The following is a 144,179-nucleotide window of genomic DNA, read 5'->3' on the forward strand; positions in this document are numbered from 1 at the left end:
ATACAACATTATAACAAGGTCTAAGGTACATTAATAAATAATCTAGAGAAAATTTATAACTGGTAGAAAATAAACTTTTTCCCACTTGCTTTGAAATTTCAACACAAAACTTTCCAAGAAGAGACTCAACTCTGTCAAAATTTTAGGTCTGGTACTAATTTTATATTAACTACAACAGAGCAGAAAGTAAAAAAGAAGTCCATAAATGGACAAAAGTCGTTAAGATTTGAGCACGATGCTATTTCATCACTAAAAGCATGCACAGTATAAGTGCTATCTAACGTCAATTTCACCACAACTTTCCAAAGTATCTAAAGAATCAAGAGTTATACTCTCATACAGAATGGGTAATGCTGAATATATAAAATTGTACTTCTGCATTTGATCACTTGGGCCTTAGAAACACAAATGTTTCTACAACTTCTTAAACAGTGACAATAAACTGCAGAACTCGGGGATCATGATCTAGGGTAGTGGAGTTGCAAGAGCAGTTAATTAAGACCAAATAATATGTAGAAAGGTTATCAGAAGTGTTGAAAAAATCCAGACTAAATGGAATTAAAATAAGGCCGTATGTTTTATTACAGATGAAAAGAGTGGAAGTAAATACAAGTGTAGCCTTTATAGCAAATAAGAAAATTAAAAATACTACAGATATTAAACGAAACTCAAATATTATATTAAAACTGGTTTTAAAAATAAAAAGAGAGATATACTGTGGCAATTGCTTGAACCTATGGACCAACACTCAGATGCTGTTGAGATATAACACCTCTACAAATATTTACAGTTATTTCAAGCAGAATGACCTCCTCCAAACCAACAAGCACGAATTCTGAAAACCTCCATCACACAACACACCCCCCTCCCCCCCCCTACACTTTTTTTGTATTTATTTATTTGTTTTATTCCACATACCATCCACAAAAACAAAGATTAAGGGAATAAGGTAGATGGAATATTTCCTGATTTATAAAAACAATTTGACTTAATACTGCACCAATGTTTATTATCAAAAGTATGGTGATATGGGTATCAGACAACATATGTGACTGGGTTGATGTTTTCTACGTAAACAGGGTACAGCATGTTTTATCTTAGATTGAGACTCTTCAACAGAAGTACTTTCTGGTGCACACAACACAACAGCAACATCAGAAATCCTGGAGCAGGTACATAAATACCTCAGCCAACTGTTCTCCTATAGATCTTGCATGTCATTCTGACAGACAAAGACAAATTGAACCTGTAAAGAAGTATGGAAAAAGATGATGTCGATACCACCGTTAAATCCACCACAGCTGGAAACTCGCTAGGACACATGGAATTCCCATTGAATTCTACCATATGATCTGAGATATCGTCAGGGACATCTTCACCAGTCATAAATGATGTGATTCGTGGTCAGAAAATACCAGAAGATTTCAAAAAGTAGCACACTATCTTAATGCTGAAAAAAGCAGCATTGTGAAAAATAGAGGATTACAGACCTATCACACTGACTACAATATAGCAGCACAATGCATGGCTGACAAAGTAAAAGTGCTGATGAAGAAAATGATACACCCTCACCAGACATGTGCCATGCCCAGAAGGGCCACCTATGAGGCTTTAGCCGAATATAGAGAAGTCATAGGCATTACAGCAGTAAACAAATTCGACACTGCGATTGTGCCAATGGACTTTGATAAGGCCTTCACTAGAGTGAGCCACGGCTATCTTTACAAGATTCTAGAAAAACTATGCCTGGATACTCTTCCATCTGAATAATAATGAATATACTAAAGAGCACCACCTCCAGGCCATAAATAAACGGCCGTAACACAAAACTGATGGAAGTTCAGAGGTTGGTGAGACAAGGCTGCCCACTCTCAGTGGCATTATTTGCAATGGCCCTGGATCCCCTACAGCGGAAAACCAACACCATCACCGGAATCAAGTTGCCCGGCACTACAGTGAAATATAAAGCTTACACTCACAACATAGGATCCTTCATAAAGATAAGACAGACTTTCCAAGAATACAAGAGCCCTCCAAAATGTTGAAAAAGTGGCAGGGCCCAAAATAAATCCACACAAAACTCCACTCGTATTTATCGGAAACCACAAACTTAACAAAGTGAGCCCGTGGTACTTGAGACACACAAATATCAGTGAAAATGACAGCCAAAAACTGGCAATCAGCACTACACAAAATATGAGAAATTGCAAGATCAAACAGAAACAGACTGATGAACTTATTCCAGAACACAAGTCTCATCAGCGAACAACTACTCTCAAAAGTGTGGTTTCTGGCTGTCAAACTTCCTACTGCTACCTACTATCACTTCCAAGATCAGCGAAATTGTAATGTCCTTCTTCTATGCCCAGGCAGAATTCTTCACTACGTGAAAGCGAGGCGACACAGAACTGTCTGGTATTGCACTCAATATTTGTGGATAATTTCCGCTCTTGGCACTTATGTGAGTCTGTATTTGTGTTTACAAAATCAAGTCTCTTTAGCAAGCAAGCTTACATTCAAATTATTACTATCAGCTAGTTGCATTGTTCAGTGGTTGCCACCAAAGTTGCTCATCAACAGATACTAGATGGTCAATTCACATTTCAAAATGAATTGATATCGTTGATTGGCATAGCACATGTACAATGAATTAATTAATTCCTTCGAATGACACATTCTTCAGTTAACACAGCATGACGTTTTGTATGTTGAAAATTATTTCCTTTAATATTAATGTGGAATACTACATCATCATCTTTATTGTTATTCTTATTGTCCAGGGATAAGCCATACTTGGTTCACTTCTTGTGATGCTCGGTTCGAAATCGTAGGACACTACAGTTTTTCCTTAACTTGGTTTTTATTAACACAGTTTTTTTTAATATGATTCACTACTATGAATGGACACACTTGTTTTTGGGCATGACGCAGTATGAAACTGACCAACTGAACTATATACAAAATGACAATTTCAGGGCCTACCCTCCAAATAAATTTCTTGGCCAACCTCTGTCTCGTCTGTCCTTAGTCCTTTAGCTGTTGTTGTTGAGTATTGTCTTCATGTTCTGCCGGTCACCAGGTACTTTTGACGAGTTTAAGCACAGCTTGTGGGTTTTCCTTGAGCGCTACTGATGAGTTAATTTAAGCCATCCTGCTGCCCTCTGACCACTAATGACAAGTATAAATGTGCAACTTCACAGGCAGCTGTAAACTGTTCATGAATTTAAGTGCACAGTACAGCTTTGACCCTATTTTTAGCAGTTTCTCACAGTTCTGGCTACTAAGTTTGTAGTAGTACTGTGTCTACTACGATATTATTTCACTGCATTCAATTTTACTTCATCTTACTGTTCATCAAGATTAGAATAAAAATGTTTGGGATTATGGAAATGTCCGATTCCACCCGTATGCTTTGACCAATGACTTCACCAATATGGCGTACACGACCATTCACAACGTCTCCAATATGGTGCCTATGAGGTCATTATGTAAACACGATTACAAAATCCATAAATATAACCAAACTACCAGGACCAGTGCGGGAAATTGCGGGTTTTTTGGTGGGGACAAACACAAACACACGATGACAACAACATAGAACCACTCAAAATTTCCCCAATTCCACTACATTCACAATATTCACAGGAATCTGTTACTTCCCTTCATCTACATAGCTCAACCACAATTGCCGATACCACAAAAGAAAAATTAACATCTAGAAAAATTGCAACACTGCGACTACACATACCATCAGAAATGAGAATCGGACACTTCCCTTGACCTATATAACTCAAATACAACTGACGATACCAAAAAAATTGAAATAAAGTACTTCCCCTAAGATACATAAATCAACCACAAGTGCTGATAACAAAACACCAACCACCAACACATGCAGTAAATAACACTGACCCAACAACACACAAATACCCCACCATACAGTGACCAATCATCATAACATGCAAACAATAGATCCAAAAAAATGGCTACTTACCACAAAAAAGTTCCAGCGCTACATACTAGGTCAGCAACCCCAATCCCCTCACCTCCGCCAAACAAACAAACAAAAACACATCCAAAACAAACCAGCCCCCCCCCCCCCCTCCCTCAACCTTAACCCAATTAAACTTAAAAGACATATCCATACCAAACAAAAGAAGGCAAAAATTAAAATAAATGACTTACTACTCGACAAACAGCAAATGACACCACAACAATATAAACACAACACAAACTTAATTCTTAACTCACTGAAACCAATTTTATTGCACAATTGGGCATAAAACAGATCATTTTCTTTCATTTCATGAACTGATGGTTTTGAAGTTTCCTTGATGTGTACGAGTCTCAGCTTTATATTTAATAATGATAGATGCTGAAGAAATTAATTAAAATTTGTATCACAGCCATGACTTGAGCCTTTTTTCAACTTTATTCAATTGACTGTATACATACAAATAGAGCACATTAATAAGAATTGACACATTATATTTACTTTCAGATTTTCTTTTTACAAATTTCTCCTTTATTACATTTTTGTTGACTATCTTTTCAGTGTTGGGAGTTCATTTTGGTTTTACAATTAGGATATTTTTCCATGTGTGTGTTTTTGTAATGCTTTCAGTCTTTTTATGAAGTTTTTGAGTTAGGTTTGTTGACTTCTTTTCTCATTGATGATTAATGGCAGCAAATAAACAGTTTTATGTAACTGGTGTAGGTCGGCTCAGTGACAGAGAGCTGTGACACCTCTCCCCCACACCCTCCCCACACATCTAGTACAGCAAAGGCTGCCCCAGGCACCCCATCCCCACTGTACCTCAAGGTGGCACTCTGGAGCCAGCTGACTGTGGCCACCAAAGCTTCCAGCTGCATTTGGACTGTGGCTAACTCCTCCTGCATCCGCACACAACAGACACAGTCCCCATCCATCTAGCTAATATATGATTTACTAGAAACTTAAGGAAACCTACTGCCACACAAGGTTAACAACTACACTCTAGGTGGCAGAAAGGGGACTCAACAATGAAAAACAATAAGAATTTATGGTAGAATTATATAATGAATGTTATTTATAAATGTTAAACAGTAACCAGCGGTAAACTACACCTACTGGTTATCCCTCGCATTTACAGTGTAAACAAACGTTTACGTACACGCGAAAATGACCTAATAAAACTATAAAAACGGCTACCTTCGATGTATCGAGTCGAAATGACACAAATAAACGTAAATACTGAGTATTGTACACTGACAGATGCAGGCACAAAACAAAACCTTTAGCTAACAATAAGAGTTCAGAATGAAAAGCACAAATACGAACTCTACTTTATAGGAACCCGTCACTAATGCCCACACCAAGTTAAGGAAAATAAGCAGACGGCGAGGAGAGTATTAGCTTTCTGCTAACTAAACCGTATGTAAGAAGGGCTCAGAAGTTTTATTGTAACATTGATTTACTCAGACATTTTAGTGTAACACTAATTTACCACGTATTTTACGTCTACTTGACTGTTAACGCTCGCAGGTTGCGCTAGACAAACGTATGCAAGTGGCATTAGAGTTCACCGTAAGTATCACTTTTCCTAATAAAACGTATAAAAACTGCTACCTTCAATGTAACGAGCCTAAATGACACTAATAAGCGTGAATACTGAGCATCCAACACTAACTTAAACTGATTAACCCTCGTATTTATAATGTAAAAAAACGTTCACATACACGCGAAAAATGACCTAATAAAATGTATAAAAACTGCTATCTTCAATGTATCGAGTCTAAATGACAGTAATAAGCGTAAATACTGAGTATTCTGCACTACTTAATTGATGATCCCGCGCATTTAACAATGTAATTTAAATATGTAAATAAACGTTTGCGTACACGCGAAGCTGTCCTTCGCTTTTCCTATTCAGACGCAAATAAAAAGTGAAACTTTCAATTTATCAAGTCTATTTCGCACTAATACACGCAAATACTATAGAAAATACATAAAAAACTATTAATTACATATCTCGTAGCACTCACTGAAGAAGACGTATAATTCTACTGTTGGCCACACGAGCGACAACATTCACGCTGGTTTTGATCGAATGTGCTGGTTCTGCCGTACTGTCACCCTTCGTGTACTGTGTAGCAGCGACCTCGTGGTGTTGTGGAAATTCTCCAGGTAATGTATAAGCGTTTATAAACTGCAAACAACAATAAGCGAAGAAATGTGTATCGGAAGTAAATTAACATGGTACTTAATTTCTATCACAGTAACAGTTGAGTTTGATGAGAGTAATAGTTCGCGAAAATCTTGTGATGACTGCTGTTTCAGGCTGCTGCTTTTTTTATGTTTTAATTTTTAATGGGTACATAAGGATGATATTTTATTCTGTATTTAATTGTGATCACATCACCTATAGTGTGCTTGGTGACGGTGTGTGAATGTTGTAATTTTTCAGGTTATGTTCATAACAACTAAATACCTGAGTTGTTAGTGCTTGTTTTTGGCCTGACCGGTAAAATCGCGACGTGTATCTTCGTAAAAGAAACGGCTTAGTGTGTGACGTGCTGTCAGGAGAAGTTTGACTACGAGGTAATTTCCTCATATACTTCGTGGCTAACGAGAAAAGGCGGACAGTGAAATTCAAAGGTTGTCCATGTTAGTACGGTTATTTTGACGTACTTAGCAGTAATGATGATAATTTTCTGTGATGTGATGTAGACATATAGCGGCTCCAGATTTTAGGGCTAACGTAAGCATTTTTTAAAGTGCTCACAGTTACTACGTCATTTCATCGTTTGAGTATGTTCGCATGAAAGGAAATGCTGTAATTCTGTTGCATTTTTTAGTTTTCACTGTGCTTTGATTATTCGTGTCGTTAGTATTCGTGTAATCATATGTAAATACCAGTTTGTTGCAGTGTGTGGGTTTTAATGGAGTTCTGTATAAGAGTACTGTAACATCATTTATGAACTGTCGAAATAAGAGGTACAGATTATCTATAATCTGCCTAACATAAAACATTACATGTCATCAGAACTCAATAGATCATTCATCATATTTACAGTTAGTATGAAGTTGTTTCAGTAAATAAGTTTTGTTAGAAAATGCTAACCAATGTTTAATCTTGATGGTAATCAAGAATGAAAACTTCCGCATTGCAATGTGCAGTTTACAGTGCAGGTATTGGTTTCCTTTAATCGCAGGTAAAGATTCTAAAATGATGTCGCTTCCTGTAAATTGAGCATACATCCATGAATGAACACAGATGAAGTAAGTTTAAAGGTAATGCCTATGTTGAAAATTCATATTCACTGATACACAATCCGTATGACTGGATTTTCTTCATGTCCCTATCACACTGAAATTAACACAATGAACCAAGTATAGAATGAAATATTTGATGTTATTAAGTGATATCGCTGCAATCTATTGACTGCTGTGATTGTTTGTAATGCTGAAGTTAATGCATGCACACAAAATTACGCATCTTCCATAATTGTCACAACAGGTGGTATCCATGAGCCAGTGTTACAAAGAAGCAATAGCAACTTTAAATGCTCAGTTTCCATTGCATGTTATTTTATGATTGTTCTCACTCTTCATGACCTGCATAATGTGAATGAGTTTATATCAATGAACACAGTTTTCCTCAGCCACTTTGAATCTGTTTCCTGTGCAATCACCCATTTACTGCACTCAATATATGAGTGAAAATACTGCCTTTGAGCCATACCTCATAGTAAAAACGGAAAGTGAGTAGGCCAAAAACTTTTCTTATCTGATTGCTTTTTCTTTTCAGACTGTAGAACTGAAGCGATGGACCAGGAGCCAACTAAGTGGATAAAAAAAGAGGAAACTGATGAAGTACAAACTGAGTTACACTTCATAGTAAGTGGCTTATTTGTATTTCTTAACAGGGTTTCATTAATTTCTGTGTGCAGTGTGATGTGCGAATACATACAATTGACGTCATACAGATGCAAACATGAATAATTCGGTTTACTTAACTGATGAACTTACTGTCTTAAATATGACATTTTGCACAGTGCATTGAAGTAAGCCTTGTATTAAACCTCACATAGAATTGAGCAAGAGTTTCAATTTAATGTTTAGTAAACTTGGAAAACATTTTTAATGGACGACCCAACTATACCGATAAACTGGTTGCCGTATATTCTGCTCTGATACACTTCTTTTAAATGACAACCTTAATGTGCAACTTAAGAACAATTATGACTGTAGTGAATCTTAGCACTGCCATTAAATTTATAAATGGTATGGCTGCAGTTAATGTTATTGCAGTGTATCGTGGTATGGAATGAGAATTGTAATTTATTTACTGATAGTGTAAAATAAATAATTTTGAAGTGACACTTGCATGGTCACTAATCTGAGAAGTACATTTTGTTTACTTTGAATATGTGAACCATATGTAAGTAGAACTCTCAGCAGTAAAGTTAAATTTCAGACAAATATCACATGGAAGCATAAATTGTTACACAGCAGAATGAATTTGTATGTTGGCAGCAAAGTTCTGATGAAGCCATGGGGCTACACATCAAATATTGACAGGTTTGTTCCTAACCACTTTCTGCATTTGCTGCACGTTGTTACACATATTGTTTCTGAAACTGTCACAGTGTTACAGTTACTGGTGTAAATCATCTTGCATACTGATGTCACATGAAATCTGATGTAGTGCAACCGGTTGTAGGGTATTTACCTATCAGCAGCAAACAAAATCACTCGGTGCCACTAGTATGTTTATCCTGCAAATGAGAATTGAGCACACTGACACAATCACGCAAACTACTTGTGAACTATTTGTGCTGAAAAAATTTGTTTCAACATCCATCTTGAGTGCAACTGCAGAAGTACTGTGATAGCATTAATGCAGCATTTGCATTTGAATATATATGAGTACTTCATTATAGATTATAGAAACTATGTAAACAGCTTGCAATTCATTTGACAAGCATTATCACAACAGTAATCCTAAACAATCACTGTGAGGAAATGATAGGCAAATAAATATACTAAATTTTATTAAATACAGTAAAAGAGTGGATAGACCCAACACAGTTCAGGCTTTGGCTTTGACCCCTGATGTAATCAAGAATATCAAGAATTTTATTCACCGCAGATCATTTTACAATGATATTGGCTTCGTCATACAAGATGTACTAGTACATATAGAACAATAAAATAAACTTCTGTCAATACATTATAGAATACATTTGAAGCATGGCAGTGTACCAAATTACAAAGGATAGCTTTTAAAAGTTAACGCAACAAGCTATCTTATAATCTAATATAATATTGTATTTGATTGTTTATGGTATAAACTTTGTAATTACACATGATTAACCACAGCACAAAAGAATATATTTAACTACAGACAACTTTTAAATGCTTATATTCTCTTCAGGCATCTCGAAGAATTCTTTAATGTCATAGAATGGATGACAGCCAGCTGTACCTCTTAATTTTAAAAGAATTCGTATCCATATACTGAAACATTAACTGGCAGTTTATTGAACATTTAGAGTGGGTTACCTTTGTGGGACTTTCTTGTTCTCGCTAATCTGTGGCGCTGTGTGTCTAAATTACTGTTAGCCCTGGTATTGTGTTTGTGTATTTCCCTTATGGCAATAAATTCTGAAATATTATTTTTAATATAGAGTACACACACATAGATGTATAAATTTATAATTGTAAGTATTCTGAGTCTGGAAAAAAAGAGGACGACAGTGCTCCCTATGACCTCTTTTACATATTATACGTAGGACTTTTTTTTTGTAATTTCAATATGTTTTTGATGTGAAGGGAGTGCCCCCATATAATCAGACCATATGAAATATGTGACTGGAATAGCCCAAAGTATGTCACTCTGAGGTACTCTAAGCTCACTACCTCCCTTAGTTTCAAGAGAAGGTATGCCACCCGAGATATTTTTTCACATACATGATTGACATGTTCCTCCTAATATAGTTTTGAGTCTAAGTGAATACCTAAGAGTTTTACCGACTTACTGCCTACTTCATTTGATGTTCCCATTAAAAGTTGTTGTGTTTTGTCAGGGTTGCATAGGAGCTTATTGGCTGCAAACCAGTCCAGGGCCTTATCTAGTGTTTCTTTTGTTAGGTTATTCACATCTGAAATGTTCTGATGTGTGGTAAGTAGTGTTGTATCATCAGCATAACACACAACAGGGTGAGCTATATTTTTAGGTAAATCATTAATACCTACAATGAAGAAGAAGGGTACAAGGATAGACCCTTGTGGTACACCTGTGCTGATTTCCATGATGGAAGAATTTAAATTTCTGACTGAAACAAATTGTTTTCGGTTACTTAAATAAGAATTTATCACAAAGTGCTCCCTCTCACCCCAGTAGTATGTCAACAGGAATGCAATCGAAAGCTTTGCTTAGGTCACATAATACTAGTGATACCATGTTGTTATTTTCAAAAGCTGTTAAGGTTTGGTCAATGATTTCCAAGATGGCCCCTGTTGTGTTATTCCCCTTTCGAAAGCCAAACTGATTGTTACGTAGGATATTGTGTTTTTCAAAGAAGTTGCTTATTTGTGTGTGTATCAGCGCCTCAAATACCTTTGAGAATATTGGAACAATGGAGACTGGTCTGTAGCTTTGGGGGAGACGTTTGTCTCCTTTTTTTAAAAACTGGGACAACTTTTGATACCTTGAGTGCATCCAGAAAAACTCCAAATTCTACACATTAATTAAAAATATAATGATGGTTTGGCATTCAGGATGATATGTATGCACAACACACATCATGTAAATGAAAAGCAGTTTGAAGATCCATTGACTTTGGACCTAAACTGGAGAACTATTCAAAGGCTACAAGGTTAAAATGTGGTTCTAGACCCACTCCCCCCTTGTAACATTGGTTGTAGTGGGAGACTGATTCATAGCACATCTCAAGGCTTAGCCTATGTTCAAAAGTGGCAGTGTGGCTGTGAGCTGACAAAGTCTAGAAATGGGAAAGCCAAGTAAAGGATATGGTAACAAATTGATCAATAGCACAGCCTAATGTTAACCAAAACATCCAAATGGTGCCCATAACATAACTTTTTACCTACAAGAAGTCTTCTTATACTCTGTGTGCTGTGTTAGTTGATGAACTGACCTTCCCTATGACCTTAACATTGTATCAGTTGAAAGCCACCTTCTTTGCCAAATTAATTAAATGTTAATTTTTAATTGGTGTATATTTTGGGCATGAGCACATGCTGGAAAGTAATGACACACAATTTCTATTCAGAAATTATTGAGGTATTTTAATTAAAACAAACTTAATATTTAACATATTTATTCTTCGTGTTTGTATATTTATTTCAAACATAGTCACCATGGAACTGAACACCTTTCTCCCAGTGAGACAGCAGGTTGTAGGTGTCATCACTGTAGAATGCTTGACTTCATTGGCAGACCCACAGCCTCACCTGCGCTCACACTAATTCATCACTATCAAAGTTGAGTCCTTGAAGGTGTTTTTTAAGTTTTGCAAACAATTGAAAATTCATTGGCTCAAATTGGGTCAGTATGGAGGATGATCAATAATAATGAATCAAAGCTGTCAGACTGTTGCAGGTGCAAAAAAAAAGTTGTGTATGGTCTGGCATTGTCATACTGAAGGAGAGGGTGCTCCACATGTGGATGAACTATTTGAATTGGTGCTGTGTTGTCTGAGGGTTTTTTCATGTGCTGACACAGTTAAATAACACACACACACACACACACACACACACACACACACACACACACACACCCTGCAGTTCAGAACTGTTCATCATGAGGGTGCTGCATACTGTATGAGCAAAGTGGTAACATCAACAGTGTCATATGCATGGAAACTGATATTAAGAACAGAATCAAAATTTTGGAGGCATTATTTTCTGGCACACCCTTGTAATAACTTGATGCATTTTACAATTGCCTCAAATGTTGCAGAATGGTTCCCTTGGCATTGCCGAGCATCCACTTGGAATCATAATACTAAATCCATATACACAGCAGCCAAAACATGGTCACTGATCTTCTATCAGTATAAACTCATCCAGGCAATAGCATCTCACCTTGTCTTCTAGTCAGACTTACACACGTTGCATGGAGTATCAGTGATCATCTTGTCTTGTTGTAAAATAGGAAATGCGTACAATCTGAGTTTGACCAAGAGCAGATTTTGATGGCCTGAAGGCTTGGTATGAGCGTTTTGGAAGCTGCACAGCTTGCCGGGTGTTGAAGTAGTACTATGGCAGTTGTTTTCAGCACATGGCAAAACAAAGGTGAGACCATGGCCAGACATTATGGGGTTGGGCAAGTACTCCTCATCACAGATGGTAGACATCAGAGGCTGGGCAGACTGTTAAAATAAGACAGGCAACAAACTGTAGTGTAACTAACATCAGACATTAATGCTGGGCAGAGTACAATTGTGTCTGAATGCACAATGCTCCAAACACTCCTAATGATGAGTCTGTGCCGCTGATGACCCACGCCATGACATCTACAACTGCAATAGATATGTAACTATTGGCACTGGATGTTGGCACAATGGCTAAGCACTGTGTGGTCTGATGAATCCTGATACCTTCATCGTGCCTTTGGGAGGGTGCATTTCTGTCACCCACAAGGGGAACAGCCCCTTGACTCCTGTACAGTCGGGGCCTCCATTATACTCTGGGAAACAACCACGTGGGCACCCATGGGTCCAGTGGAGCTCGTGTGCGACACTGTGTCACAAAAGTAGTATTGTAAACTGGTTGCAAAGCACATCCACCCCTTCTGTTGTTGTTGTTGTTGTTGTTGTTGTGCTCTTCAGTGCCGAGACTGGATTGATGCAGCTCTCCATGCTACCCTACCCTGTGCAAGCTTCTTCATCCCTGAGTAACTACTGCAACCCACATCCTCCTGAATCTGTTTAGTGTATTCATGTCTTGGTCTCCCTCTGATTTTTCACCCTCCACCTTTCCCTCCAATACTAAATCGATGATCGCTTGATGGCTCAGAACCTGTCCTGCCAACCAGACCCTTCTTCTATACGGTGGCGCACAAACTGTGTTACCATTTTGTTTTTGAATATAAACTTTATTGTCAATACAATCTGAAAGGAACATATACTACAATGAAGAGCCGTCCATGGAGATTTGTTGTAACTCAATACATGCTCAATATGCCCACCATTTCGTTTCCTAACTTTCTTCAAAGGAACGCTGAAGTTAATGAGTACCCTACAGCACATGCCTTCCCTAATTTCACTGAAAGCTTAAAGAATAAGTCTTCTGAGCTCCATTAAATCACATGGACGTTTCAAGAAATTTTTTTCCCTTAGGTACCCCCAAAGAAAAGAATCACATGGATTGAGGTCTGGACTATTGGGGGGCCAATTTTGTCCGTCATTGAAGTGACCTGGAAACCTGAGTGAAATGATCCGCATGTCGAAATGTTCGGTTAAAAACTCCAACACAGTGTTTGCAGTATGTGGCCTTGCTCCATCTTGCATGAATCACTGTGTGTTGAAGGGCAAGGCAGCAGCAAGAAGCCGTGGAATGAATCTATTGTGAAGCATGCTCAAATAACATTCGCTGTTCAATTTCTTCAAAGAAAAAGGGTCCAGTAAGTCTGTGACTGGAAATTCCTGCCCACACTGTAATCCTTGGAGCATAATGTCGTTCATGAATCACTTGTGGGTTTTCAGTGACCCAAAAGTGGACATTTTGTTTGTTAACCACACCATCTAAATGAAAATGAGCCTCATCTGAAAACCAAACGTTGAGAGTTTCTTCCCTATCCTCCACCCACTGAGCAAACAGTAGTTTCTGCTGCTTGTGTTCTTCAGTGAGCTTCTGTGCACAGGTCATCTTGTATGGGTACATGTGGAGGCCACTTTTAAGAATGCATTGAATGGAGCGACTGGATATTCCCAGTTGCACTGCTCCCTTTCTACACAATTTCCGGGACTTCTCTGTACAGCAACTCGTACTGCTTAAATATTCTCCGGTGAACAAACAGTCTTAGGCAGAGGTCGCTTCGGATCCAATACTGTTCCTTCCTGTACAAATTTATCGTACAACCTGTGAATGGTCTTCTTGCAAGGGACCCATCGTGTGTTAAACTGTTGTCGAAAATGCCTCTGAGTCACAACAAGGCTTTTCATTTCATGAAAACGTAACACAATTGCCAATCGTTGCTGCGCCGTCAGTCTTCCATTGTCAGCCATTGCTGCTTACTAGTCTCGTACTGGCAGTATCGTGAATTACATGTCATTTTGTAACTCATTTGTTTTTCCAAACTCTGCTAGTACTGCTGTAGAGATCCCAGCGGAGTATTTAATGTGCAGCATAAATTGTAAAAGAAACAATTGGTAACACATTTTGTACACCACCCTATAGTTAAGTTGTGCCACAAATTCCTCTTCTCCCCAATTCTATTCAGTACCTCCTCATTAGTCACATAATCTACCCATCTAATCTTCAGCATTCTTCTGTAGCACCACATTTCGAAAGCTTCTGTTCTCTTCTCATCTAAACTATTTATCGTCCATGTTTCACTTCCATACATGGATACACTCAATGCAAGTACTTTCAGAAAAGACTTCCTGACACTTAAATGTATACTCAATGTGAACAAATTTCTCTTCTTCAGAAATGCTTTCCTTGGCATTGCCAGACTACATTTTATATTCTCTGCACCATAACCTTCATCAGTCATTTTGCTTCCCAAATGGCAAAACTTATCTACTACCTTAATTGTCTTATTTCATAATTCTGTCATCATCACCCAATTTAATTCGACTACATTCCATTATCCTTGTTTTGCTATTGTTGATGTTCGTCTTATATCCCTCTTTGAATGCGCTGTCCATTCTGTTCAACTGACCTTTCAGGCCCTTTACTGTCTCTGACAGAATTACAATGTCATTGGCTAACCTCAAAGTTTTTATTTCTCCTCCATGGATTTTAATTCTTACTCAAAATTTTTCATTTGTTCCCTTTATTGCTAGCTCAATATGCAGACTGAGCGACACCAGGGATAGGGTAAAACCCTGTCTCACTCCATTTCCAACCACTGCTTCCCTATTGCTCCTCCCCTTTTATAACTGCCATCTGGTTTCTGTACAAATTGTAAATAGCCTTTCACTCCCTGCATTTGACGACTGCCACCTTCAGAATTGAAAGAGAGTATGCCAGTCAACATTGTCGAAAGCTTTCTTTAAGTTTACAAATACTAGAAATGTAGGTTTGCCTTTCCTTCATCTATCCTCTAAGATAAATCATAGGGTCGGTATTGCCTCATGTGTTCCAACGTTTCTACGGAACCGAAACTAATCTTCCCTGAGGTCAGCACCTACCAGTTTTTCCATTCGACTGTAAAGAATTCATGTTAGTATTCTACAGCCATGACTTACTAAATTGATAGATCGGTAATTTTCACGCCTGTCAACATTTGCGTTCTTTGGGATTGCAATTATTATATTCTTCTTGAAGTCTGGGGATATTTTGCCTGTCTCATACATTTTTCTGACCAGATGGCAGTTTTTTCAAGGCTGGCTGTCCCAAGGCTATCAGTAGTTTTAATGGATGTTGTCTCCTCCCAGGGCCTTGTTTCAACTTAGGTCTTTCAGCACTGCCAAATTCTTCACGCAGTATCGTATCTCCCATTTCATCCTCATCTACGTTCTCTTCCATTTTCAAAATATTGCCCACAAGTGCATCGCCCTTGTCTAGACCCTCTATAGGTCTCTTCAGTATTCCAGCAGGCAGTGTCTGTTCTACCCTAGTCATATATGCCTCTACATCCTTAAATTTGTCCTGTTACCATCCCTGCTGAGCCATTTTGCAGTTCCTGTCGATCTCATTTTTGAGACATTTGTATTCCTTTCAGCCTGCTTCATTTAGTGCATTTTTATGTTTTCATCATTCATCTATTAAATTCAGTGTCTCCTCTGTTACCCAAGAATTTCTACTAGCCTCGTCTTTTTACCTACTTAATCCTCTGCTACTTTCACTAGTAATCTCTCAAAGCTACCCTTCCCCTTCTGCAGTATCTCTTACCCATGTCCTTGTCAATGGTTCCCTAGTGCTTTCAGAAACACTCTACTATCTCTGATCCTTTCATTTTATCCAGATCCCATCTCTTACAATTCCTACCTTTTTGCAGTTCTTTCAGGTCTGTATAGATATCTGCTTATTACACATTACAACCTTCTCCAAATGTCAGCGGTATCTTTCAGTCAGCAGACAAGATTGGCCTGTATGCTTTTGCCCTTCATCCTTCTACTTCACTATCTCATCAGAAACAGTGGATGTAGGAATGTTCAGGAATGTGGAAAGCTCCCATACAGACATGTGACACCAATGACACCCTATCACCTGACCACATTCAAAGTCAATGAGCTCCACGGAGTGCCCGATTTTGCTCTCTCACGATGTATAATGACTACTGAGGTCTCTGATATTGAGTAGGTGGCAGCACAATGCACCAAATATGAAAAAGTAAGTTTTTGGGGGTGGCCCGATGCTTTTGAGCACATAGTGTATGATGAAGTTGTGCTCTGTACAAAATTCTACCAGACGGCTTCCCCTTTCATTCGTTACCCACATTCCATATTCACCTCCTACTTTTCCTTCTCTTCCTTTTCCTACTATTGAATTCCAATCCCCTATGTCTATTAAATTTTCGTCGCCCTTCGTTATCTAAATAATTTCTTTTATCTCATCATACATTTCTTTAATCTCTTCATCTGGGGACCTAGTTGGTGTGTGAACTTGTACTACTGTGGTAAGTGTGGGCTTTGTGTCTATCTTGGCTACAATACTGCATTTACTATGCTGTTCGTAATAGCTTACCCACACTCCTGTTTTTTTATTCATTTTTAAACCTACTCCTCCATCACCCCTATATGATTTTGTGTTTATAATCCTGTATTCATCTGACCAGAAGTCTTATTCCTCATTCCATCAGACTTAACCAATTCTGACCATATTTATCTTTACCCTATTCATTTCCCTTTTTAAATTTTCTAACCTGCCTGCCTGATTAAAGGGTCTGACATTCCATGTTCCAATTTGTAGAACAAAAGTTTTCTGTCTCCTGATACCGATGTCGTCCTGGAGATCTGAATGGAGGACTATTTGACTTCCGCAATATTTTACCTAAGAGGACACCATCATCATTTAATGAACAGTAAAATTGCATCCCCTCATGAAAAATTACGGCTATAGTTTCCCCTTGCTTTCATCTGTTTACAGTACCAGCACAGCAAGGCTGTTTTGGTTAATGTTACAAGACCAGATCACTAATTCATCCTGACCGTCACCCCTGTAATTACTGAAAAGGCTGCTGCCCCTCTTAAGGGACCACATGTTTGTCTGGTCCCCCAACAGATACCCCTCCGTTGGGGTTGCACCTACAGAATGACTATCTGTATCGCTGAGGCACTCAAGCCTCGCTACCAGTGCCACGGTCCATGGTTCATGTTAGGTCCACTCCTTCGTGACGATCATGTTTCCCATTGAGTATACATTTAAGTGTCAGGAAGTCTTTTCTGAAAGTATTTGCATTGAGTGTGGCATTTTTCATGAAAACAATGCACCATTTCACAAGGCCATGAGTGTGTGATTGAGTGGTTTCAGAAACACAGTGGTAAGTTCCAATTGATGTGTTGGCCACCCAACTCGCCAGCCCTGAACCTGGTCAAGCACATCTGGGATGTGATTTAACATAACGTCAGAGATCATCCCCCCTTCCAGAATTTATGGGAATGAAGTGACCTGATTGTATAAATATGGTTCCAACTTCCGATCTATGAAGGCCTCATTGCTTCCGTGACACTATGTCTCACTACTGTTGTCTGTGCCAGAGGTGTACATACCAACATTTAGATGAGTGATGATAATCTTGGGCTGATCAGCCTATGGCAGTTACCATTATTGAAAGAAGATTGTTTTATTGTAATGATTTAATGATACTGCCACATAAAGTTTGGCTAAACAGTACATGCTGCCCACGAGCCCTGCATGACTCACCCTCTAGTCCAGCTTCAAGACACCGACTGCCCGTGAGATCCACTGCTGTTCCTCTACACCCATTGTTGCTCCACAATTCCCACTGGTGCCACGAACTCTGAGCTGTGAGAAGTGACATCTGCCAGGCACATGGGGCTCGAATTCGAAGAGGGAGCCCACCGTGGTTCAGCCTCCTCCACCAAACCAAAATCCCCCTTCCCCACCATTAAGGAGCCCCTTACACTTGCTTCTCCTTGATATGAATAATATGCATGTGTGAGGCCTTACTCATCTATAAATTCAGAACCAGGAGGTTTGCTGAGCTCACCACCCTGACAATCTAATAGGGACGCAACACCTGAGGAGCTAGCTTGCTATCGGACCCTAAATCCCCCTTTTCAGCAATATTGAGGTTTCGGACTAACACTGTGTCCCCAGCCTTTCCAATGAAACGTTTAGCCCCTGACTGTAACAGATGGATAACCTGTGACAGGCAGTTTTGGTATTATGTCTAGCCTGGCTCCAGTTGTGCTGTGTTACTGCTAGGGTGACTTGTTCTTGAAGCAAATCATTGATTGACTACAGGTTGAGAAGAGGAAAATTGACTGGATGTGCTAACATAGGGGATACTGGAGCACCCTACAGGGACTTGGGTTGTGCAGTGTTAAAGATAAAATTGAGCCACGTTGTCTGAGCCTTGTTGTGAAAGATAAGCACAGCCTTCAACTTGCAGTTCACCTGGTCAGCAAAGTATGCTGGTAAAAGGATTTGTGGTCACATCTTTAATTCCATTGTCAAAGCAGAACCTCACAAATAGCTGGGAAACAGAAGCCATCAAGCATAGTTGGTGGCCTGGAAACAGAAAAAACTCATAACAAATTATGGCCAGCTGCCAGGATGGTAATTTCTCTGATCGGAATGTGTCAAAAAAACGAGAAAAGTCATCCATGATAACTAGTAGGTGCCTAATACACACACACACACACACACTTGATGAAGTGGGCCTGTTTAATCCATACAAAGTTAATCCATCAGGCATTCCTAATGGGTAGACTCTAAAAGCCACTTGAGGGAATTCAAGTTGGGCTCAGCTCCCCTACGGCTCTCACACTCCTCAACCAACCTCTGGACAGTCTTATTCAGGGTGGACCAGGTGACATGTTGAGTGATCTTGACTCCACCAACCTCCAGGCTTGCTTATACAGGGAGAACCAGGTGATGTGTCGTCTGATCTTGACAAGAGTTTTATAAATTCCTAAGAGAGTATTATGGAAATAATGAGCCAGGACCTAACTAATAGCTCAGTCTCTAAACAAAATTCCTGGTTTTCAAAATAAAATCTGAATTTCTTAAGGGCAAACATAACCGCCAAGGCTTCCCATTCATACATAGAATATTTCATCTCTGCAGGTGAAAGTTCCCAAGGTGCATTGCTATAGGGCATCAACATGCAATGCCTCCCCTGCCATTCTGTTCATGCAGGAGGACAGCTACCACTTTCTACTCCAGAAGAATTAGGTGTCTGTCTGCAAGAAGAACACGACCTCAAAATTTGGTATGTCTAATACTAGTGGCTTACTAAGCACCACCGTAATGGCTTCAGAAGATTCTGGATGACTTTCATCCAATATGAAATTTCTTAAATCATTAAGGCACCCCACTAATTTAATAAAATTCGGCACAGACTTTCGAAAAAAATTTGTCATGCCTATGAACCGTGCCACACCTTTCTTATTTCTAGGAGCTGGAAATTTTAGCAAATCACTAGTATTCTCCTGGTCAATTTCAATCCAATCAATGAAACTAAGATGTCCCAGGGATGAAAACTATGTGCCAGTGTCATTTTAGATGGTTTCACAGTAAGTCACACATCCCTCTGGTAAACCAGAACTGCCTCAAGATGTTGCAGGTTTTCAGACAGACTAGAACTGTAAACAACCATGCAATCTAGGTAATTAGAGACACACTTGAATGTGAAATCACCAAAAACACAATATAGAAGGCAAGACATAATGGTAACTCCCGTTGAAAAACCAAAGGGCACCCTGTTAAAATTGTGGAGGTTCCAATCTGTACATCAGGCAGTGATATACTTGGAATCCTCTGTTAACATGATCTGATAATATGTGAGATTAAGATCCAGGACAGCAAAATACTGAGCCTGACTGAACCAAGTAAAAGAATTATGCAGATTGGGAAGTGACACAGATTCCAAAACTCTGTTCTCATTAACTGCACAGTAACCCACAACAGGATGAAACACCCCACTGCTGCCCATAGATACTGAGAACATGGTAGAAGCATAGACTGCAGTTGAGGGCCTGATGACCACATTGAACAACACATTATTAATCAAAGCACATACACATTTCATCTTTGATGGAGAAATCCTCTCTGGAATGTCATTTGTAAGGCAAATCTTGTACTGGATTTTATTGGTGATGTCCAATCTGTGAGTTAACATCTGTGGTAACCGATCAAAAACTTCCAGTACCAGCATCACCTCTACTGGATGAAGGTGACTGAGCTGAAATGGCAAACATTGCGGTAACACACTATGAATTCCTGTGGCAACCTGACAGGAGCACAATGTGAATGTTTCAGCTGGGTTAAATTTAAAATAAACAACCCTGCCTTGACAAACTAGCACAAACCCACTACCACTTACAAAAACACGCTGCAAAATTAAGTTTACTGAAAGATTTTTAGTTACTATCCACTTCAGAGGTAAAGAAAATTTTCCAATACTCAGTTTTGCCAACCACAGGCAACATGTGCCCAGTGAGAGCTCAACATTGGCAGGACGGATGCAAACAAGGCAATTCACAGGTATGGCGGAACTTCAAATGCCACAGATAATCTAAACGAGAAACTGAACTACCAGAGTTGAGGAGGGCACACATTCGTTCCTGGTTAAGTTGTACCCAAAAATAAGGCAGGGGTTCCCGTACCTCGGACTTGGCACAGATCCAGCCCTTAGGCAGTAGAACACTACTGTGCCACTTCCATTCTGTGTGATGTTGGCTGTTTGATTCTCCTTCCATGTAACCAGACATCGCCATACAAAATTCCCCTCTTTGTTACACTGGAAACACATCCTACACTTTTTCCTGATGGGTGGTCCCCTTTTAAATTGCTTGGAATCTCAATCCCCATCCTGATAATGACACTTAAACCCCCATCACTGCTGGTCTGCGAAACTCGGACTTCAATAGCAGACACCAAAGCCTCTATTTCAGTAAAAGATGTGCATTTATTAGTGAAGGTAATCCATGAACAGTCCTGTGGCCGCACTTTTTGTATTATATTATTGAGTATTTGTATCTTTGTGACTTGCAATTCCAGGTATGGAATGGTCATATGCATTCATCTATGAACCTAGGAAAAGTTTCATGAGGAAACTGCAATAGCCAAAAATGTTTATGCCTGAGTAGGCCAATAATTGATTTTTACAACTCCCTTGATGTTGCACTTTCATGTAAAATTCGATTGAAAACATGGCTTAACACAGGGGCTACAGCGTCTGAACAACATTGTCAGTGATGGCCAAAGTGTCAGCATGAAACATAAATTTGACCATGATCCATATGATGGATTTTACCCGTCTTTAAATTCTACATTAAAAGTTCCATTATAGCTTGCAGCAGTAAAACTGTTTGGTATGGTAATTTACCAAATGAAATCTCCTGAGCTCCTTAAAGGTGTCCGTAGCATTCCTACTACTTCCAGCAGTTATATGTCTGTGGGAGAATCTTGTTCACCACCTATAGCTCCTAATTTGTGTAAATAAAGGCAGCTGTCCCTGTAACTGCAGAGCTAATGTAATGTGCTCAGAATAGAGATTACATTGTAAATACCACACAAGTGACTATCCCAATGGATCAATTGTACCTGAATTATGTGTATTTGCTTATGATGGGGTGACTACTTTCTAAACACACTACATTCTGACACAAGATCGTCATGGCAATAGCTCAGACAGCTAGTGCAACATGTACCTCCATGGTGCAGTTGGTACTAATCACCAAGGGGTCATCCACAAGTTGGGCACACCGCCCTTACATGGAAGCTGACAAACTTTTAATTCGTAGATACACTGTTTATTTTTCAATGAGGACTAACTGGGACAGTTGTGGGACCCCATGTTCCGCAGTGGATACTTGCAAACACACACCTCGTGGTGAATGACAGTAGGACACCTTCCCCCTTTACTTCCAGGAAAATAACCATACTCTGTTACCAACCAAACATCCAGCAGGAAAAAGGGGAAAATTGGTGGAAGGACTGGATGGATTGGGGTTCACATGAGTCTCCATTGTTTATTAAAATGTTTTTATTTAAGAAAAATAACTAAAGTCAAATACATTAGCAGGATTGCAAACACCACTCCGAACTTTCAAATGTAAGACATTACACACATTAGTTTAGTGACAATTTAAATAAGGCAATAGTTAACGACCAAAGCTGTGTCTGACACCAGTTCTTAGATTTTAGATTCAAAATTTCCATCTTCACAAACCGCAAATGAGAAAATGCTTCAACAAATAAACAAATAATTATCTGGAAACAGGTGGCTCTTTAAGACAACACAGAAGCATAACACATCTCAAAGGTTAAAACTGAATAGCTATACTGGAAGACAGAGCACTCTATAGCTGCCTTGGGGCCCCTAGAAAAAAGTAAATTCTTAAAATACACCTCCAAGTGCATCTAGGTAATTTAATAAAGTAAACAGGTGCACTGATTTCTAGAGCTACCTTCAGGCAGACAGACAGAGCAAGTCTCTTTAAATCTTGCACCAGTGAGCAGTTAAGTAATTAACAAGAGAATGAGCGTGCACAGATTGATGTAACTGGCTTCAGACACAGTGAAAATTCTATTAAGGCATGCTGTAGAAAATCCCTAAGTGATTCAGTTTCTGAATGTGCATGCATAGCAGCTCAAGAACACCCTTTAAAAAGAAAACCAGTAATTAGTAGTCAGAACCTACTTGTAGCAGTAAATAAATAACAGGTGAGAAAAGCTCACTCCATGACAACTTTAAAATAACAAACACTTAAACAATTAAATCTGGTAAGCAGTAACTCACCCTGAGACGGAATAAATTTCTTTCGCTCTCCACCTCACAAATGGCCAGTGAACAAACACGAAAAATGTTCAGAGCTCAGTAACACTTGATGGTTTTACACACTTTTGCTTGTTCCAGTCTCTGAATGTCAAATGTGCCTGTTACTTACCAACAGGCTATATTTTCACAAGTATGGATGACATCTGAATGTGACGTGTGATTCACATAGAGGTGATCAGCATGTGACCATTCTAACAGTGCTTGACAGTATGTACAGCAAAGGCACTCAACCCAACAAACGCCCAAAAATCAAAATGTACAAAATTTTAGTACAACTTTCGAATAGTGATTTACGTAACTTGAGTGAAGGCAGCCTATTGGTAGCTGGCAGTGGTGAATTCCCTGAGGCTGATATACAGAGGCAATGTTAACAGCTACAGCATGATAACCATGCCCTGATTCCAAGTCAAAAACAATCAAAGTGTGCCACAACAGTAGAAAACTGGAGCAGACTAAGGAGCATCTAAATTCCACTGTTATTCTCACTTAATACAACTGCACGGCCATGATAGTTGGGTAGATCAATGGACTCGTCAGATGATTCTCATCAAAATCTCAGTCTAAGGCTAAACATGGTCACACTTAAAACAGTATTCAGGATTACCAAATCATCATATCCACTGCAGAACATGGGGAATTGAATAGCAATAACAAGCTTGTCTAGTTGCTAAACACAACTCTAACCCCTTCCAAGGCAATGCCACAAGGTATTAAGTCATGCAACACAACTGAAATCGGGCAGTTTTTCAGATGAGAAAGCTTGTTGCATAATGTGACTTCCACAGAGGACAAATAGCAAATCCAGATAGCCAAGACTACACCAATTTACTGTCTTTCATTAACACCTGTGCCTGCAATTATTAACTTGACAGAACTTTTGAAGGGCTACTAGTCACTCCATTCTGTCAATTGTGGCTGAATGGCAAATACTGTCGACGTACCCTATGTGGCTCTTATCGTGCCCCATGACGCCCCGAGCTCAAAGCCAAAGAAGTGACATCATCAAGTGCAGGATGGGAATTCGAAGAGGTAGCCCGCCATGCCTCAGATAGTAATAATAATAAATTCATAATAATCATTATTTGTACTAGTATATTAGTATTATTGTAGGCAGTTAATTAATACAAAGATTAATTAATAAGATGTTGCTGCATTCTTTCTATCTTTTGCCCAGCATCTCTCTTCAAGGCATCTTCTTTGCGTACACCATTTTGCTTCATTATTTTGTCAATATACTCTTTCTGAAAGTTAAGTGGTCTACTTTGTTTCTATCAGTAAGATGATTTCCAATAAAAAATTATTCTTTGGCTGCTAATTATCTAACATCCTCAACAGATCCCAATATCAGTTTAATGATTTTCTTCCTATGCTATCACTGTTTCATTTGTTCTCATTCCAGCACCGCCTTTGACATTATGGGTTTTTCAGTCTTCATATGCTGGTGCTGTTCCATAAATAATCTTTCCAGAGCTTTGTCTTCTTTTGAGATCAGCAAGCAAAACCCATAGTTCAGATCAACAGAATAGGACTGGTATAGCCTGTAGCCTACTCTCTCTTTTTGTTCTGTTAGAAATGTGCTTGTCCCACCAAAAGGAATTCATGAAGTTAGAATAGTATTAAGTAGTGTGCCAACGTAGGGTGTGTGCGTTTAATAATTTTATCATTAATAAGCATTCAGTGCAACAAGGTTTCGATGCAACTGTTCTAGATATTTTATTATTCTGATCATAAAAGTAGTATGAGTGATGTGGCACTTGACAGTCCAGTTTCTGCTCCCCCACACAGTTGGTGTAAACTGTATTGTAACTTGATATGAACAACATTGAAGTCATTGTTTCAGGTAGTGGCTGTGTTATTTTACTTCATTACACTACCATTATGTGCATATGTAGATAATGAAGCTAGAAAATATGATTGAAAACAATAGCATAGGGAGAAGGCTGAAATGAAAGATCATAATGAATTTTCAAAGGTGTTGTCATTAATCAGTCTTAGAATTTTTTGCTGCCTCCCATTGAAGTGTACCATAGCGAAATCATCACTCAGAATTTTGAACTCAAAAGAGAACACTTAACAATAACTACTATTTAGTTATAAAGTAGTGTGATGGTTGGGGTTTATCTGTGTGATACATTTTATATAATATGGGAGGACTGTGACTGCTTAAAAGTACTTACTACAGTTTGTTATTTCTGCCACAGGCCCAAGACTATCCATGCAGCATGAATGTAAAAGAAGAGTTGGAGGAGGGTGTGAATAAAGAGGTAATTTTAGAATTTATATGACTACATGGAAGTAATATTGTTGAGCTGTGGTGTAAATAATGAGATGGTAATCAATTGTGTGTGTATTCACTATAGCAGTCCTGTTTTTTACTTTAGGGTAAATATGACAAGGGTTAGAGTATTACAGTATGCTCCAGGTTGGAAACTGGTAAAATAGAATATTTTGTTACACTTTACCCATATGGATTTAAACATTATCTTTGAGCAGGTGAAGTAGTTTAGCTTGTGAGTTTGTAGAATTGCTTCTTTACATTATAATCAAATATATATATATATATAAAAAATCTTTTTCAAATTCTAAAGGGGGCAGGGGTAAAATACAGGGAGCGAAAGGCTATTTATAATTTGTACAGAAACCAGATGGCAGTCATAAGAGTCGAGGGGCATGAAAGGGAAGCAGTGGTTGGGAAAGGAGTGAGACAGGGTTGTAGCCTCTCCCCGATGTTATTCAATCTGTATATTGAGCAAGCAGTAAAGGAAACAAAAGAAAAATTTGGAGTAGGTATTAAAATTCATGGAGACGAAGTAAAAACTTTGAGGTTCGGCGATGACATTGTAATTCTGTCAGAGACGGCAAAGGACTTGGAAGAGCAGTTGAACGGAATGGACAGTGTCTTGAAAGGAGGATATAAGATGAACATTAACAAAAGCAAAACGAGGATAATGGAATGTAGTCAAATTAAATCGGGTGATGCTGAGGGAATTAGATTAGGAAATGAGACACTTAAAGTAGTAAAGGAGTTTTGTTATTTAGGAAGTAAAATAACTGATGATGGTCGAAGTAGAGAGGATATAAAATGTAGACTGGCAATGGCAAGGAAAGCGTTTCTGAAGAAGAGAAATTTGTTAACATCGAATATAGATTTATGTATCAGGAAGTCGTTTCTGAAAGTATTTGTTTGGAGTGTAGCCATGTATGGAAGTGAAACATGGACGATAACTAGTTTGGACAAGAAGAGAATAGAAGCTTTCGAAATGTGGTGCTACAGAAGAATACTGAAGATAAGGTGGATAGATCACGTAACTAATGAGGAGGTATTGAATAGGATTGGGGAGAAGAGATGTTTGTGGCACAACTTGACTAGAAGAAGGGATCGGTTGGTAGAACATGTTTTGAGGCATCAAGGGATCACAAATTTAGCATTGGAGGGCAGCGTGGAGGGTAAAAATCGTAGAGGGAGACCGAGAGATGAGTACACTAAGCAGATTCAGAAGGATGTAGGTTGCAGTAGGTACTGGGAGATGAAGCAGCTTGCACAGGATAGAGTAGCATGGAGAGCTGCATCAAACCAGTCTCAGGACTGAAGACAACAACAACAACACATTATAAGTACAAATAAAAATTAAATGAGAGAGCATTGATGAAGTTATATGTAAATTGGTACCAAGTCCCAAGACTCAAGCTATGATTTCCTGTTTTAATGAGTAGTTCCCTTAATGGTTCCGTGTATGTGAACTCCAGCATTGGATGTTTTTATTCGCCATGTGATACTGCTGTGACAGTTACAGAATCATTCAAGAAAAATCTACACAAAGTAGTGCAGAAAAAGTAGGTGATTCTAACCTACTGAGTAGAGACTAAGATGTCTGTGCAGCAAGTAGTATGGACAGGCAGTCTTCTGAAGTACTTTAGAACAGTTTTCTGAAAGCTGTGATAAGCTGCTAGTTTAACAGCCCACACAAAATTGAAATAGTTGAAATAATGCAACTATAAACAGGCTTGTCCTTACAGATGGTATTAGTACAGAGAGGGGCTAGTGATCATGATGCCAGCACAGCAACAGTGGTAAATGAAACTTGCTGGCAGATTAAAACTGTGTGCCGGACTGAGAGTTGAACTCGGGACCTTTGCCTTTCACGGGCAAGTACTCTACCATCTGAGGTACCCAAGCATGACTCACACCCCGTCCTCGCAGCTTTACTTCTGCAAGGTTCTCAGGAGAGCTTCTGTAAAGGTAGGAGACAAAGTACTGGCAGAAGTAAAGCTGTGAGGACGGGGTGTGAGTGGTGCTTGGGTAGTTCAGATGGTAGAGCACTTGCCCACGAAAGGCAAAAGTCCTGAGTTCAAGTCTTGGTCCAGCACACAGTTTTAATCTGCCAGGAAGTTTTATCAGCACACACTCCGCTGCAGAGTGAAAATCTCATTCTGGATGGTAAATGAAGTTAATGAATCCTTTAAGAGGGCTAGGTGAATAGATTTGCTAGAAAGAGCAGGTAAGTAGTTGTTAACATACCATTTAAACAATGAAAATGTCATTTATTTCCAATATGATGTACATAGAGGAAGATGGACAAACACTAAATGGACTGTAAATCACATGCTGAATAAGTATGTGGTGAGTAACTGGATTACAGACAGGAAAGACCCACTATGGTTTAATGTCAGAATTCGGAAACACTGAGGAAACAGACTGTTGTACGCTCAGTTCAAAAAAGTATGCACACTGGTGACACGCAAGTACTAATGGAAATTCTGTCTGTAAAAAGGTCTATGCGTGAAGCATACAACTACCACCATCATACATGAGCAACAGATTTTACAGAGAACATGAGACATTTCTGGTCAAAGACTTCTATCCAGGCAGTCATTGACCAGTCTGGTGTGGCTTTGGAGGAAAGCAGAAGGTGGTCACTAACCCCTCTCTGTATTTAGTTATCAAGTTTGTGCAGGAAGATCATACCAACATATTGTAGTTTCACTGTCACGCAGACTCCTGTATTAGGAACATAGTAATAGGATCCCTGGAGTATAGAAGCAAGTGGAAGAGTTGAAAACATAGTAGTTGCCATGTCCAAACAGAATCACAAATCATTTGTCCAGAGAGTACTCTGCAGCATTGGCCTCATACTTACCTTGCATTTATTGCAAATCTCTCGCGTAGTGCAAAGACTCAGGCAGCTGGGAAAAAGTTCAGGTGGCTTCTGTACATAAGAATGGTAAAAAAATGTACCTGCAATATTACAGAAAAATATCATAATGATTATTTGCTCCAGAGTTCCTGAACATATCCTCAGTTCAAATATAATTAATTTCTTTAAGACAGAAAAGTTTTTATCCACAAATCAGCATTGATTTTGTGCAATACTCATTTTGGTCTTGTATCAAATTACATACTGTGAACCATGGATGATGGGCAACAGGCTAGATTCCACATTCCTATATTTCCAGAAAGCATTTGAACAGTGCACCACTGCATACTGTAAATAAAAGTATTAGCATATGGAATAGGTTCCCCGATATATGAATGGTGCAAAGACCTCTCAAGTAACAGAGGCCAGTACTTTGATCACAGCAGCAACTGTTTTTTCAGAGACAAGAGTGTCATCAGTAGTGCCACAGAGAAGGGTGCCATATCTATATATGAAACAATCTGATGAGCAGCATTCTGTGCCTGTTTGCTTATGGCATTGTGTGTGGGGAAGGATCATCACTAAATGACTACGAGGATACAAAATGACTTGGACAAACTTTTTATGTGGTTTGATGAATGGCAGATGCAGAAATTCAAGTAACTGAAGATGAGTAGGAAAAACAATCCCATAATGTTGTATACAACATCAGTACTCTACAGATTGACAGTCTGGTCAATAAAATGTTTAGGTATAACATTGCAGGGGCCGGCCGGAATGGCTGAGCGGTTCTAGGTGCTACAGTCTGGAACCGTGTGACCGCTACAGTTGCAGATTTGAATCCTGCCTTGGGCATGGATGTGTGTGATGTCCTTGGGTTAGTTAGGTTTATGTAGTTCTAAGTTCTAGGGGACTGATGACCTCAGAAGTTAAGTCCCATAGTGCTCAGAGCCATTTGAACCATAACACTGCAAAGTGATATGAAGTGGAACAAGCACATAAGGATGGTAGTAGGATGGGGAATGATCAACTTTTTTTGTATTTGAAAAACTGTGGTTCATTTGTAAGGGACACTACATGTAGAACACCGTAGAAGTACCTAGTAGTAGTAATTGTTGTTGCTGTGGTAATAGATTCCATCCACAATGCACCGTTTGGTGGCTTGCACAGTTTTAATGCAAACGTACTTGCACAGAAACCAGAAAGAAGATAATCAAGCTGCAGATTCCATGTGAAATGCATTCTCAAGCTTTATAAGTTTGGAAAGTCCGTTTGTAATGCTAATAAGTTGTTAACTGGCATATGTGACAGAGCCAATTATCAGTCATCTGCTTGTGTCATGAAGAGAATACATGACAGAAAGGTAAACATAAATATAAACTAGAGGTAAAGCTGTCATCAGCCCGGAGGTTTTAAACACCGGAGTTCTCTACTACCAACAGTCCTACTGACTACCATGTGCTGTTACCCTCTTTCCACATCTGAACTGATTTACCCAACTAGTTACAAAGTACATGCTGTTCAACGATCAAGGACCTTTGGATTTGTAGTGTCACAATTACCCATTGAGCCACCAAGTACTAGAAAAAGGCAGAAGTATTTAGCAGTAAAGTCCAGCGCCATAATCGTTATAATTCCATATGGAATGCACTCCAAAAGGAGATGATGAACACACCAGAGGTCACATGACCGTAAAGTGTAGTTAGCAGATTCAGTTACACAAAAAACGGTGCTGAACTAACACCTTTCTGACATCCGAATTGTTCATTTATGGAACAGTGGTTTGCACATGTATAGAAACAGGCAAAGGTCATTCCAGTTTGTAAGTTGGTAGAAAAATCTTCTTGAATGATTTTGTGATCCTGTATGATGTCTCTTTAAAAAAAATCAATTCATCTGGAAGAATGGAAATGGATCCCATAATTACTGGTCATGTGAAACTGTTTAGTCTGATTCTCAACAGTGCTGCCACAATGTAGTCAGCCTGTAAAATGAGACCGTAGTTCTGTAGCAGTATCTGTGGGAGAACTAGCAAAGTTGATGTGCCTTTCAATGACTTAGTACTTCTGCTATGCAGTTAGTCATTACTTTATACCTTAAATTACGTGAAAACAGTAAGATACATTAGAACCGAATGGTACAAATGGATAGGTGTGATGTACCTGCCATTACCACATTGTAAACTATACAAGTACCTTCTCTTGTGATGGTGTCCAACAGTCATAGCTAATCCACAAAACATATGGAATGAAAATGAATGTTTCCATAACTGCCTACTTATTTGTGACAAAAAGTATTTTAAGTACAGTTATATATGTTGCCAATATAAGAATATTATTGAGTCTGAGAATCCTACTTTCACTACTGTTTGGGGGGTTACCACCAACAGCATGCGCTCTCATTTGTTGCACAATTTTCACCCATATTCATTCTTGCCCTTCGTCTCCCCTCCACTCTTCTGATGCTAACATCCCACAGGTGTGTCATCTGTCACTTCAGTGTACATTCCATGGCTTGCTAAATATTTCAAGGGTTTCTGCTCAATGTTCCAGCCAGCTTTGGTCCAAGAGTATTTTGAACATGACAACTTTCTTGGAGGGCATTACACTCAGGAACTACAAACACATCAAGAATTTACTGTTAATGGTAGTATGGTCTTTACTTGGTATGCAGTCTGACTAGCGTGCATTCATCAGAGGACCACAAACAACTGCCTAGCCTAAAAAATGCTTGCTTTGTGTAGTGCACCACTGACCCATGAAGTATTTCTACAATTCTCCACCACATAATGCATTTCCAGCAGTCTGCAGTTTGGGCCGTCAGAGAATCAATGAAGCCTTTGGTTGAGACCCTCCACTCACGCCAAACCAAAGAACTTGAATCAATTCTGGAATGCTGATACAAACTGTGTGTGCTGCATGCACTCATGTGTGACACAGGGGCTCTTCGCCATTTGTGCTACCCCTCAATATAAACTGAAGGTGGCCTCAGAACTCAAACGATGGATATCATTGGCACCAACATCAGCCACAACTTGTAGACAGCCACACCCTGTGTGTTTCTTAGCCACAGGCAGTACATTTTCCACATCTCAAATCCTGGATGCCATTTCCCTAAGGAGCTCCATAATGCATTTGACATTGGAGGTCCTGATTAACTAGAAAACTTCTCTCCACGTGGGCCTGTCTGGACCCTGATGAATGAACACCTGCCAGTCCACCCACAGGGTCAATGGGTGAGGCAGCCTCCACATCACTCTCTGCTTCAAACAGTGCTAACTGTTACGACCCATCCCCCACCATTTGGTGAGGACAACTCAGCCACATTGGGTACACCACAAGGTGTCTTGACAACAGAGCCAGTGGGCAAAATAGGTGGCACCTTAGGCATTCTATGTGATAAGCCAGGTTCTCGGCCCCCACTATTAAAATAGGCAGCAGCCTGAATGCTGCTGAATGTGGCAAAACACATCTTCAGCTGTTGGTGAACTGAGGCTAGCTCCTCCATCTGCACACAGTGTGCACACATTATATTCATTCCATTACTACTAATCAAGAATTAACAGTAAAACACACAGAGAAAGCTATATATGTAGCTTGCTATTGTTCTGATATTTCACCAGTGGAGGCTAATGCATTATTGCACTGTGTAGCTTTTCATTCAAAAGAATTAAGATCTGTGCAACAGACCACGAATATACTTTAAAGTTACTAAAATATAGGATTGCACCTCTTTACTACAAAAGCATGGAAGGAATGTAATCATAAAACGAGCAAGAGCAAGAGAGCGAGAGCAAGAGAGCTACATATGAAGGGCTCACTTCAATAGTGGTACAAGTCCATTACCTACACTTTTCTGCCTATAATGCTTCTGAAATTAATGATCCAAACAAAGAGAAAGAAAGGTTCGTGTCTAGCAAGAAGCCATATGCTTGAGTATATTTGTGGTATCTCAACTGCAGATTTTTCAGCACTCATTTAACTGTAGGACTCTGTATTTCAAGATGAACAAAAATGAACTTGTACCACTATTGCAATAAGCCCTTCATATGTAACTTCATTCTGAAACAACCCTTATTAAATCTGGGTATTGTTAGCAGTCAAATAATGTACGGGCTTCGACTTTTTTTCAAGTAACGGTAACCTAATGCATACATGCTAATCGATTTTGAGTGCTATGGGTGTTATTTCAGGCAGAATTTGGCTGCTCAATAATGCTGCATTCAAGGAGCAGGGATTGTTGACTAAAGAAGTTCGTGTAAGTTAGCCCGAGGTAAAGTTACATATTTTTGGTTCAACATAAATGGAAGGAATCGCTAACACTGCAAAATAAATTATTATTCATATCTAATCTCAACGTGTCAAATATGCATGTGTTGTCTGTTCTTTTGAACATGACCAGTGGGACAGACAGCATTTTATCCTGCAGCCACCCCTTCCTCCCGCCCCACCCCACCCCGCGCTCCCCCTTCTCCCACCCCACCCCGCGCCCCCCTTCTCCCACCCCACCCCACCTCACGCCCCCCCTTCTCCCGCCCCACTCTGCGCCCCCCCTTTCTCCCGCCCCGCCCCACCCCACCCCGCGCCCCCCTGCCTCCCGCCCCGCACCCCCTGCCTCCCGCCCCCCCACCCGCCCCAACCCCCTGCCTCCCGCCCCCCCACCCGCCCCAACCCCGTGCCTCCCGCCCCCCCACCCACCCCGCGCCCCCTGCCTCCCGCCGCCTGCCCCCCACACACCCGGCGCCCTGCCTCCCGCCGCCCCCGACCACGCTGTTTGGCGCCCCTGTCTCCCCCTGTATGACAGTGCCGTGAAGAAACAAGAGACAGATGCTCTGATACGTCACTTTCTTGATTTTTCAGTTTCTTGAAGACCCATTAAAGGCTGGGGCCCATCTTGTTCGCTTGAAGCAAGACCCCGAACTGAAACACTGTGCTGCTGGATCTGAGCATAATGTAAGTTCTCACACAAGCACTGTATTGTGCAGAAAGTGTAGTAAGAAACTCTAGTTAGATGTGTTATTTGTAGGGTATTACCAATAGTATTTTAACAGCACTTACAACAAGCATTTCTTTATGAACCATTACTGTTGCATTAATATTTTATTGTGATTCTATGTAATGAATGCCTTAAGAACATATTTTGTGTAAATGGAGCAAGGAAGACTTCCTCTTGGAAGTAATTGTTAATCTTTTTACATCTCTGTGTCACAGTGGTGTAACATATGTGGAACTATGACTTGTAATTGGTGTATATTCTAGAATTCCCAGTCGCTATTCACTGTACTATTTACATCATTACTGAAATCCTGCTGTGGAATTCCTTATGATTTTCCTTCAGTACACATGACATTAATTTGCATTGTTCCCTAAAGAGCAGGCACTGAAAATAAATGGTGATATGGCAAGAAGCTGTGTAAATAACAATAAATTTTGGTAATTTTGATGATAATGTGTGGAATGCCACATTCATTTGATTAATGACCAAAAATTCCTCTTGTTTATGGGTTTACTGTTGGAAGATTATTTGCGTCTTTATATTATCTGTGTTTAATTTTGAAATGTTGCCACACACGTATATCAGATTTGTATATGGGAGTACAACCATCCGATAGAGTAGGCCATAGTGCCTCTGAAATCAGAGTGGATTATGTGACAGGAATAGAAAGTGAAAGTATGTCAAATAAGTACTGCACAATGGCTGATAGCAAAATCAGGGGCAATAGAACTGATTTGGATGCATTCTGACACACTCTCTTCCCAATTGATAAGAATCTCTGCAAAGTTGGATGATACTAATGAGAAAAGAATATTGAGAGCTGTCATATACACAGAGAAGATAGCAAGCAGTTATAATTCACAGATTGTGTTTTTCTTTCAGTCTGTTGAAGATCCATTGGGAATATCTTTGTCCACTGATTTTATCAAGGAGGATCCTGAATTAAATATAACTGAGAATACTGTAAGTATTTACATCTCTGATGTATTGCATGTATTCAAGTAGTAAGTCTTTTGTTAAGTGTGTAGAGTAAAAGATGCATTGCAGTGGAATTGTTACAGATAGTCAGTTTTCTGGAATTTGTTGCTGTTCGTAATTGTAGAGTAGTCTTGTACTCCTGCACTTGACTTTCAGATCACCTCTTACATTCTGTCTGTTTTAAGTAGAAGTGGAAGTGGACTAGTGGCTGGTATAATCCTGTTCTCAGTAGCCCTTATTCTTATCAACTACATTGTATAATGGTTGTCTGTGATGGTCGCGAAATTCACATTTAGATGAAGTGTAAGTTCTAATATTGTAGGTGATTTGAGAGATACTCCTACTTTCAACAACTTCTGATCAATAGCATTCAAAAGAACACTGGCTGTTCTTATCTTTTGTGTGAATCATAGTTATTCTTGACTTTGCCCTAAATTTTTTTGGGATTTGAAAAACAGAGATGAAATTTGTGGGTTCGAGATCAGCCCCGATATGTTGGCCACAACCTGTACATATTGTGGCAGCTAATGTGGTGCCTGTTCTATTACTTATAAAATTTTCATTAATAGAAAAACTCTTATAGCTTTTAGTGAATGATTGTACATAGCTGAAGCCATGTATAGCCCCACCATTCAAGTTCTGGCAGATGTGAAGAAGAAAGATTATTTTTTTTAAATATGCTTTATGACCTTGCTAAGGGAAGGAGAAGCTCACATTGATAAACATGTCACAAGAATGAAATTAGACAAATATTGGCGAACATTGAACACATATGGGCAAAGGTTAGGTACTGGCTCACTCTTGATCTGATTGTTCAAAAACAAACTTTCTGAAGCTATAAAGGATTTTTCAGGCACTGAAATGTTAGCTTCTTCAGACACTGGATTGTGTGGTGATTATACAAGCATACAGGTCTAGGATCTAAACTATCTTGCTAGGGACAGCTCAGAGAGTATATAAAGGAGTGTAGCTGATTCACAGGTAACAGCCCAAGACTTAAATGTCACAGGGACTCATGTTATGCCATTTTAAACAAATGAAAGGGATGCATTGGCATCGCAAGTAGACAGGACAGTAAGTGAAACAGTAGTAGTGTTGTTCCACAAGAAGGGTTTTACAGAAATGAGAATGCTGCGCATAGTAGTCAGGGATGTGCATATGAGGAGTTCGGCTAAAACAATGATCTGTAGGGTGTCCTAGGGCATAGCTGTAGTTGTCAAAGTAGCTGGATTGTAGTTGGTGACCACTTACATTGAAAATACAAAAGGCCATCCTGGCCTTCATATGCAGCCCAAGAGATCACAGGTCAAACAAGATGTCTCCATGGCACCGGGCCAGAGGTTCAGGGACAGTGTCCACTGCATGGAGTGCTTCTCCCATAGCAAGTGTGAAGAACAGTGTGTTGCTGATTGTGTGGTCTGGAATACCATGTCATGTGGTTGGCACTGAAATCACTGATGTTGTACCCCACTTGTTACTTTGAAAATATGTAACTTAGATTAAACAGTGGTATACACCTGAGAAATCTACGGATAGGATGTGTGACCATAACAGTGATGCTGGGTAGTACATGCAGTTGTGCAGTAAATATCTTAGCTCTGTCATCTAGAGTGGACATGCAATCTTTGTGGTCTCGGGAGCATAAAATGCAAGAGCTTAATAATGATGCAGAAAAATAGGGCTGACCAATTTGATACTGGCACATGGCCAGCAAGATTCTGTAGTAATTGTGGAATTGGGAATTTTATTAGGTAATTGCATGAGAAGCTAGAGCAAGCTAGCAAGATTGCAAATTAATACTTTGTTGGAGAAGCAGTTCAGTGCTAGGCTGCTACATCTGTTACTGGTAGGTTCAAACAACACACAAGTGTAACGGAGATCCTTCAGGAACTCAAATGAGAATTCCCAGAGGTAAGGTGATGTTCTTTCTAGAAACACTATTGAGAAAATTTAGAGAACTGCCATTTGAAGCTGACTGGTGAACGATTTTGTTGTTTCTAACATACACAGCACAGAATGACTATGAAGGTGAAATTTGAGAAGTCAGGGCTGATTGAGAGGCGCATATACAGTCTTTTTCACTCATATTTGTGCCATTAAGTGGGTAGTGGAGTATAGATGTATGTGGAAATTCTAGGCAAAATGAGTAGCTGACCAATGTAGTAGGAGCAACAATGATATTTTTTCATAGTAGTAAATGTACATATACATACATACAAAAAATCTATTACTAGTTCCCTTAATTAGCCATGCAAGTAGATTAGCACTAGTCACAAACAGCTGGTTGTCACTATACTTCACAGAGATAAATCCCTGTGGGAGCTTCTGCCTTAAGATTTGCAGTGTGGCTCATCCCACATCCATCCACATCTTCATTTATGGAATGCAATGTGTAAATTAAAGAATGAATAAATGAATAACATTCACACCATGTATCAAGCCAGGGCAGAGATTACAGTGTTGCAAGCAAATTTAATTTTCTGAATAACATTGTTAAACATTCAATAATAGGTGCAACTCATCAAGACAAATTAAGATCATCATATTTCACTGAAAGAAGTTATACCTGTATAAGAAATTCCTCAAGGATGTTTAAAATCATCAGATTTCACAAGACTATAACTTTATTTATTACAAAGGCACAGAATTGGTGTCAGATTTTTATTTCTATATATGCCTGCAAAGCCTTTATTTCCAAAGGAACCATATAATTTTCATGTTGCTCACATTTTGTGTGTGTGTGTGTGTGTGTGTGTGTGTGTGTGTGTGTGTGTGTGTGTGTGTGTGTGTGTGTGCGCGCGCGCACATAAGGTACTTTTCACAGCTATGTCTAGGACCAGATCCGTCATTTACTGATCACAAATATCAAAATCCTTTTCTACACATTTAAGCATCCAGACAATAGACTTGATCCATGCATTTGCAAGCATGTCACGTTAGGAACCTCAATGCTGTTGCCATGTAGCATCACAGTTCATCCATTGTTATTGGTACACATACGTGGAGCCTGTCACAAACACCCACCAATAAAAAAGATACCATACTGTGAGATGAAGAAATGATGTCCACAAATTGGTAAAATTGTCAAGTTGATCCCCTCAGCATTACTCACCTACAGGCAATTTCAATGGCATCTTTAGAAGTGTTCACTTCTTTTTGGAATTATCTTCTGGGAAAGCCAAATAGAAATAAATAAAATATTAATATTATTTAATGTGAAAGGCAATAGGGAGTTCCATAGTGATATGTAGATGCGAAGTGTTCACATCACATTCCTACTACAAGCTTGTACAGGATAAATACTAATTTGTTCATTGCTGCCATATTATCCTATAGGCTAGGACTGAGAGAAAGCGTGCTGGGAAGCATTTCTGCATGTGGACACTCTGGAGGAACATTCATTAATTGCAGGGCAGAGAGAGATGAGCTTTTTGGTTATCTTATTCTCATACTGGTGCCTCCATAATTTATTATCGATCTGAATGCCTGAGAACTTAGCTCTTGGAACCTCATCCAGTGTCTGTCATCGGTATCTCCTTGTATCTGTAAGTCATTTGAATTTGTTTGGAATTGCATGATGTATGTTTTTGTAGGTATAAAGGTTGAATTTTTGTGCTGTTGCCTGTAAACCAGTTGCAAGCATGTTCCATTTTTCTCCTGGCTGTTTTTAGCATGAATGTGTTTGGCCATTATCAGTGTACTAATTATTGGCAAGCATTGCAGATTTTGAAGGCATCTCCAATAGCTTTAGCACAACATTCACGTAGGTCAGTCCTGTGGGGCGTCATATGTATTGTTTCCCCATTCTGTATTCTGATTTCCTCCCAAGGTATCATTTATTACTATTACCCAGTTTATTGTTGCTAAGCTAAGATTCAGTTCTTGTAAGTGCAATTCATTTAACATGACAACACTTGTAGTTTCCCCGAGTAAAGGGAGATTAAGGCTTTAATGTGATGCCAATAAGTTATCTCCACTTCTATGTGACTTGTACAGTTACAGAATGAAAAAGTCATCCCAGCATTGGGGAACTGCTGTAAATAGTGAAGGAGAACATTTTGTTGATTATTTTAGTCTCTTATTTGTATCTGTTATATATTAAAATTAAGTAAATATGCCATGAACCATATACCAACCAAATAATTGCTCGAAATGTCTTACCTTTTTTCATTTTATTGGTAAACTGTGTTTCCTTTCATCACTGTCTAACCAGTATGTATGATGTTCAAAACAAAACGTGGTCTGTTAAGCCCAGAGTCTGAATACAGATGTTGCAAACACGGATTGGTATTGTACATATCTTTTGCAACACAGCTAACTCAATGGATGTGTGCTAAGTCTTCAATGATGAATCATATTGCCTTTAGTAGTCAAGTTTATAAAGGATTTAATATTTTCTCAAAACAATTCTGATCTACAAGTAAGGTTATGGCTGAGTAAATGTCAGAACATTCTTAATTTCTTGTCGTAAAATGATGTGGCTCTGTTGAGAGGTTAATGTAATCTGTCCACTATTGATTCTCATAGTATTTGAGAAGCAGTGTTTGGGTCAGCTGTGTTGTGACAGTTAACCAACATAATAGCTAATTACTCTTGTTGTGGAGTATTGTTTAAAATAATTTTAATGAACAACCCATAGGGTGCATTAAAATATTTTGTAGGTTATCAACTAAATTTGTTTACTTCATTGTAGAAATGACTGAACTACTAAATATCCACCAATTGATGTTGGAAATAATTTGATTTTGTTGTATGATCAGTAGGCCTGGTAGTTACATTGGATAGAGATACAATTATTTCTTAATGGAATACAACAGTATAGTTACTTATTAAATGTTAGTTGAATGAAAAGCACAATTCAGCTGAGGAAAGAGTGATTCCAAGTTTTCTCTTGGGCAATCACATGTTTGAAAAGTGGGTTTCATTCATTGTTATAGTAACAGTTCCTTTTCTAAATGATTGATAATCGGTTCACACAATTGGCCGTGTGGAATTAAAGATAGCTTCTGTAAGAATTTCTTAAAATCATGTTTAAATCGGAAATTATTTGAATTGCACCCTTACTTTAAAATCCAAATACATAAGGAATACGTTAAATTAGGAATGCAATAATTGAATCTAAAACTTGAAATCTTGAAGATAAAAGTCAAAAACTAATTGCATTTGGGACACCATGGATTCTATACATAGTTCACACAAATAGCATTAGTCATAATGCCATTTTTGATACTCAAAAAAACTAAAACTATACATAAATCATACGATTTAAATACACGAGTCTTTCGGTTTTTCATTATATTACATTTTCTTATTTAAAAAAAATTCATCTTGCAACGTAGTCATAGCTCCCAATTCTAAAGACATAAGTAATATCTGATGCTTTTTAAATGATACTACAGATAAACCTTGATGCAAAAACACAGATAAGGTTCAGAAAATTATATTTTACTCTCGTGTTCACATTTTGGATTGGATCAAAACTGCAAATTTGTCAGACAAAATGGCTGGTCTTCACTGAACTTAAAAAAAATTCTTACATCACTCAGGTGTGTCTTATACTCAAAATCAATTTTAAAATGTCCAGTGTTTAATTTAAAATTCCTGCCAGGCTTAAAGAAGGCCATATATTCAGTGCTGTGGGAAACCTATAACTTTCTGGCAACACGATTCAACTGGCAACAGCAGTGCACCAATGCAATGAACATAAGCTGTAGAGCTTAACAAGCTTGTTAACACTGCCCCCCTCCTGCCCCGCCATCACAAACACAGAACACTGTCAAGCCTATGATGTATCACAGCAGTCTACAGTGCCAGTGAACTTGAACTGAAAGTGATTTGTATTATTGTTAGCAGGAGAGTATTTTCTTTAGTAGTTTATTAATGAAAAAATAGGGGTTTCATCTGAAGTGGGCTATAAATTGAAGATAATAGCATATGCAGTACAATATGGCAAGACAGCAGCTGAGTGGCATTTTGGTCCTCCTCCAACAGAAAGAGCCATTCGTGATTGGCTTGCCAGTAAAGTAGAACTGCAAAAATTAGTAAGACTACATGTGCCAATTGAGGACTGAATGCAAAATGGCCTAAATTAATCTTGTATCCAGAATTAAAGCAACAAACTACTACTTCCCCCTCTTGTGTTTCATTCACAATGCAATCCTACAAACTGTAACCAGATGTCCGTATGATCGTGTTCTGCATGGAAGATGGCATTCCGGTCAACTGACAACTTGGCCAATGATGATGTCAGGGGACGTATGAAATGAGGTAGTGTTTGTTGGGTAACCTCACATTCACAATCACCATGTACACAGCTACAGACAGTGCAGTTTGACAGAGAAAAAGCCTACTAGACTTGGCATTGGAGGGCCATAGAAAGAAAGGAAACAGGACAGTCAAAAATTGATGTGGCCTGATGGCTTAGTGTGAATTCTGCTATTGTTTCTTGGATGTAACAACAGTTCATAGAGACTGAAACTGTATCCCAAAGTCCAGGGCAGGGTCGACCACATGTGACTTCTGAAGAGAGGACTGTTATTTGGCTGTAATGTCACAACAGACTGCCTTTGTACTGCACAGTAGCTGGCATATAAGGCTGCAGCATCTGCTGGACATGTTGTATCAAGGGAAAATGTGTGCAGATGGTTTTGGCAGAGTGGCCTTTATTGTTGGAGACCTGCTGTATGTCGACCTCTGACACATCTTCACAGAAGGCAATGTCAAGAGTGAGCAGGCAGCTTGCTTGTGAATAAGGGCAGCCTGCCCTGTCTTGTATTTGAATGGTTCCAGGATGTCACTGTGGGTGTCACAGGCATTTTTGTAACTTTGCTTCCTCCATTTCTATATATCTTCCTTCATCTTTTGCAGTTAATGACAGTCGCTGAGTTTTTCCTCCTACAAATTTCTTCAGTGTTCCCCTTGTGACGAGTTGTGCATGAATTATGTAGCACTCATGATGTTCTTGTTTCCCTGCTACTGTTACAGAAATGGAAATAGAAACTTTTCTTCCATCAGTTCTCAATTATGCTGTGGCTATTCCAAATTAAAGGGCAAGCCTTTGTGCTCAGGTTCTTAAACCAACCTCAACTTTGGCGATAGTTTGTTCTGTACTTTCCTTAGACCCTTTAAATACTTCTCTTCTTGCAACAAATTTACCCCTAGATGGAACACTATCTTCTACGGGCTGCAACCATTTTAATAACTACTTCCCTCTCTAAGACTTCTATGTGGATTTGTAGTTCTTCGATATTCTGAGTAATATGTAATACTGCTGGTTTTCTACTTCATCTATCTGCATTCCCATGCTTCTTCTCAGTTTTATGAATAAGTTCAAAATCAAATTCGCTTAGCCTTGCTGCCCATCATGTCAACCTATTGGAAATGATTCTTTAACCCCAACAACTATTTTAAGGCCGTATGACCTGTTATTACTCTGAATGTTTTACTGTACAGATAAAATTTGCAGTATGAAAGTCCATAAATAAGGTTAACTTCCCATTCTCCATTTTGGAATAATTTCATTCTTCAGAATTCAGTTGCCTTGAGTGTAAGCTACTGGATGTTCTACACATTCTACCTCTTCTGATAAGAGACAGGCTGATGCATGAATTTACGCATCACATAATAAAACATTATGTATCAAAATCTGGAAATGCTACAGTTGGAATCAATGTGTAAGCTTCTTTTAGCTCCTCAAAAGCATTCTGGCACTGTTCTGACCACACAAATTTAATACTCTTCTTCTAACAATTGTCAACCTTTTGGCAGTACCCACGCATCTTCTTACGAACTGGTGGTAATAATTCAAAAGTCCAGAGTGAGTGCAACTCTTTTACGGATTGTGGTACGGGAAATTCCCATACAGCTCTAATTAATATTGGTCTGTGTTACATACATCTTTTGATATGTCCTAGGTATGCTCTCTATTCCATCAAAAAGTCACACTTTTTTGTACTCGCTGTTAACTTCACTGCTTTTAACCTTAGGAATACTACCCTTAAGCACTGCATATACTGACTGCTGTCACTTCCATAGACGATTATTCCATCAAGATAAACAGCATTTCCATGGTTTCAAACTTCTGAGAATTGTGTCCAACAATCTCTGAAATGTTATACAGGTGCATTTTTTTAAAATGAGGATGGCATCCTTCTGATTTGGTAGTGTCCCCATGGTTCCAGAAATGCTGTTTTGTGTCAGTCCTGTGATACAGGCTCTATCTGGTGATACTCACTCTGCAAATCCATTGTTGAAAAATACTAGGATAGCTCTAAATGATCCATAGTTTTTGTGATGTTTGGGAAATAGTAGGCATCCATTATGGTTTTCTCATTTAGGTGTCTATAATCAAACCAAACCTATATTTTTGGCACAAATATTTTTGTCCACTGTCGACATCACATTCTTCAAGTATTCCATCTTACAGCTGTTGATTGATTTACAACTTCAAAATTGGGTGAAAGTTGCTAGCTCTTCTGTATGGTTTGTGGTAGACTGATGACTCGTTTCTTATTGGTATGCAGTGTTGTGTAATATGCATACCTGATAATGGTCATTTTGGAAAAAATAAACCATTGAATTCCAAAAGTAGTTTTGTCATCTGTTTGCTCTTGCTTCCCTGTAGATGCTTCACGTTTGCTCCTCATACAGTTTCAGTGATGTCTGGCAATTCTCTGTGGCTGACACCCCATATGTTCCATTCTTCTTCCTCCAGGATATTCATATTGGAGATTAACAACTGGTGTGTTAATCATGTGCCCTCTGTCCTGAAATGGTATGTAGAAACAGGTATGGGCATCATATGTCTGTTGAATAAACAACCTACCTGAATTCTCTTCTAATGGTTCCATCACACACAAAATTCCTGCCGGCAAGCTGGACTTGACACTGACCCAAAGAAATTTCCCAGTACCCTTAGATACATAATCATGTGAATCGAGTCTTAGTATAGTTTTCATGGTTTAATTGGTTCATCTTTCACAATTGACTCTTCTTGCCACCTCTCTATCATGACTTAACCTAACTGAAGCATTTTTCTGCCATGTTTCACCCTATGTAGCTGGGAGTTGAGTATGGCACAATGCTGATAAGGAAATCTAATCCAGAATCATGTTGTACCCCTCAATTGTATGTGACACAATCTCTAATCATTGTTTAAATTAAGCCGTATTCAGGTGGATGCCAGTGTCCACAGTCCTAATGGTGTGATGATGTCTTTATTCCCACTCCATGCAGTCTGTGTACTGTGGTGGGTCCAATTGCGTACATTTCACCAGATCACTACTGGTGACTGAAACATTATCCCCTGTGTCCAATGATATCGTGGAATCATTTTTGTTCTTATTCGTCTTACCCCATACAGATCTTATGGCATCCACATCTGAATACAATTTTGTAGCATCTAGTCTTACTGGGAAGACCATAGGTGGACCAGGGGTCCCAGCTAGTATTCAATACCTTATTTCTACCTGCTCCTCTACTTTTAAAACTATTACTTCTTCTTTCGTTATTCACATCACCCTGAGGCTGGCAACACTTTATCCTTACTTGGCCTGTTTGTCCAAACTTGAAATGTTTTATATTAGCTGCAAACAGTGTCCATTTGCCCTGTATTCCAGTAGACAAACTGATCTCCTCACACACTGTAGTTACTGCACTGCTGTGCGCAAACTTTTAGACACCCTGTTCACACACATTCTGCAATTTCTGCATGCAGCCCTCTTAAAAAAGCTTTGAAGACCCTCTGCTATGCTTCTTGCAAAATAATGTCATTAACTTCAGCATCCTGCCCCAATGCACAAATACATCCATTGATTTTCCTTATCCTACCTGCAAATTCTTCCACAGTTTCTTTATTTCTCTTAGTTATTACTGTGAATTGTTCCCTATAGTGTCTGGCACTATTTTGATCCATATATCTTAGAATTAACCCTTCTTTAAATTCTTCGAATATTGTGGCCCTCTTCACAGCTCCTGTATATCCTAAATATGTTTTTACTTCCTTTGTTAGTATCTGTTTTGTAACAGTCAGTAATACTTCATTAGACCAACTGTGCATCTGAGCCAGATATTGAAGGTGAAGACATGCTCATTGTCGGTTGTTTTACCAGGACAAGGACCAATTAAACTTTTGTCTGACAAATTTACACTGTGTTGAATGATTGTGATCCTGTCAACCCACAAAGTTCCGTACTTTCCGCTGGTAATTCTGTTACCTTCTCGAACTATATACATACTACTTCTGATTGTGGTAAACCTTGTGTCTCTGGTTCTATTCAAGCTTTGTCCTTGACAACATTCACTTTGAGAGCTAACATTCTTAAGACAAGAAGACAAAATACATTAACTTAATTCTTACATGTAATTATGAGCCATATTTTCTCCCAGCACTGCCTAGCCGTATGGCCCAAATGATTACATGTGTAACATTTTCCTAGAAGTGATTTCATACATTGCACTTAGGACCCTTGAGGTTACACTGTGCGCATCTAACAGTCACTAACTAGTCATACCTTCCATTACCTCTAAGAGTAGAAAAATCCACTGGTTCTCTATTCGCAATAAAATCTACATTATAAAATTCACCTCTGTCAGATGGCTTTTCTATGACCAAAATATAAGGATTTTCTTTTTCTTTAATTCACTGTGACATAGGGTGTAGGTTGAAACATTGCTCTAAGAAGTGATGGCAAAGTTCTGACATCAATGTTGCATGACACTTGGATTGTCACATGTGGAGGGTGAAATGAGGTGTCAGGGCGACTAGATATGTTTAATTACTTACTTTTTTCCAGCCCTCAGCTGTAGTAAATCAGGAACAGCTTGGTAGAGGCTTCCAGTTGCCTCTTAAGTGAAATAGTAGACATCTGTCATTGCTGACAGGTCAAGGAGCAATGCTGAATATGGGGTCACTCAGTGTTGCTGTCAGCAGTCACTCTGGCTGCGACAGTGATGCAGCTAATGATGGCTGTAAACTTCCTCCAGTGAGCAGCCAGCTCCCTCGTGCCTCACAGCAGGCTACCCTGTGTAGTGGTCAAACGGCAGATCCCATAGTGTGTTCTAGGATGTCACTCTGGGTGTCACAGGTTTGTGGGTGTTGTTCGCTCTTATATTGAGACAAGAATCATTTAATACACAAATAGCTGAATGTTTATTTGTTCCAGACTATGTTCATTTAGGGCTTCAGGCAAATATTTTAAACATGACTGGTGGCAGGTGAGGAAAGGCTCCCGACTTCCTGCTAATGCACTCCATCGTTGGCTATTGCTATATCACGCCCAACTGACTCAGCTTCACAACACCAGTTGGTTGTGTATTGCTTTGCAGCATCTAATACGCCCACCCACCTGCAGCTGGCACTGTTGCAGCTCACTTCTGCTCTGGCGTATTTTCTGACCAAATTCAGTTGACATGCTACAGCCGAAACCCAACAGGACTTACACTAGAGAGAGCATTGAAAGGACCTACAATCACACCAGTGTGTCACTGGAAAAAAGTTGTTGTCTAGCGTAAGAGAAGACATTTTGGTCAAATCTTTCAAGAAGTACTGCATAGGTAATGCTCTGGTGGGCAATGAAGACCATCTTTTATATGAAGAAGACAGTCGTTATGAAGGGGAAGTTCAATTTTGATATTCAGGCGCCTTTAGGTCAGTGCGGTTCTATTCACAGAATTGTTGTTAGCCTGGCTTTGCAATCTAATATTACAAATTGTAAAAATGTTACTTTTTAAAAAGTGCTTAAATATGAATGTGTACCCTATAGCCTGCAGCATCTTATATTCTGTAAAATATACTGAGGACCCTCACTGATCGTAATTATCCTCCCAGCCTTGTACAAAAACAAATATATCATGTTTTATCTTTCCAGTCTCACATTTTATGGCCACAGAGGATCATACCCCATGTAACTCAGTACCACCCAGGGTTTTGACTACCTCTCGTCTTGCCCTGAAGCGAGAAATGTTCTGCTCACTATCCTTCCCACACCCCCCACAGTGGTATTCCACCATCCACCAAACTTACACAATCTACTCACCCATCCCTACACAACCCCTGCTTCCAACCCCATACCTCATGGCTCATACCCCTGTAATAGATGTAGATGCAAGACCTGTCCCATACATACTCCCACCACCATCACAAACATAGCCTATCCCATCAGAGACAGGGCTATCTGTGAAACTAGTCATGTGATCTACAAGCTAAGCTGCAACCACTGTGCTGCATTCTATGTGGGCATTACACCCGACAAGCCACCTGTCTGCATGAATGGCCAGCGAATAAAGTGGACCACCTGGTTGCTGAGAATGCTGCTATTCATGACATCCTTTGTTTCAGTGACTGCTTCAAAGTCTGTGCCATATGGATCCTTCACACCAACACCAGCTTTTCTGAATTGTGCAGGGAGAACTGCTCCTACATTCACGTAACCCTCTTGGCCTAAACCTTCATTAGTCATTGTCCACACCCATTCAGCCTCCTGTTCCATTCCAGCACCATGCAGCCCTCATCATTCCATCTTTGCACTCAGTCTTTTTACTTCTCTCCTTTGCTGGTGCCCCCCTTCCCACCTCTCCCCTGCCCACTGTCTAATTGCCTGACAGCATGTAGCTGCCCTACCCTCTTTCCACCTCATCCTTGCATGCTCCCCAGCAGCACTGCACTGTAAGTCACCCCTACCTAACTATCCCTCCCCACTCCAGCCTCCTCGTTACCCCTGCCCAGTCACCACTCTCATCATGCAGTGGTGCTGCTGCTCAGTGTGGCTAAAGTTGCCCAGACTGCAGTCGTGTGTGTGTGTATGGCATCTATTTCTGACGAAAGGCTTATGGGCCAAAAGTTTTATTTGTCACACTCTTTTTGTTGTTCCTATCTGCAACTTAGCATCTGTGCAATATGGCAAATGTCAGCTTTGCTTCCCCCTGCAGGTCTGGGGGTTAGAATAGGCTTAAGGTATACCTGCCTGTCGTAAGACGTGACTAAAAGGAGTGTCTCATTCTTCGACCCTATAACTTCAGGTTCCATTTTATGGTTTGACCTGCCACTTTCCAAATTCTACAGAAGTGCGGGCCATATGGGGAAGGATGCCTTACGTGGTGCATGAGTTATCCATAGTTCCCCTAGATTGGATGACGTGAGCCTATTGTCTTGGCTTTGCATCTCCACCTGCAATTCAACTATTTGGATGAGCACACTTTGTGGGGTATGTCATCTTCTTCCATTTTCTCCTGTACTCTTTCACCCTCATGGCAGTTGTATTTCTCTGCACCCAATATCCAGCATAGTAGCCAGTATGTTGTGGTGGGGCAATCATGTACCCATTTGGTGGTAGTCCCCTTACAACACAGGGATCGCACTGCTGATGCCTGAGCTCCCCATGTATGCCAAGGAGTAGATGCCTTTCTTCCTGGGGCATCAGGACTCCTGGCAATGACCAGCATGCCATGTGGCCTTTGCTGTTGCTGGGTGGCACCCGTGGGGAGAGCCCATGATGGGAATGGGTGGCATCAAGGCAGATGACCCACAATGAAGCGGACTAAGTCATCCCTTGCTGGTGACTGTAAGACAACAGCTGTCTCCAAGAAGGCAAGATCGAGTACAAAGCTGACAGATATGATCCTAAATCTTTTCCCTCCCTTGCTACACCATGGGAGAAACATAGGGCTACAGAAAGAAGATAGCCATATTCGCCTCAGTATTTAGTCTGTAGCAGGACGGACAGGGACTCTTTCTACTCATGAAGCCTCAGTTTTTTAATATCTTGAGGATTAGTTTGAAGAAGTGGCAGCACTGTCCAAGATGAGAAGCACTGCAGTCTCGATTCAGACAGCATCTCCAGCCCAATCCCGGGCATTACTCACTTGTGACTGTCTGGGTGATAATCCTGTTTCTGTCACTCCCCATAAAATCTTCAACATGTCCAGGGGATTATTTTGCATTGTGACCTCCTCTTGCAGTCTGACAAGCTCTGTGCCAATGTAGAATGGTGGGGTGTTTTTTTTTTCATCTGGCGCATTTACAGGGGACCCAAAGACAACAAGGTCACTACTGGTGCTTTCATCTTGGCCTTTGAGGATGATTCATTGCCTGAGAAGGTCAACGTGATGATTTACCACTGTGATGTTAAACCAAATGTTCCTCCCCATATGCGGTTCTCTATGTGCTGGAAATTACGGCACATGTCTTCCCACTGCACTTCCAATGCCACATGTCGAGACTGCGGATGTCCACTGCATCCATATACTCCCTGTGTGCCCCTTCCCACTTGTATCAGCTATGGAAAGCAGCACTACCCCGGCTCGCCAGACAGCACAGTACTCCAAAAGGAGCAGAAAAGCATGAAGTACAAGTTCCTGGACAGATTGACTTACCAAGAGGCTGAATGAAAATTTGAACGATTACAACCCATATGGTTGACGTCGACATATGCTGCAGCTACATTACCATCGCCATCACAAGTACCTAGTTTAGGAGCAAGCCCCCCCTCCTCCCCAAATGCAGGGGACATCAGTCCCCACCCGCCAGCCAGAGAAGCAACAGCATCCTCTGGCCCATCTCGTGTGGAAGCAGTCGCTTGGGACTCTTTCTCCCAAGGTCTCCACTAATGCTACAGCGGACACTCGCCAGTGGCCTGAAGCTACTTCAGAGAAATCCTCCCAGCAAGCCCCTGAAGAGTAGTGAGAGGGCAAACAAAAAAAAGAAGTCTGCTAAGAAAGAGAACCCTCAGCTGGCCTCAACACCACTACTAGCTATCAGTTCTATACCTGTGGATGAGGTGGAGATCTCAGTATCTACTGAGGACCTGGATCTCATTTGATGCCTCATCCACAATAGGAACGGATACAAATACTCAATCGGTGGCAGCAGGTGATGCTGAAGTGTAACCTGCCTCCTTGCATGCTTCATGCCTTCCCAGCCTCACAATAACCTCATACTCCAGTGGAACAGCAGCGGCTTTTTCCACCACCCGGCTGAGCTACAGCAACTGTTTTGGTTTACACCTGCTTTCTGCATTGCCCTCCAAGAAATCTGGTTCCTGGCAGTGCGGACCCCTGCCCTTGATGGCTATAGGGGGTATTACAAGAACTGTAGCAACTATAATACTGCGTCAGGTGGAGTTCTTGTCTATGGCCTGAACTCAGTATGCAGTTAACCTGTGCTCCTTCAAACCACTCTTGAAACTGTGGCTGTCAGGATAAGGACAAAGTAGGAAATAACTGCCTGCAACATGTATCATCATCCGGATGGTGCAGTACCCCTGAAAGCATTGGCTGCACTGATTCATCAACTCCCTAAACATTTCCTACCTATGGGAGATTTTATCGTCTATAACCCCTTGTGGGGTGGCACAATGCTTACTGGTCAAGTTAGAGATGTCGAAACTAGACCTCTGCCTCTTAAATACTAGGGGCCCCCACACATTTCAGTGTGGCTCGTGGCACTTACTCGGCCCATTGCTTTATCCCTCTACATCCCAGGACCTCTCCCATCTGTCCACTGGAGAGCCCATGATTCCTTGTGTGGTAGTGACCACTTCCCCATCTTCCTGTCACTTCCCCAGCACCATTCCCCCCAGATGTCTACCAAGATGGTCTTTAAACAATGCAGACTGGAAGCTTTCACCTCTGCTGTCACCATTGAAACTCCATAACATGGTACCATCAATGTGGTAGTTGAGCAAGTCACTAGAACAATCATTTCTGTGACAGAATTAACAATCCCTTGTTCTTTATAGTGCTCCAGCGAAAACCTTGGTGGTCGCCAGAAATCCTTGATGCCATTAAAGAGCATTGACAAGCTCTACAGTGACGTAAGTGACTCTCTTCCCTAGCACAGTTAATAGCTTTGGAAGGACTCATGCTCGCATTCTCCAGCTTATAAAAAGACGGAAACAGGCATGTTGGGAGAGGTACGTCTCAACCATTGGTGCCGTATGTCACCTTCCTAAGTCTGGAAGAAGATCGGACATGTATGTGCGTACCAGACCACGACAAGTGTTACTGGCACTAACATCAATTGTGTGTTATGTACCGACACACAGGCAATTACCAAGTACTACGGTTGAGCCTCTGCACCCTCAAATGACAGATGGAAAGGAAAGCACTCTAGTTCACTGAATGTCACCTTGAAACCTATAATGCTCCATTTACAGTGGGAGTTCCTCAGCGCCCTTGCACATTGCCCTGACACAGCTCCTGGGCCAGATCAGATCCACAGTCAGGTGATCAAACATCTATTGTTTGTCTAAAGGTGCCACCTCGTTATCATCTTCAACTGGATCTGGTGTGATGGTGTCTTTCCATCGCAATGGTGGGAGAGCACCATTATCCCAGTGCTCAAACCCAGTAAAAACCCACTTGATATGGATAGCTATTTGCCATCAGCCTCACCAATGTTCTTTTTAAGCTGTTAGAACGTATGGTAAGTAGACAGTTGTGTTGGGTCCTGGAGTCGTGGCCTACTGGCTCCATGCCAGGGCAGTTTCCACCAGGGTCACTCTACCATTGATAATCTAGTTTCCCTTGAGTCTGCCATCTGAACAGCCTTCTCCAGCACTAACACCTGGTTGCCGTCGTTTTTGATTTATGAAAAGATTAAGACATGACCTGGCGAAATCATATCATTGCCACACTATATGAGTGGGGTTCCCAGAGCCCATGCCAGATTTTTATGCAAAATCTCCTATCGCTCTGTACTGTCTGTGTCCAAGTTGGTGCCTCCTGTAGTTTGCCCCACATTCAGGAGAATTGGGTCCTGCAGGGCTCTGTATTGAGTGTATCTCTATTTTTAGTGGCCATTAACTGCCTTGCAGCAACTGTCAGGCCGTCGGTCTCGCCTTCTCAGTACGCAGATCACTTATGTATTTCATGCAGCTCCTCCAGTACTGGTGTTGCTGAGCAGTGCCTACAGGGAACCATTCACAAGGTGCAGTCATGGGGTCTAGCCCACAGGTTCTGGTTTTCAGGTGCGAAGTTGTGTGTCACGCCCTTCTGTCAGTGTCATACCATTCATCCGGAGCCAGAACTTTACCTTAAGGATGATCCACTCACTGTAATGGAGACACATCGATTCTTATGACTGGATTTCAACACGTGATTGATGTGGCTTTTTTCATCTTGGTCAGCTGAAGTGGAACTGCTGGCAGCACTTCAATGCCCTCTGGTGCCTGAGCAACACCAACTGGGGTGTGGATCACAATAAGCTGCTGCAGCTTTATAGAGCCCTTTTTCAATCTCATCTTGACTATGGGAAACTGGTTTATTGTTTGGTGGCGCCCTCAGCGATTTGTTTACTCTACCCAGTTGATTGGCAACAGGAGGCTTCAGGACGAGTCCAGTGACCAGGTTGGAATCCCTCCATTGAAGGTTAAACATGCACAACTGCTCGCCAGGTATGTTGCACACATTCATAGTTCTCCAGAGCATCCACATTACCATCTCCTTATCCCATACACGGTATTTCATCTCCTGCATCGGAGGCCCAGGTCAGGGCTTATAACTGCAGTTCACAATTGATCTTGTCTGTCTGTAGTGAAGTCTTTGCTTTTACCACCTATGCTCAAGGTCCATTCATGTACACCTCCATGGTGTACACCGAAGCTGAAGCTTTGCCTGGACCATTCACAGGGTGCTAATGGATGAGTTAACTCTGCAGCTCTCGGCTGTCACTTCCTCTTGATTCTTGACAAGTACCAGGACCGTGAAGTGGTTTACTCGGACTGCTCCATGGGTGATGGTCACATTGTCTTTGCATATGTTCATGGAGAACATACTGAACAGCACTCCTTGTCAAACGGCTGTAGTGTTTGGACTGCAAGGCTGGCAACCATTTATCTTGCTCTTGAGCACATCCAATGTGCCGAAGCAAGTCGTTTCTTCTCTGTGCTGACTCCTTGAGCAGCCTACAAGCTATCGACCAGTGCTACCTGCACCATCGTTTGGTAGTGACCATCCAAGAATCCATCTATGCCCTGGAATGGTCCAGTCATTCCGTGTTGTTGGTGTGGACCCCAGGCCACATTGGAACCCCAGGAACTTTCCGACGGGCTGGCCAAACGGGTTAAACGGAAACCACTTATGGAGGTCGGCATCCGTGTAACTGACCTGTGATCATTATTACACCACAAGGTTTTTCAGGTTTGGGAGACCGAAATGCATAATCTCAGTATGCACAACAAACTCTGCGCCCTTAAGGAGACTACAAATGTGTAAAAGACTCCATGCAAGCCTTTCGCAAGGACTCTGTGGTTCTCTGCTGGCTCCGCATTGGCCATACGTGCCCTAAATCACTCCAGGCAAATGTCAGGATGGTTCCTTTGAAAGGGCACGGCCGACTTCCTTCCCTAATCCTATGAAACTGATGACCTTGCTGTCTGGTCTCCTCCTCCAAAACAAACCAAACCAAACCAAACAAATGCCGGCCATACATGGCTAACACATGGCTAATTCCTCTGTCGTGAGGACCCACATCTGTGTCACTGTGGCTCACATATGACTGTCATCCACATCTTGCTGGACTGCTGAATTTTAGGTAACAATATTTCAAACCGCAGATTTAATTGACATTTTATTTGTGAGGGGGTTTTGTCATACAATCCAAGGGTGGGCATTTAGCCTTCTCTATGAGGTCGCCACCCTCCCTCCATTGTAACTCTGTCACACTTTCTTTGCATTTGTTTGTCTTCATTGTCATCTTTTCCCTACATGTGCTCTTCTCGCCTTGTCTTTTTGAGGTGGACGTTTTAATATGTTGCAGAGTGGCTGGCTCATCCTCATTTATTATTGTGATCAGCCAGCCCAGACTATATGCTCTATGGTTTTAATACCTTCTTCTGCTTTTCTTCGTGGCGTATGTTTTCCCCATTTTTTTGTTCATTCCATTCATTTTCTTTTTAGGTGTGCTGCTGAGTGTTTTTGTACCTTGAGCCTTGCTTCTGTCAGGAAAAAAGGGTGTGATGACCCTGTGGTTTGGTCCCTTTATACTCAGAACCAACCAACCGATCAAGTTTGCTCTTTATGATATTGTTACATTCCTTCCCGGATTTTCCATTACTTGTTGTTGATCCAACATTGAAATTTGTCCCATAATTCTAAGACCATGAATAAAACTAACTGCAGTTCTGTCTTTATCAGTGATGAAAAAGTAGAAAACACACTGCTATATTATTGAACGAGAATGTGGAGTACGATAATTCAGTTGAATATTGGGTAATAGTATTGACAGTATGATTCAGGACCATGTGTGCAACACAGAAGTGTGTTCAAAAGAAGGATTCTAGGACATAAATATGTAAATTAAGTTAAGGCTGTACAGAGAATATCATGCCTTGATGCACAATGAAAAGGCAATTTACTTGATAAACTCTACGTAAATAGGTGTGCCAGGCAGACGAAAGGTAGGTAAGACAGACAGTACTTCATTGAAATCAGCTGCTTTCAAATATGAAGTCCAGTCAAAAGAAGTGTGTCAAAAAACATTGCTTGACATATTTTGCATCACCCAGCAATGAAAACTCTCTCTTCAACATAAACTGGAAAGTGGAGTGACCACTCCTGAAGATGGTCAAGGAAAATATTTGTGTAGGCCACATGTCATATCAAATGATGACAGGTCCCTGATTCAAGAACTCAGTTTGAGTTTCTCGATGTAAGAATAAATCTTCGAAAGTCTGTACCACAATCTCAATCTGTTCTGAAATTAATGATTCTGTATGATCACAGCTTCAGATGAGATACAAATGGACAACATAGAACTTAGTCAGTTGTCATGTAAAAGCAGACTGAGCATACAAACTGCTAAAAAACAACACAGAAATGGCTACAAAGGAACAATATATATGTTACATGTATGGACGTACAACACGTTCTACTTTGGCAGAGTACCATGGAATGTGCCAATTTATGACAGAGACAGTTGCCGTCATATAATTTCATGGTTCATGACTTTGGTACTTAACTAACATGGTAAATTTAGGGGATGGATCTGGTGCAAGGTGTGGTTCAGCCAAAATAGTTTCTTGTCTGATTAAATTTGTGATGCTTGAAAAAGGTATGGGTCACAAACTAATTATATGGTCTGACCAACATGTTGGGCAGAACGATTACTGGAGAATTTTAGCACTTTATTTCTATCTGGTCAACTGCAAGTACTGTGTAAAAATAAATAAAAAGTTTTTATGTTAGATTGATAGTTTCCTGTCTTGTGACAGGAACTTTACAGTGATTGAGGAAAGAAAGTGTCAAAAGTTATGGCTCCTTTAGAATGGAAGCATGTCATTGCTTAGGCCACTGTAGAACCTTCGAAGTTGAACATACAGGAGATGATGGAAGACAAGGGCATTGGATCTGTTGAGCTGGTTCTCAAAATGCCACCTACTTTGAAAATTACTGCTGTGCTTTGGTTGAAGCATAAGTGGTTTCATCCATGTGACATTCTGTTGAATTTTGGGTTTTGGTTGCTCTCCAATGGGGTACTGAAACTTGTAAGGAGAAGAAAGGCAATCTATTGGATGTGACAAAATACAGGGAATCAAAATCCAGGCATTTTATGAAAACATTCAGTGTGTCAACTGAGTGTAATGTGCCAGCTTTGTGCTCAACTTCATAACAAACTCATATTCTATTACTTATTTAAGACCAAAGCAATTAGTTTACTATAAATATAAGTTTGTATCTTGATATATTTTTTTATGTGAAACTTTGAGAATCTAGGCAACATTATAGTTGTAGTAGAGTGTGATATACAGCAATGCTGTATATCAGTTGCTGTACACTGTTTTTCCATTTTAATAGTTACGTATTTTCTAAAACCTATCCTTAGTGCAATTTTAAAAAGCACAACCAACTATTTTCAACAGTCTGCATCCGCAAACAATAAATATCTGCTATTACATTTTTATTAATGGTTTTTGTCGTTTTCCTAAAAACTTGGAAGTATACCATACAGCGTTATTCATGCACATGCTTCATTTTGCTATGATTATGTGCACCTATCAGGAGACACTAATTGAGAATATGATTGATTGGTACCTTTTTCCAGCCACTAGGAAACTTCCATGGGCTCAGAGATGTTTGATATGCTGCTGTTAGAGAAGGAACAAGTTTAGTGTAATATGAGTGGTATTGTACAGCCATCTCATATTGCCCAGGTGCCTTTTCTCTATTGAGTACACAGTATAAAATCAACAAAAATTGATCATCTCAGAATCTGTCATTATGATGTTTATGCCAGTACTGAAAAAAGGAACTCCATTATGATATTCCACAATGAAACAGATTTGTAAGAGAAAATTTAATATTTGACCTTGTGTCTGTTATCTTCAGTTTGTGTGCCAATAGTGCAACTGATAGTGAATTCAGTCCAGCTACTGACACTGTGTGCTGATTGCTTAGTGTGAAAATTCAATCAAGATGTGTAATGTTAATGCTTTGAAATTGGTCCTATGATATGCTGAGTTGCAGGGTAGTGAACAGAGCTGATTTCAGAATGTCTCTCTACAGTCCCATGCATGGGTCAAGGCCATTTACCAATGAGTATCTGTCCCGTTAAAACCACCAGCTGCCTGTCAGTCAAGCAACATCTAAAAGTATGAAGTTAGGCATATATTGTAATAGTTAATGTATACTTAAACAAATTTTTTAAACAAATTTAAATGCAGTGACAACTAAATAAGGAAATGTAAACACAGTGACATAGTTAAGTTGAATGGTGTACTGTCAATGTAAGACACAAATATAGAAATGGCCATCCTTAAAATCATTAAATTGAATTATATAGGATCACATAGCAATGTTGAACACTTCAGATTGAAGATAATGCAGTTCAATTATGTGAATAATTATGAATATTTGACAGATTGCCCAGTTACATAAGCGAATGTGAAATCGGAACTAAGTCCAGCTGGGTGTTAATCATCAGTGATACTGTGTCACTGCCAATCAAAGTTCAGTACAAAACAGAACTATCAGTTGGGCAAAGTGAAAGTTCGTCAGTCACAAAAACATACAAGAAGTTAATGTAATGAGAAAATGCCAAAATCCTCATGAATTGCTCAAAATCTTATGATCCATGCAATTTTAGAGCTGAAATGACACAACTGGTTGGCTGCACAGAGACTTCGGTTCAACTACTGTCAAAGCCTATGCAGACTTAACAATAACAGTTCACTGGCCCAGACTATGTGGGAAACACACATACATTACCAAAGACTATGAGGCACAGCAGCACTGTTTATTTAAAACCTCAAGAAACCATACCATGCTAGTAATTTTCAAAACATCTTACAAAACTTAATGAAAATATGTGATTGAAAGTACATTGTTTTTATTGAAACTAATCAACTTGAAATATACACCTTCCCATACTGGTCACTTTGGAAGCTTACCAAACATTAACATTAAATATCAGTGAAAACATGATAAACAGCCATCATATGCAACTGTTAAAATAAGTCAATACAAGGAAATATTACTATAGAAACGAGTTTGTCATATCAGATGAGATCATAATTTCCTGCTCATTTACATAGTGCTTTAAGGTACTATGTAGCACATACCAAATTCAAAGTACAACCAGTTGAACTGTACCCATCTTGATCACATTGCATAATAGCTAATTTGTCAAAAATACCTGAACACAAATTCACTAAGGATGTGGGATTTAATTTAATTTTGGCAGAGAAGCTAAGACAGCTTTGGTCTAACCTGGCACTGAAAGAGTTTATTGTGCAGTATTGCTCGCTGTATATCTAGTGAAGCCAACCAGTGCCCTTAGTGCAAGGAGTCTCTCTACACATTATTTGTTAGACACAATTTCTTCACTTCTAGCTGCACTGAAAATTCTGTCTCCTTGCTCTCCAATGTCATACATTGAAAGATTAGGTGTGATGCAGTTTCTTCACTCTTCATAACAGATGCTACATTTATGGTCATCTTCCATTATACCCATTGTATGTACGTGTTTTTTTTAAATTCCCATGACTGGTCATCAGTCCAAACATGAGCTCTTAGAGGCTAGGGTTACAGAGTGTCTTTAAAAGCACAAATTTGGCATTGTTACCTTACCATGTTTTTGCTTATAGACCTTGGTCTAGTATTCTATGTGCTTCTTCTAAGCCAGTTCCATAGTTCGTTTGATCATAGCATTGGTGATTATCAGAGCAGATACCGGTCCACTGAATGGAGTCTTTGCCCCCATCCTGGCCAATCTGTCAGCTTCTTTATTGCCACTGATCCCTGAGTGTCCATGGACCCATATTAAGTTTCTGCTATTGAATCCCCTAACTCCACCAAAATCCTGTGACATTCTGCAATAATAATATATTGTGCTGCAGGAGCTCCCAATAATTTCAGGGCTACCTTGCTGTCTGAATAGATGTAGATGCTATAGTCCTTGTAGCACCTATATATATTCTCCTCCACACACACCTTGATTGCAGTAATTTCAGCTTGGAATGCCAAGGCCAGTTGTCCTAGAGAGATGATGCCCTCCAGTTTTGGCTGAACCCTGTACACCCCACCCCCAGCGCCTTGGTCTGATTTTGACCCATCAGTGAACCAGACAGTGTCCTCTGCATGGTGTCAAACTGTTTTCCCCACTGCTCCCTTCTTCCAATTATTGTATTGTAAGGCTTGTTGAAGCAGTTGGGAGTTTTTACATAGTCAGGCAGCATTTCTCAAGCAATTCCTATATTTGCCTTACTATTTTAGTGTGTGTGTCTGGATATCCCAATGTGATCCAGTTTTTACCAGTTTTGAGTGTGTGTGCACCAGCTGCTGCTTTCATCTTAACCCAAAGATGTAGTGGAGGCATGTCCAGCATGACTTACATCCCAGTGGTTGGTGTGCTACTAATTCTGCCTATTGTGGCAAAGCAGGCCAGTTTGTGCACCTTAGCAAGCTCTTTAGCTGCAGCCTGCTGTTGTTCATTCTTCCACGACACTACGGCCCCATAGGAGATCCTAAGTCTAACCACTGCTGTGTGTGTCCAGTGCATACATCAGGATCTTAGGCCCCAGTTTTTGCCACAAGGCCTTCTGGTACTCACTAGAGTACAATTCGCCTTGGAGCAGATGCTCTTAATGTGAAGGGTCCATTTTAGTTTCTCATCTAAGATTATCTCTAGATATTTCACTATCCCCTTCACAGATAGAGTTTCATCGAAAAGCTTTAGATGTGCTTCTTCATGATTGGTACCACAACAGTCTTGTTAGGATTAACGTTTAGGTCCTAGGTAATGTACCAGTCTTGCACAATGTCCAGTGCACCTTGTGCCATATTCCTAACCGTGTCAGCAAATTTGCCGGGTATTACTATGACAAGGTCATCTGCATATCCGTGACAAAAGCATTGTCTGTAATTTAGTTCCTCAATGCATTCGTTCTCCAGTAGATTCCACAATAAAGTGGACAAATCTCCTTGTGGACAACCTCTAGTGGTGTTAACAACTATTTTTTCATTCATCATGTGGCCTCTTCCACTAAGCATGGCCCTAGTCCACCTACATATAGTGGTCACTAGGTCATGCACCTCTGATGACCTAACCATGGAAGCAAAGGTTGTGTTACTAAAAGCCCCCTTGACGCCCAGGAAGATGCAGAGGGCTGTTTCTTGAAAGGAAAGTGCTTTCTCCACCCTCCCAACAAATAGTTGGAGAGCTGTCTAACTTGATTTACCTGGTTATGTGTGTTAGTTTGGATGTAGAGGAGCCCTAGTTAGCCTCCTCTCCCCAGCATGTACATTAACTCGACTGATTGGTCTCATATCCTTGGCCTTTGTATGATCATTTCTCCCTGGCTTTGGAATAAAGACAACCTTCACTATCCTCCAGGCATTGGGAATGACTCCCACTGCTAGGCTAACTCTGAATAACGTGCAGAGGACTCTTATAAGATTGTCTCCTATTTGTTTTAAGAGAGCTGGAAAGACTCCATCTGGACCAGGTGACTTGACCGATTAGAATGTTGCCACCACCCATTGGATTTTACTGAAATTGACACACACCTTCGCTGATTCCCAGTCCTCTCTTTGAGTGCCTGAGAACCATTGTCTTTCAGAGGTCACATTTTGCTCTATGTTATCCGCCAGAGCATATTGAGGAAAATGAGTTTTGAGGAGCAGTTCCAGTCTCTCATGTGCTCTCTCTGTATTTTCCCCATCGTCCTTCCTCAATTAACCTCCTGGATTAGTTGGTAATCTGGTGGGGATTTTGTGAAGCCTGGCTTGAGATAAGCACCTTCCCATGCTGGTCACTTTAGAACCTTACGAAACATTCTGAGATAAATGTTACATTAATTATTAGTGAAAACATGATAAATTGCCATCATATACAACTGTTACAGTAATTAAATACAAGGAAATATTTCTATACAAACAAACGTGTCATATCAGGTGAGATTGTAATTTCCTGCTCATTTACATGGTGCTTTAGGTTACTACTTAGCTCTTACCAAGATTGAATTACAACCAATTGAACTTGACACACCTTGATCACACTGCATAATAGTTAATTTGTCAAAAAAGTATCTAGTACACATTTGATAAGGATAAGGGTGTAGTGTAAAATATGCTGTCTTTTGGTGTATGGAATTGTGGAGTACATTTAGCTCTGGTCAAATTAATTGAGTAGTTCTAATCAAATTGCAGATACCTTGGATCCAGTAGAGTTTCAGTCAAACTATGTATTCACTGTACAGTTTGTTGTATTGTTTATGCTTGTGGCAGTTTTGTCTTACATGTAGTACTATTTAGCATTATTGTAATCAGTGTTTATAAAATTAATTAATGAAAAACTATACAGGACTCTATTTAACTCCTGAAGTTGGGCTGCACAGTTTGAAATAGTACTGTTGAATTCAATTTTAGTGTTTTTCTATATAATATTTGTGAATAATATTTTGTAGCTGGAAAGTGACAAATTAGCAGTTGGCTATGCATCTGATTTTATGAGAGATCAGTCAGAAGAGTTAGAATATTTGATTTGTTACATCCTTTGTTTATTACTGTCCCTCACTAATTTTGGCTGCATTCATCTTTTGTTTGTCAATGAGTTTATGATTATGTTTAAATGTGTGACAAAAATTCTACTTGCCATCAAAGCTATGACCTTGGGAAAGTTCTAAAATTGCTTAAAGATTCAAGTGCAAAAGTTACATCAATGTGAATTTAAATACTGCTTCACAGTTGTCGGCCTTTTCTCACAGGAAAGTAACCCCAATGGATAGTAGGTTATGGGCATTTCTCTTGACTTAGAAGGAACATAGTTCACCAGAGCAAAATATTAAATGTATAGATTTTCATGTTTCAGTGTTAAATGGGAAATGTTCAGTGTCAATCAATCCTGTGCATTTGATGGTAGATTCACATTGCTATCTCACGTATAATATTTGAAAGTTTGAATGCATGACAGATTTTCAGTTACCTTCATCATTTGTTCAAATTAATTTCCAGTGGTGCTTACAAAGACTTGATATCATATATTGCAGTTTATAAAATTCATTTGTTTCTTCAAAAAAGTGCCTCGAAAATTGAGGTGTGTTATACTCAAATTTAATATAACAAGTCCAGTGTTCCAGTTAAAATTCCCGGTTGCCTTAAAAATGGCCATATATTCAATGCTGCAGGAAATCTATTTCTATCTAATAACACTGGAGTCAATTCGCAGAAGAAATGCACCAGTGCAACGAACATGTTACAGGGATTCACAAGCTTTGTTGAGATGTTTCTCTTGGAACACCAGCTGATTGTGTACAAATCATTCTGTCCTTCCTCCTCTCTCTTCAGGGATGACCTGACCTTGGTTTATTGGTTACAGTTGTTTCATGTTTTTGCTATTGACTGTGCACACTTGTTTGTGGTTGTGATATGCCATAGTCCCTAGAAGTACTCCCAATCTTGAAGACATGCAAAACAGCTTGTCTCACATCAAGCGAGTGTTCTGTTTCGCTATACTTCTAGTTCTCTGCAAGTAAACAATCACTGAATGAATATCTCGGTCATAGTAGTTACTGGATACCATACCATCAAGGCAAGTTACAAACTTTCGAGCTAAAGGAATACATATGTACATTGTTGTTGTATGATCTTATTTGTTCACTAGATACGTAACAACAGCAGTGTGCAGCCCTTGACGGAGTGACACTTGAATGCATTGCTCTTTTTTGACTGCATGCAAGCAGTACTGACAGCATAACACCACCACTGCAAAATATTTCTGATCACTGCTGTAGCCTAACAAAACACTCCAAATACTGTTATTTGCATATTTGCAGAGACTCTTTGAGGTGCTTATTGCAACTTGTTTGCAGTACATATATGATCACTATGCTTTACTGATAAGGTACTACAAATATGAAACATTTTTTTTTTCCTGATCAATTACAGACCAGCTAAGGTTTTACATTTATTTATGCTACTCCTTCTTTTGTACACATTTTTCTTTCCACGCACCTGACGTTCAGTTTATATCTTGTCTTTTTTGGAACTTTTGCTGTGGAGAATTTACCAACTCAATCCTGTTTCTGTATTTGGTTTGGTTTTAAATATCTTGCTAATTTATACAAGTTTCTTGTAGGTCTTTGTGCACTCTTGTAAGGCAATGAAATTTTTTAATGGGTTTAGTACTGCTACACAGTTTTTCTTTTCAGTATGCTAAGACTCATGAACCTTGTATGCCAAATGTTGTCTCCAGTTATTTTCCTACATATTTATCTATACTTCTGCATTGTTCCTGAATTTAAATGTTTGTGGTGGTATTCTGTTTCCTAATATCTTTTCTTTATCGTAATTTTCACTATCTTTTGTTGATTCTAAAATTAGTATTTGTGATACAGGTGTGTATTCTGTGTGATACTGATGTGTATTTTGGCCAAATGACTGCCTTGCAAGTTGGAGTTTCTGCAATTTTGGAGAATGAATTTTTACTATAAACATCTTCTGTTAACTGAAATGCAGAGTCCATATTTTATAGTCTTCCTCTTGTGGTTCCATTTCCCCCACCATTTGGCTTCATGGCTTCTCATAGATCCTGAAATTTGTGTTCCCCTGACCCTCCCACACTTTGTATTTGATAGGGATGTTGCAGTCCTGTAGTTACCCATAACTGCTTCACTGCTGCTTATCAGAGGAGACGAGTAGTCATGCTTTTCCTACTGTTTTTCTTTCTCTCTGTTGTGTGGTTCCTCTACATTGTCAGCATTGCTAAATTATCTACAAAAGTTGAACAAACAATTTTGAAATTACCAATTTTCTAACCAAGTTAAGTAATGGTAGATTCTGACAACTGCTCCATCTGTGCAATATTCACTTTTATAGTATAGTCTGAAAGAAGAATGGAGTTAGTACATGGCCTTGTCTGAAGTCTGTTCTTATCTCAAATGAGGCTGTACTTCTTTTACGAAGACCCGTGTTGTCTTCTGTATTTCAGATTATCTAAGAATTTTGAAATAAAGCAGTCTTGCTTTATAGTCATAAGCCTTCTAAAATGTTACAGATGTGTTCCAATAGTATTTTGCTCCTTTAGTCCTATATCAATTTGGCCTTCACAGGACCATCCTGTCCTAAGCCATCTCTGATATATCTTGTATTTTAGAATTCTGCTGTTGTCTCCTTGAACTTTTCATGGAATTTCATTGAATCTAATGTGAACATGGTTATCAGTTATTCAAGGCCAAGAATCTTACTTTTATTATTCAGTGGTAATGGTCAATTTCAACAGATATCTATGTCTGACTCTGGAATTCATCACCTTTTTGGAATTGTGCTTTGTTACTGGCACACAAGCTGTCTGATATTCTCAAATCATATTATTGTTGTCCTCGTATCTTTTTAGTGGTATATGCTAAATGTCTTTTTCTTTGCAGTTTTCCTTTTTTCTTACATCTAGTCAGGCAGACATTCATAAATGAAAACATTTTCTACCAGGACTGATATGGAATGTACTTATTCAAAATTAATTTGGCAGTTGTACAATTCTCAAGTAGTAGCTCAGTGTGATGTCTGAATCCTTTATAATTCCTTTTGAGGTAATACTTTCCTTGTGTTAACCATGTTTACAAATTCCATTTTCTTAATTCCATTTTCTTTACAAGATGGGAGTCTTTGTAATCTGTATGCCTAGAAATTGGTAGTACTTCATGTACTAATTTCTATCAAAGTCATGTCATACTGCACATCTTAATATCCACTCCCCAAGCACTAGGCATGACATTTAATAGCACTGACTTAGTTCATAGTAAGCTGTCACTTGAGTATGGCATAACAGTCAAAATTCCAGTTGTGAATAAATTCATTTAATAGCAGTTTAGGCAGATAATGTTCTCATCTCCATTCTGTGCTAGTCTGAGGATAAAAGTTAAATCTCTATGTTTTCTTCTGGAACTTCATCACATGCTTCTCAACATTGTTCTGAGGACTGTTTAACCTTCTGCATTGTTATCCTGATCTATTGGTGCATGTGCATTAATTATTGTGTACCTCTCACCTAAATATTGAATTATTGCAGAGGTAATGAAAAATTTGGATTTTGGATTGTTTGGGGGGAAGAGGCAAAACAGCGAGGTCATTGGTCTAATCAGATTAGGAAAGGATGGGGAAGGAAGTCGGCTATGCCCTTTCAAAGGAACCATCCCGGCATTTGCCTGGAGTGATTTAGGGAAATAATGGAAAACCTAAATCCGGATGGTCGGGCGTGGGATTGAACCGTTGTCCTCCCAAAAAATTTTGTACCGTTTGCAACATAATTGCCATTTATGAATGCAGAGCCTAGTTCTGTAGTAGTTTCACGAATTTCTTCCCTGTGTTCTCCGTGAAGAATCTACATTCCCCGATTGTGGTATTTCTTCATCTGTGAATGTGATATTTTGTAATGCCAATTTTAACTTGTCCATTTACAATGTGTGAAACTATTTTGAGTTTGCCAATATTTATTAATGTTTGTATATTTAATGGTCCAAGCCTGTATGTGTCACTCCCCACCTCTACAAGTTGGTCTGGGCTGCCCAGAGCACAGAGGTCTAAATGTGTCACTTACGATGATGGATTCATCTGTCGTTGCATGATAGTTTTCATAACGGAAAAAAAATGAAAGAAAATTTTACGCAAAGTGTAAGTGCATAACAGATTAAAGATGTTATTGGTCACTTTCCTTTATGAAGTGTCTAGTAGGAAGTATGGCCACAACCAAATTAGTGGCTTGTGTAGTTATTTACAGTACTGAAGACAGTGAGAAAATGGAGAATGAATTCTTACTAACATTCTGTTTCATTAACTGCAACAGCTTATCATGTCCTCTTTAATAATATTTTCAAGCCTAACTTACAGCATTTTGTGGACCAATCACATGTTGGTGGGCGTTAATAGAATTATATGTATTTACTGTCTCATCAGTTGTAAATCACTGGCCATTTCTTCAAATATTTCAGATGGAAACCTCAACAAGATATGCATCTGATAGTGCAAGGTAAGTTTTCATAATTCACTGCAGAACTTTTTCAGAAATATAAATTTTTGTTTATTAATTGTGAGATTACTTCAGTTATATTATGCACTACTGTAATGATTCATTAATACTAATCTTTGCAACAACCATTATGTGACTATTCCTAGATAAATAGAGCAAATGTCTGACATCCATACAGGAAAATAAAAGTTCAGGTGGCATATCAGCAGCTGTATTGTGTTTAATGCAGAATGTCACATGAAATCACTGAAATTCAGCAGATTCATCTTGATGGGCACAAGCTAATATCATACTGCAGTAGAACAAGTTAGAAGAAAGGGTGAATGGCTATATATCCAAAAATTGGAGCTGATTTCCAGCCTTTCAGATTAATGAATATAGTGTTGAACACCCCTCTCAATGCGGTGCCACAGTGGTGCTCAGGTAATGCACAAGCTTGTAGTGGTTTACAGGCCACCATCAAGAAGAAACATAAGTAGCTGGTGCCACTTTCAGTAAGGCTGTGAAGACTTCACTGGCGAATCCTCATTATCTTTGTTTCTCCTTCGTCTTGGTGTGTTCCTGAAGGCTGTCTCATTCATTAGACACATTACAGGTGACAAGGTAATGCATAATAGGCAGCTCCAGGTCAACGGGTAGGGTTCTCATGTACCGTCTGATACAGGTCAGGCCCAGAAGCGTGAGTGCCTGAGCTATTACCTTCCCAAATGCCAATTGGTCCCTCTGTCAGGAGTTTGGGGGGTGTGACCTGAGGTGCGAAAATCATTTACAGTGGGTAAATCCCCCTCTGAGGGGGTTCCCAGTTGGAAAGAGCATGCCATTGGAGATGTTGGCAATCATGGGGGATTCTTTTGCAATGTATCAATCGCCATCTTAGCGTGTGTCTACTAAACATAAACAAAAACATAAACAGAATGAGGCTATAGATTTGAAGGCCATCCCAAATGCACCTTGGTTCCTCATGGTATCACGTACTGAAGACAGTCATTTCTTTGCTACCGTTAATGCATGCCTTGTTCTGGAAGTTGTTGCAGTTAGAGGCTCTGAAATTTTTCTCATTTACGAAAAAGATGGATGCAAACTTAATGCCCACATGCACCCAAAAAAAAAAAAAAAAAAATGCTTCAAATGTCTCTGAGCACTATGGGACTTAACATCTATGGTCATCAGTCTCCTAGAACTTAGAACTACTTAAACCTAACTAACCTAAGGGCAGCACACAACACCCAGTCATCACGAGGCAGAGAAAATCCCTGACCCCGCCGGGAATGGAGCCTGGGCACAGGAAGCGAGAACGCTACTGCACGACCATGAGCTGCGGCCTCACATGCACTCATTTACTATCATTTGCCCGAGTAGTTTTTGTCTCAAAGATTAAAGGAGGCTGTGAAGTAATCACAGTCCAACCATACATTCCAAACCAGATGAGTTCATACAAGTGTCAACGTTATAATAAAACGTGTATCCGGTCAAAACATGGCCGAGTGTGTTATTTTTGGCAGAGATGCTCACGAGGGCAGGTGTTCGCCTCCTCTCTGCTGTATCAATTGTAATCCCGTGAATATCGCAAGTGCCTTGATGAGCAAGCATCCAGGAGATCTGATTGAAGGACATGAAACCCCACCCTGTCACCTGCAATTGTTAGCTAGTCAAAATCCGTGCATTTTACCATTTGGCATTTACAGTACCATTTTTGCTATGCCGTGCGTAACAGAGGATATGCCCACCAAGACTTCCAACATCAAGTCAGTGTTGCAGTAGTGAAATCACACTGGTCACAATAGCATCCCTGTCTCCTACTACAGCTACGCAACAAGCAATCAGATCTTTACATTTGGTGGCGAAATCATGTGCTACACAACTGTCAGGCTGAAAGGACAAAAGCAGTACTCCTGCAAAGACTTTCTACAGCTAAAAACATACTCTTCATCTGTCAACTAGAAAGTTCTAAGAACTCTAACAAAAACAAATGGTCTTCTTCCCTGACTTGGAGATCCACTTCAGTGGTGTTGGCATATGTACCCTTACCTGGCTGACCGCCATTTTGCTGGTGCCCACTGCCTACCGATTTTCTGCCGTGGAATTCAGACTGACCCGGGGAGAGTGCCAATATGGTTGTAGATCTCATGGAACAGGATTCACCAGCCTCTTCCCCCTGTAACCATGGATTTTTGAAGGCTGGCTCTCAGCAGCCACCAAGGTGACTAATCTTCATTTGTTCTCTCTTCCCCAATCCCCATTATGACTTCTCCAATGGAAAATTAATGGCATTAGATCCCAGGAGGGATTACAGCTGCTCTTGGAATTGCAGTGTCCGCTTGTTTTCTGCTTCCAAGAAAAAAAATTATCCTCGCAACCCATTTGACCTTTCATGTTTCTTTCTGGTCCTCTGTGACCTTTACCTCCAAGGATAGCATTCCACCTCATGTGGGAGCCATGCTGGCCATCCATCTCATTTAACATGCGACTGCTAGCTGTTGCAGTCAGCATTGCCCTTCCTCATTTCACCTTTTCTCTTTGCAACATCTACATCTCTCCCATCATTTGGTGTTACCAAGTCGGACTTACTCTAGCTCATTGGTCAACTCCCTCACTCTTTTTTGCTGCTAGGCCACTTCACTGCCCACCATCTGCTTTGGGGCTCTTAGAGAACCTGTCCTCTTAGCTGACCTTCTGAATCATCTCTTACCACTAGAGCACCCACGTACCTTTCACGTTCCATGCACATTTCTTACCATTCGGACTTCTCGTTGTGCACTGTCAAGCTCGCCTGTCATCTTTGGAATGTGTGATCTTGTAGGACAACTATCCAAGGATTTCCATCCAATAATCCCTAAACAGCTTTTAGAGTTTAGCCAAGAGACAAAATCCAATAATAAGTTAACTTGGCAATACAACTTAAAATCATTTACAAAAACCTTTAAGAATGATTACAGTTGGCGCCATAAAATCGGAAAACATTAAGAGCACCAATAAACTAAAAAACATTAATAATAATGGCAACTTGGCATCATAAAATAAGAGAAATTTATTCTGCAAGAACAAATTACAATTGTGCTTTAAACGATTTTACACCTGAGACCAAGATCCAGTAATAATTTAACCTGGCATTGCAATTTAAAATCACTTATATAAAAGAACTTTGAGAAAGATAATGGCACTTGGCACCATAAAATAAAAGAAGCGCAACACACAACCAATAAATATAATAACAAAATAACAATTTGATACAACCAAAGGGCAAGGGCAACTCTCATCACAATCACAGATGACCGAGCTCTCACACTTCAGAGCCGTCCAACAAAAAACGATCCCCGAAATAAGTGGTGAGAGCCCCCTGACATGGCACCCACAACTGCCCATCACTTATACACCTTGGTTATGTTCTGTAACACTCGACAGATAATATCAACACAAGATAAAATTCAAAAATGAAATAACAATATAACATCCCGATAGCACATGATAACCACAGCGTCGTAAACTCAAGTGCTCTTAACATGTGCCAGAAGACAAGACACACAAATCTTAATAAACAAAACAATAAAAGCGAAGCACACATGAATAGACAAACCACAGTCTTAGAAGTGCCATAACAACACCAAACGCGACTATTCCACCAAGTTAATAATAATGCTGTGGCACAAACCAAATTGAAGAGATCGTGTTGTTCAGGTCACAGAAGACCATATATATTAAGCAGAAGTAATTCACTATGCATATACTGTCCAAACCGCCTTCCTTAGGCAGACTTTACCTAACACGTCAAATGCCAAATATACCATACATGAACGCAACTCCGGGCAGGTAACAGCAACCACCTACATGAATTCCTTCAAAAAGGAACATACAGGCACCACCAAAGGTTACGCTGAGCAGACCGGGTGGGTAACGACCCACTCAGTGGTATAAACAGAAGATACTCCAGTTGAGCAAATAAATTAGTACCAATGAATATCGTAATGTGCCTCACACACACACACACACACACACACACACACACACACACACACACACACACACACACACACAGCATAAACTTCCAATTACGCCGTCCCACATCAGAATGAAGTTCAGAAACTACAGCTGGAGCTTCCAGCAGAAAATCTGACGAGCCAACCGAGCTCACCCTAACCTGGCAGACGACTCCAAAATTTAGCAACTAGTTGTCTTCGGGCCAGAGTATCACAGGACCCCACCGGACCTCCACATCGGACAGGCAGGCAGAACAAGTACTCCGACGCCAATTAATCACCTCCACATGGCCAGCACAATGGCGAATTGATCCGCCCCAGACCACTCTGCTCATATTGCGAGGTACAACCACCTTAGCACTAGTCACCAGCAGGTCAGGCAGAGCAAACTTCACATTATGTGCAATATCCAGAACCCGATTACCCTCTCACTTTCCGCCAGCCACTACGAACACACGCCAGCGACATATAGCAAATCACCACCGGAGCGCCACCCGCACTAGAACAGCGAACTATAATCGATAATAGCGCGCGCTCTAAACAAGATCACAGGATAGCAGCGCGCGCTGTATCAACCTGGAATGACCCATTCCCTCTGACACATACTCAAGTGATCACTTCCTGTGTGCTATCCATGCGCTGACTCCTTCCCCACCTGAGTGCAAATCCAATTGGCAAATTTCTACATCTACATTATACTCCTCAAGCCACTTAACGGTGTGTGGCGGTGGGCACTTTACGTGCCACTGTCATTATCTCCCTGTCCTGTTCCAGTCACGTATGGCTCGCAGGAAGGACTGCCGGAAAGCCTCCGTGCGCGCTTGAATCTCTCTAATTCTACATTCGTGATCTCCTCGGGAGGTATAAGTAGGGGGAAGCAATAATATATTCAATACCTCATCCAGTGGTTTATAAACCAACTGTTTTTTGGAGGTACATCGATGATACTTTCATAGTCTGGCCCCATGGAGAAGAAAAGTTAATGGAGTTTTTTCATCATCTTAACTCCATCCATCAGAATATTCGATTTACCATGGAACTAGAGAAAGATGGTGTCCTTCTATTCCTGGATGTTCTGGTTAAACGGAAGAGTGACACTGTTTACCGTAAGCCGACTCAAACTGATTTGTACCTGCATTCTTCCAGTTGCCATCACCCATCCCAAACCATGAGTGTACTTAAAACCCTTGTGCACAGGGCACACACGGTGTCGGATGCAGAGAATTTGCCTTACGAACTTGCACATTTAAGAACGGTGTTCAGGGACAATGGTTATTCGACCCGGCAAATTAACAGGGCCTTCGCAACTAGAGCCAGGAACCGGGAAGTGGATAAAGAAGAGAGTGCGCCAGCAAAGTCTCTAGCTTTTCTTCCCTTTGTTGGTAATATCTTTTTATAAAATAGCAAGGATTCTAAATACTTTCCATCTGAAAGTTGTTTTTCGTCCGCCTTCTAAGATTTCAGATTTGCTGGGTTCGGTGAAGGATGATCTGTTGCTGCGGAAGACGGGAATTTACAAAATACAGTGTCAATGTGGTATGGGCTATATAGGACAGACAACACGTATTGTGGAAGAGCGTTGTACAGAACATCAACGTTGCACTCGTCTACTGCAACCCAGTAAATCTGCAGTTGCGGAACATTGTATTTCTAACGGACATTCAATGGAGTACGACAAAACTTCGATTTTGGCCACAGCAACAACTTTTTGGGACTCCATTATTAAAGAATCCGTTGAAATATGCATTGCTGGAATTTTAATGAACCGGGACAGTGGTTACCAATTAAATAATGCATGGAATCCCGTCATCACAGAAATTCTCTTGAGACGAAGACGCCAGAAGACATCGATACCTGCGGCCAGTGACAATAACGACGGCACCTGAGTTTCGCAGTTCCACCAGCGAGGGCGCTTTTGCTGGGCGGTGTGCTCCTTCTGTCTCCGCGACTGCAACGCATGCGCGGCAGTACTATCAGCGCACTATATAAGACGGAACGGAGAACGTCTTCGTCAGTCCTCGTTCGGCTCACCTGAAGATGGCTGGCAGTTGTCCAGCCGAAATATCGTGCGAAGAAGTTTACGACGACCGGCTGCAAGCCCGAAATCTATTTGAACAATTGATTCGCCGGGAAAATTTCAAATTTTACATAAAAGCATGTTCTAAAATTCTAGAAGAGATCGATGTCAGAGAGATATAGGCCTATAGTTTTGCGCTTCTGCTCGACGACCCTTCTTGAAAACTGGGGCTACCTGTGCTCTTTTCCAATCGTTTGGAACCTTCCGTTCCTCTAGAGACTTGCTGTACAAGGCTGTTAGAAGGGGGGCAATTTCTTTCATGTACTCTGCGTAAAATAGAATTGGTATTCTGTACGGTCCAGTGGACTTTCCTCCGTTGAGTGTATTCAGTTGCTTTTCTATTCCTTGGACACTTTATTTTGATGTCAGCTATACTTTCGTTCGTGCGAGGATTTAGAGAAGGAACTGCAGTGCGGTCTTCGTCTGTAAAACAGCTTTAGAGAAAGGTGTTTAGTATTTCAGCTTTACGTGTGTCATCCTCTGTTTCAATGCCATCATCATCCCAAAGTGTCAGGATATGCTTTTTCGATGCACTTACTGAATTAACGTAAGACCAGAACTTCCCAGGGGTTTCTGTCAAATCGGTACATAGAATTTTACTTTCGAATTCACTGAACACTTCATGCATAGCCCTCCTTACGCTAACTTTGACACCCTAAGGCCTTTACACAGCTGTGATGACCACGTAAAGTATCTTCCAAATGTTATCCTTATCGCCGAAGAATGTTCCATACTGTGCACTTCAAGTTCACTGTAGTGTGTCCTGGTCTCTGGTGGACTGAGTTATGCAGCGATATGATTCGCTTGCAGAGATATGCACTCCACATTTTGAGCCATCGTCCTGACACATCTGCTAGAGGGCTGGTATCCTCTGTAGTGGGGCTTTAGAAGCTGTCTGCCCCATTTACTAGAGGAAGTTTTGAAAGACAAAGTTGTCTCAAGGTTTATATGGTTTGACTTGTCAACACATTTATCGACGAAAACGGGTTGCCTGAATGCTCGTCCTGGGTATCATTGCCTTTGCTATCCCAAGTAACCACATTATGTAATCAGCCAACAGGCGTCTCAGCTCCATTTTCGCCAAGGATTTTACACTCTGTTACAGTTCCACACAAACGTGTCTCCTTTTGTGGCGTCTTCAGCGTCGTTCCTATCTTCTTTTCTCGTCAAGCATGGACAGTGGCTTTCACTTTTCCACTGCCAAAACGTTTTGTATGAATATTTGGCTGCGTAATAAGTTTCTTACACCACCTTCACATCTTGCACCTTTCGTTCTTCCGCTAATATCTGACAGGAAACTTACTTGGTCCTCCCATGTATTCTTACCTGGCTGTACATGGTACCCAGTTCCTCAATGTCCTACATCTCCTAAGTGTTACTTCCAGGGGAGTGGATCAGACCACCCTCCTCCATTTTTTTTAAATGCCATGCCCATTCATAACTAGACTGTGGGTGTTTAGTTCATTCCTCTGCACTTCTGTTCATCATTTGCTGTCTTAACACACTCCACCATCATGGAATATGTTTCACCACTGTTGGCTTTTATGCGAGCACGGCTGAGAGTCTATGCAGAAGATGCTGAAGAACTAGTCATACTGGCAAGATGTCCTCCTCAGTGGATAGGCATGCCGTTTCTCTTTCATGCCTGACCACTCTTCTTATTCCATGACTCCCTTGCCTTCTAGTTTGGGTCATGCCATTCGTGGAGTTTACTTTTGGCTTCTGCTTTGCAGCTTAACTTCACAGTACCTGCCATTTTCCTGATGGTTGTGAACCCTTCACCACCTTGGCTTCATGTAGCAGCCCATATTCATTGTGGACGTCATTTTTTTCACTTTTATAAGCAAGACTCGCTATAGGAAAAAATGCATAAATAATATGGACTAATCTGTCGTCAAGGTACAAAATTAATTACTATATTACACTCTACACGAATTTTACTGACTGGCAGTTGGTTCACCAGTTGGTAACTCAAAAATTTTATCAGTATTATGCACCATCACTTGTCCCTCTGAGAAACCTAGTAGTGATCCTATTAAATATTTGTGACTGAAGTCCGCAATGTGTTTTGTTTCTATCTTTGACTTAAACATATTAACGTTTGCCTTACCGAGCGAGGTGGCGCAGTGGTTAGCACACTGGACTCGAATTCGGGAGGACGACGGTTCAATCCCGTCTCCGGCCATCCTGATTTAGGTTTTCCGTGATTTCTCTAAATCGTTTCAGGCAAATTCCAGAATGGTTGCTTTGAAAGGACATGGCCGATTTCCTTCCCAATCCTTCCCTAACCCGAGCTTGCGCTCCATCTCTAATGACTATGTTGTCGACAGTACGTTAAACACTAACCACCACCACCAACGTTTGCCTTCACCTCATACCTCAAATCCCTTAACAAAACGTTTCTAGTGTACATATGAATTGTCGGTGTTGCAAGTGCCAAGAGGTATTGACACAACTTCCCAATTCTCTAAATGCAATTTATTATTAATTCAGTTACGTTACCTATGCTTTCGTATGTTTCCAGCCAGTCAATGCTGTACATCGCTAACCTCTAAACATATATTGGAGGAAAGTAGTTTGCTTTCAATTTAAACCAATTAGTATTAGAGTGAACATAATTACATCGCAGATTCAAATGACGTGAAGACTTGAATACTGCTTGTTTTTATGCAATTTTCAGGAAAAATATCATGCTGAAATATCCTCAGAGATATGAACTGAAGTCATGGTAGCGTCGAACATTGTACATCAGCTGGTTCCTATTGGTGAAGTGACAACACAGTTCTTCAGGTGGCCATAAATCACCAAGAGCTCTATACCCCAAACAACTTCTAAATTGACAGTTCCATGTTTCTTGGATTTCCACATTGTCTTAGGCAATGTATACTTTATAAACACGCTGTAAAATCTAGTGATTTTAAGTTTGCTGACGAGTTTAACCAGATCTGTGTTATTAATCCTTTTTTCCCAGTGTCATTGCTGTGGGCCATTATAGGTTTTTCTCCTTCTTTAGTATACAGTGAACTGAATTCAGTAATGCTTGAAGGTTAGTCCAGTACCCAATTTAAGTTCGAGCAAACATTGCCTTATCAACTACATATTCAGAAATAGCTTGTGCTGCATGAATATCTGTTGTTTGACATACCTGTGTAGCCTTATCAATGAATATTTGCTCTGCAATATGGTGATCTTTGTCTAGTGTAGGCAATGATGTTCACTTTGTATACAATGTCCAATGCATTAAAGCCCTTGTCACCATAAGCTAGGTGCTATTTTAATTTTGTTCCAGCTCCACAGAAATTGTATCCAGAGATATACGCTTCTGATGGCAGATTCTCGAGAATACTACCTCCAAGTTTGTTGATACGTTTCGTAGCACTCATGTCACACTACTGCATGGTTTCAGCTTTGCTTTTCGAATTACATAGCAAATTGTGGGTGTTCACCCAGCTGTTGAGCTTTGATGAGAAACTGAGCCATTTCATCAATGCCCTGTTCCTTTGACATCATATGACCCTCTCTATGAGGATCATAATGGGTTCAAAGCTTTCCTATAATTCCTTTGTGACTTCAATAGGTTTGCTCTTAATGGTGAATAGTGCGATTATACTCGTCAATGATTTTTGGCTGTATGTTCAGCCATTTGCACATACATTGAAGATTAAATTGCTTCCACATTCCATTTTTGATGGTCCAGTTGAACCATTTGGCAATACTGGTTTCCAAATATGAGAATGTTGAGTAGTGGTTTATCCCACTTAATTCGAATTCTGCTTTGAAATGTCTATCGTAAAATTCACTTCCATCATATGTCTTCAAGGTTGATGGACAGTCGATTTAGTCCTGTCTGCAACAACTGTTCAGAAACCTCTCAAACCTCCTTCCCTGTCTTTACATTCAAAGGTAAGGACCAAACGAAATTGGACTGTGTCCGTGACTGCGAGAACATACTTGACGCCATTATTTGATTGTAAGTAGTTTTGCATATCCAAGAGATCAGCCTGCCATGCATAATCCATTCCTCATATTATCAGATATATTCTGCATGCAGGTCTGTAAAGCTCATGAACAACTCTCTCCACACTTACTCGATGATGCATAATTTTCGTAGCTCAGGTAAGATTGATAATAATTGTGATCTACAATCTCTTCACCAGCTAAAGTTGTAAACAGTCGTAATCGATCCATGATTCCATTTAGTTACCATAATTTATATATTCTAGACGTAGACTGTTTGGTCTTTCAGGCTAAAACTTCGACTATTTTACCTGCACTAGGGGGAGCTGCTAATGCTGGTTCAGTTAAAATCCTGTATTTGTCGCTCTGAGACTTCCATTCATCCTTTTGGGGTTTCACATGCTTTGGTCGTATGTGATATTGAACCACATGTTTTTATAGTTTCAGGGTATATTTTTAACAGTCGACATTTTCAAAATTATTAACTGTAACAGTCTAGGCAGTCTTTCAAATTCCTTGTTCCCAATTCTTATTGCCTTCTTCGTTAAACGTATTGAGTGCTTACCTAACAAATACGGTTTTGCCCTGATGACCCCATATATTCTTTCTTAACTCAGCCCTCCTCCTCCTCTTCCTCCTCCTCCTCCTGTTTCTCGTTTCATCCATAGTCCATGACAGCTCTTTCAGCCTGTCAGTTACTGGCTTAAATGTTGCTGAAGGACACTGGTCTCGTTGCAGTTGACCTAACTTTCACGAAAGTAACTTCTGTCAAATCGTCTTCCACACCCCAGTTTTAACATTACACTTCATTGACAACATGCTGCTGCATACTAATCCATTTTTGAGACAGTTTACAACTTACGTATATTCTGAGACAGTCGGTGGTGATGGGCATGAAGTGCCTTAGCTATCACATTCTTGTTCCACATATGCGTTAGTTTTACATTGACTCCTTCAATTTTCTCGTTGACACACGGGTCATATTGCTGAATTTGAGCAATCAACACCTCAGCATTCATAGCACCTTCCTTGACAAGACATTCAGTTCCATTACTTTAGTGTTGATTACCTCCATTTTTTTGTCAAACGCACGTGCTTTGCATCCTCTGAATGAATGTGCAACACATGTGTAAATTTGTACATAGTGTACAATATACTGACAGGTGCGTTTTGGTGCATTGCCTTTTTGAAGAATCATTTTGAAGTTTTGACTCTCATTCAGTTTAGTAGTTTCATCTGTAACCAGCAAGCTATACTGAGAGTTACTGCAGCAATCCTCACATATAATGAATTCATTGAGTGCCATGTCAGTTCCTACATCTACTTGGAAAATATGCTTTAAATTCAGATTGTCCTGTTCGATTGTTATAAGGTTGGTGTATCCCAGACCAACAGCTTTGGTATGCTTAAGTATGTCTCACTCGAATAAATTATATTCACTTCCATAAGGCGAGCAAAGCAGAAATGTCGGCGGATATCCTGATTTTCCACAGAGATGTTGCCAAAAATGAATATGCTGTTTGGTTTTACGTTTTCAGGTAGTGGAATATCACTGCTTTTGCTGGCAGTTTAGTATGTTAGTACCTTAACTCCATGCTAAATCTCCTACAGTAGCTGATGTTTTGATTGAAACAGAATTTTTGAAAAATGTATACATACTCTAAGTGGACTCCCACAGGATATTTCAACAGAGTAAAAAGTAATTGTTTTCTGCAGCATGAAACCCCAATAACCAAAGCACCTCTAATATCAGGAAGTAATGGTCCATTCGTCTCGTTCTTCAGGTTTCTACCTTCATCACTGCAGGACCAGTCATTTAAAAACCCTTGTGGTGAGATTGTTTCGTCCACTTGGTTATGGTGTAACTGTTTATTTACATTTAAATGGAGGGGTTTTATAAACACTTGCTTACAGCTGGGTATATAAACAAACTTAAATTAGATCGTAATTCAGTGCCCACATCTGGTACTGATGATTCATACATTTCCACTTCCATCAATGCACAGAATGCATCATGGAGTCGAGCTATGGTAGTTTCCAATGAGTGGAAATTTTGGCAAGCTACCGACAGTAAATTACTTGTAGAATATGTGACTGCCATCTTTGCCAACACTCAAGCTCATCCTGTACCACATTTCATTAAAATGTTAAAAATCAACTCCTGTAGATCTGTGCTCCCTCTGTTGTTAAATATTTTAACAGTACCAACTCTATCCTCTACAGAGATGGTACGATCACCTGGTAACAGTAGGGGAGAACAAACTTTTCTGTGGAACAAGGCTGACATCTGCTTTGTGACATTGCATTGTCAGTGTCATTGATGCAAAGCGAATATTACTTTGTCATCACTAAATCGATGGTTTTCAAGAAATTCCACTAACTAGAACTCCATATTCGATATTACACTGCAGTAACATGCTTATACCCACTGGTATTCAAACAGTAGATTTGATGGAACAGCATTATGTTGACACCAGATGCCTCTTGATGCAACGACTTCACCTTTGTTGGAAGGAAAGCATATAGGGTTCGTTAGAATCTTATTTGCTCATTTTTTGTTCGTCAGCATTGATACATAAAATGGCTCACAATGGGCACTTTTGATGCATGACGTGACGTCTTTATCCTTTGATGTTTGTCACAAGTGAGCAAATTATTTATCAATTGCTGTAAGTATATTTTCGCGACATCTACTACTATTATAGTTGTAATGGTATTATTATTGTTAGTGTTATTATTGTTATTTAGCTTCAAATCCCGTATTTTGTGCACATGTGTGTATTTATCAGACACATTTATAAGCTTTATGAACTGTGTGGTCCATAGAACCACTGGCTGAAATGCATCACTCCTTTGTTTTGTGTTACTTGCAGCACTTAGATCGCCCAATCCAGTGGAAGCTCTCATAGTACCAGCAGTAGTACACAGAGTACTGTGAGCTGACATGTTTTCATAAGAAGCGACTTATTTTAAATATTGACTGTGTTCCTTACATTCAACTCCTATACTTCGTATATGTCTGCTTATTTACCATGCCAACTCTGGTATGGACAGATACAGTAATTGCTGTGTTCAGATGTGAATGAAGTTGGTGATTCTTCGCTCACAGCTCCAGGTAGTGTTGTCCACCAATTAGTCCACGGCTGCGGTCACCTTGGGTACTGCCCATACTGAGATTGACCTCTCACTTGGTCCACAGCTCGTGGTTGTGCGGTAGCGTTCTTGCTTCCCGCTCCCGGATTTCTGGGTTCGAATAACGGTGGGGTCAGGGATTTTATCTGCCTCGTGATGACTGGGTGTTGTGTGCCGTCGTTGGTTAGTTAGGTTTAAGTAGTTCTAAGTTCTAGGGGAGTGATGACCATAGATGTTAAGTCCCATAGTGCTCAGAGCCATTTGAACCTCTCACTTGTGGTCGAGTGGGAAGTCATTCCAGCGTTTGGGTGGCAGTGAAAGAATTTCCATGTTGCTGATCGGAGAGCCTGCTCAGTTCGTCTGATGAACAATTTGATTTCTGTCTATGGCTGATGAAATCCATGAGCCAGATGAAGTCGCTTGCCATGTTCCAGAGAAAGCCTCTCAGTGTGCAAGACAGGACAGAGGATAGTATTACTGGTGATTGGAAGCTCCGGTGTTAGGTGTGTAATGGCACCATTCAGAGAAACGACTGTATAGGAGGGGAAGGAATCCAATGTGCATACTGGGAGGACTTTTTACAGGTAAGAAATGGGTGCTTCTGGATGCCATGAAAGACATGGAATAGCCAGCAGTAGGTGGTGGCTCGCGTTGGTGCTGTCAATATGTGCCACATTGGATTGGAAGAGGTTCTCTCAGGTTTCAGGTGACTGGCTAGTAAAGATTGCCAGATGAAGGCAGAGCTCACCATCTGAAGCATCATGGGCAGAACTGAAGGTGGTTCTTTTATACAGAGTGGAGTGAAGTCTGAATCAGATTCCCACACAGTTCTGCAGCTGTGTAGGTTGCAGATTCCCCAACTTGTGTCAGAAGGTAGTGGATTCACGGATTCAGCTAAATGGCTCAGGAGTCAACTACACAAAGGAAGCAGTTCCATGAGAATGCGGATGTGTAGAGGGGACTGGGCTTTTTTTAAAAAATTAGAGGGTCTCAGATAAGTGCAGAAAGTGCTTCAGTTCCAAAGGCTGCAAGTAGAACACTGAAAGAGGGTAGATACAACACATTAAGTATCGTAGCTGTAAATTGTCATAGTTGTATTAGAATAGAACGAGGGCCCAAAGCGCTAACAGAAAGCACTGAATCTCAAATCGTTATAGGTATTTAAATAATTTCAGCTGAAATTTTTTAAGAGACCTAAGCATGTTCACAAATAATAGATGAAATACATTTGATGGTGTAGTGTGCATTGCTATTCGAAGTAGTTTACGTTGTAGTGAAATTTAAGTAGATAGCTCCTGTGAAGTAGTAAGCGTAGCGATCAGTTAAAAGTTTTGATCTGAGATGTCATGGTCTGTCTGTAAAACTACCTCTTCCTGACGTTTCATTGCCTACTGCAGCCAACATCTTCGGAGATGAGTAAACAATGGCTGCCAGGCCATGGATTTCCCGTTTATATAGTGTACATAGAGGGCACCAACATATGTCACGTGGGGCAGACTATAAGTACACTCCTGGAAATTGAAATAAGAACACCGTGAATTCATTGTCCCAGGAAGGGGAAACTTTATTGACACATTCCTGGGGTCAGATACATCACATGATCACACTTACAGAACCACAGGCACATAGACACAGGCAACAGAGCATGCACAATGTCGGCACTAGTACAGTGTATATCCACCTTTTGCAGCAATGCAGGCTGCTATTCTCCCATGGAGACGATCGTAGAGATGCTGGATGTAGTCCTGTGGAACAGCTTGCCATGCCATTTCCACATGGCGCCTCAGTTGGACCAGCGTTCGTGCTGGACATGCAGACCGCGTGAGACGACGCTTTATCCAGTCCCAAACATGCTCAATGGGGGACACATCCGGAGATCTTGCTGGCCAGGGTAGTTGATTTACACCTTCTAGAGCACGTTGGGTGGCACGGGATACATGCGGACGTGCATTGTCCTGTTGGAACAGCAAGTTCCCTTGCTGGTCTAGGAATGGTAGAACGATGGGTTCGATGACGGTTTGGATGCACCGTTCACTATTCAGTGTCCCCTCGACGATCACCAGAGGTGTACGGCCAGTGTGGGAGATCGCTCCCCACACCATGATGCCGGGTGTTGGCTCTGTGTGCCTCGGTCGTATGCAGTCCTGATTGTGGCACTCACCTGCACGGCGCCAAACACGCATACGACCATCATTGGCACCAAGGCAGAAGCGACTCTCATCGCTGAAGACGACACGTCTCCATACGTCCCTCCATTCACGCCTGTCGCGACACCACTGGAGGCGGGCTGCACGATGTTGGGGCGTGAGCGGAAGACGGCCTAACGGTGTGCGGGACCGTAGCCCAGCTTCATGGAGACGGTTGCGAATGGTCCTCGCCGATACCCCAGGAGCAACAGTGTCCTTAATTTGCTGGGAAGTGGCGGTGTGGTCCCCTACGGCACTGCGTAGGATCCTACGGTCTTGGCGTGCATCCTTGCGTCGCTGCGGTCCGGTCCCAGGTCGACGGGCACGTGCACCTTCCGCCGACCACTGGCGACAACATCGATGTACTGTGGAGACCTCACGCCCCACTTGTTGAGCAATTCGGCGGTACGTCCACCCGGCCTGCCGCATGCTCACTAAACGCCCTCGCTCAAAGTCCGTCAGTTGCACATACGGTTCACGTCCACGCTGTCATGGCATGCTACCAGTGTTAAAGACTGCGATGAAGCTCTGTATGCCACGGCAAACTGGCTCACACTGACGGCGGCGGTGCACAAATTCTGCGCAGCTAGCGCCATTCGACGGCCAACACCGCGGTTCCTGGTGTGTCCGCTGTGCCGTGCATGTGATCATTGCTTGTACAGCCCTCTCGCAGTGTCCGGAGCAAGTATGGTGGGTCTGACACACCGGTGTCAATATGTTCTTTTTTCCATTTCCAGGAGTGTATGTAACCCTGCACGCAGTGAGAGTGGAATACAAGAGAAGTAAATTAAAAATTATGGTTTGATGCCCATCTGCCAGGCCCTTAATCGCGAATTGCAGAGTTATCATGTAGATATAAATCAACAGGCATCATCGTCATCATATATATATGCTTGTGGGCTTAGGACGTTTAGGTGGTGTGGCTGATAATTGTCTCAGAGCCACTTGCTCGTCACATATTTACTGACACTGTTCTCGTTACATTTTCTGGAATACCATAGCAACAACAGCAAATTGCGTCAATATCTTCATCATCAGCACTCCCGTTACAGTGTACCATGGACAAAAAGTTAATTAACTGAATATAGAAAATCTAATGCTTAGCAGTGAGATTTCTTTTTTGTTTTTAATGTGTACAGTTGATGTCTTAATCAGTCATTGTCAAGATGCAAATGCTGAGAGTGCTGTGCATAGATGGTTCAAAAGAAAGAAGAACCTCCTCCTGAAACAATAGTAATAAAACATAATGAGAGTTACAGGTAGACCAGTTTTTAAACGTTTCTTGTATGGACAGGTATTTTAAACAGTTCAAACATATGCAACACTTCATACATGTTAATTGCAGTAACGTTATACGACATAATGGGCTCAGAGATGAGAGGTGCACGGGGCAAAGTGTGCTGCATGATAGTTGGAGCGCTGGCCATGGGAGTGGAGGTGTTCATGGCTGGATGCTTATGCTTATAACAGTGAATATGCATTTGAACTGTACTGAAGTCTTGGTCCTGTGCATGCAGAGCCGAGGGCACTTCAAACAGGAGCTGCTACATCTACAAGTAGCAGAAGCACAGGGAGGAGGCACAAGGGTCTTCTTATCCCTCTCCTTCCCCCCTCCCCTCCCATATCTCCTTTCCATCCTGTGCACTGCAGGCACTAGTTCATTTCCTGTTTTCTCTTTAACTTTCCCACCCTCCTCGCTCTGTCTCCCATGTATCTTCCAAGCCCGTATCTGCAGGTAGGTTGAGATTGCTAAACTGCCAGAAAGTTCTATACTGGCTTATAAATCCATAACCATTCAACGGATTGATAAGGTTTATAGCTCCTGTGGAAACGATACCATCTTTTAACATAGAAAAATGTACTTCCACCCAATAAAAAGTTTTTCACCTTAGGAAGCGCATTTCTAGCTGAGAAATCAGGATTTTTTTTCTTGTTTGTATATACACTCAGTTAAGAAGGTATCTCTTTCATATGAAATGAAGTACCTATTGAGAAGAAATGCTGTGCACAGTTGGTACAGCTGTTTTATCAGAACAGCAGCACTGCATTGCAGGAATATCATTGAAATAAATGGCTGTGATTAGGCCCCATGTCAATAACTGTGTTGAAGAATACAATCAAGGAATTTGAAGAAGTAAGTGAATTGGGTGGTGCAGCAGATTGCCATAGCGGTTGTTGAAGTTGCTTTTAGCTATAGCTAATCATGCAGCAGAAGCCTCAAATTCTGCAGTAAATGCTAGTGGCGTTCTCACAGTCTCTCTCTCTCTCTCTCTCTCTCTCTCTCTCTCTCTCTCTCTCTCTCTCTCTCTCTCACACACACACACACACACACACACACACACACACACACACACACACCCTCCCTACCTACCTCCCCCATCCACCCACCCACCCACCCACCCACCCACCCTCCCTCCACGCACATGCCAGCTCTGACTGCCTCACCCCCCGTCAACAGTTAAAAATATTTGGTGACACATTTTACACTAGTATCTCTAGAAGGCTCTGAATGTGCTGCTAAAGAAGCCCCAAGTTAGGCTACAACACTTTCATTTTGCCTTCATTTTTGGCTCACATGGAAATGAGCGAATTTTGGCTGGGGAATATTCTTTGGATGGACAAGGCATATTTTGCACTGCATGTGGCTGTGAATGCACAGAACTGTCAAATATGGGTGTTTTCCTCCCAAATCTTGTGCAGGAACATCCACTGCTCCCAGCTTATGTGATAGTGTGGTGTGATTTCACAAGCCCCCTTCATTTTCAGTCAGTATTCCTAGAAGATAATGACAAGTCACGCACCTCTTAGGAGTACAGTGACATCTGAATTTTGTTATGCAACGTGATTCCAGCATTTCATGAAAACGTGTACCATTATTTTGATGGTATGTCATTGGTTTCATGTAAATTTCAGTATCATCTGCGTCGTATCTCGGCAGTTTCAAGATATGTGGCCTTCGAGATCCTCTGATATAAATTCATGTGACATGTGGATGTTGGGATATGTGAAAGATTTATTGGGGATGTATCCAGACACCCCTGATCAGTAAGCTGTCATATGATGACAGTCAATCTGCTTACACTGTATATGATGTAGACAACTATTAATTACGTTATGTCATGGATACATCAAGCTGCAAAGGCAGTAGACCATTTTGAATATGTAACTTATGATCATACCCTAGCAAAGGTACCAGAACCACCATTATCATTTGTCTGATCGTTCTTCTCTTTTCCTGCCTGATATCTCATTCTCACTGCTTACAGCGCCATATTTTCACCTGGTGGCCGAAAGTGAAAAATTTTTCAGCATGATCGTTGAGGAGACCAGTTAATATACATCCTACAATGTTACAGCATCCTGCAAAGTATAGAGCCCACACTGCAGCACCCAGAGCACTCTAAGTTTAATTAAAATCAGTTAAAACACCATGAATAGATTTCTTGTTATGAAAACAGGGTGCTTTTCAGACAATTTAACGCTCAGTAAATTCCTAATAAAGTTGCTATGACGTCTAGCAGATACCGCACTCGTTCTATGATTGCCACTCAGCAGGGGTTTTTATCAACAGCTTGCGTTCATTGTTATTACAGTGCAATAATTATGGTGACCTCTGTCAGTGTCTCTTACAATATGCAGTGTGCCCCATGTCTCCCTGACCATTCAAACCAGTCAGCTCGGACTTCTTATTCTCCATGAGTTCTGTCCACAGCTCGTGATCTAGTAGCTAACATTGCTGCTTCTGGATCATGGGATCCTGGGTTCGATTCCTGTCTGGGTTGGGGACCTTCTCTGCCTAATGACTGGGTGTTTGCATTGTCCTCATCATTTGATCATCATCATTCGTGACAGTGGCTACATTGGACTGTGTAAAAAAAAAAAAATGGGACTGATGACCCACAAACCAATCATCATCATACATGACTTCTGAGAGTAAGAGAACTGTACTTCAACGTATATTTAGGCAAATGATTTATGAATTTGTGGATGACACTAATATTCATTAAGATTAAATGATGGAAATTGGTGATACAAATTCAGAAAATGGCTTGGTGGTGGTGGTGGTGGTGGTGGTGGTGGTGGTGGTGGTCGTCGTCGTCGTCGTCGTCGTCGTTGTGAAAATGATAACAGAGGACATACTCATATCACCATGACTCCTTCTTTTATTGTAGGGGAAAGTCAAATGGAGACATGCACAATCCAAGCAATGTTTATGCTAGACAATATAACATTGCTTTGCAGATTCCTGCCCTGTGACTTAGTGGTAATGCGTGGGGCAGGAATCGAGACATTGAACTAGAAATCAGGTGTACTTTTTCCCTGAAGATATTTTAGATATTCAACAGTGATGAAACAAAATCTTGATAATATAAAAACGTTCAAAAGAACATACCTTCTTTGCATGATATTAATGTTTCTGAGATAAGATTTAATAGGCTTGCTTGTATTCACAACAGTCTCCAACCCTGGAATCAAGTGCACTGACAATCTTTCCTTAGTAGGTGGAACCAGATGTAATAGTTTCACAGTGATGTAAGAAACGACCCACCAGGGTAGCCGAGAGCACTAACAAACTGCTTCCTAGATTTGAGCAGGCGTGCTGACCCCGGATCGAATCCACCTGGCAGATTAACGACGAAGTGCCAGTGTGCTGGCCAGGCTGGATGTAGTTTTTAGGTGGTTTTCTACACCCTTCTAGGTGAATAGCAGGCTGGTCCCCACATTTCACCTCAGTTACACAACTTGCAGACATTTGCATTTTCCCATGGATTACACTGGATGAATACAGTTGGGGTACACTAATTCACTAATTATGTCCTGGAACGGGGGGGTGACGATTTTGGGAATGGCGACCCCCATTGTAATATTAGCCTGTAGTGGCACTTTGCTACTGAGTAAAGGTTGTGAAGTCCCATTGATCCCCCAACCCAAATAGTTGCTGGGTAGAGGAGTACTGGTGTAGATAAATCGAATGTAAGAAACTGTTTTTGTTCGTAATGACAGCCCTTTGGTTGGGAAGTTGAGAGAACAAAGGAAGGAATAAAATAGAGGTAACAGTTATCATGCCAAAATTTTTAACAAATGTGGTATAAACCATCAGCAGTGTTACTGTCCAAGCTGTAGTATGTGTGTCGATAAAATACATGTGCACTTCCATCATCACTGCAACCATCAAAAAGAAGCGCAAAGTATATCTATTTAAAAAAAAAAGCTGATAGAAATGCTCTTAACGCCCTCTTAAGAGACAGTCTTCTCCTTCCAATCTGATCATGTAAGTGTAGAAAAGTTGTGGTATGTTTTCAAAGAGATCATATCGACAGCAATTGAGAGATAAATACCACATAAATTAATAAGTGATGGCACTCATCCCCCATGGTACACTAGGTGGGTCAGATCGTTGTTGCAGAAGCAACGAAAAAACCATGCCAAATTTAAAAGAGCCCAAAATCCTCAAGATTGGCAGAGTTTTACAGAAGTTCGAAATATGGCGCGTACTTCAATGCGAGATGCTTTCGATAATTTCCACAACGAAATTCTGTCTCGAAATCTGGCAGAAAACCAAGAGAGATTCTGGTCATACATAAGGCACACCAGTGGCAACACGCAATACAACGGTGAAGTCCCTGAAGATAGTGCCACTAAAGCAGATTTATTAAACACGGTTTTCCGAAACTCCTTCACTAAAGAAGACGAAGTAAATATTTCTGAATTCCAATCAAGAACAACTGCCAAGATGAGAAACATAGAAGTAGATATCCTCGGAGTAACAAAGCAGCTTAAATCACTTAATAATGGCAAAGCCTCCGATCCAGACTGTATACCAGTCCGGTTCCTCTGAGTATGCTGATGAAATAGCTCCATATTTAGCAATAATATACGACAACTCGCTCACCGAAAGATCCGTGCCTAAAGACTGGAAAATTGCTCAAGTTACTCAAATACCCTTAAAGGGAGTATGAGTAATTCACTTAATTATAGGCCTATATCACTAACGTCGTTTTTCAGTAGGGTTTTGGAACATACACTGTATTCAAACATTATGAAGTACCTTGAAGAAAACGATTTATTGACACAGTCAGCATAGTTTCAGAAAATATCGTTCTTGTGAGACATAGCTGACTCTTTATACTCTGAAGTAATAAGGGTTATCCACAAGGAATGTCAAATTGATCCCATATTTTTAGATTTACAGAAGGCTTTCGACACTGTTCCTCACAGGCGTCTTCTAACCAAACTGTGTGCCTATGGAGTATCGCCTCAGTTGTGCGACTGGATTCGTGATTTCTTGTCATAAAGGTCACAGTTCGTACTAATTGATGGAAAGTCATTGAGTAAAACAAGTAATATCCGGCATTCCCCGCTATTGTTCCTGATCTATATTAACAACATAGCAGACAATCTGGGTAGCTGTCTTAAATTGTTTGCAGATGATTCTGTCATTTACCGTCTTGTAAAGTCATCACATGATGAAAACGACTTACAAAATGATTTAGATAAGATACCTGTATGGTGCAAAAAGTGGCAATTGACCCTGAATAAGGGAAAGTATGAAGTTACTCACATGAGTCCTAAAAGAAGTGTGCTAAATTACGATTACACTATAAGTTACACATAACTGAAGGCTGTAAATTGAACTAAATACTTATGGGTTACAAATAACCTAAATTCGAACGATCACATAGATAATATTGTGGGTAGAGAAAAAGGGAGAGAAGGAAACATAGTAGGTGAATATGGATGGGGGGTAAGAAATGAAATAGGAATTCGTCTGGTAGAATTTTGCACAGAGCATTACTTAATCATAGCTAACACTTAGTTGTTGTTGTTGTTGTCTTAATGAATCATAAAAGAAGGTTGTACACATGGAAGTATCCTGGAGATAGCAGAAGGGATCAGATAGATTATATAATGGTAAGACAGAGATTTAGGAACTAGGTTTTAAATTGTAAAGCATTTCCAGGGGCAGATGTGGACTCTGACCACAATCTATTGGTTATGAACTGTATATTAAAACTGAAGAAACTGCTATAAGAATTTAAGGAGATGGGACCTCGATAAACAGACTAAATCAGAGGTCGTACAGAGTTTCAGGGAGAGGATAGGGGAACAATTGTCACGAATGAGGAAAAGAAATACAGTAGAAGAAGAAGAAGAAGAAGAATAGTAAGCTTTGAGGAATGAAATAGTGAAGGCAGCTGAGGATCAAGTAAGTAAAAAGACGAGGGCTGGTAGAAATCCTTGGGTAACAGAAGAAATATTGAGTTTAATTGATGAAAGGAGAAAATATTAAAATGCAGTAAATGAAGCAGGCAAAAAGGAATACAAACGTCTCAAAAATGAGATTGACAGGAAGTGCAAAATGGGTAATCAGGGACAAATGTAAGGCTGTAAAGGGTTATCTCACGAGGGGTAAGATAGATACTACCTACAGGAAAATTAGAGAGACTTTTGGAGAAAAGAGAGCCACTTGCATGAATATCAAGAGCTCAGATGGAAACCCAGTCGTAAGCAAAGAGGGGAAAGCAGAAAGGTGGAAGGAGTATACAGGGTGTTACAAAAAGGTACAGCCAAATTTTCAGGGAACATTCCTCACACATAATGAAAGAATATGTTATGTGGACATATGTCTGGAAACGCCTACTTTCCATGTTAGAGCTCATTTTATTACTTCTCTTCAAATCACATTAATCATGGAATGGAAACACACAGCAACAGAACATACCAGCGTGACTTCAAACAGTTTGTAACAGGAAATGTTCAAAATGTCCTCCGTTAGTGAGGATACATGCATCCACCCTCCGTCACATGGAATCCCTGATGTGCTGATGTATCCCTGGAGAATGGCGTATTGTATCACAGCCGTCCACAATATGAGCATGAAGAGTCTCTACATTTGGTACCGGGGTTGCGTAGACAGGAGCTTTCAAATGCCCCTATAAATGAAAGTCAAGAGGGTTGAGGTCAGGAGAGCGTGGAAGCCATGGAATTGGTCTGCCTCTACCAATCCATCGCTCACCCAAGCTTTTGTTCAGAAGTGCACAAACACTTCAAATGAAATGTGCAAGAGCTCCATCGTACATGAACTACATGTTGTGTCATACTTGTAAAGGCACATGTTCTAGCAGCTCAGGTAGAGTATCCCGTATGAAATCATGATAACGTGCTCCATTGAGCGTAGATGGAAGAACATGGGGCCCAATCAAGACATCACCAACAATGCCTGCCCAAATGTTCACAGAAAATCTGTGTTGATGAAGTGATTGCACAACTGTGTGCGGATTCTCGTCAGCCCACACGTTGATTGTGAAAATTTACAATTTGATCACGTTGAAATGAAGCCTCATCCGTAAAGAGAACATTTGCACTGAAATGAGGATTGACACATTGTTGGATGAACCATTCGCAGAAGAAGTGTACCCGTGGAGACCAATCAGCTGCTTATAGTGCCTGCACACGCTGTATGTGGTACGGAAACAACTGGTTCTTCCGTAGCACTCTCCATTCAGTGACGTGGTCAACATTACCTTGTACAGCAGCAACGTCTCTGATGCTGACATTAGAGTTAACGTCACCCGCACAAAGAATTACCTCATCCATTCTCCTCATTGTTCTAGGTCTTCCTCAGTCGCGAGTCATAGGCTGGAATTTTCCGTGCTCCCTAAGACGCCGATTCATTGCTTCAAACGTCTTTCTGTTGGGACACCTTCGTTCTGGAAATCTCTCTCGATACAAACGTACCACGCCACGGCTATTGCCCCGTGCTAATCCATACATCAAATGGGCATCTGGCAAATCTGCATTGGTAAACATTGCACTGACTGCAAAACCACGTTTATTATGAACACTAACGTGTTGATGCTACGTACTGATGTGCTTGATGCTAGTACTGTAGAGCAACGAGTCGCACGTCAACACAAGCGCCGAAGTCAACATTGCCTTCCTTCAACTGGGGCAACTGGCGGTGAATCGAGGAAGTACAGTGCATACTGACGAAACTAAAATGAGCTCTAACATGGAAATTAAGCGTTTCTGGACACATGTCCAAATAACATTTTTTCTTTATTTGTGTCTGAGGAATGTTTCCTGAAAGTTTGGCCATACCTTTTTGTAATACCTTGTATAGAGGGTCTATACGACATTCTGTTGGCACCCACTTACATAGGGAGAAATGATCATCAGGATAAAACAAGAGAAATCAGGGCTCACACAGAAAAATTCAAGTGCTAGTTTTTCCTGAGCGCCGTTCGACGGTGGAATGGTAGAGAGTGAGTTTGAAAGTGCTTCATTGAACCATCTGTGAGGCACTTTATTGTGAATAACAGAGTAATCGTGTAGACGTAGATCAATAGTTTATCAATGTACCTGCCACACGAAATGCTGTGCAGTAAAGATTACGGATATGACACAAGCACCCAGTATCTACACAATGCTTACATGGTGGTCTCTAAAACAACTGATAAATAAAAACCTCAAAATTTATTTATTGCTAAAGCTTTCCAGAAATTCTGTTTCTTATTCTGGTTGGTTTATGGTTGACTGGCATATTGTAAAATTTTAATTGTAAGTTTTATTTCTAGTAATTTGACAAACAGAAAAGTATTTGTTTGAAATCTTATTTGCATATTTTTCTGATGTGTTTTATCATTATTAGTGTTCAGTTACTTCACTTACATGAGTATGAAAATACAAGTTGTAAATTATTGAGTTATAAAAGTTGCAATATTTAGTGATTCAGTTGTCAACTTCTAGAATCTGACACACCATGATACCAGTTACATTTAAAAAAATCGTATGATCCAAATCATGCCAAACAAAACTATAGACTCAACACAATGCAAAAAAGTGAAAAGGTACAGTCAGAACAAAAGAAAACTCTGGAGCCTACACACCTTCAGTAGTTTGTAATCTTCCATATCCAGCTACGTACATGCTGGGGACCTGAAAAGCATTAGTTTTTTTTCTGTGGGGAAGGGTTTAACTGCATGTATAATAATGAAACTCAGATACTACAGGTGTAGCTCATGCATCAGCTGTTATCACTGCCACACAGTATGTAGTGTTACCCTTAAGTATTTAATGGGTGATGATGTGACCATTTATGTGTATGTCCTTCAGTCAACAATGTTCTGCAATGCCAGGAGACTAGATGTTGGGAAGATGTAAAAATTTTCAACAAGGCTCACAGCAAGTGTACTGGAAAATTTGCAACCATTTCCATCTGTTCAGACAATATTTCCATTTGTGGAAGGCTTCACATAAGTTGCAGTGCCAAAAACAGTTTTAGATTAAAACAATATGCAATTGTGTTGTTCACATTCATTCAACAGTGTGCAAATTTATTCCCTTGATTGATGTCACATTGAGCCTTGTTCATGAACAGTCATTGTCCAGCTGATCAACATCCATTGTAGATAACGAATGAAAATATTGATGCTTGCACTAGTAATTGATTTATTTGGAATCAAACAAAAAAATAGTTTACCAGGTGAAATAAATTTACCATTTCTAGAGGTGAAAGTGTTGGCAAAACAAGGAGAATGCACTTACAGAGCTAACATAATGGAAGAGGAACATGTAGAAATTATTTCTCTTAAATAAATCTGAAATACCTTCAACTTAAAAATTTGGAATTAAAACATGTAACTGATTCATTTTTTGATACATTTCATAAATTGTTGTAGACTATTGACTTATAGCACTGTATTTTATAACGATTGTAACACGTGAAAGTGAAGTATTTTAGTTCTAATCTGAAAATTACAGATCATATTGGCAGTGACTCAGAATAATCATTATTGAATTTCCTCTGGTTATTTTCGTTTTAAACCTCTTTTACCTCAACAGTTCTTTACTTCTGCGAGAATATTATAATTTTAAAACAGTAACAGTTACTGAATATGTCAATTCTTATGCACTTTTATGACTTGTGGCCTATAGTACTGGATTTATGGTCACTCAAATATTGTTTCTTTGTTGTATATCTCAATATTTAACATTATCCTCCTCACTCTTCAGATTTACTCAGACTGCTGGTGGGAGTTGCAGCATATCATGTGAAGAAACTTGTCACCATAGACTGGTCCAGGATGAGTTGGTGATAGACACGGAGAAGTCAACACATGGGTTCAGTACCAATACAGAAGATGTGGCCATTGATAAGGAATGCTCAGTTGCCACCCAATATGACTGTAGTACGAGGGAAAAGGAATTAGATGTATATAGCTGTAATTTCTGCCAACAGAGCTTTTCTTCAAAATACAGACTCATAATGCATGTGTTCATGCACATGGATGGAATGCAACCACCTTCGTATGTTTGTAAGCGGTGTGGTGAGGTATTTCACAGTGATGTTAGCTTGAAAAAACATATGAGAATGAATGAGTATTGTCAAGTTTTAAGTGCTGACAGTCATGAAAAATATGGACATAGTGATGAGCATCAAACCACTACCTTGTTGGATAGCGAGTTAGAAGTTTCTGTCACAGAACACAATGAGCAGTCTTCGTGTAAGGAAGCTTGGAAAGATTCAAAAAAGCCCTCTAATGACATATGTAACACACATAAGACAAATGATAGAGAGAAAACAAGTAATTATGGAACTTTGTCTATAGCTGTTAATGTCAGTACCCAGGCTGATCTACTTACTGCAAACAGAACCGACAGATGTGGTATTTGTGGCAAATTGTTTGCTAGGTCAGGTGATCTCGAGAGACATGTTTCCATTCATACTGGGAAAAGACTTCACAAATGTGATATTTGTGAGAAGTGGTTTCCCCAGTCACTTTATTTAAAGGCTCACACATTAATTCACACCGGAAAGAAACCTCACAAATGTGAGATTTGTGGGAAATCTTTTACAGTGTCAGGTGATCTCAAGAATCACGATTTAATTCACACTGGAAACAACCCGCACAAATGTGAGATTTGTGGGAAATCTTTTGCTAGGGCAGATTATCTCAAGACACATACATTAATTCACACTGGAAATGAAACTCACAAATGTGAGATTTGTGGGAAATCTTTTACTACGTCAGCGTATCTTTACAAACACACATTAATTCACACTGGAAAGAAACCGCACACATGTGATATTTGTGGGAAATGTTTCACTGTGTCAGGCTATCTCAAGAAACACGTAGTAATTCACACTGAAAAGCTACCGCACAAATGTGAGGTTTGTGGGAAATCTTTTGCTAGGGCAGATAATCACAAGTTACATATGTTAACTCACACTGGAAAGAAACCTCACAAATGTGAGATTTGTGGGAAATCTTTTACTATATTAGGCAATCGTAACAAACATTTACTAATTCACGAAGGAGAGAAACCTCACAAATGTCAGATGTGTGGGAAAGCTTTTGCGTTTTCAAGGTATCTGAAGGAACACACATTAATTCACACTGGAAAGAAACCATACAAATGTGAGATTTGTGGGAAATCTTTTGCTAGGGTAAATTATCTCAAGATACACACATTAATTCACACTGGAAATAAACCTCACAAATGTGACATTTGTGGGAAATCTTTTGCTACTGCAAAGCATCGCAAGATACACAAATTAATTCACACTGGAAATAAACCTCACAAATGTGAGATTTGTGAGAAGTCTTTTACTATATCAGCCAATCTTAACAGACATTTATTAATTCACACTGGAGAGAAACCTCACAAATGTGAGATTTGTGGGAAATCTTTTGCTGCGTCAGGCTATCTTAAAAATCATGTTTTAATTCACACTGGAAAGAAACCTCACAAATGTGAGATGTGCGGGAAAGCTTTTGCGTTGTCATGCTATCTGAAGGTACATACATTAATCCACACTGGAAAGAAACCTTACATGTGCGAGATTTGTGGGAAATCTTTTACTGTGCTACATAATCTCAAGAAACACTCATTAATTCACACTGGAAAGTAACCTCACAAATGTAAGATCTGTGGGGAATCTTTTGCTACATCAGGTGATCTCAAGACACATGCATTTGAACACACTGGTAGTGGACCTCACAAGTGTGGTATCTGTGACAAAAGTTTCACTTACTTGGATACTCTCAAGACACATGCATTTCTTCACATCAGAAAGAAAATGTAAGTATTTGTTAGATTACGCAAATACACTCCTGGAAATTGAAATAAGAACACTGTGAATTCATTGTCCCAGGAAGGGGAAACATTATTGACACATTCCTGGGGTCAGATACATCACATGATCACACTGACAGAACCACAGGCACAGGCAACAGAGCAAGCACAATGTCGGCACTAGTACAGTGTATATCCACCTTTCGCAGCAATGCAGGCTGCTATTCTCCCATGGAGAGGATCGTAGAGATGTTGGATGTAGTCCTGTGGAACGGCTTGCCATGCCATTTCCACCTGGCGCCTCAGTTGGACCAGCGTTCGTGCTGGACGTGCAGACCGCTTGAGACGACGCTTCATCCAGTCCCAAACATGCTCAATGAGGGACAGATCCGGAGATCTTGCTGGCCAGGGTAGTTGACTTACACCTTCTAGAGCACGTTGGGTGGCACGGGATACATGCGGACGTGCATTGTCCTGTTGGAACAGCAAGTTCCCTTGCCGGTCTAGGAAAGGTAGAACGATGGGTTCGATGACGGTTTGGATGTACCGTGCACTATTCAGTGTCCCCTCGACGATCACCAGAGGTGTATGGCCAGTGTAGGAGATCGCTCCCCACACCATGATGCCGGGTGTTGGCCCTGTGTGCCTCGGTCGTATGCAGTCCTCATTGTGGCGCTCACCTGCACGGCGCCAAACACGCATACGACCATCATTGGCACCAAGGCAGAAGCGACTCTCATTACTGAAGACGACACGTCTCCATTCATCCCTCCATTCACGCCTGTCGCGACACCACTGGAGGCGGGCTGCACGATGTTGGGGCACGAGCGGAAGACGGCCTAACGGTGTGCAGGACCGTAGCCCAGCTTCATGGAGATGGTTGCGAATGGTCCTCGCCAATATCCCAGGCGCAACAGTGTCCCTAATTTGCTGGGAAGTGGCGGTGCGGTCCCCTACGGCACTGCGTAGGATCCTACGGTCTTGGCGTGCATCCGTGCGTCGCTGTGGTCCGGTCCCAGGCCGACGGGCACGTGCACCTTCCGCCGACCACTGGCGACAACATCGATGTACTATGGAGACCTCACGCCCCACGTGTTGAGCAATTCGGCGGTACGTCCACCCGGCCTCCCGCATGCCCACTATACGCCCTCGCTCAAAGCCCATCAACTGCACATACGGTTCACGTCCACGCTGTCGCGGCGTGCTACCAGTGTTAAAGACTGCGATGGAGCTCCGTATGCCGCCGCAAACTGGCTGACACTGACGGCGGCGGTGCACAAATTCTGCGCAGCTAGCGCCATTCGACGGCCAACACCCCGCTTCCTGGTGTGTCCGCTGTGCCGTGCGTGTTATCATTGCTTGTACAGCCCTCTCGCAGTGTTCGGAGCAAGTATGGTGGGTCTGACACACCGGTGTCAATGTGTTCTTTTTTCCATTTCCAGAAGTGTAGGTTTTCATGGTTGGTGCCCTCAAGGCCTATAAAATAATGTATATACCAGGGGACAATAAATTGTACTTTCGGTGTAATAATTTTAAAATCTGGTAGAATTGTGAAAGAACTTGTAATGATGTGTACTATAGAGTGCTAACAGATAATATGACAAAAAATTCATATCTGTAGCTTCAGATACCAAGCAATGGTATTACCAAATACTCAGGAAACATGAATCAAATGTGTTTTTGTCATTAGCACTGCTGCTTTTTCCTATTGATCTTGTGACAAGAAGATTGTGAATTGTGATAAATCCTTACATTTGTCAGTAATTATAAGTATCTTGCAATATTCAGTATAAGGCCAATTAAATGTGATGACTTTCTGCTTAATATTCCAAACAAAGTCATCATATAGCTCTTGTAACTCTGTATTTTAGAAACAGTGACAGTAAAAATATATTCATGGCACTGGCTTCAGTGAGGTTAGTAATCTCAATACTGGAGAAACATGATTATAACAATTATTTTACTCAGATATGTTTTCTCAAGAGACTTGGTGTGTCATTAATAGTGTGTACATTTATGTTCTGTTGGTACTAATCCTGCATTAGTAAACATAACAAATATAAGAACGTGCTTAATAGCATGTTTGTCCACCTTTGGAATACAGTACTTTGGCAATTCTACATGATTTGGACTTGACACATCATTTACATATTTTGGGTGTATGTTGCACCAGTTGTATTCCACACATTCAGATTAGCTAAATGGTATGGTCAAGACACCAGTGTTAGTTACCATGCTACTCAGGCCATGCACATGTGACATGGACAATTATCCTGCTGAAAGATGCCTCCACTATGGGAGAGCACACCAGTCTGAAGGAATCCATGCAGTTGCAATAAATGTCACATAGTCTGCAGCTGTCATGATGTCTTCTGTTGCCAACAGGTGTCCCACAGGAGCCAAACTGACTGCCCCCATAGCATGATGGGCCCTCTATTTGGTGCCATTCATTTAGATGATTGCATATCTGGATGTGCAACTGACCCGGTGTAACAAGAAATATCACCCATCCTGACAGTTAACGTTTGAATTGACCTTCACTCCAGCCTCAATGATCCCTTGCCCACTGCAGCTGCAAGTGAACATTTTGGTGGATCAGTATGGAAACATACAGTGACCATATGTTCCAGAGCCACACATTCAACAATGTACATTGAACTGTGGATTCCAAAACGTGTATGGCTGCCCCAGCGTTGTTTTCTGTCATTAGATATGCCACATCTCCAGCTTTACAGAGCAGGCAAGCTTATGACCTCCATACTTTGTGAAAAAGTGTAGATGTATTACATCTTTTCATAATGTGATGGACTTATTACCTTTCAGCCACTTTCCTCAGATGTTCACAACAGTAGCATAGATCCATTGTACCAACTTCACCACTGTTGAGGTGCTAGTTCCCAACTGCAATGCCACTTTAACTTTTACTTTGCTATAGTCACTTCCATAATTAAATTTACATGTTCACAGCTCATCTTACTGATAGAACAAAAAGTGTAAATCTCTGGTCTGCTTATATACTTGTTATCTGCTTACTGCATCATGTGAATACAACATGGCCTTCATTCTCCTCATGAACAGTGTTCATGACATTTTTGCCCATCAGTGCCTTTTCATGTAAATGGGTCAGATGCAGAAATGTGTAATCTAAGAAGTTCATCACAGTTGGTTGCCATTTACACTAGTGCACAATAGCTATATTTTTGTGAAATATTTTTGTTTCACAAAGCTGTGTACATAATTCAGAGATAATATAGGTAAGTGTTATCCACCAAAGCTCTTAATTACTTGTTCAGCATCTAATACTACGTAAGTTCTACAAAAAAGAGATATAGGTAAACAAACATTAGGTGTTATGATTTGATTCCAGTTTTTTGTATACACAAGAACAACACATAGGAGAACTCAGAACGTGAGCACTAAATATTTCTTGTGTTATATTCAAAGATGTTTCCATTGTGTGTATTTTTCTTAATTTGTTTTAAATATACATGAGGTTTTTGGAAAATTGTACTTATGCTTCAATTTCAGAACGATTGTTTTCAATTTTGATTTCCTACCTATTTGTTATTGTTGAAAGTGGTTTAGTATGTTTCATCATCTGTGTAACAATGGGAGACAGTTATAATTAAGTGATTGGCACTGTTCTGTGTTGCTACACTTCAGCTGTGACACTTTGTAGTGATATGATTACATTGTATTTCATCTTTCCCATGACAGTACACCCACAACTGCTGTATGGGTTATTCATAATAGACAACATCCGCATACATTTGTATTAAATATTATTTTCCAATAAAAGGAAAGAAAAACCGGGTTTCTGGACAATAGCCTTATATTCCAATGAATCTGAAAATGTACTACAAAGTGTGATGACTAAACATATTATGAATCTCTAAGAAACAGTAAAATTTGTAGTAACATGTTAAAAAAAGGTACATAATATGGACTGAATATCTATAGATGTCAGCTAAAGATGAGTCATATGATGTTTCTCTGGTACATGAGATGTAAGCAGAAAATAAACATGTTCAGTGTTTGTGTGGAAAACCACCCAAAGAACTGAGTCTACATAAACACTGCACATACCCATAAATTAAAGAGTGTAACTGCACCTATTAAAATAATAACCTAAGCTAATCACTACAGAATAAACTGTTGTATAAGAATTGTCAAGGACAAGTCAGTTGTAGGTTTTGGATCCAGGAGTAAGGGTAATCAAGCATATTGTTTAAAAAAAAACAATGAGGAGTACTTTAAAACAACTAACTGGTATTTACATCAGAACTTTACTTCTAAGGCCGCTAACAGACTGAGGGGCGTGTCGCTGGAGAATGGGATAGAAGCACACCTCTGATCAGACTGAAAGCTGGTTGCCAATAGTGAGCCAAATTTATCCCGGCTATGCCCTATGACCCCATGTGACCATTAACAGTGGTCTCATTGGTTGCTGGATGGTTTTCTATGTTTTCCTCACTAAGGATGCTTCTCTGAAATGTCTCCCCATCAGTATTTTCACTGTCAGAATTGTATGAATGTGAACAAGGCATATACAGTGGTAACTGATACAGAACTAGCCCCTCACTAGCCACAGCTCTGAAGTGATATGTATTTCATGAAGTGTTCCCCACTCGGTCTATCAATTTACCACACACACACTTCACTACCCCTCCATAGCAGCAGGCTAATTATTTCAAAATTATAAAAGTACTAGTTTGATATTTGAAAAAGTTCTTTTGGACTGGTGGCTCTTGCTAAAGGATGCAACGTTCCAATAGGGGAAACAAATAATTTTCAAAATGCAGTAAAAAAGTGGACAGGAATAGAAAACTAAAAGTATTTAAGAAGTGACAAATAATAGTACAATTATTTAGAGTTCGAATAGGCCAATTTTGGCTATTGTAGAAATATACGCAGCCAACTGAAATGATGCACTGATACAGTGGTGTGGTGCTGCCAAAGCAACATGTGTGCTGACCATGTACTGAGCCAGCAGGGATAGCATGAGGGCTGCCAAGATACATCAGCTGGGCAGTGGCTAAGCTGGTGCAATGGTGATGCCAGTGGACAGTGATGGAGTATTGTGGTTCAGAATGACAGCATTGGGGTCAGCAAATGTTGTTACCAGTTGTGAAGGTCTAGCCTTGCAGATCATGAAAGGCGAAAGGCTGTAACACTGCATCAGATGGGTGCATCATCGAAGGCTGGCTGGTTATTTCCATACAAAAGGAGGTCTAACTCAATAATATTAATAAGATTTATTACTTTTCCTATAATCTCTACAGTTTGTAGAATAACAGTTAAAATTACAAAGTTATTGAAGGATACATTACAAACTGATTATATATCCATAATAAACTAATCTCATGAAGACAACTGTAACACTTTCATTGTTTTATTAAATCTTATTTTATGTACTTAGGCTGACAGCCCTGTAGCCAGGCAGATGTGTGTGTATGAAGCTCTCACTAAGTTAAGCGGTTAATATTGAAATAACAGCTAATTTAGTTAATATTACATTTTAGACTAGTGCATTTACTTCTTATCTAATCTATGTATTGAAGGTTTGCTTTTCTAAACGAAATTACATCGAAAAGGAAATATTTCGTTAAAGGCCGGCAGTTGCGTTGTTGTTTACATATTTTAGCGTAAATTTCGTATGAGTGTAGATATTTGTTTTTGACTAGACTTAGCTCTTCAGAGTTAAATTAATTCGTGTCTCTCATCCAGAATTTGTGTGGTTGATTAAAAGTTTCTGATCCAAGTTTATAAGTTTGTGTACATTAGTGTTTAGTTACTTATTAGGACAGGTTAAAACATATTGTGCTGTTGAAGTTATTTTCTGCTTTTGTGTCACGTCTTACTATCAAACCATGTGTGACAAGTGTGGTGGTTACCGTATAAATTTGAAAGAGGGAGTGTTCTGTATAGACTGTAGGTTGTGGTTTCATTGGGGAGAGTGTAGCGGAGAGGAAACAAGGATAGATAATTAGGCTCTTCCATGGCAGTGTAGGTTACATAGAAAGGATAGAAAAATTGTGGAACTGGCAGCAAAGATTTGTGCCCTTAAGGCTGAATTAGAAATCGCGGATTTGGAATTATGTAAACTAAGGGAGTAAAAGGACTCTGGGCGCTGGTAAAAGGTAGCAAGCAAAGGGCAAAAAAGGGAAACAGTTGATAAAACTTACATAATTCAGTTAGGAAATCAGTTTGGCTTGCTATCTGTAGTAGTGGAGGAATGGCCTCATTCAGATTTAGTTGAATGTAAGTTTAAGCAGAATATTAGCTTAAATTAAAAAGACAGGTCGGGATCAAACCAGAAAAGGAAAAGAAAAATTCTGCTTACAGGTAGCAGTCTTGGGAGGGGTGTGGGCCAACAGCTACAGGAGAAATTAGGGACAGAGTACCAGGTCACAAGTTTTGTGAAACCAAGTGCTAGCCTTAGCCAGGTGACAGAAAATTTATGACAGTTATGCAAGGACTTTGAGAAGGAAAATCAGGAAATTATAGTTGGGGGAGCAGTAAGCAGCCTGGGTATGAATCCAGGGTATAGTATTAGGAGTGACCTGGATAAAATAGGAGCAGAAACGGCACACGAATGTTGGGTTTTTGGAGGTGTTTCAGCACTATGATCAGCCCTGGGTATAACATGTTAACACTGAACTGAACAGGATGCTCCAGACACCGGCAAAGTCTCACATGAGTGTTGGTCCAGTTGATGCTATTGGTAGGTGGGGCTACACTACACACGGCCTGCACGTTATTAGGAAGGGGGAAGCTAAATTAGCTCCTCTATTAGCAGATACTGTAAGGGGGGCAACAGTCACACAAGGGGTGATCCCTGTGGTTATTGCGACCAAGGCAAACAGGTTTTTTTAAAGTTAAAGTCAGTTTCCAGACAGACAACAACCAAGGAAAATATATGAAAAGAAACTTCATGCACAGCAAATAAGGATAAAGCTAAGGATGATATCAACTTCACCAAAATATCAGAGGAATTTTAAAAAAAGTAGGTGAGCTGATAATGTATTTAGATGATCTCGAAAATAAAAATGAGATTGATATACTTTGTCTGTCTGAGCACCATGTAACTGTGGGGATGGAAAATGTCAGTATAAATGGGTATTATTTAGCATCTTACACTTGTAGATCTAGTATGGATAAAGAAGGAGTTACCATTTTCATAAAACAAGGGTAAAAATACAGAACTGTTGAAGTGAGCAAATTTTGTGTTGATCAGCACTTTGAGGTTTGTGCATGTTAACTTCAGCTAGATAATGTTGATATTAGCAACAGTGTACAAGTTTCCACTAGGAGATTGGGACCTATTCATAAAAAAAGTTTGACTCCGTATTATGCTGTCTGTCAGACAAAAAGAAGAAGTTATTAATCTGGGGTGATTTCAGTGTTAACTTTTCTAAGCAATTCTGATAGGAAAAGTGAACTAGAAGTGTTGTTAACAACATATAACTTAGAATTAGTAATCAGTATCCCTACACGTATAGCTCAAGACAGTAGTACTCTAATAGATAATGTATTTGTACAGCAAGAGGATGTAGAACAAACACATGCTTTCCCTGTGGTAAATTAATTATCTGACCATGATGCACAACTGATTAACTTACAAAACACAACAGGGTGTACACTGCAGAAACCATTAAGTAAAAGTGTGAGGGTGCTCACCCCAGTATCTATAGATCACTTCAGAGAAAGTTTAGGAAATGTAAACTGTGAAGATATATATAATGATCCAAATGCTAATGATAAATGCAACATATTTCCTAATAAATTTATATCCCTTTTTGAACATTGTTTTCCAAAGAAAATTACTAAATGTAACACCACAATATTTTTAAAGAAACCTTGGATTATTGTAGGTATTAATGTATCTTCAGACAGAAAAAGAAAACTGTATGAGACAGCAAGAAGTAGTTTTACACTATAAAAATTATAGCAATAAAATCAAATCAATATGGAATGTTGTTAGAAGGGAGACAGGAAAACTAACCAGTGGGGTAGGTAGTATTACTGATAAAGAGAATGAGACCATCTTAACCAACATTACACAGGTAGCCAATGTATTTAACAATCACTTGTAAAGTGTAGGAGAAAAAATTGGTGAGAATAGTTCAAAAGAAAAAGCCAGGCAGCACATGGAAGAGTGAGTTTTGAAAAATTTTAGTCAGATTAGGTTTCATCTAACAAACTCTTGTGAAATAAGGAAATCATTGAAAAATAAATGTTCTGCACGAGTAGACGACATCAAAAAAATTTGGAGCAAGTACAGCTGATATTTTGAGTCACATATGTAATGCATCACTGACTCATGGAATGTTTCCAGACAGGTTAAAATATATCCATTGTGAGGAATTTTTCCAAAAGGGGGAAACCACAGATGCCAAAAATTACCAGCCAGTATCCTAGCTTACAGCATTTTCAAAAATGTTTGAGAAAGTAATGTACTCAAGAGTGGTTAGCCATCTCAACAGTAATGGGATACTTAGTAAATCACAGTTTGGATTTCAGAAATGCTGTTCCACTGAGACAGCAATATGCAATTTCACTGTCTACATAATAGAGTGTTTAAATAGTAAAATGTCACCAGTAGGAATATTCTGTGACTTATCCAAAGCATTTGATTGTGTTAACCATGACATTATGTTAGAGAAATTACAATTCTATTGTATAAATGGAAAAGCATATGAGTGGTTTAAGTCACATCTACAGAACAGGAAGCAAAAAGTCTTCTTGTATGCTTCTAGTTATTGAAGGAGTTTGCCACTTCATCTAACTGGGATGAAATTACATTAGGAGTTCCACAAGGTTTAATTATGGGTCTCCTCCTGTTCTTGATTTATGTGAATGATCTCCCTTCTTATGTGAAACAAGGTGTTGAACTGACACTGTTTGCTGGTGATACAAGCATAATTATTAATCCAGTAAAGGAAAGTCCAATAGAAAATGATAAAAATAAGGTCTTTTGAAAAGTTATTAATTGGTTTTCTGTCAATGGGTTTCCTCTGAACTTCGAAAATACACAGTACATCCAATTTTCTGCTGTGAAAAGTTTAATTTCTTCAATAAACATAACACATTAAAAGAAGTCTGGAGCCAGGGTAGAGCATACTACGTTTTTGGCTGAACATATACATGATAATCTTAATTGGAAAATTCGTGTTTTGGATCTCCTAAAGCGACTAGGTTCTGCAACTTTTGCAATAAGAATAATTGCCAATTTTGAGGATGTAGAAATTAGTAAGCTAACATACTTTGCATACTTCCACTCTCTGATGTCATACAGAATAATATTCTGGGGCAACTCAACACTTAGGCAAAAGGCATTCATTGGTCAAAAGAAAGTAGTTACAATAATGTGTGGGGTTCATAGTCGCACATCTTGTAGGCATCTGTTTAAAAGGTAAGGAATTCTTACAACTGCTTCACCGTACATTTACTCAGTAATGAAATTTTTTCTCAAAAGCATCGACCAGTTTAAAATCAACAGTGGCATTCATGATTACAATATCGGGAGAAAGAAAGACCTACACTATCCTTTACTTCACCTATTTATGGCATGGAAGGGGGTAAAATATGCTGCTATAAAACTTTTCGATAAATTACCAGATGAAATAAAATGTCTGACAGACAGCAGTAATAGTTTCAAAAACAAATTGAAATCATAACTCCTTGACAACTCCTTCTATACCATAGATGAATTCTTGAATATGATTAAATACATCTGGAGATATAATATATGTATTTTGTGCCATTTAAGGGAATGGGGTAAATAATAGAAATATTTAGGTAATGTAAACACTATACTGTAAACAAAAAAAAGCAACTTCTTTCCTGTGCGCATTTCTTGTGCATTTGACACGTTCCACATCATAATGGTTTTTCCGTGCTATTGATCAATGGAACACGTAACTAACTCAATAACTAAGTAACTTAATTGGTATTGGTTATTAAATCCTATATCATTGGTTTGGTCCTTAACTAAGTGGAATTTAATGCTCGCCCATGTTGCAAAATACGCAAAATGACAAAATTATACAATGAAAACAATCTAATACATATTAGCATCCCATCTCCTAATGCTTAGTCATAAACAAGAGTCATGACTGAATTGCGCCAGGATCCAAAATCCACTTCAGTATAAAATTATTTAACAGCTGCTGCTTGTGCACCACTGGTTTGGTGATCTGAATAGTTCACAGTATCCTGGATTACATATGATCCATATAACCATTCTGAGAACAACTGCAGTGACTGGAAGATACATGACACTGGGGCAACCACTCTATGTAGGAATTCCAGCTTACTCCACTCAGTGATGTATGCAATGCCGTGGTCGATGGTAACTTGCAATTTTCCCAAGCTAGTATTCATCAATGGTTTGCAGAAGGTGAGTCTTCGATTTTTTTTGATAGTGTAGGCAGGCTGTCGATTGGGTGCCAGTACAAAAGGTGTTTCAGGAAAATTAGAAGAAAAATTTAAATGCTATTCCGTGTGTAAGTTAAATGAGTAAATAACCTAATGGTGCGTGTGATACATCATAATAAGACCATTGAATAAAAGTCTACCGTTAGAGAAACTTGAGACGTCTGGAGTGTAAATGCATGGTCACAGCAGAGAACTGCAACTATATTTGACTGTGCTACCAAATACAGTAATGTGTTCCCAGAGGGCATAAGTAAAGATTTGTGCATTGCAACAACAATGTGAGAGCAAGGTAATTCTGTAGTTTCCCCTAAAAGCAATGCAATTTCACAATGCACTAATGTAGAGTAATAAGGTATGAGGCTTGTAATAATTAGTGTGAATGCACAGTTGAAACTCGAACTACATGACAGTGTGATGGACAACCCTTGGAAACAATCAGTATGCCCGTTTGCCAAACATTGCGTTCATAGGCAGCCACACAGGCGACAGAGAAAGAGAAGGTGATAACACTCAAATTTGTGACTGGTGCAAGTTATGGGCAGGGATATCTGCACATTTAAAACATCTGTAGATCATGACAGTTGTACAATAGCAGCAGTGCAATAATACAGCAAGGTTGATTCCTAGATGGAGTAGATCATTTGCATGTGCACTGAAAAATGAAATGAATTATTAGTTATGGTTTGCTTGAAGGTTTCAGCTGGCACTAAGTTAGGGCTGAGGCTCTGTTGCAGTCTTGACTGAATGGAACTGCGCACAGTGTTAACATGCAAGAGTCGCGTGGGTGCTATACAACAAGATCTGTAAGGCGTTGGTCCCTTCCAAAGTAGCAGTCAGTTTGCACAGTTCCCTGTGTGCAGTTATTAGGTCACACTGGATGGCATTTTTAAGTTCTTAGTATTTCAGTATTAGCACAGCGGCTATATTATGGATTTATCAGTTGGTAACCAAAAGTTGTCTTCAATGTGATTGAGCTGCACATGCCAGGATACTAGGATTTCATGATACTGCATAACAAAGAACGAAGCTCGCTGGGGAGCTTTATCACAGCGATCATCATCGGTTTGATCAGGGGTACCAAATTTGTTTTCAGCACAGCTGCACTTCTATTAAACCAAACTTGTATAGCAATGCGGAGTGGTACTGTGACTGTTTGTTCACAGGATGAACAGTGTTTGTAATGCAGTGAAGGAGAATTAAATCTGTGAAAAGACAGAGATGGTAGTACTCATTGTCTGGTCGTTTCTGCTTGCATGCTGCAAGAGACAGCACTCGTGTAGAGGCAATAGCAACAGGTTACTAAGGTTCGGCGGCTTCGCAATCAAGATGATTGATCTGCAGTATTTATAGAGTGTTCACAGGTGCTAGTTGTCTTGAAACTTTGCAAAAGTTTAAAAGATCATTATTCTTTTGAAAAAATACTGATGAAGTATGTTGAGCAGGGCTGAATTTTGAGGGGACTGAATTCACAGCCAGTTGTTTTTGGCATGCTTTTAGAAAGAACAGAAGACTTTATAGCCTGGCATGTTGTAGAATGAGGTCAACAGTTGGCTAATGTGTGTGATTTACTGTAGTGTGCTAATTCTATACTTTGTTGAGGAAATAAATGTGAGTTTCTATCACCACTTTTCTGGAAACTAATGAGAATTAAACCACATTTTCGAAGCGTCCATAATGTAAACTGGCGTGAATATGGAAATGTTAGATTTAGGACAAGGATGTCAAAATGGGAGCCAGTAGACATACCCAGTAGTGATAACTTCCTTGGTGAGCTATGAGAAAGAATAGAGGGCTTAGCTGTTAGGAAAATGGCCAAACCAGCTTCAGTTATCTGTAACGAAATTACAAATGAAAGTATTGGTTACATTTATAATTGTAATGCATTAAAATATAATGGGTGGTGCAATGAGAGTGGGAGGTGAACTAGGAAGGGAATCATGATTAACTGTCCAGACTCATGATGGCTAGGAGTGTAGTCTTGTGACTGTTGAGGGATCTAATTAGTTCATGCCAGTCCTAATTAAATTAGGTGATAAAAACATATCGCAGAACATGACAATATGAACTGGAAAACAGAAATACATTAACAGGAAAAGAGGTGGCATCATGCACTGCAACTTAATCATAAAGGGAAGCGAAAGGAATGGCAGGAGCTCGTTTCTAGATGAATCAGACGTTTTTCGTCATCTCATCAGGCTATCAAGTTGTAATGAAGTGGTAGGAATCGAAAAGAGTGTGCTGCCTCCATACAAGATTTGTGTCATGAAACCATAGAATTTTATTATGCTGCTATAAAAGTATGTCAAAGCTAAATATGGTAAAGGAATGTGAAATGAGCAGAAATGCCTCTAGATATGTGAGGTAAGTAAATGAGTTAAAAGAGTCGAAGCATTTAAACTTTTTCTCAGTGATGCAGTGCTGACAAGTAGTACATTAACTTTGTAGGTGTGTAAGGCGCTGGGATGTATCCTATTGTATAGTTACTTATAGTGTACTACATGTGAATGCATAATGTGGTACGTATCAGTGGATATGAAAGGGTCGCAAAAGAAACCTGTATCAGTAATGTATGCATATCCACTGCTCTCTTGGTTAGTGACAGATGGGGAAGCACAGAGAATTTGAACAGATTGCATGAAGCATTCTAAATCTTCCCATAAACGGATTGGTGGGCATCAGATGCGTTCGCATTCACGTCATCAAAATAGTAGAGCCTACCTGGCAGGTAAAACACATCACTAGAGGGGCAGATGCACAAAATTGTCGGTTAGTGAGTATTTAATTAATGATGGTAACTGATAACATTGGTGGTGGCCACATTGGAAAAAGACTTCATTTTTCATATTTCTTCTTGAAGGAGTGAGCAAGGCTGAAATTGGTGTGGTGCCAGGTGCATCAGCCAGGAACTGCTTGATAAATGTAATTTTTGTACTGATGAATGCCACAATTTATTCAATGGAGGATGTCGATAATATCTGAGGGACGCTTTTGCACAATGGCGACGAGTAATGTAGAGCAGCTGGCCGCTGTGACCGAGTGGTTCTAGGCGCTTCAGTATGGAACCGCGTGACTGCTATGGTCGCAGGTTCGAATCTTGCCTCGGGCATGACTGTGTGTGATGTCCTTAGGTTAGTTCGGTTTAAGTAGTTCTAAGTTCTAGGGGACTGATGACCACAGCAGTTCTAAGGGACTGATGACCTCAGATGCTCCCATAGTGCTCAGAGCCATTTGAAACATTGTGAATGGCATGCCTGTTTTTAGAGTAACTGTCACAGTGACAAGAGCAGTTACTCCATCACTGTGTAATTACAACAATCAATGCATTTACCCTTGTTTGCAGAACCGTATGTAATTCTTATTTGTCCATATGACAGTGAAGATGCTACTGTTGTTTGAAAATTGTTTGTCTCTTAACTTCATATAGAATGGGGCATAATTACACATTACCTTTCACAAACCATTGCTGTGAAGCTACATTTGACACCTTCTGTGTACTTAGTACCTTTCAGGTATCATTGTTTGGTAATGAAGTTAAGTCATTTGCGATACATAAGTAGTATATAATTCAACTCATCTATGCTTTCGTTCTCCTGACCTTCCTTTGATATCCTATATTTTTGTCACGCTGGATTTATGGTCTCGACATGTAGCAGTGTCTGCTGACAATGCACATAACTGTGATGTTCAGGATTTCACGTCTGAGAATGGAGGAAAGTATAGTTTTTAAAGGCGTAATACATTTCCTGTAATGGCATATGGCAAAATTCGTAACCATAAATCGCTTGTTTCACCAGATCAATCCACATGAGGCACTATACATTCTACCACAAATTACGAAGGCCAGGACTTATTTTTGTTGTGTTATCCTTCTCATACAAAGAATATAGATCATCTGACGTGCAAAAGTCCTGCCAAACAGTATGCATGTGTTGACCTTACTGCTAGCAATATCTTGCAGTGTGAGTTATTCTTTGTTTACAAAACGCTAACACAACTTCGAGATAATACCGTCTTATACATTATAACTTCCCACTAGTGTATACTATGAAAGTCTTGGGTAATTTCATAGCTGTGGTTTGCAGATTTTAGGCAAGTGTAAGTACATGATCTCTGTAGGGTACTCATTGCATGAATTAGTCTTTGGTGTTAACTCAAAGCACTTGATATAGAGGTCGCCTGGTTGTTGCAGATTTGGTTCTTAACTGTTATATAAATGAATGCACTTATCTCTTGTCTCTTCATGTATTAAATTAAGAAGTTTACTTGCCTATTGTGGACAATATAACTGTGAATTCTAAAGTAAATTTTGATTGTAAAGTGGAAATAGCATGACATCTGATAATAAGTGAAAATTTGTTGTATGTGTTATTCGCACGAAACTCGGCAAAAGAAAAAATATGTATTGCTGTAAAGAAACTATTCGATCAATATCAGCTACTGGAAAGAGACTTCGTTGCTTAACGTCTCCAATTATCTATTTCGCTTCAATGCTACTTATGAGTTCTACCTCAAAACTGTAATTCTCATCTTATAACAATGTAGTACTGAGTAAACCTCGTTTTCAATAGTATAAATGAGTTCGTAAAAAGTCATTTTCACATGATGTAAAGTCTCTAGTGCACATAATGTAACACTAACAGTTATTTCATGTATCACCAAAGTACAGTTCTCACATACAGGAAGGTTTATAGCTTTACTGAGTAATATAGTAATCTCCTGATGGTGTTGAATTGTAGCCCCTCACATTCTCTTTTACTGGTACTTGATTACTATAAAACAACTGATCTCTCTAAACTCGTGTCCACTGTATAAGCAATTACTTCTGGTCACTCTTTAATCGTTTACATTATCACTTCTCTCGTTACTTTGCTGTTAATATACAGTAACTTATAATACAGCAAAGGCACGCTCTTACTTTAGAAAGCAATTTTGGCAGCATCTTGCATTAAAAAAACTGCAAAAGAAAGATGGCCAAGTAGCCTCAACTGAAGACTGGTTTTATAGTCTAGCACAACTCGTTTGCACTAGCCAGTCAAAATGACTGACTGAATGACAGAATTATTACTCAAAACAGCATCAACAAAATAAATTTCTTCCTATACTGAAGTCACTCCTACACAGAACGAAATATCACATAAAGCTCGTTCGAACAAACGATACCTCAATCCCATGATCGCAAAGGCATAAGGGTGCTTATTTCTCAAGGCATACAGAGGATGAGCTGACAGCAACTTGTCCTTTTTTCCTGAATTTCTGCATGATAGTACCTGTGCCTTGTCATAAATAATTTTGAACTGAAGTAAGTGACACTGCAGAGGGTGGCGGAGCTTGACCATGGTAAAGCTGTAACCAGCCAGAATATACTACCACTGTATGGTCAGAAAATGAATATCTGCATAAACAGAAGTCACTCGTGTGATGGAATAAGACATTTCGTATTGAGACATGAATTTCTTAGTCTTCTCTTTCTTAATCATGAGGGTTACAAATCAAAAGCAGGTCCCCAAGTTAACACTGAGAAAGCACAGTCCCTTACTTCGTTCAGCTTGTTTCTGGGTAGCTTATATTTATTTTGCTTTATCTGCTTCCAGATAGCCTTTAGGTGACAACTTCTGCCAGATCCGCGGCAGATGGGTGTTTATCATGTTCAAATGGGGAGCTCATAGGCCATCCATATACTTCCTCATAGGATGTATACCTAGTTGATTCATGTATATGACTATTTTATGCAGAAGTTACATAGGCAACATACCTGTCCCAGTCATTGCGTGGTTTATGTAGTAAGACAAAATCCGAACTGCTGTTTGATGAACACATTGAAGGTGGCTACTAGCTTTTGGATGATAAGGAGTGTTTCTCTATTTTTGGGTTCATAGTAATTTGTAATATTTTAGAAACAGGGTGTATATTAAATTAGTCCTCTGTTCAGTCAAAATATCATCATGGCCTCCAAATGATAATAATTAAGTATTTACAAACGCACTCATTACTATTCCTATAGTCATACCTGGAACTTGTACTAGACTTAGATATCTAGATCATTGGTAGATAGGATACATTAATAATTCTGTGTGGTTTGTGGGAACGGTCTGACACTGTCTAAGGCAACATTCTGAAATGTGTTTATAGCGTCTATAAGTGTTTGCAAGGCAATTTAAGTCCATTGTGGGACTGAACTCTGACCACAAGGCACGTAGTTTGGTATATACTTATGAACAAAAGTCTGTCTACCTTCTCATCAATACTGTGTGTCTATTCTGGCATTCATGGCTTTTTGTCCATTATGACATGCCTGCAAACTGTCATGATACTGAGCTATTATACATGATTGCAACTCTTTCTGCAATTGTGACTCTGTTGCTCAAGGGGCATTTATGTGGCATACAATATAATCAACTGTGACAAAATTTTGAAGAGAATTGTACCAGTTACATTGTACATCTCTTAATTCTTCTATTAAAACATTGTCAGTATGGATCATTTTGACCTTATGGCCCAGTGCATCAACATTCAGGTATGAACAGCCTGGTTTGTGGCATGTGTCGTAATCCTAAATGGTAGTTTTAATGCCCAACAAGTCAAATGACTACTGGGGTCCTTTAAACTGCGCCTCTACAAAAGAGCAGTATAATCAGAGACCACAGCGAATTTTCTTCTGTAAAAATAACATCTGCGATAGTTGACTCCGAATTTAAGTGCTAGCAATTATTCCTGACAAAGAACGGCACTTATAGCATATTCGAGGTGTCTGTTCAAAGGCTAAGAAGCTTTTCATAATCAGTATATTAATAATGTGAACCTGTCAAATCATATTTAAGTTTCATCATAGCCTATTCATATCCTTCTGTCCGCTCAAGCACTGCACCTTACTTTAACAACTTAGTTAATCGTTTGGCTGTCATAGCAAAATCCTTTACCAAAGACGATAATAATTAATGGAGGTAAGAAAAGTTGCATTTCCTTATCGTTAGTGGGCCAGGAAGAGTCTCAACTGCTTTGGTTAGCTGTGGATCTGTCTTAACTTCATCTTAACTGATAATATGTCCCAGGTACTTAACCTTTGATTGTGCAAAAAAAACTTTTAAATTCAAATGTGTATGCTGTAACCTTGATAAAACGTACCTCAATCTCACCAAATGTTCCTCAGTACTCCTTTAAAATATCATGTCATCCAAATACACAAAAGATGTTGTAGGCTTCAATTATCTTATTAACAAGTCATTGAGTCTTTGGAAAGTGACAGGCGCATTTCTAAGGCTGAAGGGCATGTGTAAAAACTCATACAACCTTCATGGAACCAAAAATGTGGTATTTTAGGTATTCTGGTGCAATCAGAATTTGGTGGTAATTAGAATACATGTAAAATGTAGTAAAATACCTACAGTTTCCCAATCTCTCCAATGTTTCGTCTCTATGGGGTAGAGGGTAGGTGTCAGTGGCAGTTATCTTGTTTACTGCTTGTACGTTAATGAACAGGCGATAGGCTTTCTCTCTACTGATTGCCTTTTTCTGGTCCCACAACCATAGGGACCAAGCAGGGGTTCGCAGAGGAATGATTTATCCCTGCAGCCAGCTGTTGTGTAACATCCTGAACAACAGATTGTAGATAAAATAGGAATCTGCCCAGTTCCGACCTTGTCCAGTTTCTAAGCAATTGGCCTAAACTCTTAAGTTTGAATTTTGTGTTGTACAACGTCAGTGACTGTCATATACTGCTGTTCCTTGAACAACGAAGGACATTCATTTACTACCGAGTACAAAAGATTTCACTTATACTGGCAATTGTGCTAACTTCTCATAGGCCTGATTTTTAAGTAAGGTTGCTACTGTGCAAATTCTCCTTCTATCAGCTGCTTCTTGCTCTTACACTTTAACTTATTTTCACACTAAAATTCTTCAACTTTCTGAGCACTAACAAGTATTGTTTCAGGTGTAATCTCTATATCTTCTTACCGAAAATCATCAATAAATACTGGAGCACAAAACTTCTGTACCAGTGTCTCTATTTTGTTTGTACTTCTTCTCACACGAATCAACAACCTGTAGAGAACGTTGTTTAGACCGAGTGTATCAACGAGAGAGTCTAATCTAGGCAACATTTGGATTGTGAAGTCGGTCCCGTGCCACCGCTGATTGTTACCAGTTGTGTAAGTTTCAAATGCCCATGTATGTGATTCTGTTGGAGGTTGTGGAAGAGGCCTCATTCCACAAATTCCTAGTGATTGAGGGTCGCAAATTTCGTCGAAATAGTTGCCTCACTGAATCTAACAATATGCGCTCCATAATCTACTACCACCCAGTACTGATGTAGGATATCCTTCTGTAGAATGACACTGAAATCATTTCTGTGTCTTCTCCCAACTTACCTATCAAAACCATAATTCTTACCATCCATCTGCACGTTTACAAAACATTTTCCTGTGGGCAGTATTACTTCTTCTCTTAATCCACTAATGTTACAGCGAAACGATTCAAGTACACTCTTATCATTAAGAGAAACAAATTATGCTCTAATTTGAGCCCCTGTATCTACTGACACTTTGGCAACTCTTCCTCTCATATTGTCCTTTAAAATTATGTAAGTCACCTCATTTACTCTTCTGTCTTGGTCTGGATACATTACCCACGTTACGTTGAGGATGGGTGGTGGGGCCTGATCCCCCTACGTGTATATCAGCGTTTGGAATTCGTGTCGTTTACAAAAACGTGGCGCAGCTTATTGCTTTGTGACAGAGTAGAGATGAACCTTGCAGCCTTCTTGCAAAAATATGTCAGTCTTATTGCCTGATGCAGTGAAGTATGTGAGGCCACCTTTACTTCACTACATATCTGCAGATCTATTCCACGTATGAAGACGGCAATTGTTCTGGCTCTAGCTAGCTCAATTAACATGTCATTACATATGGCATCCCACCCTAACACATATGTGCCGCCTGACACAGCTCGTATTTGATCAACCAAATTTTCATTCAACTTGTGCCTTAACGTGGATGAATGGTCTCTGTAGTAGCTGACTTCTTATGTGTCGGAATAGTGCTCTGCTAAATCGTATGCCAGGGCTTCAGAGAAATGTAATTAAAAAGATTACCAAGGACTGTCCTCAAAGTTATGTAAGTGGTCCACTGGTTTGGGATCTTAGTATTGACCCTGTTACATCTGGGGCAGAAGCTATTGAACGTGTTGTCGCATACGCAGGTGTCATCCTAGTAGATGTGTCTGCAGACTCCAGGGCGAGACTTTAAGGCAAAGGCGAGCGATGCGCTTGCTCAGTTGCAGCGTTGGTGCAAGAGCAACAAACTGACTACATCTGTTCATAAAACCACATACATACTTTTGAAGGGAAGGTTTTCTCTTAGTCGGAATCCTTCCCTGAGGCTTGAAAGAATACCTGCAAAATGCAGCTCTACTAGTATATGTTTAGGCTTTATTCTAGGTAAGAAATGAAACTGTCTAGAACTTGCTCAGTTGCAGCGTTGGTGCAAGAGCAACAAACTGACTACATCTGTTCATAACACCACATACATACTTTTGAAGGGAAGGTTTTCTCTTAGTCGGAATCCTTTCCCGAGGCTTGAAAGAATACCTGCAAAATGCAGCTCTGCTAGTATATATTTAGGCTTTATTCTAGGCGAGAAAAGATGTGGTGGTGGTGGTGGTTAGTGTTTAACGTCCCGTCGACAACGAGGTCATTAGAGACGGAGCGCAAGCTCGGGTTAAGGATGGATTGGGAAGGAAATCGGCCGTGCCCTTTCAAAGGAACCATCCCGGCATTTGCCTGAAACGATTTAGGGAAATCACGGAAAACCTAAATCAGGATGGCCGGAGACGGGATTGAACCGTCGTCCTCCCGAATGCGAGTCCAGTGTGCTAACCACTGCGCCACCTCGCTCGGTACGAGAAAAGAAACTGTCTAGAATACTAAGAATCTGTTACTCAGAAAACGGCCAAAATTATGCATTATATTGCCTGTGCTGACTATAAATTACCATTTCATGTGGTGTGGTCATATCACGAAGCTAACTTCGACACCATTATGGACTTCACTGCCAGCATCTTGACACGTCATCTTAGACTGGTCAGCAACAAAACAATACTGCGACGAGCTCTGTGGAGCATACTTCTGCAGGTGACTGTGACTTTAGCACTACACCGGTAGAGGGTTTAATTGGTGATAGTCGGGCTATGTCTGATGAATAACGTGGTATGTTACAGGGCAGCGCTGTTTTGGTTAGGGTGTGAGCCATATGATCATGTGTATGAGATCACAAGAATGCATATTAGTTATAAAAGACATTTATGAGCCTGGAAGCGTCACCATTATTAACCAATATGTACGACCTGTTTGGAGTTTCCAGAAAACAGATCTAAGATTCGTAGCAATAAACTAAATTGAATTGAACTGAATTGCTTCAGATTTTATTGCGTTTTATAATGCTTCAACATATTAAACGTACTTACATCTTGTCATCTGGCAACTTTGACCTCACTATGTTTAGTAATATTCCATTCGGCCAAGTCTAAAAATGCCCCAAATCGCGAACATTCTGCAAGAAAGTGGTAACACCTCCATTCGGCTTTCCCAAAAATGTAGGTCTAAGAGAGACGGCAGAGGAGCTGTTTGGAATGATTGCTACAGATGCTGCAGAACTAGCTGGAGGGGTTCCTGAAAAACTTGCAGCTATCTGACAAGCTTTGTGCTCAGTTTCATCCCTTTGCACCAATTCTTCACACTATTCCTGTAACACTAACATCTGACAGGTAAGTATATTAATTTGTTCAGCCGACGTATCTATCAACTGGACTAACACCATTAGAAGTAATAGGTAAACCCTTTATAGGTGAATCACTTATTAAATATGCACATGGTCTGAACAACATACTACTGATGACCAACTGAATCAAACGACAGTTGCTAAGAACTTAATTAAGAGAGCCCAACAACTAGTAAGCAAACGTAACGAGAAGGCTGTTGTTGTGGTCTTCAGTCCTGAGACTGGTTTGATGCAGCTCTCCATGATACTCTATCCCGTGCAAGCTTCTTCATCTCCCAGTACCTACTGCAACCTACATCTTACTGAATCTGCTTAGCGTATTCATCTCTTGGTCTCCCTCTACAATTTTTACCCTCCACGCTTCCCTCCAATACTAACTTGGTGAGCCCTTGATGCCTCAGAACATGTTCTACCAACCGATCCCTTCTTCTAGTCAAGTTGTGCCACAGACTTCTCTTCTCCCCAATCCTATTCAGTACTTCCTCATTAGTTATGTGATCTACCCATCTAATCTTCAGTATTCTTCTGTAGCACCACATTTCAAAAGCTTCTATTCTCTACTTGTCCAAATTATTTATCGTCCATGTTTCACTTCCATACATGGCTACACTCCATACAAATACTTTCAGAAATGACTTCCTGACACTTAAATCTACACTCAATGTTAACAAATTTCTCTTCTTCAGAAACGCTTTCCTTGCCATTTCCAGTCTACATTTTATATCCCCTCTATTTCGACCATCATCAGTTATTTTGCTCCCGAATAGCAAAACTCCTTTACTACTTTAAGTGTCTCATTTCCTAATCTAATTCCCTCAGCATCACCTGATTTAATTCGACTACATTCCATTATCCTCGTTTTTCGTTTGTTGATGTTCATCTTGTACCCTTATTTCAAGACACTATCCATTCCGTTCAACTGCTCTTCCAAGTCGTTTGCTGTCTCTGACAGAATTACAATGTCATCGGCGAACCTCAAAGTTTTTATTTCTTCTCCATGGAATTTAATACCTACTCCGAATTTTGCCTTTGTTTCCTTTGCTGCTTGCTCAATACACAGATTGAATAGCATCGGGAAGAGACTACAACCCTGTCTCACTCCCTTCCCAACCACTTCTTCCCTTTCATGTCCCTCGGCTCTTATAACTGCCATCTGGTTTCTGTACAAATTGTAAATAGCCTTTCGCTCCCTGTGTTTTACCTCTGCCACCTTCAGAATTTGAACGAGAGTATTCCAGTCAACATTGTGTGTAAAGAATTCTCGTTAGTATTTTGCAGCTGTGACTTATTAAACTGATAGTTCGGTAATTTTCACATCTGTCAACACCTGCTTTCTTTGGGATTGGAATTATTATATTCTTCTTGAAGTCTGAGGGTATTTCGCCTGTTTCATGCATCTTGCTCATCAGATGGTAGAGTTTTGTCAGGACTGGCTCTTCCAAGGCCGTCAGTAGTTCTAATGGAATGTTGTCTACTCTGGGGGCCTTCTTTCGACTCAGGTATTTCAGTGCTCTGTCAAACTCTTCACGCAGTATCGTATCTCCTATTTCATCTTCATCTACATTCTCTTCCATTTCTATAATATTGTCCTCAAGTACACCGCCCTTGTATAGACCCTCTGTATACTCCTTCCACCTTTCTGCTTTCCCCTCTTTGCTTAGAACTGGGTTTCCATTTGAGCTATTGATGTTCATGCAAGTGGTTCTCTTATCTCCAAAGGTCTCTTTAATTTTCCTGTAGGCAGTATCGATGTTACCCCTAGTGAGATAAGCATCTACATCCTTACATTTGTCCTCTAGCCATCCCTGCTTAGCCATTTTGCACTTCCTGTCGATCTCATTTTTGAGACGTCTGTATTCCTTTCTGCCTGCTTCAGTTACTGCATTTTTATATTTTCTCCTTTCGTCAGTTAAATTCAATATCTCTTCTGTTGCCCAAGGATTTCTATTAGCCCTCGTCTTTTTACCTACTTGATCCTCTGCTGCCTTCACTACTTCATCCCTCAAAGCTACCCATTCTTCTTCAGCTGTATTTCTTTCCCCCAATTGTTCCCTTATGCTCTCCCTGAAACTCTGTACAACCTCCGGTTTAGTCAGTTTATCCAGGTCCCATCTCCTTAAATTCCCATCTTTTTGCAGTTTCTTCAGTTTTAATCTACAGGTCATAACCAATATATTGTGCCAGAGTCCACATCTGCCCCTGGAAATGTCTTACAATTTAAAACCTGTTTCCGAAATCTCTGTCTTCCCATTATATAATCTATCTGAAACCTGTCAGTATCTCCAGGCTTCTTCCATGTATACAGCCTTCTTTTATGATTCTTGAACTAAGTGTTAGCTATGATTAAGTTGTTCTCTGTGCAAAATTGCTCCAGGCGGCTTCCTGTTTCATTCCTGAGCCCCAATCCATATTCACCTATTACGTTCCCTTCTCTCCCTTTTCCTACTACCGAAGTCCAGTCACCCATGACTATTAAATTTTCGTCACCCTTCACTATCTGAATAATTTCTTTTATTTGATCATACATTACTTCAATTTCTTCGTCATTTGCGGAGCTAGTTGACATATAAACTTGTACTACTGTAGCAGACGTAGGCTTCGTATCTATCTTGGCCACAATAACGCGTTCACTATGCTGTTTGTTGTAGCTTACCCGCTTTCCTATTTTCCTATTCATTATTAAACCTACTCCTGCATTACCCCTGTTAGATTTTGTGTTTATAACCCTGTAGTCACCTGACCAGAAGTCTTGTTCCTCCTGCCACCGAACTTCAGTAACTCCCATTACATGTAACTTTAACCTAATCATTTCCCTTTTTAAATTTTCTAACCTTCCTACGCGATTAAGTGATCTGACATTCCATGCTCCAATCCGTAGAACGCCAGTTTTCTTTCTCCTGATAACGACGTCCTCTTGAGTAGTCCCCGCCCAGAGATCTGAATGGGGTACTATTTTACCTCCATAATATTTTACCCAAGAGGACGCCATCATCATTTAACCATACAGTAAAGCTGTATACCCTCGGGAAAAATTACGGCTGTAGTTTCCCCTTGCTTTCAGCCGTTCGCAGTACCAGCACAGCAAGACCGTTTTGGTTAGTGTTACAAGGCCAGATCAGTCAATCATCCAGACGGTTGTCCTTGCAACTACTGAAAAGGCTGCTGCCCCTCTTCAGTAACCACACGTTTGTCTGGCCGCTCAACAGATACCCCTCCATTGCGGTTGCACCTACGGTATGGCTATCTGTATCGCTGAGGAACGCAAGCCTCCGCACCAACGGCAAGGTCCATGGTTCATGGGGGGGGGGGGGAAGAACGAGAATTATATAGGACCTCAATATAAGTTAGATGATCTAGTCTTAGTAAAACAACATCTTCAGAGCTCTGCCTTGAAGAGAGAAACGCATAAATTTTTTTTAAAAGTTTGTGGAGCCTTACCGAGTACAATGGGTTATCCACCCAAAAACCTTATTCTTAGTGAATCATAAAACTGGAGAAGAAAAAGGAAAATATAATGTTAAAGATATAAAGTGGTGTATTCCCCAGGAACGTTAACATTCTGTGTTAATGGGGGATTGACAACCATCGATTCCTGAGTTGGGTGCAGTGTTACTTCCACAATTAGTTTTCCTACACTGAATTCCCTTCAAATCTTCAACAATTCTGTAATCCATTTATAACCTCATAAAGTATCCTATCACAATAGTATGTAAGTGGCTGATTGTGACTGCACCGTTATGACTACTTTAAGGAGTTACAGTAAACAGTAACATCTAAGCATGAGGCAAAACTAACAGAATAACATTCCAGAAGAAGATATAATATGATGGTACTTAATGATACCTAGATGAATAAAGCGAACAGGGTATCTTATGTGTGTATAAGATATAATGTGAAGTGACTAACTGGTAAAATAACTATTTGACTTTAGTGTATAAATTTTTATAGAGTATTTTATACCTTTTGGTAAGATAGCATATGAATGGTGAGGGATTGTACCAATTTTGAAAGGGGGTTGTTAGTGTAGGTACACAATGTTAACGCTACACAAACACACACACACACACACACACACACACACACACACACACACACACACACACACACACACACACCACACCTTTCACCCAACCCTCGCAGACAAGTGTGACTGATTCTTCATCATTTGCTATTCCATAGGAGTTGCTAAGATCTTTCTTCGGGGACTTCAAAGGTGAAGGTGAGAACGTCCATTCTTTATGTGGTGTTTGACATCATACACTCTCCGGCTCCTCACTTAAGTATCGGTGAAGTGGGGATCCTGGGGAAGGGCGGTGCGAAGAATTTCCTGTCTTTAGGGCTATCTTCTTTCTCTTCTTCGATCTTAGCAACCATTTCTACTTCTCCCTTTCTTACTTATCTTCTGAGTACCAGTTCATCTTTCCGTCTTTCCATATGCATACACTTCTATTGCTGAAGTTCTTCTTACTTTCTGTGGTTTCCTATAACCTTCAACTTATTTAAAATAAGTAGGCCGAAGAAGCAGGCTGCATGAAAACATATCGACATACACACAAAATTAAACTTAGATGCAAACATGAAAATTACGAATTAGAAAGCTAAAAGCGATGGCAGACCCGCCAAGATATGTAGAGAAATATAGATGTATGTCCATCTGCATCGATGCTCATATTACATTGCTGATATGTGATAGTACTGCATCGTTAATTTTGTAGCTCTAACATATATTTACATGTGCCATTGGAGGAAAGTTAGTAAATACACATAGACATAGCATCTACTAGGTGTGTGCATGATCTATATTTATGTAGCAAAAGTGAGGAGTGAAAGAGGACTCTAGGGTGTAAGATGATGCATTAGAACATGGAATATGGGTGTAAAGTAGATTGGTAATCTGACCAGAGAATATTTAAGAATAGTATACATAAAGATGTGTGCTAGGACAATGAACCAGGAGGCCTAATCAGGAAGGAGAAGGAGGGCGCACCCAGTATTTATTGGATGGTAAGGCGCAGATAGGCAGACCCAAGAGAGGCTGACCTATACTGTGCAGCAGGGGCACCAAGATGTGGATGACCTGTGTACCATAGATTAGGAATTAAAAAGGGGTGTACCTACACAAACGGAAGTAGAAAGGGTACTCCTAGGATCAACTCATGTGAGATATCAGTACTGTTCCAAAAGGGAAAAAGGGTCAGTATCGTGACAGAAGTTGCACGTTTACAGAGATTATTCTGGTAAGTTTGAATTCTCTATTCCACTAGCCTTGTCAGGTTTACAAATATCCAAGAAGGGAACACTTTTATTCTACCCAGAGTTTCTCCAGATTACTATAAGTTATAATTAAGTACATACTTAGAAAAAAGAGTAGTACGGGAAGTAAGAACAAAGCAAAAGAATGTTCATGAATCATGTGCACCTGGGATTTACTGTTGCAAGAGGAACAAAAAACAGAGGTAACTCCAACCTGGATTGAAAGTTTCACAGTTTGTAATTGTGGTATCATTTTGTGTAATATTAATATATAGAATGCATATGTGTAAAATGTTGCGCGTTCGATCTAAAAGGAGGGATATATAGTGCTTCGAGAATTTCGGGGTAAATTCTAGAAACACTTGGCTGTCCACCATTTCGAACACCCGGTATTTGAACGATGAAGGTGAGAAAGCCTTTTTTTACTGCGCCACCGGTATTTGTGTGCGCAGGTAGGACAGCTGTCACGAGCAGCCTGGAACGGCGTCAGACGAGCGGCCCTGACAAGTGGGGGCCGCGTACGCCTTGGAAGCCGTATGTCCAGTCCAAGGGGTAATCAAGGGACACTCTTTGACAGTGAAGTAGTAGTGACTGTTGGGAACAAATGAAATATTTTTTATGGAGAGACTCTAGATACTCTGTTGTTTGACTTACTAGGAGCAAGAACTGTTTTAAAAGAGGTTATTAAAACCAAAAGAGTTTTTAGTGTTATATATGAAGTACTAATGTTTTCCGGACAGGGTTATTTTGCTAGAAATGGAAAAGAATGTGAAACTTATGTATTTGTTATATTGGGAAGAGGAAAATACAGACCAGATAAGATGAAAGTATTCTGAGAGTAAGAGATCATTTACAAAGTAGAGAAGTAGTTGATTATAATGGCAGCATCGCCACTGATCAACTTTATACTGTGGCATTCTTACTGTATGGTACACTGCTTCTTCCTGTCTCTTCAGTACTCGTGTATTTGCATTCTGTACTGTATTCCAAATTTCCCTAATCGCTCTGGCAAATTCCTTAACAGACTATCTAATCTTCCCGTTCATCACTTTCAATATGGTTGTAAAACGACATCACCTTTTGACATATTGAAAGTGACGAAAGGGAAGACTAGAGAGTCTGATAAGGAATTTGCTATTTCATATAGCCATAATCCTGGATTTGTATGCTGCTTTAAGTCGAAGGTGGAGATGATATAGTTCAAATAGACATCCTACTTGGTTTGATGTGAGTCATTGCAGTATCCAAGCATGTCCCTGATCGTCCTGTGCACTGTTTCACTTCTTCCATTGGCTTGTCGATGGAGAGAGTTCATTCTTAACTTCTTCACATTCAGTAATGTACACAACTTCTTGAATGGATCTGACATGGAATTCGTTCCCTAGTCTATCGTTATTGTTTCAGGCAATAAAAAATCAGCATCCAATTATTCAAAAGAGCTTTTGCCACTGTTTCTGCCTGTTACTTTGACATTGTGACAATTTCTAAGTATCATGAAAAATGATTTATGATTATGAGTATGTACTGATTGCCTGCAGGTGTTTTTTTCAATGGACCGAAACATCTATCCCCAGAAAAACCTTATGCTTCAGGTAACCCTGCAATGGTACTCTCATTGGACACAAATATGCTCTCTGTGTGCACTGTATGCAGTTCTACGCATACTGGTTTACGTCTGTCTGCCTGCTCCTCTATCAATACCTTTTCACTACTCTTCTGTTGGTAGATCTGCAACCTCCATGACCCGCTAATATGTGATTTTGAGCTTGTTGTAGCACGCTATTCCTTAGCTTCACCTGCGGCCCCAACTTGGTTTCTTTATATAGCAACCCATCCTCCATACAAAACTATGACTGCTTAAAATACTGCTTAATGCTTCATCTACTTTTTGTACAGCTTGCCATTCTTATGCTTATTACCCACAACATTTAATGCTGCTACTTTTCTGCTTAACCTGCCCATATTTCTGTGATTCTTCCCACATTTATGCATAACTTCAAAATCAATTTCACTTAGTCTTACTGCCCAACATGACAACCTATTGGAAGTATTCTTTAATCCCAACAACCATTTTAATGCCACATAATCTGTTACAACTGTAACCTTTTTACTGTACAGATAACATTGGAAATATGTTGTTCCTTAAATAAATCTTAACTTCTCTTTCTACGTTCTGGAATAATTTCTTTCCAGAGAATTTAGTTGCCCTGATACATAGGCTACTAGCTAGTTACATTATATGACGTAGCTTCATTCAGTAATTCAAAACTACCCTCCAAAGTTGTGCATACAATTAATGACTCAACAATAAGAAATTTCAGGGAAGATCTTCAGCAGTTAGACAGGGATGAGGTGTACAAGGAACCCAATGCTAATTTAAAATATAACTTTCATGATACACTTGTAAGATAATTTGAAAACTGTTTCCCCAAGAAAATAGTTAAATCTAATTATAAGAAACTATGCAAAAAAACTTGGCTTACTAAAGCAATAAAAATATCTCGTAACCACAAAAGGGAACTGTATCTAACAACAAGAAAGAGTAATTTAACAGAAACACCCAAAATTATAAAAACTACTGTGCTAGATTAAGAAAGGCTATTACAAAGTCCAGAAGCAAGTGCATCATATCTGAGATTAATACCTCTGAAAACAAAATCAAAACAATTTGGAATATTATTGCAAGAGAGACAGGGAAACCAAGAGTACAAGGTTATGGCATTACCATCAAAGCAAATGGAAACTTGACAAACAACAAACTGGAAGTCGAAAACCTTTTGAATAATCATTTTATAAATGTTGTAGAGAAAATAGGATCTAAATGTTTATTAGAAGAAGCAAGACAATTAAAGGAAGAGGCCTTACCACACAATTTGATACAACTGAAATTCCACCCACCTCTCCTTCTCAAATTAATAAGATAATAAACTCTCTCAAGAATAAAAGCTCACATGGAATTGATGGCATTTCCAGCGGGATAATAAAAGCTTGTTCCCAAGAGATAAGTGGGATTCTTAGCCACATATGTAATAGCTCTCTGAAGCAGGGTATGTTCCCAGATAGGCTGAAGTATGCCATTGTTAAACCACTGCATAAAAAAGGGATACATCTGATGTCAACAACTACCGCCCATTCTCCCTTGTGACTGCCTTATCCAAAATTCTTGGAAAAAAATGTATTGTACAGTAGCTTAACACCTTTGTAAAAATAAAGTTTTAACAAAATGTCAGTTTGGTTTCCAGAAAGGTTTTTTGACGGGAAATGCTATATATACTCTCACTAATGAAATATTAAATGCTGAAGTCACCCATTGGGTTTTTTGTTATCTCTCAAAGGCTTTTGATTGTGTATATCGTGGAATACTCCTAGATGAGCTCAAGTACTGTGGTATGAATGAGACAGCGCTCAAATGGTTTAAATCATACCTAACTGGAAGAGTGCAGAAGGTTGAAATAAGCAGTTCACATAATATGCAAAAATCTGGCGATATCCCAAACTGGGGAACAATCAAGAATGGGGTGGCACAAGGTTCAGTCTTGGGTCCTCAGCTGTTCTTAATATATATTAATGACTTGCCATCGTATATTAACGAAGATGCAAAGCTGGTACTTTTTGCTGTTGATACAAGTATAGCTATCACCCCCAACTGACAAGAATTAACTAATGAAATTGTAAACGATGATTTTCAGAAAATCATTAAGTAGTTCTCTGCAAATGGGCTCTCATTGAAATTTGGCAAAACATGGTATACAAAGTTCCACACAGTAAATGGAAAGACACCATTAATAAATATAGACTTCGATCAGAAATCGGTAGCTAAGGTAGAATATTCAAAATTTCTAGGTGTATGCGTTGATGAGCGGTTGAACTGGAAAAAACACACTGAAGATCTGCTGAGACGTTTGAGCTCAGCCACTTATGCTATTAGGATCACTGCAAATTTTGGCGATATGCATCTCTGTAAATTAGCTTACCACGCCTATTTTAATTCTCTGCTTTCGTATGGCATCATATTCTGGAGTAACTCATCAGTGAGTGAAAGAGTGTTCATTGCACAAAAGCGTGCAATCAGAATAAGTTCTGGAGTTCACCCAAGATCATCCTGCAGACACTTATTTAAAGAGCTAGGGATCTTCACTGTAGCCTCACAATATATACATTACTTACGAAATTTGTTATTAACAATCTGAACGAATTCAAAAGCAATAGCAGTGTACATGGCTACAAAACTAGGGGAAAGGATCATCTTCACTACTCAAGGTTAAATCTAACTCTGGCTCAGAAGGTGATAAATTATGCTGCCACAAAAGTCTTTGGTCACTTGTCCAATAGCATCAAAGTCTGACAGATAGCCATATAGCATATAAAAGGAAATTAAAAGAATTTCTGAATGGTAACTCCTTCTACTCATTAGACGAATTTTTGAATATACTAAGTCAGTAATTTTCCCACCCCTTACCCAAAAAAAATAAAGTGACATGTAAAATTTTGTGTAATTTAATATCTCAGATAGACACCTTTTATTAACCTGATACATTTCACATCATTACGAAGTGTCGTATTCATGATCTATGGAACAAGTACTAATCTAATCAAATGTCTAAACGACTTCTACCTCCTTTACAATACACATTCCAGTGTATGGTATCATGCATCACATGATAAAAGAAATTCTCTATTAAAATCCGGAAATACCAATATTGGACTCGATGTTAAAGTTTCTTTTAACGCATCCAAAGCACGTTGGCACTGTTCTGCCAACAAAAATTTAGTACCCGTTTTTAACAACTGAACTGTGTCAATGGTATGGTAGTATCCACAAACCCTTGTGTGAACCACCGGTAATAGTTTGCTAGTGACAAGAACGATTACAGCTCCTTTACAGATTCTGATACAGGAAATTCACATACAACTCTAATGTTGGGTATGCCGTAAAATCATTTTTACTTATGATGTGACATAAGTATGCTATCTGTTCCATCACAAAGTTGCGCTTTGCTGTACTCAGTGGTAAGTATGCTAAATTTAAGCTTAGGAAAACTTCCTTTAATTGCTGCATATGCTGTCCCATATGACTCCCATAGACGATTGTATCATCAAGATACACTAAAAACTGCCATGGTTTCAAACCTCTGAGTACTCGGTCCAACAACCTCTGAAATGTTGAAGGTGCATTTTTTTATCCGTATGGTATTCTTCAGAATTGGTACTGTCCACACTATGCTGAATAAGCTCATTTATGTTGATCCAGGCGTGAAGCTTCTATCTGGTGAAAATCGCCCTTCAAATACATTGTTGAAAAAAATTGCATTACGCTAAGTGATCCAAGGTTCTGTAATACCTGGTAACAGGTAAACGTCTATTACAGTTTTCGCATTTAGGTGTCTGTAATCAAAGGAGAACCTGTGTTTCTGCGACCCATTGAATGATTTTTTTTGACATGATAACTGTTCCTGACCCCCATGGACTATTACTTTCTTCAATTATTATATCTTTCAGCTGTTGATCGATAAATTCCTCCAAAACTGGCTGCAAGTACCTTGGTATTCTGAATGATTTGCACTAGAATGGTGATTTATTTCCAGTTGGTATGCAGTGGTGTGTAATATGCATAACTGGTAATGATTCTTTTGGAAAAAATAAATCTTTAAATTCCTAAAGAAATTTTTCCATTTATTATGCATAGCTGCTCTTTAGGTGCTTCACTTTTTCCATTATGCAGTTTCAATAACTCCCCTCATATCCCATTCTTCTTGCTCCATACTAGCGATTAGCAACCTCTTTGTTAATCCTATGTTATCTGCGCTAAAATTATCTATAGAAACAGATACTTCTCTTCATGCCTTATTTTTTGAATGTATACAATACCTCTTTTAACTAAGCAACACACCTGACCTAATACTTCATTTTTCTAACGGTTCCACCACTCACAAAAGTCCTACTGGCATGCTAGATTAAGTACTCACCCAAAGCGGTTTCGCAATACCCTTAGGTAAACAATCGTCTGAATCAAGTTTTAGTTTGGTCGTTTGTGGTTTAGTCGGTTTGTCTTTGATGACAGAATTCCGTCGCGACATCGCTACGTTGACTATGGCTTCTCCTAACTAAAAAGGTTTCGATGAAGTTCCACCCTATGTAGCTGGCACAATACTGATATAAGAAATCAAATGCCAGGATCCTGTCATAGCCCTTACTCATGTGTAGTACAATCTCTACACATTGTTTAACTGCACTGTATCCAGGCAGAAGTCTGTGTACACCGATTCTAATACTGTCACTTCTTCTCCCCCGTTGCCACTCAGCCTGTACTGTGTTGCTTACATTTCACCAGATCACTACTGGCGACCAACACATGCGTCCCTGTGTCCATCAATTTCCTGCGACCTGTCTTTCCTACTGTTACCCCTCTGCATACGATTTCGTAGCATCCAATCTTACTGGGAAGGATCTTAAGTGGGCCTGGGCACATTCCTGCCTGGTGCTCTACTTCGAAATCTATTACTTTCTCCTACTTTATTCACATCATCTGGACGCTGGTGACACTGCCTCCTTACATGCCCCATTTGCTCACACCTGAAACATTTTATATTATTTGCCAACACTGTCTGTTTCCTGAACATTCCAATCAACAAGTCGCTCTCTTCACATTCTATAGCTAGCTGAACTGCTGTGTGCAAATCCGTCTGACCCCAGCCCACACATGTCTTGATATTTCTGCATGAAACTTTCTTAAAAAAAGCGTCGAGCACTCTGTGCTTAATTTCTTGGAAAATAATTTCATTTTCTATCCCAATTCATAGGTAAATCCATTAATTTTCCTTAGCCCATATGCAAATTGTTCCACAGTTTCCATATTCTTCTTAGTAATCAGCCCTAATTGTTCCCTATAGTATCTGGCACTATTTCGTTCCGTATGTCTTTGAATTGACCCTTCTTTAAATCCTTCGAATGTTGAGGCTCTCTTAAGTGCTTCTGTATACCCTACATAAGTTTATGCTTCCCCTGTTAGTCTCAGACCAAACTTCCATCTGAGCCAGATTTCGAAAGTCTCCCACAAAGGCCTGCACATCCTTGGTGCCTTGCGGGAAAAAAGCAGCAATGAAACCCTACTTGAAATAATATCTACTTTAAAAAATGCATGACCATCAAACTTCTTCTCCATGACCAAAATAAAATATTTTTTTTGAATCACTGTACCAAAAATTGCAGGTTCATACTCTGATCTGAGAAAGTGACATCAGTGTTCTGACACCAGTGTTTAAAGACCCTTACATTGTCTCCCGTGCAAGTTGAAATGAGACATCAGTACGACAGTAAATTTTTTCAATTAACTTCTTTCTTCTGGCCCTCGGCCGTAGTACATCAGGAGCAGCTTGGTGGAGGCCTCCAGTTGCCTCTCGTGTAAAATAATTGACGTCCATTACTTCTGAATACGCAGAGAGCGAGGCCTAGCATGGCGTCACTCAAATGCTGCTGTCAGTCACATCTCTGACAGCGACCCGAGCGCCTCCCTTGTGACTCCTGGCAGGCTGCCCTGTCTCATGGTCGAACAGCGGACCCCAAACTGCACTCTGGGATGTCGCTATGGGTGTCACAGGGCCGTGGATTAGGCTGTGATACTGAGACGAGAACCATTTAGTACGTGAATGGGAATGGCTGAGAAATTCAACGCTTAAGGCACGTGCTCTAAATTCTTCCTTAGTTGCTAGTGAGGAAAGGCTTCTACATCTACATCCATATCTACGTGGATACTGTGCGAATCACATTTAAGTGCCTAGCCGAGGGTTCATCGAACCACCTTCACAATTTTCTATTATTTCAATCTCGTATAGCGCGTGGAAAGAATGAACATCTATTTCTTTCCATACGAGCTCTGGTTTCCCTTATTTTATCTTGGTGATCGTTTCTACCTATGTAGGTCGGTGTCAAAAAAACATTTTCGCATTCAGAGGAGGGTGATTGCAATTTCACGAGAAGATTCCGTTGCAACGAAAAACACCTTTCTTTAATGGTGTCTAGGCCAAATCCTGTATCATTTCAGTGACACTCTCTCCCATATTTCGCGATAATACAAAACGTGCTGCCCTTCTTTGAACTTTTTCGATGTAATCTGTCAGTCCTATCTGCTAAGGATCCCACACGGCGCAGTTATTTTCTAAAAGAGGACGGACAAGCGTAGTGTAAGCAGTCTCCTTAGTAGATCTGTTACATTTTCTAAGTGTCCTGCCAATACAGCGCAGCCTTTGGTTCACCTTCCCTACAACATTTTCTATGTATTCCTTTAGATTTGACAGATTTATCGTGTAACTGAAGTTTAACGAATTCCTTTTAGCACTAATGTGGATGACTTCACACGTTCCGTTATTTAGGGTTAACTGCCAATTTTTGCACCATTCAGATATCGTACGTTCCAGAATGCTACTGCATATCGATGTTAATGATATGGGCATGTAATTTAGTGGCTTACTCTTACTACATTTCTTAAATATTGCTGTGACCTGTGCAACTTTACAGTCTTGGGGTACGAATCTTCCGTCGAGCAAATGGTTGTATATGACTGTTAAGTATGGACTAATGCATCAGAATACTCTGAAAGGAACCTAATTGGTATACAGTCTGGACGAGAAGACCTGCTTTTATTAAGTGATTTAAGTTGCTTCACAACTGAGAGGATATTTACTTCTACATTACTCATTTTGGCAGCTGTTCTTGATTCGAATTCTTAATATGTGCTTCCTCTCCTTATGTGAACGCATTTCGGAAGGCTGTTTTTGCAAGCGCTGTCCTCGATAGTATCTCCATTGCAATCATGCAGAGAAGGCATTGGTTGTTTCTTTCCGCCAACATACTTCACGTACGACCAGCCGGTTTCTAGACAATGTTTCGTTGTGGAACCGTTATAAATATCTCACATTGAAGACAGCGCTAACTTCCGAGCTTCTGTAAAATATCGCCAATAATGGGGATTTTGTGTCTGCTTAAATTTGGCATTTGTTTAATTGTTTCTGCGATAGTGTTATGACCCGATTTGTATACCAAGGAAGATCTGCTCCGTCGTTTGTTAATTTATTTGGTATATATCTCTTAATTGCTGCCCTTGGGGGCAACCATATTCAGTCTTGCTATGACAACCCTGTGTTTGCTGATCCCTGTATCCGTTTTTATCCTCGTCATCAACTCAGAATTATTTGTTGCTAAGAGGTCAAGTATATTTTCACAACCGATGGTTGCTATACCGCGCCCAGATGGCTCTGCTTCACAACGCCACTTGATCGAGTTTTGCTTTGGAATGCATAATGCTCTCGCCCACCTGCGCCTGTCTCTGTTGCAGCTCTGACGTACTTTTTTACCGAATACAGTCGATACGCTACAGGAAGAACATAGTCCACTGTGTGGGAATTATAAAGTACCTGAATGTCAAGCTATTAATTAAAAAACACCATTAATTTCACACTTGTTTATTTCCTAAACACACACACACACACACACACACACACACACACCGTTGTTGTAAAGTCAGCGTTTCTGTCATGTAACCAACCTAGAAGTACTAACAAAAATTTTCCAGCAGACGATAATAGCTGACGTATCTGTTCCATAAATGAGTTTAGAGCGACTGGCAGTTCTGTCTGAATGGTCCTGATTAATTTTCAAGCATGAGTCAATACTTGGTTAGACCAACATAGTTGCTCACTGGAGTCCAGATTGAAACATAAATGACGAGGATACAGTTTCATGAGAGTGAGTCAAAAATTATTGGGACTTTTAATGAGACACTCCTTTTACTTGGAAAATACAATTTGATTTACACATTATTTTTCAATATAGTCTTCTTTCTGTGAAATGCGCTTTGTCCAGCAGTCCACAAGCTTGTGTATGTCTGTCAAAGAGGTTTTCGGTGGTTGTGAAGCCACTGGTTTGCAGTTGGTTGTGAAGCCACTGATGCAACACTTCTGACATCTGTGTGTCCCAAGAAAATCGGTGACCACGCAAAGCGTCTATCAGCGGCCCAAACGAATAAAAGTCTGATGGAGAATGACCTTGATTGTTAGGTGGTTGTTCCAGCGGCTCGAAAGACAGTTTCTGGATTGTGTCAAGGATCTGGCGAGTCATGTGAGGATGGGCGTTAGGCCTACTACGTAGTGGTAAAACGTATCACGACAAAAGACCTCATCCTTTATTGCGAATTGCTGGATTAAGTTTCTTAGTCAACAATGCACAACAATAGACTATGTTGATGGTTTTCCCCTTCTCCATGTAATAATCCTTTTGCATCGAAAAACATGGTTTGCATAACCTTTCTTGCTGGTGTTGCAGACTATAATTTTTTGTTCACTGGTGATTATGGGTGCTTCCACTCCATACTCTGGTGTTTTGATTCTGGCTCATACTGATGAGCCCACGTTTCATCACGCATCACTATTATTTCCAAAAATGGCTCGCCTTCTCTAGTGTAATGGTCGAGTACTTATTGGCTGACCTCAAGACGCTTCAGTTTGTGTTCTTCAGTGAGTTGTCATGGCGTCCATGACAATCAAACTTTATGGAAGCCAAGTTCATAACGGATGATGGTATCAGCAGGACCTTGACTGATGTTCAGTGCAGGCGCTATGCCGTCGACAGTAATCCGCCCATTCGTCAAAACCGTCAACTGAGCGTGCTCCATTTTGTCGGCCCCTGTGGACGTTGACAGGCGCCCTGCTTCCTGTTTGTGAGTCAGTTTTGTCCAGCCACATTTGAATTCTCGACCCACTTGAAAGAACTTAACCTTGGCAGTGTAACGTCCCTTTATTATGCTAATAGTCTACCATGAATTTTAGATCCTTTCACTCCTTACGTCCAATTAACCGTATCACTGGTCCTTGTTCTTCGTTTGTGCATGTTGCTAATGGACGGGATATTTTTAGGCTGCCACTGCCAGCTCACTTCAGTTGCGATAAAGATCAAGTGAATTGCATACCACCATAGCAGTACCAACGGTAAGTATGATTTCACAGACTACCACGAAAGTGTTATTTTTAGAAAGATTTGGATAATTTTGACTTACCGTCGTACATTGTGTCCTTTGCAAAACTGCAGTTCGCTTCGTTTGGAATTACTTGATTGAACTAAGTTTACTGGAAGATGATACAAGTGCCACCCGAAGATAAAAAAACGGTCCCTCATTAAAATGTAAAAGTAGAAAAGTAATTGCTGATGCATGTTACTCATTTACGTTTTGTGTATAACTGTTGTTCCTGTTATTAAAATTCTCCCTTTATCGATGTTAAGGAGGTAGTTCTCAATTTAACAAGGTTAAATTAATTATTTCATTAATTAACTGTGTTTCACTTATAAGGGGTGAGATAATTCCGTGCACTACATACGCTACTTACATAGGCCACTCATCTATTGTTCGTATAAATTTCTGCAAGGTGGAGCTGTAAAGTTGTACATCTGTGTAGTTTTATGTCTTTGGTTCATGAGAGAGGTATCTGATGTAATCATTTCATGTAAAAATATGTGCCCAGTGTACATGAGTATCCCACTGCAGTGGTTCTTGAAGTTAAGCTTCTTTTTGTAGCGTATGATCACCTGATTTTAACATATATTGTTATAATTGAAATTGTTACACATCCATTGTCTTTTTCCGTTACTACCAGTAACCGTTTTCTCTTCAGGCAAAATTAAAGTTTCGTCTAAAATAATAACTTCTGGGGAACAAATATGTATCATTTGTGGAAGAGGCACCAAGGTAGAAGGCTTTCAGCATTGTGATATTAACAATGAAACATTATATCCTTAGAAAAAACTCATCAAACCTCAGTACGAAACCCTGTCACCTGTGTTCGTGGGACTATACGAGTTTATGAAATGTAAAGCTTGTCATGTGCCTTGAAGGTAGAGTAGAAATAATGTTTGTCACGAGGTCCACTGAGACATAATTACAGTCAAAGAATTCTGTGTCAAAGGCAGTTGGGAGTTATCACTACAGTCTGTGATTATAGCACTTACATAGGTTACATTGGGACACTTCATAAGGTAGAGTTCCCCATCTCAAGAACATCAAAGTAGTGTCTTCTGCTCCGTAACAGAGACGAAACACGAAAGCGACTGTTGCAGATGGCCTAAACCAGGTATGGACAACCGCAGCTCTCACAATTGATATGATGGTGGCACACCGCTCACTGTTCATTCTAGTAAACTTTATTACCTACCTTTCAATCTTGCCTGGAAAGGAGTGGCTTAGCCCTTGTACAACTTTTGAGTCACGTCAGTATAGCTGGTATTGCGGCAGAGGAATCCACCTTCGATATAATAACTTATTTTACTGAAAATTATTTCTGAAGTGGCACACTTCCACAACAGAGCAGTTCCTGTAACAAGAGCTGCACGTGGGCCTGTGGGGAACAGCGTTGTTTAGTTGTCAGTGGGTTGGCTGTTATAGAGTACATGCTTTGCGTCAGTGAAATTCTTCACTTTATGTCATTAGCCCACTAAACATGTATTATAATAACAAAAGCATAAAAAATAATGAAAATGAATCTTTGTGAAACAAATGACATCGACTTTTCTTAACTTGCTGCGATCCTTACATAGCTAAGCTGAATACCCTTGGTGTAAGACATCTTCCCTTTAGCAGAGTCAAATTACAAAAGAACTCACAACTATGTGCAGGTAGGTATGGGAGGCGATCTCCCTATCCATTCTGTTTAGTTATTGAATAAATACTGAGCCATGCTGTAACGTTTCTAGCTCTCAGTGCTGCGCTTGAGCTTTGATACACCCACAACAGAAGTCATGTAGCGACATATTTCCCTCGCTACAATAATTGGGCACAGAAGATGAAACTTAATGAGAAACGAAAAGATAAAAATTAACTTTAAGGAATCACTGTTTCGACGACTGACATCTAGATTTGTTCATCGTTCACATTTTCGAAAAGACATAGCTAAAGGGATCCTGTAAGTAACTTCTATTTAAAGTGTAACTGAGTTTGGTCAGACTCAGTTCACTTCACTTTGCAATAACAGAAATATAAAAACGTATGAGCATTACAAAATGGTTTGCTCGCCTTTACAATATCTGGGTTAGGTGATATGATATTCTAAAGTGATCTGCTGAAAAGGTACAATATATCAACTTGGATGATCATAATGAGGTTCGTAATAGAAACGCAAATAAATACACTATGTCAACAACAATGAATAAGAATATTAAACAGTTTCTATTTTAAGAGTGGGAATTAACATTAATCAAAACTAATAAGGGATCCACGCAACAGATGTAAAACTCTCAGAATACTTTGCACTACCCAGAAGGTACAGTACTTTTAAAAATTGGCCGAATTTTAAGATTTTGTATCCGGTGTTTAGTCCATGATACGTTAACATGAATGTAGAAAATCTCTCTGAGCGTTCACAGAAACTGAGAAACAAGTATATACGAGTATGTCTCGCCAAACATCTTGACCTTAATAGCTGCCACTACATAACCATTATATAATTAGATCCCTGGAAATGAAAAACAAGAATTATTTCAGTCCAATGGTAGCACAAAGAAAAGTTGCACCTCATTGTGAAAATGTTATCAAACCCTGTTCCGGTAAAACCTAATACTCAAATGAAACTAGACCAAGCACAATTGAACAGAGCATTTAAGTAAAAGGAAAGCATCATTATAAATATAAACACGTATAAAAAACCATTAAACATCTTTATCAAACATCCTAGCTATTATATGTCACATAGTCACATTTAGGTAGATAAGTAACAAATAATGTGATCCAATAAAGCATACAACAAATAGATGACCACAGTAGTAGTCATAGAATAAACCATTATCATTCGTTTATCATGTATTACAAAAAAAATGAAAAAAAGGAAAGTAACGTACTACCTAATTCTGTATTCAAAGCTCACCTTACAGAATTGCTTAGGAGTTTCATGTTTTCCATCATATTTACTTATTTCTCAAGATCGAAGGCCTACGGGATATTAATCACAAAATTCTTTGAAATAAAAATGAACTTGAAACGGCAATAACGAAAACAGAAAAAAAAACCTGGTGTCCTACAGCACAGAAATACACTCCTGGAAATTGAAATAAGAACACCGTGAATTCATTGTCCCAGGAAGGGGAAACTTTATTGACACATTCCTGGGGTCAGATACATCACATGATCGCACTGACAGAACCACAGGCACATAGACACAGGCAACAGAGCATGCACAATGTCGGCACTAGTACAGTGCATATCCACCTTTCGCAGCAATGCAGGCTGCTATTCTCCCATGGAGACGATCGTAGAGACGCTGGATGTAGTCCTGTGGAACGGCTTGCCATGCCATTTCCACCTGGCGCCTCAGTTGGACCAGCGTTCGTGCTGGACGTGCAGACCGCGTGACACGAAATTCATCCAGTCCCAAACATGCTCAATGGGGGACAGATCCGGAGATCTTGCTCGCCAGGGTAGTTGACTTACACCTTCTAGAGCACGTTGGGTGGCACAGGATACATGCGGACGTGCATTGTCCTGTTGGAACAGCAAGTTCCCTTGCCGGTCTAGGAATGGTAGAACGATGGGTTCGATGACGGTTTGGATGTACCGTGCACTATTCAGTGTCTCCTCGACGATCACCAGAGGTGTACGGCCAGTGTAGGAGATTGCTCCCCACACCATGATGCCGGGTGTTGGCCCTGTGTGCCTCGGTCGTATGCAGTCCTGATTGTGGCGCTAACCTGCACGGCGCCAAACACGCATACCACCATCATTGGCACCGAGTCAGAAGCGACTCTCATCGCTGAAGACGACACGTCACCATTCGTCCCTCCATTCACGCCTGTCGCGACATCACTGGAGGCGAGCTGCACGATGTTGGGGCGTGAGCGGCAGACGGCCTAACAGTGTGCGGGACCGTAGCCCAGCTTCATGGAGACGGTTGCGAATGGTCCTCGCCGATACCCCAGGAGCAACAGTGTCCCTAATTTGCTGGGAAGTGGCGGTGCGATCCCCTGCGGCACTGTGTAGGATCCTACGGTCTTGGCGTGCATCCGTGCGTCGCTGCGGTCCGGTCCCAGGTCGACGGGCACGTGCACCTTCCGCCGACCACTGGCGACAACATCGATGTACTGTGGAGACCTCACGCCCCACGTGTTGAGCAATTCGGCGGTACGTCCACCCGGCCTCCCGCATGCCCACTATACGCCCTCGCTCAAAGTCCGTCACATAAGGTTCACGTCCACGCTATCGCGGCATGCTACCAGTGTTAAAGTCTGCGATGGAGCTCCGTATGCCACTGCAAACTGGCTGACACTGACGGCGGCGGTGCACAAATGCTACGCAGCTAGCGCCATTCGACGGCCAACACCGCGGTTCCTGGTGTGTCCGCTGTGCTGTGCGTGTGATCATTGCTTGTACAGCCCTCTCGCAGTGTCCGGAGCAAGTATGGTGGGTCTGACACACCGGTGTCAATGTGTTCTTTTTTCCATTTCCAGGAGTGTAAGTTACTTGAGCGCAAAATTCCAATTACAGGAGAGATTTGTGCCAAACGATGACTAGTAACGTTACAACGATTTGCAGTGGTACGTGACAGAGATGAAGCACATTCTGCCATAATTTATGCGCGTAATCAGAGCGAGCAGGAGGTTCAAGAAGACGATGGCCACAAGCCTGCACTTTCTATTGTACTTCTAAGCAACACAGGCTGAAACAGAGCAAGCTTCTTTAATTTAAAAATGCCTCTTCTGTGTGGGAATATACATAATGGATATTCGAGTGCAGACTGTAGACACATGGTTGATGACATATGGAGGTTTTGGTTTGACCGTGACTCGTGCTTGCATAGCCTAATGGTCAGGCGACTGCTTGCGATGAGCGGGAAATCCTGCTTCAAACTGAGGTCTGCCACAAATTTTTACCCTGTTGTCATTCGGGTATGCAGCTGACAGTTGCCCACATTTGCAACTGTGAATGAATTTCATGTATTTCATAACTGCTTTAGTCGCTCCAGTTCCTGTTCCTAAGACATGTATACATGTCCAGAGGAACTCTGTATCGTATTTCTGAACAACACAGGCATTGTAATATCGTACAAACAGTAATACAGAGAACTGAGAGAAAAGGAGAGGTCAAGCAGTACTCATCTGTTTAGAGAAAGGCTATACCCCATAACCTATAAGAAAACATGTGCTATAAATCATAAATATTCACATCTTACAGCATGAAGGAGAAGCTTTATGAGCTAAAATAATTTTGTGAAATAAAATCTGTCTCTACTTCTCACCTTCTCTTTCCATATATCCCCTCCATGAAACCTCTGTAGTTGCAATAGATTTCATTTCCTAACTGCTTGTGAGAATTATTTGAATATATTTAGTGTTTACCAGACTTCTTATTCTATTCTTTTCCTTTATTTTTTTACCTCTACGTCATATTATTTTTATAAATGCATCATTCCATAGTGGAAGGTATGAAGTGTATGTACTCAGAAACAAACACATATACTCTAGTATGATAAAAGAAAAAAATTAATTAAATGTATTTCAATTTTAACCTGATATATATATACCTGTATATATATTGTGTTTCATACTAGATTGTTGTGTTCACAGTTTGGCACAGCTTTGTCCCCGGAAACACAGAAGAGGCCAAAGACGTCCATCTTCTTGTCGGCTCCTGATCGCTGTGAGAAGGAGGTTAGTTTTTGATTATGCAAAGGCTTCTATCATTTGGAAAATAACAACCCGGATTCCTTTACGTAATCAGTATGAATTTTATAATTACCTAAGGGACCTTTAGCAAGTAACAATAAGTAGTTGCATTTGCAAGTGAAATCATTAGTAAATTGGGCAGCTATGAGTTGTATAGAAGACAAGGAGCGGCCTTCTGTCTACGACAAGGATGCCGAAGTATTCTCTGCTGCAGTATAGGCTGTTTTGACATTTATAAAAGTAATATGACGTAGAGGTGAAAAAACAAAGGAAAAGAATAGAATAAGAAGTCTGGTAAACACTAAATATATTCAAATAATTCTCACAAGCAATTAGGATTTATTTATACACAATAGAACTTACATAAGTAATTTTCTGACTGTATAGTGCGATCAGATTTCAGCCTATCTTATGCTAGCTTCTTGGTTCACATTTTTGTCACAAATTACAGTCATTACTTTTCTCATTCTTTCGGAACAATTCTTGCACCGTTCATCACATCCATAAAAATAACTTGACGATTTACATTATGAACATAAATTACTTGAATTTTATTAATTTATAACTATTGTCTGCAAGCTGGTAAGACCGCTTACTTTTATGGCTTAAAGACAACCTTCTTTACGCTTTCGCATTACAAGCAGAAGTACGATAAAATCTGAAGATCTATAAAGTTTTTTTATTTATTTATATCGAAGCAGAACCCTCAGTTCAGCATTTGTTAAAATATTTCTTTGACTGCGCAATCGACGTATTAGCGTTAGCTCTAGATGTGAATGTTTACAGTTACGTAAATTATTTAAAACAAATGTCTTTCAAAGGATAGGTCTCATCTCACAAGTCAATCATTTAATACACAGCTAGGTGAATGCCTTTCCAAGGGTACTCACAGCTTTCATACGATGGGAAGCCCAATAATATTACAACACCTGTTCATAATTTCATTTTACCAAGTAACTCATAGAAAGATGGCCAGTTTAGAAATTTGACTAACAACAATAAAAGCCACAAGAAATGACCAATCATGTTCCTCTAAAACCTGTAAAGTTTAAACATTAAATTAGGTAAGAATTCCTTTGTTGTTGCCAAATTTTTCAGCAGCTTTTACACAAGAACTGATGAGTCTGGCATTCCAAACATGTTTCCTTCTCAAACAGGTATCAATTATTAAAACAGAGCGGATCACACTCTTCAGTGATCTAAAACACACAGAAAAGGAAGTATAATGAAATTACCTTAAAATAGAATAAGCAATTAAAACCTTTTACACTTTAAAACAAAGGAACTCTTTAAACAAAACCCCCTTGCGAAAAGACTGTGAATCTTTTTGTGTAATATAATTTGAAATACAAGTAACGATGCTAGAATGGATCTTGAAAAGGATAAAAATCTGACCTTTGACTATGACTTGAATGAAAAAGATTTTAGTAATAGCTAGAGAAAATACTATAGATAAAAGTAATAAATAAAACTTTTGCAACATAAGATTTAAAAAGCACCAAGATTGAAATGAATCGCAGGCTACTCAAAACCCTTCTCTCTAAAAAGATTCAGTACACTAATCTTAGCCAAGAGGAAAATTACAAGAATTTATTTCCTTTTTATTATAGTTGAAAACATTTGCAAGAATAAACGTGGCTGATTATACATAATTTCAAAAACACTGCACCTGTAAAGATCAAAATGAGTAATCAAGATGAAATATGGCACTCAGCAAAAATCAAACACTCAAGAGGGCGCTGAACAGTCTGACAACACAGTCTACCGTTCATAGTATACAACTTGGACACAAACGATCCCATACACTATCAGGGTATTAAACAGAGTTAATCGGTGGTATACATTAATACTAGAAGCTAACAAGAGTTTCCATGCTAAACAATGAGGTCACCATGTATTGGTTTGTGTTCTTCCTTCTTTTCATATTATGAAAATCCACAATCTATACATTGGAATCCAGCGTAATTAGCAAATGGCAAATGCTGTACTTTTTGCGCCTGTAGAGCTTTAGGTAATCCAGAGAGCCCATTCAGCAATGCTTAAATAGCTCGTAATCTCGTCAGAAAACTAGATGCCCCGCCAAGCGTAACACCCTCACATCAGTGCTCTGTTTGGACTCAAGACGTATCTTGAAATTCCATTTCACTTTCAGGTGACACTGCGATCATACACTGAAACTGACGTCACTGCGAATCATTCCAAAGTAACATTGTGCAGACATCGCTGCATCAACTGCACATGCAAAAAGCTACCCAGCTGTCCACCAAGAGTCACTAACTCTTTCATTCACTGGAAATTGCAAGTCCACAAGGCAGTCTGCTATGGCGTTTTATAGCCTCATAGCTCGACTCTGCTGATGTCTAGCGAGACACTGACGAATGTGTTGCCTAGGGATGCCTCAGTACCTTTGGGTATCGAAAGCGGACTGGCTCACTGTTTTTAGACTGTTCAGTTTTACAAGTGAAGTATGGTTCACATTGTCTGCTTTCAAAAGAACTACAAGTTCTCTCTCATTACTATGTCCCAAGAATTCAGCCATACATATACTTTCAGTTAGCTTTTGTACTGTAATTTAGTGTGCCTAACTGCACTTACCAAAGTGTGGGTATGGCAGGGCTCCCTATGCATGTCTGCTATTGAACTACTATATCCAGTACTATCTTTAGCTAATGCATCCTTAGACAGAATCATGACTGAAGCACAAAACTGACATTTCAGTCTCTACAGAACTGTCAGAGCACTGTAGCCATATACATATATAAGAAGAGGAAGTAGTTTCTTCTACTCCTTCACATCTGTGGCACAATATTCAATGTGAACTGTGTCACTAATGGTAGATGCAGAAGATAGAGTAGTAGTTTCGAGATCACTTGGTTGGACATCTAGGAAAGTTGCTTTCACGAGTACTTGTCTGAGAAACAGTTACATTCCCAAAGAAACTGAACAGAAATGTTTTGTCTTACATTCCGTTTCAAAAATTTATCTTAAGGATACTAAGTACTATGAACGCGTTATATGTGCTGAAATTGCCAAACGTTGCCTTAATGGGGTCCTTCTGTACTTTATCTCATAATTAGTACTTGAAGCTGAGTTCATTAATGCAATACTTGTCCATATAAGCTAGGCCATGAGAGGTGTTTGATAGGGCCTCATGGACTTCTCATGTCAGGCCGTTATACTTTAACGCCATCTTCTGGTCCCAAACATCTTGTCAGTTCAAAATCTTATTCATAAACAAGAAATTTTCCTAATTTTCTTTTCACTGTCAGTGGACGCTTACGTGAATCTTTCAGACCTTCATATTTGTATTTTGTTTTAAGTCTCATTGCTGGCTAACACTTTAATGCAACGTAATGAAACCTCCAGTACTCTGATATTCACACAGACTGTGTTCCTCATCTAAAGTTAGAAGCTCTAGCAAACATATTGATTGAAATAATTTATTGGGTATACTACATTCCGCCTTTCAAATTTCGACGGACACATGGATTTCATACAGACGACATAGGAGTATTTTATGACCAGTTTACTTTCCAGGGTAAAGAGCTTAGTTAAGGTAGAAAATAAAACAACTTTCAATGCCAAGTTTTTGTGTTTTTCTAAAATTAGGATATATGAAGACCTGTAGGAGACTTTCCTGGTTGGTCCTGTTGTTACGAATGCTTTTTAACACGTGCACGCTCTCAATGATAAAAATTATGCTGACCAAGATTCTGAAAGATGGGGATAAACAGTAGTCTCTTTGGTGGTGCTGAGAAATATTGTCATACAATCTATGTTTATGGAAATGTTACCAGTCACAACACAACCCAATTTAAAATCAACACTGTTCAAGCCCATTATTAGAATTTTAACATAAATGAGATCACATGCCTGAAGATGTTTATGGACACATTGTGCATAACTTCTTTAAGTGAAGCCAGAAAGCTCTGTGTAATGAAAACATATAAAGAGGTAGCTACAGTGTCTCCATTAAATGATGTCCCTAGAACATTACCCTATTTATAATTCAACGATTTAATGTGCATCTGATAAATCGTTAATGAGACAACGTGATCCTATGTCTAAACGTAATGGTTACAGACTTGGACAGAGATGTTTTGCAAGCATACTAGAGTGAGTTAGAGCTATCTCAGAATGCAGAAAACTGCAGTCTCAGTAAATACCGGCCACAAAGAGCGTCCAAACACACAGTTGCCATGACATGTTTCTGCCAGCTTGTAGAAGTAGGACTGTTCTCAACGTGTGTTGTTTTGGCGTGGAATTTATGTCGTTTTCAGCTCACAATGTAGTTTTGACGAATCAGTATTTATTCATGGTAGCCTGTGAGACACAGTTATGACTGGTCGGCGTGGCGAGCGCGTTGTTACAATCGTTCCTTTGAAAATAAAGTAGTGGTGGTTAGTAACTCGGAGCTCGTGCATTTCTGTACTCAATGACAGCATAATTGTGTCAAATCAAGGGAGGCCATAAGCTGAGGACTCAAAACCCATAACCACCTTATAGGAGTAGTGTCAGCATGGGGATCAATTACGGAAAATCCTACAGTCCGCAGACAGTGCATCGATTTGTGAATTTCCAATGATTTCCTGCCATATCTCCATGGCGATTAAGAGGCAGCAGCAGCCTGGACATCACCTGTATATCATCTGACAGCATGGAGCATCCAACACGAGAATTCATGTTACTCTATTCAAATTGGGGTGTAATAAGGAAAGGCAGTGATAGATTTTTAAAACATTTTCTGTAACATAGCGTTTTTGATGGTGTACATAAATCGACATTGCAGAATCCGGCCTGAGTAGCACCGCCAATCACCAAGCCCTTGTAAACGATTCACGAAATGAGATGCAGTGGTTAAAACAGATAGAAGTGTGCGCATCCCTCCACCTTACCTGTCAAATGATGACTCTTGCAAAGTTAGCCCTATAAAGCACCTTTCATTGTTGCCATCAGTACCAGCGTTTAGCATGAAACCTGAGGAAGATGTAAAAGCAAGTAGTGGAAGAAAGCCAATTAAATGCCACTTTTCCTTTTTTGCCAGATTTATTCAAGATGGCGGCAGGAGATGTGGCAATGTCACATTTATGCCATCACCTGACGATATAACCAGATGATGTCACAGGTTTCTCACTCCTCCCCCTCTGGATTCCCCCACCCCCACCCGATCTGTACTCCTAGAACATGTCACAAATGCTGCATCGGATCACAAAGTACTCAGACATCCGCATAGGATCCAACACAAGTGTGTGGTTGAATTCATCACATCCAATTCCAAATTGCAGACAATATTTCTGAAGTTAGTGGCCAATGAGTCGTTGGATTTTGTACCATTTCTTGCGACTCCACTGCAGTTAAAGTGACTCTCCACCCAAAAAGCTATTTTCCTTTGTAACGAAATTCCTGCCTAGAATGTTCCATAAACACCTGCTATCCAGTAATCGTTCTGGCTTATAGTTATGGCTTCAAAGACATTCCTGGATGCTGAGGGAAATGCTTGATTGCAAACCGAAATATGCTAAAAATGCTAGCCCCAGTGTGAACCAGTGTCTGTGCTTGTAGAGATGGATTTTCACATCTTACCACTGTCTAGAAACGTTCCTATTGGTTCCTGTCAAATTCTTACTGACCTCCCAAACAAGGAAATTCTCAGCCATCCCCACCCTTCTCCATAACTATCCCATCCCACATCTCCTCAATGCCCCTTCCTCATCTCCCCATCTGGAAATTGGTGAGAAAAGCTGTGCTGAGCTGTTTGTGTGGAAGCAGTTGTGGCTATGTGCAGTATGTTCGACTGATGAGATGTTTGTGTCAGACAGAGTGCACTTCAATGACTGTATTACCTGTAATCATACAGCCAACGACTGTGTCCATGTCTTCCTACAACAGGGCTGGAAAGTCATGATGACAGAGAAGTGCAAAAAAAATAATTTTCATTAGGTAATTGTAATGCAGCAGGATGGCTTGAAGAAGCATTTTGGAACTGATACCGACGATTGCTGGTGTTCAAACTGCCGACATTGAAGTGACTAGATAATCTACATCTTCCACTGTACAAGAGGCGTATCCCGCCTGTCCATCAGGTAAGTCATATTAATCTTATGTGCTACACTGTGTGTTCAGCACTACACACATAGTAGTAATATGCTGAACTAATAATGGCTCTCCCTGGAGCCACACAGACAGTGTTGCAGCGAACTTTATTCTTCCACAGCCCCAGACCAACTGGTGCCTGCGCAAATCCCACAATGTGATATGGAACATCTGAGGTATAAGGCTGGCACAATTGCTCACCAGTTCTTGCTTTAGTCAGTGGAGGGATCATGATATGTCAACAACAGCTGAGATCATCCAGCACCTCCCAGCAGCATAGGGAGAAGCAATGGAATAGGTGCCCCCTGCTTAATAGTATCACATTGGTATCTGTTACATCTATGTCAGTAGTTGATGTTATTACTATCACAAGTAATGGTTCTTCTTCTTATTCTTATTCTTCTTTGTCTTTCTTCTTCTTCTTTATTCAGTGTCACAACTGCCTGCCAGCTTGTCGAGACCTGCAGCAGTACAATAGCCAAGCTTGTCCGAATCTTCTCATGGAATCTCAATCACTATCTTTCTTATCTGAAGACGAAATTATTTGTTTGACACCGACCTTAATAGGGAGAAACGATTATTATAATAAAATAAGGGAAATCAGAGCTCACACAGAAAGATATATGTGTCCTTTGCCCATGCACGGTTCGAAAGTGAAATAAAAGATACTTACTGTGAAGATGGTTCGATGAACCCTCTGCCAAGCACTTACGTGTGATTTGCAAAGTAGCCATGTAGATGTAAGGGGAGACCTGCAGAAGTGGCAGTAACCTCTGGCACGTGGGGTTCTATAGCGGAACTGGTTAGCATGTTGGAGCCAAACAAGAATCTGCTATCGTCTGTGTTTTCATTCATGAAGACATCGCTGGCCAGTGTGGCCGAGCAGTTCTAGACGCTTCAGTCTGGAACCGCGCTACCACTACAGTCGCAGGTTTGAACCCTGCCTCGGGCATGGATGTGTGTGATGTCCTTCGGTTAGTTAGATTTAAGTAGTTCTAAGTTCTAGGGAACTGATGACATCAGATGTTAAGTCCCATAGTGCTCAGAGGCATTTGAACCATTTTTTAACAATGAGATTTATTGATACATTTAAATGAATGGCTTTAAGCCTTGATGAACTTTCTTCAAATATGAAAAAGAATCAAATGATCGACACTAGAAATTTATTCCCAAAGGAATAAGTCAGTCTAGTGATTAAGAAAAGCATTTATCCTTGTGTGTACATGGACCTTGGAAGAAATTTGATGAAAAGCAGCTTCCACCACAAGACAGTAAACAGAGTAAGTGTGATACAAGCAATAAAGGCTGATATCATACACAACAGATTTGCAAAAAATTTAATATCAAATAGTTCGGTGAAAATCATGATGTGTACCTTAAAATGATTATTGCTGGTGACTAGTGGCTTTGAAAATTTTAGAAAAATTTGTACACAAGCTTTCAGTTTTCATTCATGCTGGTATTTTACACCACCAGCATTATATTTGATAGAACGTTAAAAATGACTGGATAACCACACAATTTATTACATGATATAGTTGTAGTGATTGAGAGGGGAATAAGACATGGAATATCTCAGTGTTGTGAAAGATATGTGAAAGAAAACAATAAATATATAAACATATTCGATATAAGAAAGCATATTTAGATGCAAACAATCTGTATAGTAGTCCATTAAATTTCGGGAATGATGCCATGCAAATAAAATTTCTTCCACTGATAATTCCACAGTGTATCGTCCAGAAATCCTCAGAGTAAGTCACAAGTCCTGAAAGATATGTGAAAGAAAACAATAAATATATAAACAT

At 40.0% G+C, this 144,179-nt stretch overlaps 1 protein-coding gene across 1 annotated transcript; it reads left to right on the forward strand.

Annotated features, from left to right (window-relative positions):
- Positions 1-5,353: 5,353 nt before the first annotated feature.
- LOC126295239 (zinc finger protein 492-like) lies at positions 5,354-93,545 on the forward strand. The gene is made up of 7 exons (XM_049987589.1): positions 5,354-6,166; positions 7,791-7,879; positions 25,355-25,417; positions 33,148-33,240; positions 34,166-34,246; positions 64,678-64,715; positions 91,058-93,545. Exons 2-7 carry the CDS (start codon positions 7,808-7,810, stop codon positions 92,955-92,957), a joined length of 2,247 nt encoding a protein of 748 aa, XP_049843546.1. The 5' UTR covers positions 5,354-6,166; positions 7,791-7,807; the 3' UTR covers positions 92,958-93,545.
- The last annotated feature ends 50,634 nt before the right edge of the window (positions 93,546-144,179 follow it).

Source organism: Schistocerca gregaria, chromosome 11 (assembly GCF_023897955.1).
Source record: "Schistocerca gregaria isolate iqSchGreg1 chromosome 11, iqSchGreg1.2, whole genome shotgun sequence".
NCBI classification, from domain to species: Eukaryota; Metazoa; Arthropoda; class Insecta; order Orthoptera; family Acrididae; genus Schistocerca; species Schistocerca gregaria.

Coding starts and splice junctions, on each gene's coding strand:
- LOC126295239 (XM_049987589.1), top strand. CDS start 7,808: ATGGACCAGGAGCCAACTAAGTGGATAAAAAAAGAGGAAACTGATGAA. Junction 7,880..25,354: donor AAACTGAGTTACACTTCATA/GTAAGTGGCTTA, acceptor TTTCTGCCACAG/GCCCAAGACTATCCATGCAG. Junction 64,716..91,057: donor TATGCATCTGATAGTGCAAG/GTAAGTTTTCAT, acceptor CTCACTCTTCAG/ATTTACTCAGACTGCTGGTG.